Source organism: Ostrea edulis, chromosome 9 (assembly GCF_947568905.1).
Source record: "Ostrea edulis chromosome 9, xbOstEdul1.1, whole genome shotgun sequence".
Taxonomy (NCBI): domain Eukaryota; kingdom Metazoa; phylum Mollusca; class Bivalvia; order Ostreida; family Ostreidae; genus Ostrea; species Ostrea edulis.
Window position 1 is genome coordinate 7,868,618 of NC_079172.1, and position 144,179 is coordinate 8,012,796.

At 35.1% G+C, this 144,179-nt stretch overlaps 5 protein-coding genes and 4 long non-coding RNA genes across 13 annotated transcripts; 4 read left to right on the top strand and 5 right to left on the bottom strand.

Annotated features, from left to right (window-relative positions):
- The first annotated feature begins 40,377 nt into the window (after positions 1–40,377).
- Positions 40,378–41,351, top strand: LOC125658364 (uncharacterized). Its single transcript, XR_008798401.1, has 3 exons — positions 40,378–40,477; positions 40,727–41,030; positions 41,262–41,351. It is a non-coding gene; the product is annotated as an uncharacterized LOC125658364 (long non-coding RNA).
- Positions 41,352–45,807: 4,456 nt separating this feature from the next.
- On the bottom strand, positions 45,808–46,855 carry LOC130050020 (uncharacterized). Its single transcript, XR_008798402.1, has 2 exons — positions 46,706–46,855; positions 45,808–46,252 (listed from the first exon to the last, which is right to left on the bottom strand). It is a non-coding gene; the product is annotated as an uncharacterized LOC130050020 (long non-coding RNA).
- A 4,049-nt stretch (positions 46,856–50,904) lies between these two features.
- Positions 50,905–54,764, top strand: LOC125658365 (uncharacterized). 2 transcript variants are annotated; one of them, XR_007363704.2, is made up of 3 exons: positions 50,905–52,581; positions 53,770–53,956; positions 54,640–54,764. It is a non-coding gene; the product is annotated as an uncharacterized LOC125658365 (long non-coding RNA). The 2 variants fall into 2 exon arrangements; XR_007363703.2 differs by having other exon boundaries at positions 50,905–51,704.
- Positions 54,765–64,409: 9,645 nt separating this feature from the next.
- Positions 64,410–73,080, top strand: LOC125658359 (uncharacterized). Of its 3 annotated transcripts, none has more exons than XM_048889601.2 (3): positions 64,410–64,976; positions 70,524–70,632; positions 71,206–73,080. In XM_048889601.2, the coding sequence occupies exon 3, from the start codon at positions 71,321–71,323 to the stop codon at positions 72,197–72,199; it is 879 nt and encodes a 292-aa protein (XP_048745558.1). In that variant the 5' UTR covers positions 64,410–64,976; positions 70,524–70,632; positions 71,206–71,320; the 3' UTR covers positions 72,200–73,080. The 3 variants fall into 3 exon arrangements, with proteins under 3 accessions (XP_048745558.1, XP_056004411.1, XP_056004412.1); XM_056148436.1 differs by having other exon boundaries at positions 64,456–64,987; XM_056148437.1 differs by lacking the exon at positions 64,410–64,976 and adding an exon at positions 67,970–69,684.
- A 2,932-nt stretch (positions 73,081–76,012) lies between these two features.
- On the bottom strand, positions 76,013–82,916 carry LOC125658361 (cysteine and tyrosine-rich protein 1-like). Its single transcript, XM_048889605.2, has 4 exons — positions 82,421–82,916; positions 81,720–81,846; positions 78,590–78,738; positions 76,013–78,434 (listed from the first exon to the last, which is right to left on the bottom strand). Exons 1-4 carry the CDS (start codon positions 82,461–82,463, stop codon positions 78,226–78,228), a joined length of 528 nt encoding a protein of 175 aa, XP_048745562.2. The 5' UTR covers positions 82,464–82,916; the 3' UTR covers positions 76,013–78,225.
- A 4,411-nt stretch (positions 82,917–87,327) lies between these two features.
- LOC125658349 (uncharacterized) lies at positions 87,328–89,809 on the bottom strand. Its single transcript, XM_048889586.2, has 5 exons — positions 89,491–89,809; positions 89,153–89,347; positions 88,936–89,006; positions 88,616–88,752; positions 87,328–88,296 (listed from the first exon to the last, which is right to left on the bottom strand). The coding sequence occupies exons 1-5, from the start codon at positions 89,745–89,747 to the stop codon at positions 87,388–87,390; spliced, it is 1,569 nt and encodes a 522-aa protein (XP_048745543.1). The 5' UTR covers positions 89,748–89,809; the 3' UTR covers positions 87,328–87,387.
- A 299-nt stretch (positions 89,810–90,108) lies between these two features.
- Positions 90,109–93,516, top strand: LOC125658956 (uncharacterized). The gene is made up of 5 exons (XM_056148438.1): positions 90,109–90,396; positions 91,735–91,929; positions 92,015–92,088; positions 92,246–92,388; positions 92,582–93,516. The coding sequence occupies exons 1-5, from the start codon at positions 90,146–90,148 to the stop codon at positions 93,470–93,472; spliced, it is 1,554 nt and encodes a 517-aa protein (XP_056004413.1). The 5' UTR covers positions 90,109–90,145; the 3' UTR covers positions 93,473–93,516.
- A 4,012-nt stretch (positions 93,517–97,528) lies between these two features.
- LOC125659188 (integrin beta-6-like) lies at positions 97,529–114,126 on the bottom strand. Of its 2 annotated transcripts, none has more exons than XM_048890777.2 (18): positions 113,903–114,126; positions 113,344–113,415; positions 113,181–113,260; positions 110,342–110,443; positions 106,734–106,788; positions 106,217–106,275; positions 104,827–104,906; positions 104,673–104,733; positions 104,501–104,550; positions 104,233–104,329; positions 103,871–104,125; positions 103,611–103,755; positions 99,774–99,869; positions 99,629–99,681; positions 98,664–98,750; positions 98,316–98,454; positions 97,873–97,992; positions 97,529–97,760 (listed from the first exon to the last, which is right to left on the bottom strand). In XM_048890777.2, the coding sequence occupies exons 2-18, from the start codon at positions 113,396–113,398 to the stop codon at positions 97,732–97,734; spliced, it is 1,563 nt and encodes a 520-aa protein (XP_048746734.2). In that variant the 5' UTR covers positions 113,399–113,415; positions 113,903–114,126; the 3' UTR covers positions 97,529–97,731. The 2 variants fall into 2 exon arrangements, with proteins under 2 accessions (XP_048746734.2, XP_048746735.2); XM_048890778.2 differs by having other exon boundaries at positions 113,899–114,033.
- A 16,935-nt stretch (positions 114,127–131,061) lies between these two features.
- On the bottom strand, positions 131,062–141,050 carry LOC130050022 (uncharacterized). Its single transcript, XR_008798403.1, has 2 exons — positions 134,301–141,050; positions 131,062–133,445 (listed from the first exon to the last, which is right to left on the bottom strand). It is a non-coding gene; the product is annotated as an uncharacterized LOC130050022 (long non-coding RNA).
- Between the last annotated feature and the right edge of the window lie 3,129 nt (positions 141,051–144,179).

Here is a 144,179-nt window from a genome sequence, read left to right on the forward strand (position 1 = left end):
TATGGAAATCCCGCACATTACAACAGGATGAACTTCGATTTCAGCTAGCACTGATCAGTTAATCCTGACAGCATACTTTAGCTAGGGTTATTTCTGTACATGATAAAGATTGAACATCTCTGCGATGAAATTGATGTACGGTACTCAAACGCCTAAACTTCCTGGAAAGAACAGAACAGTTGCGTGCTGTTTTGCAAAAGGAGTTAAACAATATTCCAAGAAAGTAATTCAAACATATATTACCTTTATTAGGTGCAGATTAAGATGTGTCATAAATTTGCATTCCCGCTTACAGAAGATATCAAAGATACATTTAAACTCGATTATTCTTAAGGAATTCTTCATTATCTGTAGTTTTTCGAATTTTGCGTTTTGACAACAGTCTGAATTCATAAGGATATATTTCTATCAAAATTGTTGACATATATAAGAGGTTAGAGAAGTTATGGATATATATTTAATACTTGATAACTCAATGATGATCGAATAACACCGTATGAAACTGCAAATTTGTTGTACTCAGAGAAATGTGAAGGTCTGTCATAGAACTGTAGTGATCTATGTTTGGCTGATGCATTATCAATGGGATGTGATGCTTCTTAGTTCGTTTTATCAAAATACAGAATCACTGCAATGCGTAATCAGTTTGAATGCGCTAAAGCACAATTCATACTGCGTCCAAAAACAAGCTGAAAGTTGAACTCCAAGGTCGGAGGCTCGCATTATTTATCTCCCAAATTATCATTACACGTTGTTAGAACGACCCTGTTACGATTACAATTTGTATATGTTAACATTTTGGTAGGGTTTGAATACGTCAGTAGTCATGGAATTGACTGTATATAAGGAGACCCGTTACCTACAACACATATGTCCATTCTTTGATCAAAAGCTCAGGTAGGTACGATAAATTGACAGGCTTATGCAACATAGTATTGCAATGCATAGGTAAATGTGTGGTTTTAGTTTATTTGTAAACATCGGTTTTTTAGATGTTGAGGAAAATGCAAAACGTTTAGACATGTCTACTACAAAATGGTAAAAAAAAAAAAATTACTATTGAACTTTATTCATTTTCCCTCATTATACGAAAATCACTATGTATTGCTTTTTGGGGATATGTATGGCAAGGATTTTACAGTTAGGACAAATATCTTGTTATATCTAGTCCAATTCAAATACATCTGACAAAATAAACATGTTAAAATTTTTAGTAAAATCCTGGAAAGGGTTTGTACATTTTGCCATCCATGCCTTTCTAAAAAAAAAAACAACAACAAAAAACAACAACACTGTATTCCTGTATTTCGTAACTAACAAGGTAAAGAAGACGTGTTAAGTAATTTTCAAGAGTCAACGTTTTGGAAATATGATTATTTTTCAAGATATTAATCACGTCTGATGGAATAAAACTCCGCACGCTACTTTTCCTCTCCCTTTTAGATTTTAGAGACAATCATAGTCATGCGGTATAATTCCAGAGTTTCAATACAAACGGAAGGAACTCTTCTGGTTTTTGTTAGTTATATATATATATATATATATATATATATATATATATTGATTTTTGGATCAGTTCTTTGGAGGAATAGGGCATCTCCTAACTCGCCCCGCTTTTAACATTGATTGGAAAGCCTAAAAACCAATAAGAAAACATGTACTCTGTGTTGTAAATACGTTTGTAGATTAGTGTAGTTTTAGTGCTAGATGTATTTATATGTAGTTTTGTTATTATTCTCTGTTACTATTGGCCATATTATGTAATTATTTTCATTTGTCCTGAAGAAGGTCAGGTCGTCCCGAAAACTTGACAATCGGGTGTGAAAGTTCAATTATAATACTTCAGGATAAATGCCCTTAAAATTTCTTCTATTTCAATATCCAGCTCTCTTAAGACTTGCCTTGGTAGACTACCACATACTACAATGAACTACCTTCAGTTGTTGTTACTTCTTGTTCTGGTGGTACTGACCATTTATGTGTCGGGTTCGTTCGCTTCCCCAAGTAGATGGTACAGACGATGGTCGTCCGAATCTGACTCCGGATCCTGGAGCTGGGGCCGTTAAAAGGGTAAGAATTTTCCAAATATTCAGAAAATTAAAACAAATCCCAAATACGCCGAAATATATAAAATAGCATCTCAATATATACCAGATAGGTAGTGTTCAGTCTATTATAATGTGTACTTTTCTATCAACAATTTAAAAATAAGAGTCCAAGAAAGCAATTCATATGATCAAATTGTGAAGTATCGTTTGCTTAATGTCAGAATTGGGTCTTGAAAACCTTATGATTAGGATAATCTCTGCCTATATATGAAATAAGTATTTATCAACTTCTTTCTGGGTTTTTTTTTCAGATTGAATTGAGGGGGAAAATGATGACATACTTCGTTATTGTTGGTTCCTTGATGCATCATAGCATATGTACATATCTGAATGTTATAGTTGTAGAACGTGATGTAGGATGAAATCTGCATCACCGTTCTGTGTGTATATGTGTGATTTTTTCTAAAAGCTTGTATATTTGGCTTACAATGTTCTGAATTTTATAAACGGTTTGAAATAAAAAGTAAACGTAACTCAAGTGTTTATTTTTCATCATCAATATTTAGTGGAACATGTATGTGCTTCTATAGTCTGTTGTTGGAATGGTGAGAGCAAATTCTCTAACGCAATGCATTTGATAAGACAGTATCCTACACTTTGAATAAATGAACATATCTTGCTATAATGAATGTGAAAGTAAAGTTAATACCAAGGAGTTAGGCGCCTTTATTATAAATCTGAATAATCTTATATGGCCTTTGCAATGAAATCGTATTTAATTGTGTTTAAAAAGAACTTTCTTTGCCGAGTTGAGCGTAAAATAACGCATCAAATCGGTGCAAAAATAATAGAGTTATCGATCGTATAATGTCGCTATTTTTACCTGTTTTCAAAATGCAATCAAACAAAACTATAAATGACCGAAAACGAGGTTATTCAGCTGTGGCGACACATGATGGCTATCATGGGAGATATAGAGACCAATAGTGGTTTATGCAGTGATTTAAGCGTTATTTCATCGGATTCAGAAATAATTGAATATCCTGATGTCAAATTAGAGACACATCCATACCTTTTTAAAGACAAAGGATGACCTAGACCAAAATCGTTCACCTCAAAACAGTCCTACAACCAACGAAGAACAAGTTGGAAACAATAGGGTATTGAATAACTGGTTTGTTCATTATAATTTACCAATGAGGTTTTGCTATCAAATAAAGAAGTAAATATGTTCATTAGTTTGTTTGCATATCAATCAAATAAAAAAGAGATGGCAAATAAGAATATTTCTAAAAATAAAACACTATAATGTCTTCGAAGTTTGTACTCCTGATGGTGCGCCTCTGAAGCAGTGAAGATCGAGCTCCTAACATGTTACGCACTGATGTTTATGAAATGATGGACTTAGTTTGTCAGTAAATGGAAATCCAAATATTATATATGTTGCATGTTTTAATTAAACCACCTGCACTTTCGGCCATTACTGATGACAGATATATCTGTTAGAAATTCAAGAAGTCATGACAGTCATAGAAAAACCAGGGAAAGTCTGTATAACGCAACACAATAGATTTCACCCAGTGTGCCCTCATTCATCTGTGTTATGTTTATAGAAAGGTGAAGACAAGAAGTGATCAATCTCACAATTCCCACAAGCAATACAAAATAGATAGCCGGGCAAACACGAACCCCTTAGACACACCATATTTTTTATTTCAACTTCAGAGTACCTGTGCGTAGAATCAGAGTGGTGTTTAACAAAGTAAGTTTTTTGGATGACTGGTCACTAGATATGAATATTTCCTTTTTCCATTTTTATTGAAGGGGCAACTGTATATGATGTTAAAAAGTCTAGTCTTTGATTTATCGTATACATAGCCTGAAAAAACAAAAAGCATTGTGTTTATATGTAAATTTCACGTATTTTCATTATGCACTTGCTATAAACCATATCATAGTATCCTAATATCCTATTGGAAACATACTGTGCGACTACATATGCCAGAAGTGGTGTTAATCAAATGTGGATTCTGAAAAATTCTAAAGAACTTTTAGTAAACTTGAAATCGCAGAATTTTTCCCAAATCAATAACACTAAAACCTATGACTTTTCAACACTATACACGACCATTCCTCACGATAAATTAAAGACTAGACTTTTTGACATCATAGACAGTTGCTTCTTCAACAAAAATGGAAAACGGAAATATTCATATCTGGTGATCAGTCATTCAAAAACTTACTTTGTTAAACACCACTCTGATTTCACGCAAAAGTACTCTGAAGTTGAAATAAAAAATATGCTAGAGTTCCTCATTGACAATATTTTCGTGGTCTTTGGTGACCAGGTCTTCCAACAGTCTGTTGGAATTCCCATGGACACGAATTGTGCTCCTTTGTTAGCTGACCTGTTTTTATATTCATATGAAGCAGAATTTATTCAAAAACTTCTACGTGAGCAGAAAAAATCTCTCGTTGTGGCCTTAAATTCGACTTTTAAATATATCGATGACGTTTTGTCTATTAACAATGATAGCTTTCATTCATATGTCGATTTGATATATCCCTGTGAGCTCGAAATAAAGGACACCACAGAGTCGTCGACTTTTGCTTCATACTTAGATATTTTATTGAAAGTAGACATTAACAGCAAACTAACAACTCAACTGTATGACAAACGGGATGATTTCAGCTTCTCCATCGTCAACTTCCCATATTTATGTAGCAATATTCCATTATCACCTGCATATGATGTTTATATATCTCAATTCATTCGATATGCAAGAGCTTGTTCTGCGTATAGTCAGTTTTTAAATCGAGGTAAGCTACTGACAAACAAGTTGATGGTACAGGGAGTTTAACAGTCTCGATTGAAGTCAGCATTTCGCAAATTCTATGGTCGTTATAACGATCTACTTCGTCAGTACAACCTCGCATTGGGTCAAATGCTGTCTGACGTGTTTCATACCGATTGTTAAGCCGTTCTTGGCACACTGATTTCGACTGCGGATAACTCCGTTTTCCTGATCAGGATATAGGGCTCACGGGGGGTGTGACCGGTCAACAGGTAATGCCTACTCCTCCTAGGCACCTGATCCCACCTCTGGTGTGTCCAGGGGTCCGTGTTTGCCCAACTATCTATTTTGTATTGCTTATAGGAGTGATGAGATTGATCACTGTTCGTTATCTTCACCTTGCATAGTTCATGAATTTTGTTCTTGTCTTTTGAAACTTCAAATGATATACATAAGGATTGTACTGTGTTTTACTGTATACAATCGCCTACAAATGAAAACAAAAACAGACGAAAGCAAAACAAAAATGTAATGGGTTTTGTAAAGGTCTGGAAATGAAGTCCAGCGAACACTAAACTGAAAATAAGTGACATAATTTCTAACGGCTTACAGATTTACAAAATTTTATCATGAGAAATTGCTACTTGGGATAATTTATTCTGCGTACATCTTTTTACTAAAAATGAAAGAAATCTATGCAATTTTGTAATGATGAGGCGAGTGGCCAGTATAATAGACATAGTACCCGCCAATGCCGCCTGTATCTTGCGAGTATTTTCCGAACAGCTTCACCCTTCTGTGGCCGAATAGGAGCATCATTTATAGCATCATAATGAGACGTGTGGAACATTCTACACGAGTGATGGAGCTGCTTATGTCAGACTGTCTACATAACCTGAAAAATCAACAAGATAAAATTTTGTATAGGTGTGAATTTCATATATTTTTTAGAATGCATTTTGTGAAAATATATGATTTTGTTATTGCCATTTGATTCGTATGGCACTGTAATGCATCTTTACTGTGCAACACCACCCACCCCAATGAAAAGAAGCCACATACTTTGTTTTCTTAATAAATATACAGTTTACTTGCATATAATTTACTTACCAAAAGTACTTGATGCCTTCACTTTTTTATGGTATCATATCCCCTCTTTTGCTTTCAGAATACTATATTGTATTGGAAAATCCATCTATTTTGTATCTGTTCTCATTGAAATTAAGTCCAGCCATTACCAAACTGAAAATAAGTTACCATTCTAATAGCTAATAGATTTACAAAATCTTAACATACAGTAAGAACAGTGCTACTTGAATTTATACCAAGTAAATGAAATCATCTGAAAAAATAAATATGTAATATCGTAATGAAAAGCGAACTTATCGCTTTTGCATTCGACTCCTCGACCATGTTCAATAGAATTATCAGTATCACGGTATTTACAATGCTGATCACGAACATTGCAACTTAAGACTGTTCACGGTGGCTAAATCTTAATAACTATAACATATAAATACACTAGAACTACAAGTAAACAATATAAATAAGGCGAAACTGATCTACACTTATTTGTTTCTTTCTTCCACAATTCAGTACCCGCTGTGACGTCACAGTGATTTGGCGCTTGAACCCGACCATTTCAAAAATACGTCCAGGTGTGATTTGGAGATTTCCGCTAATATCTCCCTCATTTCAATTCATATTTTTGTCAAATTTTCAATTAAGTTTTGATTTAAATAGATTTTTATTCTACCAAAAATTTGGATTGCATTGCATACATAATGTAGACCCTTTTTAAAACAACAACTCATTTATTGTTATACATAACCTTCTTTCATAACCATATTCTTGTGAAAATACCTATATATTTGTATCAAACATTTTTTACATTTAAGTTCACCTGGCACTCATTATGTTATGCACTAGGGCAACATCTTGCCGGTTTACAATTTAAATTCATTAACATTTACATGTAAAACTTATACGATACCAATTTTGATGCACCAGATGCGCATTTCGACAAATAATGTCTCTTCAGTGATGCTCAACCGAAATATTTGAAATCCGAAATAACTATGAAGTTTTAGATCTAAATACAGCCAAAAACAGCGTGCCAAACAAGTGGAGCTAAATTCGTCCAAGGATAAGAGCTATGCATGAGGGAGATAATCACATGTGAAAAATACCTCTGCTTATCAATAATACAAATGAATAACAAACTGTCGCTTCTCAACCGTCAGTTTCCATATTTTTGTTGCAATTGTCTATCCTAACCTACATATTGTATTTATGTTTATATCAATTGATTCAATACGCAATGGCTTCTTCTGTATATGCTCTGTATTTAAATGGAGATAGGCTACTGACAATTTGATCTTACAGTGGTTTCAACAGTTTCTCGTTTAACGTCTGCATTTTGAAAATTCTATACCCATTACAACGATCTAGTTTGCAAATACAATCTGTAATTGGGTCAAAATCTATCTGATATATCTCATAAAAATTTAGGACCGTGCGTCACACACTGATTTTGACTTTTTATATACCTTATAGGAGTTATGAAATTGGTCACTGTCCGTTATCTCCATTCCATTTCTCCTGCATTCGTAGGAAAGAACATTAGAATGTAAAACGTATACGGTACCAATTTTGATGCACCAGATGCACATTTCGACAAATAATGTATACGAGATCGTCAGTTATATATATATATATATATATATATATATATATATATATATTCAATAAATTATTTTTTCTTGGTATCGGGGTAGAATAAAGTAAAAAAAATAAAATCCAATGCTCAAACTTTTATCTATAGCGCTTTCGCCCTGCGGGCTCGTCAGTAGATTTTTAAACAATGTAAACAAGTTCCATTATGACGTCATCCTCGTGACGTTATGTGGGCAACGTTAAACATAATGCAGTCATGATTGTGACGTCAGAACATTATACAATGTTAATGTTAGGCACTTTTAAAAAATACAGACATATTTTAAACAGTTCCGTCTATAAGTTTTAAGCGCCTCTAAATTCCTGTACATTAAAGGAGACATTCTATGTAAAATATACATGTTAAATAACATGAAGTAAAAATATTAACAGTTTAGTTTCGGCTTAAACAGTTTTATGAAATAGTTTTCCTTGGCTTTGCGTAATTGTTCATTTTCCTCTTTTACTTTGTAAAATGGGAAAATATAAAAACTGCCTTCCCCGCACGAATCAAAGTGGCCGCTACACGGTGTGTTTCTTATTGTAGGATCTCTGATCTGTTGTTTATGTACACGAACACGGTCAGCCAATTTGGTTCCTGTTTGTCCTATATAGTTTTCTCCACATGTTTATGAAATGGAAATACGCTGCAGTTGCCTCTAGCACAGGTGTCAAAGTGTTCGGTGCATGGGGTATTTCTTGTACTGGGATCGTTAATTTGTTGGCGATGGACACACATCCTCGCTGTTAGTTGTGTTCCGGTTTGTCCAATATATTCCTCGCCACACCCGTTGCAAATAATGCAGTATAGTAAGTTTTTCGACTTGCATGACATGTTATCATTTACAGTAAAATATTTTCCGCATTTAAAAGTAATAAAAGTAATTCGATTTGATGCACCAATTACAAATTTCGGATTTCGGTTCGGTTCGGTTTAGATTCTACATACACCAATAACAAATATGGTTTCCGAATGATGTGCAGAACATGTGGATTTTGATGCAACAGAGATTTAAATTACTACTGTGCTGAGATTTAACATTTTCACCACTCAGACACCAACAGAATATTATCCGTAAGATCACTGCAGTTTATCTTTACATGACATATAGCATTTCTGTCATCGCTGGAGTGAAATCAACATCGTAGATAATGACACAGATTAAATGTTTTGACAGTTGGTATGAAAGAGAAGTAAATCAATCAAGGAGAGATTTTCAAAGACTCTCAATTGATAGAATTATTAAAATTATATATATATATATATATATATATATATATATATATATATATATATATATATCAATGAAAACAATAAGATATACATTTTAAATTGACTATATATACATTCGTTTAATAATCCAAAAATTATACAGCACATTTCAAAATAAAACAAATGTCAATAGACTGTCAATGATTTCTTTTTTCTATTAATGTTATAAAATGCAGCTATAAATAGGTATGATGTTTACAATTGACGACATTGAGTTATACAAAACTTGAATAAAATTAAATCAAGCATGCTACGGATTAAAATTGTTAATTTTTATTAGATAAATTGGACCTAACAAGAACCGAATAGAAGAAAAAAAACGAATCGTGCTATTATGAATCGAAACTGAACCGATTCGAGCTAACCCTGAATCCTTCCAGCCATACCAGACAGCAAAACATAGCATCATCATTACTATGACTGTGTAGATGATAAATAATTCCATTCACTTTTATTATATTATCAATTTCAAATATGTTCAAACATGAAAACAAAATTTTGCATGATTGTTTGCAAAAATGCATGTCAATGAATCAACGTATTGCAACGCGGATTTCGTATACCATTTTTTGTGTAATGCTATTTGCACTAGATAGTTTTAGAAAGTTATGTTTACTTTTCAATGACACCTTCGACCGATATTGTTCTAGATTCCGTGTTATTTTAGTAGAAAGATTATGTAATGGTTGCATCATTGTCTTTCAAGATTGTACCAGAAAATTCATTCCTAATACATGTATATATACACTAGAATTCTTATGATAAAAGAAGTTCTGATTAGACACTTAGATGCTTTCGGATCTTATTATACTGGGAACTAGGTGTTTAGACTTACTATTCTTTTGTGTGTATATTCTGTTTTCATTTATTATTCAACTACCGTAAGTTAATATTTTGCTATTGTTACAATTGTCTATCAATTGTTAATTGTAAATAAATCTTATTAATTGTTTTATTGCTTTTTCTTAGTAAATTCTGCTGCGCTATATTAAGGGTTTGATCAGACCCATACCATCATTAACTATTATTTATACGTATTCCTTTTTTATCATGTCAATATCTCTGAAAATCCCGTAAGAAACATGAATGATTTCTGTGAGAGAGAAAAAAACTTGAGTTGAATTTTGATTGGGTTTCTTTCCCGAACACTATATACAAATTCCAGTCTAATCAATAATTTGGTAATTAGACTTCCATGCAGAAAAGATAGCCACCCTTGGATGATAATTTCCGAATGTCATAGAGCCGAGATGATATATATATATATACTCGAAACAAACATCAATAAAAATGTAAGGATTCGCTGAATCACACTAAGAACATACAAAATTCAGCATATACTGCACTTTACATGCACTACAACAAAATTCATCCTGTGTCATAATGCAATTCAAAAGGTTAATTTCAAGGTCTGGAATATTTATTTCTCAACACAACATCATTAAACATCATCCGAATGATGATATGTGGCCTCAGTTTTGCATGTGTTAACATTTTGGAAAATTCCTCGTATTTCAAAAGTCATGCAACAGAAGGTATATAAGAAGACACGCCGACTGCAACAAACATATACATTCTTTCCTCAAACAATCAGGTATGTACATTATTTTAAAGCCATGTTCTACACTGTATTTCAATGTATGCATGAATATGTATGCATACCTCTTGCTTTATTTTTTTCTTCGAATGCAATGGTTGAACGTGAACATCTGAAACTAATATTTTATGATAAAAATTTTCAATAATTTTTGTCTTTTTCTTTAAATATCCAGTTGTCTTCAGACTTGGTAGACTACCACATACTACAATGAACTACCTTCAGTTGTTGTTACTTCTTGTTCTGGTGGTACTTGCCATTTATGTACCGGATTCCGAAGCCTCCCCACGTAGATGGTACAGACGGTGGTCTTCAGAATCCGATTCCGGATCCTGGAGCTGGGGTCGTTAAAGCGGTAAGATTTTTTACGTTCATAAAATCATAAGGAATTTGCAATTAATGCGACTGAAGGAATATATGTTCCTTTTCTGAAATATGTTAATTGTTTGTCAACATGTCTGTTATTCCTTAGGTTTAACTTTTGACATCGAATTATATTTCCCAAATCTTTGATTTAAAGATAGAGAACATCTAAATCCTGTGTTTGTTTTTCATTTTGCCAGACTGAACAAGTACTTTTTTCATTAACTGACTATTTACCATTTTTTAATTTCTTTTTTTTTCAGATTAAACTAAGTGAAAACTTGACATCATACCTTGTTATTGTTACCTCCTTGATATATACCTGATGCATGTAAATTAACGTAATATTCATAGAACAAAATGTCGGATAAAATGTACATTTATGTTCTATATGAATGATGCTTTGAAATGGAATATATAATATGTATAGATGGATTACGCTGTTCTCACTGTTTTACAAGATTTGAGAATAAATAGAAATATTAGCTCGGTGTTTTAGTTCATCTTATAAGTTTATGAACCTGCTTTATATGCATAGTAAATCAATCCTGCACTCAAGTTTTATGTTTTATGAATGCTGCCTAATTACAATGAAATAATGATAATAAAATTTATATCGCTCCTGATATAAAACAATTTTTTAACGTGCATTGCAGGGGTAACAAGAGGAATGCAACAATAAAACGTAATTAGATGAAAGTAGATGACATTATGGCATCAGATCTTTATCTGTAAACTTTTCAAAATAAACCAACGGATTAAGATCGAAAACTAAAACTTCTTTTTTAGTTAGAGCACTATGCAAAATATTAGAAATCATCGAAATAAAGATTAAGAACATTTCGAAAGTTGCAGAAAACAGTTTTTAAGAAAAACTTGTACTGTGTAAGTAGCTAAAGCCAGGAAATCAGATTTTAAAAAGTTGGGTTTTAACAATTCTATTTACAAACGTTAATGTTTTTGGCAGTTTTATGATGTTTCGAAAGGCCATTCCATAAACTGGCCGCAGTCCAACTAAATGTGAATTCTCCAAACGACTATGTACGAATTTTTGGCACAGTGAGTCTCACGCAGTGATATTTCGAATCTTAATGTTTGGGATGGGAAATACAAATCAATTAGTTCTTGTAGATATTCGAGAACACATTCCGCCAGCGTGCAGACGGTAAACAGGAATATTTTGTATTTAATATGGACCATACTACACTGGAAGCCAATGCAGCTTCGCTAAAACTGGGGAATTATGATCCCGTGTAGTTGTCCTCGACACAAACTTGATGCTGCGTTCTGTACCTTCTGTAAGCGGTCCAGGGTGGCATTGTTCATTCCAAACAGGAGTGAGTTTGCATAATTAAGTTTCGATATAACAAGTGCATTAACAAGAGTCTTACACGTTTCTGTAGTTACGAAATGGCGAATTCCACCAATATTACTATTATGTAAAATACCTGACTTACCAATAGATCACACATGGTTCTAAAAAGATAGAAATTGAAGTGTACACCGAGACTTTTGACAGACGATGCAGCAGATGTTATTTTCTCTAACTTTAAAGTGGTGTAATGAAATTGATGCTGCATTATGTTTTGAAGAGAAAATGATCAGCTCCGTTTAGTCCAGGTTAAGTCTTCAATTACTGTGTAGCCATCCCTGAACTGATATCTGCTATACAAGCTTCTAATCGTGAAGAGTATTCACTTCATCCTTCCATTGGTAGTATTACAAGGTAAATAAATTCTGCATAACAGTGGTACTTCCTTCCGTTCTGTCGATAGATTGTTCTGATTGGGTTGGAGAACAGGCAGTACAATGAGTACAGTTTAGGCCCAAGGACACACCAAGGGGACGCTAAATAGAAAGAACTCGCTCAGTGGATTTAACAGAGTTAATAAATACAGATCGACGTCGCTATTGTAAGTAAGAATGGGTCCATTGTAAGGCATGAAGTGTTATTCCATAAGCTGCATCGAGTCTATCAAGTAAGATGCGATGGTCAATGACAATATACAGCAAATAGATGTACAAGGACAACATATGATCCATCATCTAATGCCAGTGTAATGTCATGGTGGACTCTAAGCAAGGTACTTTTTGCATAATGTTGTTGTGTTGTTGTTTTTTGTATGCCGACCGAATAGTATCACTGATGCAATTCGAATCAAGATTATTGTTAAACTCTTAGCCACCACGCTTTCAAGTATTTTAGACATGAATTGTAGATTGTTGACGGTCTGTGATTTGCAAGGATATCCTTATCTAGTCCTGTTTTCTATAGCAATGGTGTTATGAATGTTTCCTTGAAGCTGTAAGAAACTTAATTTCCGATATGACTGCGTTAATTACAAATGTTATTGAAAGAAGAAAAGAGTCTAATATCCGTTTTATCTTATAGGCGAGGAGCGGATCCAGCCCACGACTTTTCGATGATTAACTCAACATTGTTAACAGTTGTAAACTCGAAGGAAGTTGAATGTTCCCCAATGAATTTCCCATTCATTCTAAGAGGGTCTCACTGATTAGTTGTCCTTTCAATGAACAATACGGTGTATAGTAAACGAACAGTGATCAATGTCATGACTCCTATAGATAATGCAAAATTAGGAGTTGGGTAAACACTGGCCCCTGGACCTACAAAAGGTGGGATCGGGCGCATAGGAGGGGTAAAAATACCCTGCTGACCGCTCAAACCAATCATACGCCCTCTATCTTGATTCGGTGAGCCAAACAATCCGAAATGAAAATCATTGAGTAAACGGTATAAAACATGCAAGATGGCATTTGACCCAATGATAGTTTGTATTGGTCAACTAGATCGTGATAACGACCATAAGATTTCCTTAATCCTGACTTTAAGCGAGTATGTTGAAGCTCCCTTAACATCAAATTAATTTAAGCAGGCTGCCTACATTTAAAAACTGATCATACCTAAAATGAGCTTTTGTGTATCGAAAAAAAAATGAAGTTGAGAGAAATCAATTCCATATACAGGTGAGAATGAAATATTGCTACGTTAATATGGGAAGATGACGATGAAGAAGTCACCCCGTTTGCCATATAGTTGAGCTGTTAGTTTGCCGTTACCATCTGTGTGCAATAAAATGTCTAAGTACGAAGCAGATGTCGGAGACTCTTTGATCATTGATTGATTAATTGCGTAACGTCTAGAATTTTGCACTCATATTGCGACATCACCAGCTGTAGATGAAATATAATAAATGTAGACCTATGCTTAGCGCTAAGAACCGTAGCAGTTAGGGTTCTTGATTATAACAATGCCTTTATTGATACGCGACCTCTGTGTTAAGTTCATATCCGAAACACCCGTGATTATCAATCCTAAACACCGAGCGTTTGGTGACAGAAAAATCACCTCGTATATTAACGTCTTCGGTTTAAAGTGGTCATGCTACAAGCAGGACTTGAACTCACGACCTCCCGTCTACGCAGCAAACGCTTTACCACTGAGCTACTGTGAACGGTCACCCTTTGATGTATTCTATTTCGGGTTCAATTGTATACAATATTTACTCTTTCAAGCTAAAATCTTCTAAATGTATTGTAACATGAGCATAGAAATAGACATACAGTGCAAGTTTGTACAAAAATATAGCACCAAGAATAGGCCTATCACATTTTTAATAAATAACCCACAATTTGTGCAAACGGTGATGGTATAATTTTGATATCTGAAACTAAAGATACATATGTTTTGTCACATACAAAATCAATTGCGAATAAAACATTAGGAGTAAAGCTAACACGGAACCTTGGACACATCCTAAAATGGATTCGGTGTCCTTGAAAGGTAAGCGTCCGCTGTTGAAGAATCACACCCACCGTGAGCTCTTTATCTTAATGAGATAAATGAAGTATTCCGTAGTCAAATCATTATGTAAAGAATGGCCTAACAATTGGTATGAAACACATCAGACAGCATAAAATAGCATCATCATTAGTATAATTGTGCAGATGATATAGAATTCCATTAACTTTTGTATTATCGACTTCAAATATATTCAACAATAAAAATAAAATGTTGCATGGTTGTTTGCAACAATGCGTGTGAATGAATCAACGTGTTGTATACTACAAACTAACATCAATTCATGTCAATATCTCTGACAATATGATCTGAGAAATAATTTCAATTTGAATGTTAAGTATGTTCCTTCCTCTGAACTAAATATAAAAATTCCTGTATAAACAATATTTCGATGTAATAAGAGTATAGTGCAGCCAAATTCAAGATGACAATCAGGGAGTGTCATAGAACCGAGGTGATATAAATCTACTCCAATTAGACATCAATGAAAATATAAGGTTTTATTTAATTACACTAAGTCATAATAGTAATTCAATTCATACTGCACTTAACATGTACTACAACAAAATTTATAGTATCATAATGCAATTCAAAAGGTTAATTTCAAGGTCCGAAATCATTATTTCTCGAATTAAAATAATTAGACATCATCCGAAAGATCATATGTGGTGTCCGTTTTGCATTTCTTAACATTTAGAAAATTTCTAGAATTTCAAAAGGCATGCAGTTAAAGGTATATAAAAAGACAAGTTGACTATAATAAACATATATATCCTTTGCTCAAACACTCAGGTATTTGCATTACTGAAAGACACGTGTTACACAGTATTTCAACGTGAGCATGAATATGTATGCATACTTCTTGCTTTATTTTGTAAGACTTTGAATTCAATGGTTGAACGTTAATATTTAGGACAAATATTTTGCGATACTATATATCAATTTTTGTTTTGTCTTTTTTTAAATATCCAGTTGTCTTCAGACTTGGTAGACTAACACAGACTACAATGAACTACCTTCAGTTGTTGTTATTTCTTGTTCTGGTGGTACTGACCATTTATGTGTCAGGTTCGTTCGCCTCCCCCAGCAGATGGTACAGACGATGGTCGTCCGAATCTGACTCCGGAGACTGGAGCTGAGGCCGTTAAAGAAGTAAAAAAAATTATGTTTACAAAATCTTTAATTTAAAGATATATAGAGAACATCTAATTCTTAAGTAGTTTTCATCTTTCCGGGCTGATTGAGTAATTTTTTCATTAACTGACTACTTACCCGTTCTTTTTAGTTTCAGATTAAACTAAGTGGAAATTTTACGTCATACCTTGTTATTGTTACCTCCTTGATATACACCTGATGCATGTTAATTACATTTATATTTATAGAACAAAATGTCGGCTGAAATGTACATTTATGTCCTATATATGTTTTGAAATGAAAAAATATATGTACATTGTATAAATGGATTACACTGTACTCACTGATTGAGAATAAATAGAAGTATTGGCTTGGTGTTTTACTTCATCTTATATGTTGATGAATCTGATTTAAATGCATAATTAAATGTTCGATTGTATGTTTTATAAAGACAACCTAATTATAATGAAATATTGATATCGCTCTTTTGTAAAACAAATTACTCTGAGGTGCATTACAATGGTAAGAAGAGGGATGCAAGAATAAAATAAAATTATATAAAAGTAAATGATATGGCAACAGATGTTATATCTATAAAATTTTCAAAATACACTGTATACCATTCGAATCAAGATCGAAAGCAAAGTTTTTCTTTCTTTAGAGCACTATGCAAAGTATTTGAAATCAACGAAATAATCATTAGGAAGATTTCGAAAGTTGCAGTAATTTTTACTGCATTGAGAAAAATTCTACTGTAAAAGACAAAGATAACGAACAGTGATCAATCTCATAACTCCTATAAGCAATACAAAATAGAGTGTTGGGCAAGCACCGACCCCTTGATATACCAGAGGTGGGATCATCTGCCAAGGAGAAGTGAGCATCCCCTGTGGACCAGTCAGATCCGCCGTGAGCCTTATATCTTATTCAGGTAAACAGAGTTATCCGTAGTCAAAATCAGTGTGCCAAGAAGGGCTTAATTATAGGCATGAAACACGTCAGACAGCATTTGACCATATTTTGGGTTGTATTGGCAAATTAGATCGTTCTAACGACCATAGAATTTGCGAAATGCTGATTTTAAACGACATTGTTCGAACCCCTGCACCATCAACTTGTTTGTTAGTAGCCCGCTTCGATTTAAAAGCTGACCATACGCAGAACAAGCTTTGGCGTATCTAATCAGTTGAGAAATGTAAACACCATATGCAGGTGATAATGGAATAGTGCTACATAAATATGGGAAGTTGGGGATGGAGAAGCTAAACTCATCCCGTTTGTCATAAAGTTGAGTTGTTAGTTTTCCGTTGTTATCTCCTTTTGATAAAATATCTAAGTATGAAGCAGACGTGGACGACTCTGTGGTGTCTTTTATTTCGACTTCTCTGGGATATATTGAATCAACATATGAATAAAAATTATTATTGTTAATAGACAATACATCGTCGATATATTTAAATTAAGAGTCACAGCATGAGATTTTTTCTTCTCACGTTGAAGTTTTTTAGGTTAATTCTGCTTCATAGGAATATAAAAACAGGTCAGCTTACAAAGGAGCACAATTCGTGCCCATGGGGATTCCAACAAACTGTTGGAAGATCTTATCACCAAACACCACAAAGATATTGTCAATGAGGAACTCCAGTATATTTTGTATTTCAACTTCAGAGTACTTGTGCGTGGAATCAAAGAAGTGTTTAACAAAGTCATTCTTTGGATGACTGATCACAACAGAGGAATGTCTGCGTTTTCCATTTTTCTTGAAGAAGCAACTGTCTATGATTTTAAAAAGTCTAATCTTTAATTTATCGTGAGGAATGGTCGTGTAAAGAGTTGAAAAGTCATACGTTTTAATGTTCTTGATTTGAGAAAAGCTTTTTTTGATTTCAAGTTAATAAAAGTTATTTAGAATTTTTTAGAATCCACATTTGATTTATACCCTTGTGTACGAAGCCAAAAACAGGAACGGTGAAGATAACGAAAAGTGATTAATCTCATAGATCCTATAAGCAATACAAAATAGAGAGTTGGGCAAACACGGACACCTTGATATACCAGAGGTTGAATCAGGTGCCTAGGAGGAGTAAGAATCTCATGTCGACCGGTCTCACTCGCTGTGAGCCCGATATCGCGATCAGGTAAAAGCAGATTTCCGTTGTTAAAATCAGTGTGCCAAGAACGAATTTTTTAACCATATTATGTAAACAGTTAACGTTTTTGGCAGCTTTAAAATGTTTCGTAAGGTCATTCTACAAACTAGCTGCAGCCGAGCAAAACGTGCGTTCTCCAAAAGACTTTGTACGAATTTTGGCACAACGAGTTTCAGTGATATTTTGGATCTTAGTGGTTGGGATGGGGAATACAAATCAATGAGTTCTTGTAGAGATTTAGGAACACATCCCGCCAACGCACAGAAGGTAAACACCAAGAGTTTGTATTGTTGACGATACTGTACTTGAAGCAAATACAGCTTCTCTAAGACTGGGGAAATATGATCCCAGGTCGTTGTCCTCGACACAAGCTTGGCTGAGGTGTTCTGTACTTTCTGTAAGCGGTCCAAGGTAGAATTGATGACCCCAACAAGGAGAGAGTTTGCATGATTAAGTTTTGTTATATAAAGAGCATTGACAAGAGTTTTACATGTTTATGTAGTTATAAAATGGCGAATTCCACCAATATTGCTATTATGAAAGGGGCATCACTTACCAATAGATCACACATGGTTCTAAAACGTGAGATAGATATCAAAGTGTACACCGATACTTTTGACAGAAGATGCAGCAGAAGTTGTTTTCTTCAACTTTATGGTGGTGTAATAAAATTGTTGCTTCATTGTGTTTTAAATAGAAAATGATCAGCTTCTCTGTGTCCAAGTTAAGCCTTTAATTAGTTTGTAACTATCCATGAACTAATATACAAGCTTCTAATTTTGAAAATTATTCATTCCATCATTTCATTGGTCGTAATACAAGGTAAATTCCGCATAGCAGTGGCAGTTCCTTCCGTTTTGTTGATAGATGGTTCTGATTGGCTTGGAAAACAGGCAGCACAATAAGTACAGTATAGGTCCATGGAGAGACCCTTTAGGGACGTCAAAAGAAAGAACTTGCTCATTGGATCTGACAGAGTAAATAAATACAGATTGACGTCGCTCTTAAGTAAGAATGGATCCATTTTACGGTAGCATGTGTTATTCCATCAGCTCTCTCAAGCCTATCAAGTAAGACGGGATGGTCAATGACATAAAATGCAGCAGACAAATCCAGAAGCACAAGGACAACATATGACCTAATATCTAATGACTGTGCAAGGTCATGATGGACGCAAAGCAAGACGCTTTCTGTATAATGTTGCTTTTTGTATGCTGAACACATTGTATCATAGACACAATTCAAATTAGGATGATCGTCTAATCTCCTAGCCACCACCTTTTCAAAAGTGAATAGTAGATAGCTGACGGTCTGTAATTTCCAAGGATATCTTTATTCAATCATGTTTTCTAAAGCAACGGGGTTATGACTACCTTCTTAAAGCTGGGAGAGACTTAATTTTCAGAGAGGGTTGGGTTGATTATGAATATTATTGAAGTAAGAAGCGAGTTGAAACATCGTTTTATCATATAGGTGGGGCGCAGATAAAGTTCACGACTTTTTGATCGTTGTCACAATTGCGTTTACAGTTGTAAACTCGAAGGAAGTTGAATGTTTCCTAGTGAATTTGCCATCCATTCTAAGAGGGTCTGATTGATTAGATGGCCTTTCAATGAAGAATACGGTGTATAGTAAACCAACATTGATCAATATAACGACTCCTATAAATGATACAAAATTATGAGTGTGGCAAACAAGGGCCCCTGACTATACCAAAGGTGGGATCGGGGTTTATGAGGAGTAATAATCCCCTGCTGACCGCTCAAACCAACCATAAGCCCTCTATCTCGATTCGGTAAACCAAACTATTCGAAATAAAAATCATTGCATAAACAGTATAAAACATGTAAGATAGCATTTAACCCAATGATAGGTTGTATTGGTCAACTACGTCGTGATAACGACGAAAAGATGTGATAAATCCTGCCTTTAAACGAGAATGTTGCAGCATATACTAGCTTCATCATTAGTATCCTTGTGCAGATGATATAGAATTCAAATAGATTTTATAACATCAACTTAAAACATATTCAACCATGAAAACAAAACGTTGCATGGTTTTTCACAATAATACATGTGAATGAATCAATGTGTTGTAACGGAAATTTCGTATACCATAAACTTTCATTAATTTGTATTTCTTCCTTATCATGTCAATAAGTTTCTAAGATACATTTATGATTTGGGAAATAAATAGAAGCTGAATTTCAATTAATTTCCTTCCCATGAACAATATATATAAATTCCTGTCTAATCAATATTTTGGTACATGCAATTAGACTTCCACAACCACCCTCGTATGACAATTGACGAGTGTCATATATATTTACTCCAAACAAACATTAAGTGTTGAATTGAATTACACTAACATATACTAGAAAATTCAACACATATTGCACTTTACATGCACTACAAAAAATTCATAATGCAATTCAAAAGGTTAATTTCAAGGTCCGAAATCATTCTTTTTGAAGTCAACGTCATTAGACATCATTTGCTCTCAGTTTTGCATGAGTTAACATTTTGAAAAGTTCTCGTTTTTCAAAAGTCATGCAACTGAAGGTATATAAGAAGACAAGCTGAATGCAAAAGAAAAATCCAAATATATCCTTTCCTCAAACACCCAGGTATGTACATTACTTTAAGGATACGTGCTACACCGTATTTCAACACATAAATAAACGTACATGTATAGTTCTTGCTTTATTTTGTAAAACCTTAAATGCAATGGTTGAACGTAAATATCTAGAACTAATACTTTGCGATGTTATATTTCAATATTTCTTTTGTCTTTTTCAAACTATCCAGTTGTTTTCAGACTTGGTAGACTACCACAGACTACAATGAACTACCTGCAGTTGTTGTTACTTCTTGTTCTGGTGGTACTGACCATTTATGTGTCGGGTTCGTTCGCCTCCCCCAGCAGATGGTACAGACGGTGGTCTTCCGAATCAGATTCTGGGGATTGGAGCTGGGGTCGTTAAAGGGGTAAGAATTTTATACGTTCAAAAAATCTTTGATTTCAAGATATATAGAGAACATATAATTCCTATGTATTTTTCATTTGCAAGACTGAATGAGAAATTTTTCATTAACTGACTATTTACTCGGTGTTTTTTCTTTCTTCTTTTTTCAGATTAAACTAAGTGGAAACTTGACGTCATACCATGTTATTGTTACCTTCTTGATATACACATTATGCATGTTAATTAAAGTTATATTTATAGAACAAAATGCCTGATGAAATGTACATTTATGTTCTATATATGTGATGTTTTGAAATGAAAAATATATGTATAGATGGATTATACTGTACTCGCTGTTTTACAAGATTGAGAATAAATAGAAATATTAGCTCGGTGTTTTAGTTCATCTTATAAGTTTATGAACCTGCTTTAAATGCATAGTAAAACAATCCTGCACTCGAGTTGTATGTTTTATGAATACTGCCGAATTACAATGAAATAATAATATCGCTCTTCCATAAAACAAATTATTTTGAGGTCCATTACAAGGGTAAGCAGAGGAATGCGAGAATAAAGCATAACTGATTGAAAGTGAATGACAGAATGACATCAGATCTTATATTTGTAAAATCATCAAAATAAATAATTCCAATTAAGATGGAAAGCTAAAATTCCTTTTCATGTAGAGAACTATGCAAAGAATTATAGATCCATGAAATAAACATTAAGAAAATTTCAAAAGTTGCATTAAAAACGGTCATTGAGAAAAACTTGTACTGTGTTTTAACACTTTTATTTAAAACGTTAATGCTTTTGGTACATTTAACATGTTCCGAAAGGTCATTCCAAAAACTGGCTGCAGCGCAACTAAACTGGCATTGTCCAAAAGACTTTCTACGAATTTTTGACACGATGAATCTCAGTGATATTTCGGATCTTAGTGGATGGGATGGGTAATACAAATCATTTAGTTTTTTAGATGTTCAGAAACACGCCCACCAGCGCGCAGAAGATAAACCCCAACATTTTCCATTATGTACGATACTGTACAGGAAGCCAATGCAACTGCGCTAAGAATGGGGAAATATAATATCGTGTAGTTGTCCTCAACACAAGCTTGATGCTGTGTTCTGTACCTTCTGTAAGAGGTCCAGGGTGGCATTGTTCATTCCAAACAGAAGAGAGTTTGCATGACTAAATTTTGATATAACAAATGCATTGACAAAAGTCTAACACGTTTCTGTAGTTATGAAATGGCGAATTCTACCAATATTGCTATTATGAAAGGGACATCACTTACCAATAAATGCACATGGTTCTAAGAATTGAGATAGGGATTGAAATGTACACCAAGACTTTTGACAGACGATGCAGCAGATGTTTCCTCCAACTTTAAGGTGGTGTAATGAAATAGTTGCTGCATTATGTTTTGAATAGAAAATGATCACCTCCGTTTTCTCCAGGTTCAGCTTCAGCCTTCAACTAGTTTGTAGCTATCCATGAACTAATAATCTGCTATACAAGCCACTAATCTTAAAAAGTATTCATTCCGTCCTTCATTGGTTGCATTACAAGGTAAATGAAAAGCTAATATAACGAACAGTGATCAATCTCATAACTCCTATAAGCAATACAAATCAGAGAGTTGGGCAAACACGGATCCCTGGATATATCAGAGGTAGGATCAGGTACCTTGGAGGAGTAAGCACCCCTGTCTACCGGGCACACCCGCTGTGAGCCTTATATCTTGATCAGGTAATCTGAGTTTATGTAGTCAAAATCAGTATGCAAAGAACGGCCTAACAATCGGCATGAAACACGTCAGACAGCATTTGACCGAATGATAGGTTGTATTGGCAAACTAGATCGTTATAACGACAATAACATTTGCGAAATGCTGATTTTTAAACGAGGCTGTGCGAACCCCTGCAATATCAACTTGTTTGTTAGTAGCATGTTTCGACTTAAAATGCTACATAAATATGGGAAGTTCAAATCATCCTGTTTGTCATAAAGTTGAGTTGTTAGTTTGCCTTTAATAAAAGTGGACGACTCTGTGGTGTCTTTCATTTCAAGTTCACTGGGATATATTGAATCGACATATCAATGAAAATTATTATTATTAATAGATAATAAATCGTCGATATATCTAAATGTCGAAATGAAGGCCTCAGCAATAGATTTATTTTCTTCTCGGGTAGGAGTTTTTGAGTAAATTCTGCTCCAGAAGAATATAAAAACAGGTCAGCCAACAAAGGAGCACAATTCGTGCCCAAGGGGATTCCAACAGACTGTTGGAAGACCTGACCACCAAAGATCACAAATATTGTCAATGAGGAACTCCAGCATACCTTTATCTCAAGTTCAGAGTACTTGTGTGTGGAATCAGAGTCGCGTTTAACAAAGTAATTGTTTGGATGAGTGATCATTAGATAGGAATATTTGGGTTTTCCAGTTTTGTTGAAGAAGCAACTATCTATGATGTCAAAAAGTCTAGTTTTTAATTTATTGTGAGAAATGGTCGTGTAAAGAGTTGATTTGAGAAAAGTTTTGTGGTTTTAAGTTTACTAAAAGTTCTTTAGAATTTTTTAGAATCCACATTTGATTTACACCACTTCTGGCATATGTAGTCCCACAGTACGTTTGAAGTTTCTCCACAGCTGTTAATGTCTTCGTGAGGAGCAAAGATAGGGGCTTGGTAGAACATTTACTGGATCCAGCAATGTATCTTTCTTTGAAAGGGTTTTTATGAAGTTAAGGAATCCAGTATAGGTATGGTAACTCATATTCATCCGACCCATTGACTGGGATACTAAATATATCTAAAACTGAAGCATGGTTTTGAAGAATTTTGTCTTTTGAAAGGGCAGTTGGGGTATAGGTACGATTACCTGAAGTGGAAGTAATGTCAAGTTCGTTTAAAATACAGTTGTAATAATGAGCCTTACAAATAAAGACAATGTTGTTACAAGCTTTGTCAGCTGCAACCAAAACATATTCCTCATATAACCTAATTCTTTTATCACTTCTGGTAAATGTGACAGACGTCCGCATGACAGTGGTAGTTCCTCCTGGTCTGTCGACAGATTGTTCCAATTGGCTCGAAATACAGACAGTACAATGAGTACAGTTTAGGCCCAAGGACAGATCCTTAGGGGACGCGAAAAGAAAGAACTCGACCAGTGGATTTGACAAATTCAATGAATACAAATTGAAGTCGCTCTTCTAAGTATGAACGAATCTATTTCAAGGCACCGCCTGTTATTCCACAAGAGCAACACCAACGTGGCATAATACGCCCGTAGATTTTGCTCAAGGAAAACATATTTTAGTGGGATTCATATTTTAGTGAAGTTAGCATTGTCCTTTGTGACCTAATTCTTTATTATGCTTGTAGAAATGGATATCAAGATATAAAGAGGGATAGCCTTAGAATGCGCTACTTCATAAATATGATAATATACCACACACCTTTGCTTGAAACAGTTAGTGATAAAGTATAAGTACAGGTACAGTATACTGAAATGCAATATTTAAAACACTGGTATTAGTGATGTGATTACATATATAAAAGTGTATGTTACAAAGCAACATCTATTAAACTGATGAAGGAAAGGAAAAGCTATTTTCAGACAGTTCACTACAGCTACAATAGCAATGGCTGTTTCTAGTGCCACCACGAAGAGGATCCTCATTACACACTTGTAGCCATAAAATGTATAATGAAGACAGATGATGCAGAATGATACTCCATACAATTTGATTTCATGTGTTTATTTCAGTAATTAGTTTCAGTTTGAAATGGTCAAAAATATTGAACATAACTATTTTTGTAGAGGCAGATCACCATTGTTTTTGCAGGAGAATCACAAATTATATAGAAATATCTCTTCAATAAAGTATAACTTGGAAGTTCACAAGCTATACTTGGCACCAAATTATCAAGTGAAGCATGTCATCTAACAGTCTTGACCTTTTAAACTTGAAAAAGAAAAGTATTGCCATTCCTAGCCACAACAGTTTTGTTTGTATCCTGCTACAACCACCTTGACCTTTGACCTTGAGAAACAATAGGCTTCCTCCACCTGGAATAAGGTATATGCTTATTAAAGACACTCCTAGCCCCAACAGTTTGGTCTGTATACCTACAAGGTTTCCCTACTAAGTAAACCTATTACCTTGTCCTTTGACCTTGAAAAAATAGGCATCTTTTTCTCATCATGGTGATCAAATATACAAAGTCATGATATCCAGGAGCTTACGGTTCGGTTTGTATCCTGTCCACAAGGTTTTTGTAATAAGTGATACTACGACGTTGACCTTTGACCTCTGACCTTGAAAATCAATAGGCACCTTCCTCTCATCATGATGATCAAATATACCAAGTTATAATATCCTGGAGCTTACGGTTTGGTTTGTATCCTGCCCATAAGGTTTTCCTAAAAAGTGATACTACGACCTTGACCTTTGACCTTGAAAAACAATAGGCATCTTCCTCACACCATGGTGATCAAATATATCAATATCCTGGAGCTTACGGTTCGGTTTGTATCCTGCCCACAAGGTTTTCCTAATAAGTGATACTACGACCTTGACCTTTGACCTCTGACCTTGCAAAACTATAGGCATCTTTCTCTCATCATGGTGATCAAATGTACCAAGTTGTAAAGTCCTAGGGCTTATGGTTCAGTATGTATCCTGCCCACAAGGTCCGGACAGACAGACGGACAGCCAGACAGACAGACGGACGACGCCATACCATTATACGTCCCGTCTTCGACGGGCGTATAATAAGCTGGATCGAGTCTATAAAGGAAAATGCGATGGCAATGACATAAAACAGCGGATAGAACAAGAAGCACGAGGATAACATATGATCCGTTATGTAATGCCTGTGTAATGTCATGATGGACTTTAAGCAGGGCGCTTTCTGTATAATGTTGTTTTTTGTCTGCTGAACGCTTTGTATCACAGATACAATTCAGATCAAGATGATCATTTAATCTCTAGGCACCACCTTTTCAAGTAGTCTAGAGATTAATAGTAGATTGCTGACAGGTATAATTTTAAATAATATCCTTATTTGCTATTTAGTTGTGTTTTATAAAGCAGCGGGGTATGACTTCCTGCTTGAAGCTGGAAGAAACTTACTTTTCAGAGAGGGTTGTGTTAATTATAAATGCCATTGCAGGATTCGATAGGTGGGGTGCAGATTCAGCTCACGACTTTTGGATGATTGACTTAATTTCGTCTACAGTTGTAAAATCAAAGGAAGCAAAATGTCCCTCAGTGAATTTCCCATCCATTCTAAGAGGTTATCAACATTGATCAATATCACGACTCCTATACATGTAAATGATACAAAATCATGAGTTGGGCAGAAACTGGCCCCTGGCTATACCAAAGGTGGGATCGGGAACCTAAGAGGAGTAAGACTCCCTTGTTGACCACTCAAACCAATCATAGGCCCTTTACCACGATCTGGTAAAACAAATAACCCAAAATCAAAATTATTGTGTAAACAGTATAAAACATGCAAGATAGCATTTGACTTGATGATGGGTTGTATTGGTCAACTAGATCGTTATAACAACCTAAAAATTTGCTAAATTCTGACTTTAAACGAGACTGTTGAAGCACCTGTCGCATCAATTGAATCTAAGCAGGCTGTCTACATTTAAAAACCGATCATACCTAAAACGAGCTTTTGCGTATCGAATAATAATAGTTGAAAGACATAAACTACATATGTAGCTGAGAGTGAAATATTACTACGGTAATATGGGAAGTTGACGATTGAGAAACTGAAGTCAAAGTGGTTTGTAATATGGTTGAGTTGTTTGTTTGACGTTAATATATATGCTCAATAAAATATCTAAGTACGAAACAGATATAGGAGACTCTACGATGTATTCTGTTTGGAGTTCCATGATACAATGTTTGCTTTTTAAAATTAAAATGTTCCAAATGCATTTTAGAAATGATCATAGAAACAGATATACAGTATAGGTATGAACACAAATATAGTACCTTGAAGAGGCTTATTACATTTTAAATAAACATCATGCAATTTGAGCAAACTATGATAGTATAGCTTTAATATCTCGAACTAAAGATACATATATCTCTTTAGATACAAAAGAAATTAATTATAACGTTATATTGAAGCTCTAAATGTAAAGGTGGATATAGTGAACCGTGATGAATTTCATAACACCTACATGTATAAAGAATACAAAATTAAGAGTTCCGTAAACATCTACTCCTGGAAATATCAGAAGTGAAGTCGTGTCCCTAGGATGAGTAAGCATTCCCTGGCGTCCTATCACATATGCCGTGAGCCCTATATCTTTATCGTGAAAACGGAAAAATCCGTAGTGAAAATCAGCATGTAAAGAACGGTCAAACAATTGATATGAAACAAGTCAGACTTTCAGATTTCGTTTATTTTCAGAATTTATCGTTATAGCAATTTTGAGAGTTATTTAACCGCTGCAAGGATAGCAACTATTAAATACTTCTGAACAACGTAAATTGAATAAAATTATGTATGTTCTTATTTACAACATTGGGTGAAAAGTGACGATAACGAAGAGTTATGAATCTCATAAATCCCATCAAAAATTAAACAAAATTAAGGGTAAAGCAAACACGGACCCCTGGAGACACCAGAAGAGGGAGTTGGTGCCCTTGTAGGGTACGTACCCATTGTAGACTGATTATACTCGTCGTGACCTCTCTATATGAATCAGGTAAATGGATAATTCCGTAGCCAAATCAATATGTAAACAATTGGTATAGTATATACCTGCGAAATCGAAGTAAAAGATACAACCTAGTCGTCCTCTTCTGATTCATACTTAGATACCTTATTGAAAATAGATATTGACGGCAAACTAACAACTCAACTTTATGATAAACGGGATGATTTTAGCTTCTCCGTCGTCAACTTCCCATATTCATATAGCAATATTCCATTATCACCTGCATGTGGTGTTTATATCTTTCAACTGATTCGATACACACGAGCTTGTTCTGCGTATGATCAGTTTTTAAATCGAGGCAGGCTATTGAAAAACAAGGTGTTGCTACAGGGGTTTCAATAGTTTCGTTTAAAGTCAACAAGCGCTTGCTCTGCGTATGGTCAGTTTTTAAATCAAGGCAAGTTACTGACGAACAAGCTGATGGTACATGGGTTTCAATAGTCTCGATTGAAGTCATCATTTCGCAAATTCTACGGTCGTTATAACAGTCTAGTTTGCCAAATCAACCTATCATTGGTTCACATGCTCTCTGATGTATATTATACCGATTGTTAAGCCGTTCTTGGCACACTGATTTTGACTGCGGATAACTAAGTTTACCTGATCAGGATATAGGGCTCACGGCGGGTGTGACCGGTCAACAGGGGATGCTTAATCCTCCTAGGCACCTGATCCCACCTCTGGTGTGTCCAGGGTTCCGTGTTTGCCCAACTATCTATTTTGTATTGCTTATAGGAGTTATGAGATTGATCACTGTTCGCTATCTTCACCTTGCATCAAGATAAGGGACTCAGGGCGGGTGTGATAGTTCAAGGGGGATATGTACTCCTCCTAGGCACCTGATCCCACCTCTGGTATATCCTGGGGACCGTGTTTCCCAATTTTCAACTTTGTATTGCTTATAGGAGTTTTGAGATTGATCACTGTTCGTTATCTTCACCTTTATAGGAGTTTTGAGATTGATCACTATTCGTTATCTTCACCTTTATAGGAGTTTTGAGATTGATCACTGTTCGTTATCTTCACCTTTATAGGAGTTTTGAGATTGAGCACTGTTCGTTATCTTCACCTTTCATTAAACACGTCGGAGATGATCATTAGTATGTTTCTGCAGATGATATAGCATTCCATTAACTTTTATATCATCAGCTCCAAATATAATCAATATTAAATACATGTGAATGAATAAACTTGTTCTAACTCGCTGTAACGCAAATTGCGTATACCATGAACTATCATAAATTCGTATACACATTATATTTTTCTTATAATGTCAATATCTCTGAAAATCCTGCAAGATACATTTATGATTTGAGAAAAAAATGAAATTGGATTCAAGTAATTTCCTTCCTCTGAAAACTATATATAAAATCCTCTCTAATCAATATTTTGGCAATTAGATTTACATACAGAAAAGGACAGCCACCCTCGGATGACAATTTGCGAGAGTCATATATATTTACTCCAAACAAACATCAATGAAAAATGTAAGATTTCACAGAATCGCACTAAGAACATACAAAATTCAGCATATACTGCACTGTACTACAACAAAATTCATACTGTGTCAAAATACAATTCCAAAGGTTAATTTCAAGGTTCTAAGTCATTATTTCTCAAGACAACATCATTAAACACCATCAGAAAGATGATATGTGGTCTCAGATTTGCATGTGTTAACATTTTGGAAAAGTTCTTGTATTTCAAAAGTCATGCAACTGAAGGTATATAAGAAGACAAGCTGAATGCAAGAAACATACATTCTTTGCTCAAACACTCAGGTATGTACATTACTTTAAGGATTCGTGCTACTTCGTAATTCAAAGCATGCATCAATATATATGCATATTCCTTGCTTTAGTCCAAAAGACTTCAAAAGCATGTGAATATCTAAGAATGATACTTTATAATGAAAATTTCAATATCTTTGTCTGTTTTTAAATATCCAGTTGTTTTCAGAGTTGGTAGACTACCACATACTACAATGAACTACCTTCAGTTGTTGTTACTTCTTGTTCTGGTGGTACTGGCCATTTATGTACCGGAGTCCGTAGCTTCCCCACGTAGATGGTACAGACGATGGTCTTCAGAATCCGATTCCGGAGACTGGAGCTGGGGTCGTTAAAGGGGTAAGATTTTTTACGTTCATAAAATCACAATAAATTTGCAACTTCTGCATCCGAAGAAATGTATCTTTTCTGAAATATGTTAATTGTTTTTTCAACATGTCTGTTATAATTATTGTTTAACTTTTGACAATAAATGTATAAATCCTAAATCTTTGATTTGAAGATATATGGAGAACATCTAATTCCTAAGTATTTTTTTTTTCATTTTGCCAGACTGAATGAGTAATTTTTTCATTACATGAATATTTACCCGTTCTTTTTTTTTCAGATTAAACTAAGTGGAAACGTGACGTCATACCTTGTTATTGTTACTTCATTGATATATACCTTATTCATGTAAATCAATGTGATATTTATAGAACAAAATGTCTGATAAGATGTACATTTATGTTCTATATCTGTGATGTTTTTAAATGAAATATATATGTATAGATGGATTATACTGTTCTCAATTGTTTACATGATTTGAGAATAAATAGAAATATTAGCTCGGTGTTTTAGTTCATGTTACATGTATAAGTTGATGGACCTTTAAGTGCAATAAAACATACCTGCATTCACACTGTGTGTTCATGGAATAGATAAAAATCAAAAGGTTTTACACAGTGCTTAAGTCTTTTCGAAGAACAATACAGTGTAAATGAAAAGTCTCGACTGTCATGAAGTTCAGTTCTTAGTTTGTCATTAACATCTATGTTATCCATGGTGTCTTATTTCGAATTCATTGGGATATATCGAATCGACATATGAATGAAAATCATTCTGTTAATAGGTAAAATGCCGTCGATATATCTCAATTTCACAGCACGATGTTTATCCTACGCATGTTGATGCTTTTGAATGAATTCTGCCTCGTAAGAACATAAAAACATGTCACTTTATGAAGGAGCACAATTCGTGCCCATGGAAATTCTAAAAGACTGTTGGAAGACCTTATTACCAAAGACTACGAAGATATTGTCCATAGGGAAATCAAGCATATTTTTTTTATTTCAGTCCCAGTAGGAAACATCGAGTGTTCAAGTTACTACCGTTTTGTAAAAGTTTTATAATTTTACCATCGGTGTAATTATCATATCTACATGTATGTCGTGCCAAGTAAGAGGATACCACAGACTTTGCTGCATTTTGAAATGTATTTTATTGCTTTATATAGCCTGATATTACTGCACGGAAATTGGATGTATAATGCTTCGAAAACATGTGCCTACATGTATGTAGAAATTACGCAAGCTTTAACTGACGTGCTACAGATTGTAACTTACGCATGGTGTCCATTGTAAGGAATATGTATCATGTCAGGACTAATAACTCGTGACAGTCGCTTGTTATGCCGAGTTCTTGGTGAAAGAACAGCCACTACTATAATATGTACTTTATTGTCTTACTTCAGATGCAACGCCGGAATCCAGAATCAAACACGAGATTGCAAACTCTCTGGAGGACGTTAGCATATGGTTTTTCTTTAAATTGATCGTCAAACTCAAAATTATTGTTTTCAATGCATCAGGATAAGGGATGGCATTGTCTGTTTTGGGTGGGGGTTTTTTTTTGGGGGGGGGGTGTTTGTTTTGTTTTTTGGGGGGAGTTTCATTTTCTCCTACAGTTGTTAATGAAATACGTCTGTGTTCCGAATTACTAAATGCATAACTTCTGATTTTTAGAGGAATAAATCATGGGGATTTTTCTTTTGTCAAATGTATAATATCTGGCAGAAATCCACTCTATTTTAAATTTTTCTAAAAAAAATTGTCTGACGCTTGAAAATTGATTCTTTATATTATGATCGTGTCTTTGAATGAATTCAACAAATAAAGAACACATCATTATGAGTATTTCAAAATTAAGCTAATCTTATGTTTCGATGTGAAAATGCTTACCAGATTTGCAAGCTTATTTTACAAATAGCAGTAAGTCGTTTTTCACAGATTTATATGTCCACAACTTTTACGAACAAGTAACGATAACAAAAATTGATCATGAAAAGGTGAGGATAACCAGTAGTGATCCATCTCATGACGCCTATAAGATGGGTAAAACACGGACCCCTGGATATACCAGATAAAAATAGTTAATAATCAGGGCCGTAAATTAACCTTCAATTTGGAGGAGGCAGGAAATTAGGCGGGGGTCTGGGGGCCGACCAGGCCCCCAGGCGCTGAGCACATTTTGTGCACACTGAACACGTTTCGTGCAAAATCCTTGATTCTAGGGCCTTCTAAGATGTTACTTGACTAACTCATTCTAAAAGAAAGATTTGGAATGCTTTTTAAGGGAGGTATCATGTTCTTAGTTATTGGAAACAACATAAATTCTAATGAACTTTAAATTTTAATTTTTTTTGGCTCAAAAGTTGGAGGAGGCAGCTGCCTCCTCCGCCTCCATGTAATTTACGGCCCTGATAATAATAATTGGTTTTTTATATAGCGTCTTTTCCAGCGTATGCTGCTCAAAGCGCTTTACAATAATCAATGTACATTATTACCCCGGCAGACTTTATATCAATCTAGAACTTTCTCAGCCTCCTAGGAAGCATACAGTGCAAGCTGCCATTACAAGTGCTAGAGCACTAACATTCTAACAATATCTTTCACTGTATATAGCCAGGTACCCCTTTTACACTTGGGTGGAGTGAGGAAATTCATGTAAAGTGCCTTTCCCAAGAACACAACATCAGCCCTGCCGTGGCCAGGACTCGAACCCACGACCTTTCGGTGGAGAATCTGACGGCCTAACCACTCGGCCACCGACGCCGATGTGTGATCATCTAACAAAAATACTGTAAAGGGTTAAAAGGGAAAAAATATTATATATGGAGAAAGGCAAATACAGGCCCCTAGACATACCAAACGTGATGGTCAGAAGGAGCCAGCATCATCTGTTGACCGGTCACACTCGCCGCGAGCCCTATATCTTGATCAGGTAAACGGAGCGATCCATAGTCCAAACCATTTTATAAAGAACACGACAGACAGCATTCGACCCAGCAATACCCTGTGTTTGCAAATAAGATTGTTATACTGATCATAGAATTTGCAAATTGTTGACTTTAAACGAGACTCCTGAAATCCAGTGCGACTATATATAACTAGTGATAGTTTTACATAGAGCTTAACTAGATATATTGATAACTTCAAGGTGGGTGTGATCAGTCAACAGGGTATGCTTACTCCTCTTAGGCACATGATCCCATCTCGGATATATGTATGTCCAAGGGCCCATGTGTGTCGTACTTCAAGTTTTGTATTCTTTATAGGAATCATAATATCAATTCGTGTTCGTTATCGTTAACTTTTTCATATGAATATCTATCTATATATTTATTCACGTAAATATGTATTTTCTATGCATTTATTTACTTACACGAGATTGATCATTGTTCGTTATCTTCACCTTCTCATGTATCTAATCTTTATACATATCCAACTTCTCTGTTTCTTTAGTCTTCGCGCCTTTGATGATTTTGTGGAATTGTGCTTTGCTACGTACATATGTACCAATTCATGCATGAAAGGTGAAGATCAATCTTATAACTCCTATAAGCAATACAAATAGAAAGTTGGGCAAACACGGACCCCCGGACACACCAGAGTGGGATCAGGTGCCTAGGAGGAGTAAGCATCCCCTGTCGACTGTTCACACCCGCCGTGAGCCATATCTCCTGATAATTTGTTTCTTTGTGATAGATTGATTTTATATTGTTTAACTTGTCTCTCTGGAGAATGTTTCACTCATATTGCCGGTGAAGGGCTGCACAATTTAGGCCTGTGCTCGGCGCTTATGACCTTTGAGCAGGGAGGAGTCTTTATCGTGCCACACCTGCTGTGACACGAGACCTCGGTTTTTGCAGTTTCATCCGAAGGACCGCCCCATTTAGTCGCCACTTACGACAAGCAAGGGATATTGAGGACCTTTTCTAACCCGGATCCCCAAGGGATTTATTTCTTGTATATCGATCTTAGATGTGCCTACATGTATTTATTTATCTGTATATTTACGACCCTGTGCTTGTGCAAAATTGTGCTTTGGTATATATACATGCACCAATATATCTTTGGTTTGAAAAGTAAATTGAATGTGAACTTCCAAACAACTACGTCTGCAAAATGATTATTCTAACCCCCTGATAAGGATGGTCAAATTCTGACCTAATTAGTACATGCACATCGGTCATTTAACAAGAGATTTCTTTGATAGTTACGCCGAGTTGTTTAATGTTTTAAGTACATCTTATCATAATCCGCATCCATTACAATGAGTAATCGTTTTAAATGTACTAGAACACAAGATACTACGTCATAATTCAATCTAAAAGTTTAATTTTAAGGTCCTAAACATAAGTTATTCCAGATTCAACATCATTAACTTCCATCGTTGTCACCTGCTGAAACTTTAATAAGAACAATAATTATGTGGTCATAGTTTTGCATTTGTTAACATTTCGTATATTTCAAAAGACGTATGATTGATAGTATATAAGCAGACATATTCCTTGAAACAGACATGCATATCTTTTTGTGAACACCTCAGGTATGTATACTTATGTTGCGGAGAGAATGGTTGTATGTGTGCATGTCCTGCTTTAAGATCAATGTTATTCAACTATCTGTGAAAAATGCAGAAATTTTAATTGCTTTGAAAATTATACGTTAAAAGTCTAAATTTACGATCTCATTTTCATTAATGTGGATATATGTTTGTGGTAATAATTGTTTATTTGATCTAACTTTGTCATTAGGTTTAGTTCCAATAAAATATATCATGTATCTATAACAATATCCTGGACAAAATTTTACCCATACCTCTATGGGTAACATTTTCCTCCATGGATTTCTTAATCATTGAAATGAATAAAACGTGTTTACTGAAGTTTAAAATGGTTACTTAACAAGCAAGGATTTCAGTACTGTCTTTATAGTTTTCGGTTTAGAGCTGACTGTTATGGAGCGCCAAATTAACATAAACTCAAATAATTGAAGATATCTTCAATTATTTGAAGATATCATCAATTCATTTGATGCGCGCAACAATTGAATTAAAGATATCTTCAAATAATTAATGATATCTTCAATTCTGAATTATTGCGCGCATTAATTGAATTGATGAGAACATTAATTCTTCAGCTGATTTGATGCGCGCTTTAATTGAATTAATGATCTCTTCAAATGAATTAATGATATCAACAATTGAATTGATGCGCGCTACAATTCAATTGAAGAGAGCAATAATTGATATAATGCGCGCATTAAATCAATTGATGAGAGCAATAATTGAATTGATGCGCGCATTAATTCATTTGAAGAGAGCAATAATTGATTTAATGCGCGCATTAATTCAATTATTGCTCTCTTCAATTGAATTAATGATATCTTTAATTCATTTGAAGAGAGCAATAATTCTTTTAGAGAGAGCAACTATATAATTAAAGATATCTTCAATTCAACATATCCACAATTGAATTAATGATATCTTTAATTGAATTGTTGCTCTCTTTAAAAGAATTGATGAGCGCATTAATTCCTTATACAAAAGCACTGTAAATGATTTAAAGATATCTTCAATTGAATTAAAGAGATCATCAAATTGTTTAAACCGAGCTCTAAATCAATTATTGCGAGCAATATTTCTACTAAATTAATGCTCTCATCAAATGAATTGAAGAGAGCAATAATTGAATTAATGCGCGCATCAAATCTATTATTGCTCTCATTAATTGAATTAATGCGCGCATCAATTGAATTGAAGAGAGCAATAATTGAATTAATGCGCGCATTAAACCAATTATTGCTCTCATTAATTCAATTGATGCGCGCATTAACTCAATTGATGAGAGCAATAATTGAATTGAAGCGCGCATTAATTCATTTGATGAGAGCAATAAATTATTTAATGCGCGCATTAATTCAATTAAAGAGAGCAATAATTGAATTGATGATATCTTCAAATAATTGAAAATATCTTCAATTATTTGAGTTTATGTTAATTTGGCGTTCCATAGACTGTTGCTATTAAATAGCATGTGTTGATGAGGAAGATGAAACGTAAAATATTCGTTCAATGAAAAGTGAAAATAACGAACTATGATTAATTTCATAACTCCTATAAGCTATACAAAATTGAGTTTCGCAAACACGGGCCCCTGCATATACCAGGTGTGATCAGGTGCCTTGAAGGAGTAACCATCCCCTGTCAACCGGTCACACCCGCCATGCACCCTGGCCTATATCTTGATCAGGCATACGGAGTTATCCGTAGTCAAAATCAGTGTATATCTTACAATATTTCTTAGGCTCCTTGTAAAGTATTTCAATATTAGATAGATGATTATGCCTTCTCGGTGTATGACCCCACTTCCGGTATGTCTGGTGTTTGTCCTTCTCTCTAATTTTGTATGAGATTTATTAATGTTCATATTTTCATTTGTTTATAATTCAAAACACTGAATACAATGAATGAAGATTTAACAGTAATACTTTGTGATAAATTTTCTAAATATTTCTTCTTTTTGAATATCCAGTTGTCTTCAGACTTGGTAGACTACCACAGACTACAATGAACTACCTTCAGTTGTTGTTACTTCTTGTTCTGGTGGTACTGACCATTTATGTGTCGGGTTCGTTCGCCTCCCCTCGCAGATGGTACAGACGGTGGTCGTCCGAATCCGACTCCGGAGACTGGAGTTGGGGCCCCTAGAAAGGCAAGAATTTTAAAATCAAATTTAAAAGGAATCATTACATGTTTAGTAAATTTGAAATCGCGAAACTTCTCAAATCAACAACCTCAAAACGTATGACTTTTGAACATGTTACACGACCATTTCTTACGATAAATTAAAACTCGAATTTTTAGCATTATAGACAATTGTTTGTCCAACAAAAACGGAAAAAATAGATATTTGCATCTAGTGATCAATCGCCCAAAATTACTTTGATAAACACCACTCTGATTCCACACGCAAGTACTCTGAAGTTGAAATTTAGAATAGGTTCTCAGTACCTCTTGCTTGTCGTAAAAGGCGACTAAATGGGGAGGTCCTTCGGATGAGACCGCAAAAACTGAGATCCCGTGTCACAGCAGATGTGGCACGATAAAGATTCCTCCCAGCTCAAAGGCAATAAGCGCCGAGCATAGGCCTTACTCTTTGTTTTGTATTCCTTGTGGGAGTTAAGAGATTGATCACTGTTCCTTATATTTGCCTCTCATGCAAACCTACTTTGTATATGCACTAGTGTACTCGGCTCAATAGGCTCTAATCCTACATCCTAGGAAGGAGAAATCCACATTCCTTTTTCAGAAATATATCATTGTTATATCAACGTGTACGTGAAAAGCAATGTTTAATGCCATCAACAAATTTACTAAAAAATATTCACCAAATCCATTCCAGCATGCACAAAATTACTAGTAGTTTGATTTAGAAACTCATTGATACGCATTATCTAATAATGTCAATGTTGACAGTTTTCAAAATGGTTCCTTAAACATTTAATATTGGAGAGCCTGGGTGAGAATAACAAATGAAGTGCAGTAACAACGCCCTCTTTTGATCTTTATGCGAAAACAGTTGTAACAATTATGCAATGACGATGGAACTGAAATAATTTCTTTTGAACGTTGTGATTCAAGCTAAATTTGAGCTTACAATTAATTCCCCAGGCACATCCTATTAATAATGCTAATTTCGATTCATCCATTTTAAAATACAATAATTATGCCTTACCAAAATGAATAAGCAAAGATATTCACCAGTGCTTTCTATTTTTCAGATGAATCGAGAAGAAAAGTGAAGTTATACCTTGTTATAGTTAGGTTTTGTTACATAATAACACGTATGCATGCATGTCTCTTAAAGGTATCATTATAGAACACAATGTCCGATAAATTGTACATTTGTGTTCTAAATGTCTGATATTTCAATATAAAGGAAATATATATTTGCTTTGGGCAGTTATTATTGTCTCACACGGTTAAAATAAAAGAAATTGATTTCTACACTTAATGGATTATACACCCCTTGATTAATGTGGTTATGAACAAGTGAATAAAACGAACATTTGAGCAATCTCATAAACTCTGTAAACATGGACCCTGGACATATACCAGAAGTGGGATTGAATACCTAGGGAGTTTAAGAAGAGAGAGAGAGAGATTGTATTTTGTTTAACGGATGTCATAGCAGGAGAATTTTTCACTCGAATGAAGACGTCACCAATACCGGTGAAGGGCTTCAAATTTAGGTCTATGCTCGGCTCTTTAGGCCATTGTGCAGTGGGGGTATTTTAGCGTGCCACACCTGCTATGACACGGGACATCCGTTTCTAAGGTCAGTTCCGAGGATAGATAGATAGTGATATTGATTGCGTAGTCATGGAAGGATATTTGAAAATCATATTCTCGGGGAAAGTGTTAGTGAAAACGAGAAGACAACGGATATTCATCAATATAAAAAAAAACCCATAAAGAATATAAAATCAAGAGTCGGACAAACACGGACCCCTGGGTATATCAAAAGTAGTATTAATTACGTAAGAATACTGACCCACCTTCAGCCATATATCTTGATCAAGTAAACTGAATAAACGATAGTTAGGATTAATCGGTAAAGAACAGACTAACAATTGGTATGAAACACATCAGACAGCACTCGACAGGTTGTGTTTGAAAAACTTTATAAAAAAATTATTAGGATGCCCAAATGATTTACGAAATATTGACATTAAACTAGACTGTTGAAACCCTTGATAATAGAATATTGGTACATAAATTTGGGAAATTGATGAAGTCAACATTTTTGTCATAAAGTTCAGTTACTTTGCCGTTAACATATATACTCAATAAAATATCTAAGCTCGAAGGAAATGTGGGAGATTCTGTGGCGTCTTTCATTTCCTGTACACTGGGATATATCGAATAGATATAGTAATGAATTGATCATTGTTGATAGAATGAACGTCGTCGGTATATCTACATGTAAATGCCAAAAACCACAGCAACAGATATTTTCTTCTATTGTAGAAGCTGTTGAATAAATTCTAATTCATATGAGGTCAGCTAATAGAGGAACCCAGGAGAATTCCAAAAGTCTCTTGGTAGCCCTGGTCACGAAAAGACCACGTACTGGGTAGATATTATGGGTACGCTATCATATTTTTATATCAACGTCCAATCACTTGTGCGTAGAATGATGTTCAACAAAGAAATTTTGATTTCTTAACAAGATATGAACATTTCCCGATGTGTATTTTTTAAAAGTTTTTATTTTTATTGAAGAAAAAGATGTCCATGCTATTAAAAAATTAAAATGAAAAGAACATAACGAACTGTAATCAATCTCATAACTCCTATAAGGAAAACAAAATTACGAGTTGGGCAAAAACGGACCCATGTACATGTATATACCAGAGATGGGATCAGGTGCGTAGGGGGAGTAAGCAATATACCATGAGGAATGGTGGTGAAAAGTTTTGAAAACAATACGTTTTGATGCTGTTTTATTAAAAGTTCTTTGGAATTGTTTAGAATCCACATTCAATTTAGAACACCTCTCGCATATTTTGTGGCATAATACGTCTGAAGGCTCTCCTTCACGGGATTTATATTTTCGTGAGTTTCAAATTTAAAAAAGTTTGTTGGAACATTTACTGGATCCTCAACAGGAGTTTCTAAATAGATAAATGTAGTTCTTTTTATCCCTTATAATTAAACAAATTATAATCAATTTCCTATATCAATAAACCTTGATGCATAATTCAAGCTTTGCAACTGCAAAAGGTCCCTATCAACTAATCAGAGTAGTATTAGTGCAGGGGTGTAGTTATTACTACATGAATAAAACTTATGGTGGCACATTACATCAAAATTGTATTTTATGGCACGTCAGAGCAACTACACAAGATTTATATCAATTTAAGTGAATATATGTGTGCTTTTCTGGAATTATGAATAAAGTGTTAAATGTTTTCCTTTTTGCTCTTACAAGTTTATCGTTATTTCGAATGTCCAAAATTTCAGCTTGAACATCACTGAAGAGACATTATTTGTCGAAATGCGCATCTGGTGCATCAAAATTGGTACCGTATAAGTTTTGCATATTTCAGAGTTCAAATTTTGCTGTGATTGTGTGCACGACATAAAAGTCCAGTACAATCTGCCAAGAAAACTCATGTAGACGTTCGGTTCATATTGATAAAAACAAAATATTGGTATTATTAAATTAAATATTATTATATTTAGATTATAAGGCTACAATTATAGTGCACCACAATGTGAAGATTCTTAATTTTTTTTATGTAAAAAGAGTATAAATCATCAAAATACTACCGTTCAATCAAAGTTTCTTGTTAATTTATATCGTATCGAATGATAAAAGTGTTTAAAAATGAAGTAGAGCAAAACGTGTATGAACCGGGCGAATCATTTATCTGGTATCAACGTGACACCGTGGCGTGTCATTGACTCCTGGGACTTCTGTAACATTTGCGCACGTTTGAATTAATTATCATCTTATTATTTTAAATTGATAGTTTTATATAGCCTAGCTTATTTGTCGTAAATCAAACAGGAATTAATCACGTACATTAATATGCATGTTGTGGTATATTCCGTGTATCTTTTCATCCCACAACATCTTAATTGACAATGCCTCATAGTTCTGTATACCTATATATAAGGGCGATCTTGTCAATTCCTAGTATACAGTCAGGAATTATCCAACAATCAGGTAATCTAGAAATTTTTTTTTGTAAAATACCTAAGATATATCGAATCCAATATTATCCTAATGTAATGTTTAAACTGTTTTCCTGGTTTACTGGGGGTTAAATGGTTAAACGACATTGAATTTTTTTCCAGTGTTGCATAAATCTCAAAAGAGTTAACATTAAATCAATAATGAGATATTCTGTTAAAATGTTTGGTTTGAATAAAAATGTTCACATGATTATTTATTAAAAAAAATATTTATTTTCAGGATTCAGACACCATGAAATCGTTACAAGTTTTGGTTTGTCTGGTCGTGGTATTCCTCTTTGTCTCAACGATACAATCATTTGTCCTCCCACACTACGCCAGAAACGACCCTTACCTTAAGCGACTCCTAACTCCTAAAAAGGGGTCAAAAAGTCCCAACCAGTTTCAGCTGTACATGGCAAGAGAGTACCTAGACGAACTGGAGCCTTACGACAACGACCCTCATGACATGATAGAAAGTCGACTGGAACCAGACTTTTTCTAAAACTACACCATGTAAGAACGCCTTAATTACTTGATTAATGGTATGCATATTGTAAAAACAAAAATTATAGTCTAGTCTGCTGCCTCTCGATTATATCATTTTACCCTTTTTGAAACAAGTCTATATATGTTAATAGTTGTTCACATTTAGAGGATATTTTCACTGCTGACAGATATCGTTAATTATCAAATTGTTGTATTTTGGACTATTGGCGGTAATTACGGAATATTTTGAAATCATGTTTCTAATGACTGTCTTTTTTAACTTTCAGATCAAACGAAAGAATCCAACACACATCATTACGTCACTATTGTGTCCTACATGTTTGTTAAAATGTTAAAATAAAATGTATGAAAAGTCAGGTCTTGTTTATGTATTGGGGTGCTCACATAAAGCTTATCCTCTTTAGAGAAGTGGACAGGACAGGCAACACCCACTTCTCTTCGCAAACCTCCATGTTTTGATTTTGAAAAATGTGCAAATGCCGGAATCGATGATTTAATACACTTTGATTGGTATTTCAACTCAAATATGCCTGGATTTACTAAACAAACAAGTTATTTCCACAACTTTAACATCAATACATGTATCTGTCACGAGGAATTCAACACTTATTCGCTGTTAATCCATTTTCATATGTTCCCAGTTCCGGGTTTGAATTATGTGTTTATTTCTGTTATTGGTAGAAAAAAATTCGAATATCCGAAATCGGGAAATTTGGAAAAATTTGTAAACACGCATTTTGCTTCTAGGGAAGCTTTTTGACATTTCATTTTTATTCAGACATGTTTTCCTACTGATATCAACAAATATATATAGTCATTTTAATTAAAACAAACTTTTCGAGAACCAAACGGGTGTTTATTGATATTTCCAATTATCCGACTTCGAATGTTCGAGTTTTTTCTACCGCCAATAGAGAAAAACACATTATTCAAACCAGGGAGAGTATACACGTGAAAATGAATTAACAGCGAGTACGTGTTAATTTACATTTTTATATAATAATTACATTAAAAAATCCAGCCATATTTTTTTTGGTAACGTCGGTCAAAGCGTGAACCGTCATCGATTACGTAGGCTATGCCCAGTGGCGGATTTTTAAGGGGGCACAATTTTCAAATGTTTGATTTCTCCATCAGAAAATGACAAAATTGATAGAGAAATCCCAACCCACTACACAAAGCTTATTTTAGGGGTAGTACGCAATACTTACAACTTCAGCAGTTATAGTAGTTATTTGACCTTTTCTCCATTATTCACAGGCCATTTACACACCATCACCCTGTACTTGTTTTGATGTCAACTGCAGATTTTTAATCAAGAGGTCCATGGGCCTTACAACGCTCACATGAACCACTTTGGGCTTCTTCTTCTTCAGAAGAATTTTTTTTAAAAAAACACTTTAAGTTCTTTAATCGCATGAAAAATTTTGATTCTATATTAAAACCCAACTTAGCCCCATGGAGTATTATAATTCAACCATACTTGCTGTTCTGGACAAGATTTTTAAAGGTCTTACCATATATGCATGTATTATGTAGAATTTTCTCCCGATTTAATTATCACATTAACACTAGGGTCCATGAAAAACTTTAATTCACCCAACTTGGGAACGTTTATATTTTGACATGATTTATTGTAACCCTGTTTCCCTTGAATATACATATATATCCTCTATTCAAGCCCTACTCTAGTCAAACATGAATCTGCACTACATTAGAAAGAATGCGTACCATTATAACTCTCCATGTTCAGTGCTTTTGGTAAAAAAAAAAGATCAAACATTCTATACAAAAACATTTCCTATTGTAGCCCACTCAATCCTCTAGGGTCGTGATTTGAATAAACTGGCATCCGCAGTACAAAATGATGTTCCCATATTGGTGTGACTAACCATAGCCTTCCTGGTCGTGAGAAAAGTATTAAAGATTTTTCCATATATTACCATGTAAAACTTGGATCTTCCATTGATGCCCGTCCTACCTCTGAGGCTATGATTTGAACAAACTTGAATCTGACTACTCGTAGATTTTTACATATTGATATGACTAATCTCTGGAGAAAGAAATATCCAAACTTGTTTATATATTGCTAAACTTTGTTCACCTATTGTAGCCCCAAACGCGTGGTGGCCCGGGTCAGAATAGGTTCTCAATACCCCTTGGATATCTACCTCGAGGTCAAAGTTCCCTTCCTATTGTCATTAGTGAATATTTAATTTATCAATTTACACACTTAATTATAATTTATGAACGATCGAAAGAAACAATGAGGTCAGCCAATAAATTGACATTGATTTACGAGTTTATTCATCCCGATCATGATAATCAGCTGACAATGTGTCATTGTAAACATAGTATCATAATGTACTACCTTCGTAGAACAAAATCATTAAAAATAAGCAATTGTTAGCGATAACCTTCACATTCTATTTTTGTATTGAAATTAGATCTTATATGTATTTGTAAGGGTTTTGTGTAGTTTTGGAATCCAACTCCTTTGACTGGGATATGAAAAGTGAAGATAACATATATATCAATCTCATAAAGCCTATGAAATTAATAATAGGCCACACACGGACCTCTGGACACACCGCAGGTGGAATCAGGTACCTAGGAGAAGAGAGCATCCCCTGTTCATTGGTTACATCCGCTGCGAGCCCATCATCTTGATCGGGTAAAAGGAGTAATCCGTAGTCAAAATCAGTGTGTAAAGAATGACCGATACATTATGTATCAATCGGTATAAAACACATCAGACTGCATTCGACGTAATGACAGGACACATTTGCAAATACATTACAAGAAAACAACTTGAAGCAAATGTTAAACATATCCGATCGCAGAGGATGAAAGCTTGCTTTTGTTTTTTAGTTGGGACCACACTGATGATATTCATTTGGTATATCCCTTCAGGACAAAGATTTTAATTGTGAAGTCATACTTTAATTTAAAAAATCTTAATTCACTGTCATAATCGTGTGCAGGATTGGACAAAACAAGATGGCAGACGGCATTTCCAAACAAAGGTAGGCTCTTAAAACTCTTCATTTTACCGACTTATTAGACGACGAATTTATGAATTTAAAACACTGCCTGGCCAGGGAGGCATCATTAAGTTGATTGGTTAATGGAATTCTTACTCATGTACACGTACAACTCTAAATTCATTGATCGAAGTTGACGATGTTGCCTCGATAGAATTCGAAGCGGGCGAAGATGTTTCTAATCATGTTTTCATGCATTTTAAGAAAGATACTTTCGGTAAAATAGACTCTGCACATATCTTTTGATGAAAACTTGAACCAGTGTATGCGATTTGTCCCTTAAATTGCCTTGGTTAGATAGATATCTTGACTTGAACATTTGCTAATGTGCAGGATTGGACTGTGGTCTTTTCCACGATAAACGTGCCGGATTGGACCTCGATTTTGGTTCAGGATTGGACCCTCTTTTTATCTTTATTTTCAAAATCCTTTATATTTTCGAATCTCGACTTCGCTTTATCATATTTTAGTTTGATTAATGTAGTTATTAGATTCTCAGACATTTCCAACATGACCATGGTGTATTTTGATTTTTTTTTTTACTGTTATAAAATTACATTGTCCTTTAAGTTCCCAACGACGACAATTGCTACTGTAAAAATATTCATTCGCTATCTCCTTCAAATTGAACCAATATAACAGATCTATACATGAATCACCAATCTTTGCTTACGACAGATGTAACGTTGACTGTTCGTATCCAGGATATATAAGGCCATTTTGACCTATAAAACACGTGAGAAATTATCATCATTTTATAATCCTCTGTAACAATATAAATTTGACGTTTCCTGAATTCAATTAACCCGCTTACATATTCCCTAATTCCAAACTCTGTTATATAGATTTTCTCCTTTGTTTCAGGTATCAAGCCCTAGAACTTCATTCCATGAGATGGGTACACTTCGAATGTGCGTAATTGGTGGTGAGGAATTCAAGACCAATTCTGAATTTCGTAGGCATGTAAAAAGGAAACGTCAATCAGAGAAATTGTCTTCGTTTGTGACCAGTGCAACACACGCTTTTGCACATTATAAAAGAAACATGAAGTAAAAAAATTACATTGTTTTCTGAATACACGAAGTGCATACATATACCATGGCAGCCGTTTTATATATCCGTTTATGTACATTATGAAACGATTATTTTTACGGTATTATGCTTTGTTTTACAGAGATACTACTAATCTTTTGCATTGCATTTTACACATGTTGATTTGTTATTTCATTGAACCAGAAGTGTTCTTAATTTTTACTTGTTATTAAATATATTTCAATGTTATTGCGTTTGTATTGAACTGATAACAACTAGTGAAAAATCTGTATTTAAGAGTAAACTCTCATCTGAGCAGCAAATATTGAAGAAGAAAAAACTGCTTTTCATTTAGGTTCATATTTCAGCTACAGGAGTGATATTGCGAATTTCTGAGAAAATATCCTTTTTATTTTCTTTCATCAGTATATGCACTCTAAGGTTGAATTCAATGTAATTACAAGAAACGAAAGGTTTTTGAATACAAAAATACTGATATTTACTGCATTCCAACAAACACTTTTATCGTAAGTAATTATCCTTGTAAGTGAGTTGGCCTCGATATCTTGCACGACATATGCACTCAAGATTATTAGAATTAAAATGATAGGTAAATTTGTCAAAAGACAATAAATCCCGCTTTAACAATCAAAACTGGTTCCAGCAGAAGCATACATATGAAATGAACAAGTGCATGTGGACAGATGATTAAATATTGAAAACATGAACATCTCAACATCTTATAGTCTTTATTGTTATTGAACAGCTTTGTGAAATGTAAACCATCATGCCTGAAGAGATTATTATACGTCAAACCATGCTCAGTTTTAATAATTCCATGCAGATTTCACAAATGTTAAGTGGTTGGGAATCGAACATGGTCTACATGTGTATATACAATATAAATGTATTTGCTTCTGCAAAATGAAAACTTTTCAACATGTTGATCTTCGAGAACAAGGCTCCTTCTAACGTGTGGCAGAACTTTAGATTCATGTGCGCGGTGAAATTCTCAAACACTTAAAGATTTTCGAGCTGGCTCTTCCGGCTTACTGATAGTTCCTTGCTCCACGTGCTCTTTTAGGTTTGTCAAAACCATGGTTTTAGTAGGAGACATAAAATAGAACACACTTCATTCATTTGCAACTTTTAAGCTTCAGGAAGTCCGCTCCTGACTGGATCTGTAAGAAATAAAATGCATGTATTTAAGAAAGGGTCCAATCCTGAACCAAAATCGAGGTCCAATCCGGCACGTTTATCGTGGAAACGACCACAGTCCAATCCTGCACATTAGCAAATGTTCAAGTCAAGATATTTATCTAACCAAGGCAATTTAAGGGACAAATCGCATACACTGGTTCAAGTTTTCATCAAAAGATATGTGCAGAGTCTATTTTACCGAAAGTATCTTTCTTAAAATGCATGAAAACATGATTAGAAACATCTTCGCCCGCTTCGAATTCTATCGAGGCAACATCGTCAACTTCGATCAATGAATTTAGAGTTGTACGTGTACATGAGTAAGAATTCCAACAACCAATCAACTTAATGATGCCTCCCTGGCCAGGCAGTGTTTTAAATTCATAAATTCGTCGTCTAATAAGTCGGTAAAATGAAGAGTTTTAAGAGCCTACCTTTGTTTGGAAATGCCGTCTGCCATCTTGTTTTGTCCAATCCTGCACACGATCATGACAGTGTAATTGCTATACTAAAAAAATTAGTTAGTAGAAACAATTTTACGCGGAAGGATAACGATTTTAGAAGTCATACATGTTTATATGTTTGTAGTTTTCCATTGTCTGGACTCGACTCTTCTTATCACCTCAAGACCACTTTAATATATCACTAATCTCGGCTGAGATTCGGCTAGGCTGAATATTTGTACTGACGCCTTCACCGAAGCGAACAGCAGTGTCACCTAAATGCAAATTAATTGCTAGAACCGGCTGAAGCTGAAAGTAAATTTCCAGACATGAATTATGAAGGACTGCTCCGAGATTCGGTGAAGGCATCAGTCCAAATATTCAGCCGAGCTGAATCTCAACCGAGATTAATATACCACTAGTTGTGTGAAACCGCAAAATAGTCTTGGATCCACAAAGCACTTCACTTTTGCAATGCACACACACACACACACATGTAAAGGATAAATTGAACCCGAAAGAAACGCAGTACAACTTGACACATATTCCATGGATTTTAGGTAGCAGGGGACAGTTTCTTTGGTTTTGAAACATGTGGATAGGGGGTATACACCAAAGTCAGATTATGACAGACTAATGAAAAATCATATTTCCCTTTTATGTCAATACTTGTATTTCATATTAGTGTAGTTAATAAATTATGACCCTAAATTACATGTAATCTATAAATACTGGTGCTGGTGCACAAAACATGCTCTGAGCAGGTTCCCTCTTTTTGCTTTGATTTTCCCTCATTTTGGGCTAATCTGCACCACCCCCACACCGTCACAGTACCAAACATGGGGATTTAGACACTGTGCACAATCAAGAACCCTATTTGCCCTTCTCAAAAATCTACCTCTCATATGGGGCCATCCACCTTCCCTCACAGCTACAGACCTTTTGCTAGACCCTGCATGTTTTCACCGGAATTTCTTCAGCAACTGACCACGTGTCTTAGTTTCGTATTTGCACCCATCTATATGCTAGGAATCATGGTGACACCTACATGTTGTATATCAACATTTTTACTAAGCACTCAGCTACATTTGACATGCATCCTAAAATTATTGTAATCACTTCAAATACGGGGTATTTCCATTTTTTGAAAAAGTTGACCGGGCCTATAGTGCGAAACTGTCCCCTGCTACCTTAGGAATAGTTCTACAAATGCTTTCAGATAAATCCCACAGAAACGAAAACATTGATTCCACAGAATCGCCTGTACAGTTAGAAAACCTGTATCAGAACGAACAACGACCATAGAATTCACTGTGTTTAAAACTGAAACATGAATTTGAAGAATTTCATCATTGAACAGGGAACTTGGAGTAGGCCTATAAGCTAAGTTTGTTTAAAATGCAGTTGCAATAATGAACCTTAGAAACAAAGACAATGTTGTTATAAGTATATAAACTTTTCTTTAAAACAATCTTAGCATAAAACGAATAGGCTTAACTAAGAGAACAAAGCTTTATTATTCATTTTAATGATTATTATAAAAGTCCCTAAATGATAATATCCTTCACTGTATATCAATTAAATCGTCTTTCATCTGTAAATATCTAATTATAGTATATATTGATTTCGATATACACAATATGCATATCGGAAAATTAATGGGAAATCTCAGTTTTAAACCATTGAATAAAATCCGCAATGAAACATTGAATCAAACAGCATGATTTCATTTTTGTCTGTCGATGAAGACGAGTTATCCTTCCTTTCTCGGAATAGAAGTTAAATCTCATGCATATCATATATCACTGAAGAGACATTATTTGTCGAAATGCGCATCTGGTGCATCAAAATTGGTACTGTATAAGTTTTACAGTATGATATAATGTATGTATGTGGTTTTCGGTATGAAATGTTTCCTGGTCGTCAGCAAGGTCACACCAATACACATGGAAATCTTTCAGAAGTTTTATAAATCCTCTTCTCTGAAAGTCAAACGAATGAGTCATAGATCTATCGCATTCTTTGGTATATATATATGACTATTTCTATTGGAAGTTTACTTTTGCTGCATCCTGGCATAAAAACGTTCCGTGTTTTTAATATTCATGCAAAAATCATATATTTTGATTTTTCATCTTGTATTCTATGCGCTAATATTACGAATTGTGGAATATTAAAGTTTCATCAAATAAACTTCATAATGTTTATCCGAGATTTTGCAACATATTTTCTAAGGTCGGGTGATTTCTATACAAAATATATACTTATCTCATACCCAATATCGATTATTGTTTATGAATGTAAGAAGCACATTGATGAATAAACTAGCTATTGGTTTACTTCCTGATGTACATGTATATTTCAAACTTGTATCAATACAGTGGAAAGTCTTGCGATATACATAGTTGTATATTTAATCAGGGACTCCCATAAACCATGCCAATACAGATATACATAGTTGTATATTTAATCAGGGACTCCCATAAACCATGCCAATACAAATATTTGTGTAATGTTATAAGACCTTGCAATGTTGGAAACAGAAATGATTGCATATATAATAAAATATATAAGCATCCCCTGTCGACCGGTCACGCGTTACGAACGGCCTAACAACAGGTACATGTAGGAAATGCGTCAGACAGCATTTGACCTACTCACAGGCTGCATTGGTAAATAAAATCGCTATAACGACCATGGAGTCTGCGAAACACTGAGGTACTCTACTACATCGTCATAATGGCTGACTTCCTTTTAAACCATGTATGAAAATATAAATATCAGCAATGTGTGCCTATTCATTTAAAAAACCATCGCCTATGGCTGAGTAACTCGATCAGTAGGTTAACACACCGACTGCTGAACTGTAGATGGCAAATTCGAGTCCAACAGGAGTGTTTAATTTACTTTTTTTTTTTTTTATGGTATTAACTAAAACAGCATTTTTTTACTAAATAAAGTAAATTTGAAAGTTTTCAATTTCAAAATATTGTTGAGCATATCCTCCACTTTTCATCCATATCAAAATATGTAGCATACCTCCTTAAACGAGACTATTGAAACCCTTGTATAAAATCAACGTATTTGTCAGTGCCTCGTTGTAAATACTGAGTATAAAAACACGTATATAGTGCATTATACAAATATGAAATTCTGAGCAAAACTATACTCATGAAATTATTTAACATTCACATATGATTAAAACAATAAGTAAACGATGGAGCATATTGTGTTCTAAGTGCAATAAAAAACTTCAGAACTATTATGAAGTGACCAATTGCAAGTGGTTTGATATCATTTTCTAAAAATAAGAAAAATCATCAGTGAGAATTCTCCTAGTCATCACATCATTGTAAACAAAGCCGATGACTAGACAACTGACATGCAGACAGAATAGTCTGCCGTTATACAGTTTTGTATGAATCTGTGGAAAACGCCGAGAGACACAATATGAATTTCTAATCAGTCAGAAATTTTGCAAAATATTTCAAGTTTTCTGATTAATGTGGAAAAGATTAAAGTTTTATTTTTTATCAACCGTTCTGTGCGAGTTCTCCACATTAATTGTTTCTTTTGTCAGTACCCCTTGCTTGTCCTAAGAGGCGACTAAATGGGGTGGCCATTCGGATGAGACCAAAAAATGGTTACCTTTCAAAACATGGGTTCGAGACGGAGGATGACGTAATACGCAACATTTAAATCAGCCAATGATATTGCTTGTTTCAGATACATATAAAATTGCGTCTATTGACGAAAAGATAAGTGAAAATGATCTAAAAGTTTGTCTAATTGTTTCTTCAAAGACAATGAAATTCCGAGAATCAATCGACGATATCAGTCTACTGGTAAATGGTCACAAATTCTACACCTTGTTGCCATCGGTATGTGTGTTTAATTTCGTTTTTGGTCGATTATAAAAACTGTTTTCTGATTGACTCCACGCAACAGGCTGCAACACCAATCACATGCTTCGTCTCGAACCCATGTTTTGAATGAGATTAAAAAAAATTAAAACACTCATATTAATTGTAATTGTTTATTGGTAGGATTAATTCATTTATCATGTAAAAAAAAAATTGGGTTGCCTTACCCTTTAAGTATAGCATCATGACATCGATTTAGTATTACAGATCCAGCAGAAATAACGTTATCTTAAAACTCTACAACGTCTAGAAGTTTGTCCTGGGCGTTTTAAAACGTTCCGTCATGATAGCTTCGATATGTTGTAGTACAGGCATTCTTACCATCTTGTACCAATTTTCTTTTGTGTCATCATTATTTTCATTTTGAAATGGAGATGAAGGGGGGAAAATGTATTCCATAATATAAATAATCATCCTATCCAAAATCTCATTTCCTTACAATTCCGATAGTTATCTAACTTTTTAATTTATAGTAAGTTAACTGAACGGTAACCCTGAATACATCTCTGTTATTTTATTTGCATGTGGAGTTTTCCACTTTAATAAACGTACGTGTATGCAAAAATATAATTTACAAAATAAAAAATATTAAAAACCATTTGTAATGATAAGATTAAACGTATCTCGTTCATTACATGGTACTCCATACACATTACATATGTATAGCTCAAATATACAATAATGTATAACAGATCCTCACAGCAAAGAAATGCGTCTTAAGGTAACAAATGCAAATATGATGAAAATATAAATCATATACGATTGTCTTATTCGCATTTTATGACTGCTATACACTGTCTGCAGATAGGTATTTATGCATGTGAAACACTATGGTTATAATCTATGAATATCAGGAGGGGCGGTTTCCTACCAGAAAAAAAGCCATACTTCTATAAAAATCCTGCTTCCTGTGACAGCTGCCGAAATAGCCCAAACTTCACGTACAAAACGTAATTGTCTTACGCGAATAATGGCCAGTGTGACAATTCGTCATCCAATGGCATATTTAAGACCAATCAATGCAATAGATTGATAGATTCGATTCAATCCGCACGATAGGAAACCAGGTAAGATAAAAATGTACAAAGTATTTTATTTCCGAGAAAGCTGCAACACTATTCTATTTTTTCTTTATTTCATTCTCCCTCTCTCGCTCTTTTTTTTTTTTTTTTTTTTTTTTTAAAGTTTTATGCTATGGTTTTAGCATGAACACTTACTTAGTATAGATTGACATTTAAGGACCTGTCGTTTTGGGCTGCTAAAGCATGCACTTATTTAAAATCAATCTAGACAAACATATATGTTTTCTCATTTTTTGACATTCATTGACCTGTTAACCATTAAAGACGACAGCAAATATTTGAAGTAAATTTGTGCGTGCCTGAAGTTACGTTTTCTTTTTTTCTTTTCAATCATCTACACTCGTACAATCTTCTAAATGCCTTGTTTGACATATTGTCTGGGGTTCCTTTATATATTTTGAATGGCCGTGGATTGACTATTTGCTTTAGTGTTGCAAGACAACACGAAAAGATCGAAACATAATAATGGTCAGGAAATAAATATTTATCTTTCACTAGTGTTCAGTCAGAAATGTTAAACAATAAAACATGCATACATGTACATCAAAAATTGTATTCACTCTTACCATATCTAATGATACAACAGGGGTGCGGATTTTGACATCTCTAAAAATAGCAACTATAGAAATTATTTTTGCCATCACTTTTGCATAAAAAGGATCTTAATTCCTCTGTAAAAAGTCAGTCTGACGTGTTGAAATTAAATGTACAATGTGCACAGTGTATTCATGTTGAAATATATTTGTGTATACCATATCCCTTGTTCAAAACAAAAGTGGTTGAATTTGCGTCGAAAGCAAAACTGTTTCACATATTTCCATGAATTAGGCGAGTCGCACACAAAATCGTTTTATTGTTGAAGGTAATTAATAATATAAATAACATTTAATGAACATTTTGGGATGGTTGACAAGTTTGTAAATGGCTGAAAGTATTTAATCTTAAAGAAAGAAATGCGGTGTTTGTGCTGAGATCTCCAGTAATTTTGAATATACGACACGTGTATTTTTTCGCTATTACATATATTTATTCTCTTGGTTTTCAGAAACACATTTAGGACATGTTTCGTCTCTAATCCGTGCGGTGACTCGTCCTATTAACCGCCGATTAATTATTGATTCACATTTTTATCACCTCCTACGTACAGCTTTGTGCCACACGTGGTTCCCCTGGTATTTTTACGCGATGTAGGTGTCGGAATACTCGTCTATTTCTGACGAATAATACCAAATTAATTGTCTTTTCGATGATTGGGGATAAACTATGTGCTATTTTATTATAGTAAATACACACAAAATAATGATCAACAACAATGATTTACTTTAGTTTGTGAGTTATTTGCATACAAATTAATTAAGTTTAGGGTTGTTTAATTAAAAGCCCACAATGTCCTGGACAGGAGAAGCCTGGTGGGGGCCCCGGAGGCGAAACTTCCGTTAGAGGGGGAGTTTTCAGTATAACTTTAAGATTCCAGAATAGGAGACTAGAAAACTGTCAGGCGTCATTGAAGACAGATGTATTAAATTTAACATCGTCTTTAGTTTTTTTTTCTATGGTTGGTTACGTATACGTAGAGCTCTATTCCCCTGACTTTGATACATTGCATAGTTCTTGTAATTCTCTGTAAAAACGAGTCATGATTATACGATGATTATAGTAACGAGTCATGATTATACGATGAATATAGATGATTATAGTAACGAGTCATGATTATACGATGAATATAGATGATTATAGTAATGATTCATGATTATACGATGAATATAGATGATAATAGTAACGAGTCATGATTATACGATGAATATAGATGATTACAGTATGCAATTGGAGTTGATAACAGAAATTCATTAAAATTATATCTCAAAAATGGCTTGTTACGTTTTATCCGTAATTCTAATATTGAATCAAACTCAGAAATCCTATACAATTTGCTTTTGAAACCATACCTACTCACCTCACATGATAACAACACACCTGTATATGCAGCTGATTTTTGGCGGTTTTGTAAATTGTGTTGATGATACAAATCTGACTTTCTTCTGTCTTACAGAGCTGTTGAGGATGCCTAACCTAGAGAGCCTCGTGTTCACCCTCTTGCTAGTGGTTGTCCTAGCTACGTCAGCGGAAGCCTTCGGACTCTTTAATTACGACTTCCCCAGATTCAACCCTTCCCCATTCTTCTATCCTGTCTTTGGGGGATTCGGAGGGGACGACTTCTTCGATGATGATTAATTCAGGTACAATTCTAACACGTATGATTTATGACCATTCCTTGAGATATAAAACTTTTTTAAATATATCTGATAGTTATTCCGGAGATCGCTGAAAGTTTCAAAAGTTTAACATGCATATATTTTTTATAATTCCTTAATAACAGTCATTCTTGTATTCATTCATATCCATGCTTGTATCAGCCAAGGCATGGCCTCTGAAATATCTACCTGTGATTTAAAAATTAACTAAGTATTTCGTTACATGTTTATATTCTTTAGGTCCCGTGTTCTGGATTTATTTCGATCCCAGTTTTGTTGGTGACAATAAATCCTGGGAATGAAAGTTCACTTCACGTCAATTTTGTAACCTTTTATTGTTATATAATCACATTAACAATGTTTTCCCCTCTGATATCTTTGTTAATTATATAGCGATATCCATTTTCCCCTGAATGCGCTGCAGTTATGATCACTGCGCGTATGAATCTTGAGTAGATATTGTACGTCTATCTTTAGGCTGGGACTTTTGACGGAAATGAAAGTAAAATGTAAAGATATTAAGAAATCATTTTTACAAAATATGTGAGGGTATAAAATGCGACGTTTCACGCCCACGGCATACTTTATCGACGTGAAGCGTCATGTGTTTTCAAAAAATGAAATATATCAGTGAGAACTCAAGCATATAATTCTTTATTTTGTTACAGATGATGAGATTCCAAATTGGTAGAAAGATCCGTGCATAAGAAGTCCCATGTTGTGTAAAGCTGCAAAACACAGCTTCCAGAAACTTTAAATTCTTCGATATCAAATAAAGTTTTTACAAACTTGCGTTTACGATGTTGAACATTCATTTCTACACATAGAATAATGCTAACATGATGCTCTAACAACAGAACAAAGGTTTATATAATTAATCAAAAGTTTGCAAGCATTGCAGTTTGTGACACGAATTGCACTCCGCACGTACTATCGTTCTATTACCGGCGCGTCACTTCGCTTGATCGAACAAGCAAATTTCACTTGCTGATTGGCTGTATGGTTTCGGAAGACCACCCTATACCATTCTGGTCAAAGAGAACAAAAGTAAAATCTGTTTCATTGCAATCTATGAGAATTTGCACGCTCGATCAAGCGATTGGAACGATAGTACATGACCACGGTATTTCAACATTGATGTTCTTCATGAACATCAAGAGAATTAACCACCCCCCCCCCCCCCCCCCCCCATGTTATGTGCAGTATTCGTTCAGCTGGTTCAAGCCGTGATAATCTGGGTGAGAATGGGGCCAAAAGTTTCACGCGAAGATTAAAATGTATTGAAAGAACATTTGAAAACAATGAGAAAGCTACAGTTTGTGCAAATAAAATAAAATATTGTGCATTTGTTTAGTTTAAACAATGTTTTATTCAATATTAATAAACATTTTGCAATTATACATTTGAAATTAATAGAGATTGGGGAACACGTGAGTATATTGTTCCCGCTCTGAATTACTGACTTACTTTTATACATATAATTCAGATACATGTGTCCAAATCATATTCCCAAGACTCGTGCAGGGATCACAATTGGTGCACGCGGAAATGCTCTTCAATACGGGACTTTCGAGATACGGATCCACTCTGACTTTTATCGCGCGTTGAACGTAATTTGTAGGGCACGTCACTTCCGGATTACAATATAAACTAAGTAAACAAGCATGAAATACGTCATTGCTATCAAATGCCTATATCAAAATGCTATTTTTCAAAGAAAGGGATCACTACAACTATTTATAGGAAAATGTATTTGATTAAATTATGTGAGTTGGCGAGGAAAATTAATCTAGATCTAGGGAAAACATTACGCCTTCCATCCAAGGATACGCGTCTAAATGCGTCTTTTTCCTTCCATCTAATTTACACCCAGATACTAAGAACCACTAGTGACTTATCGTGGTACTGCGCATAACTCTTTACGGACCGTCTGCTAGCAAAACACCAGTTGTATCGATGTCAACTTTGCCCTACAATTGCTTACTATCACGTGACCGCAGTGTAAAAACGTCAAGTCTAATCGGTCGTTCCGGCACATCTCGAAAGTTCCGTATTGAACGAAATGAGTTTCTAGATATGATAAAAACAACGTACTTCTAGAAACTGAGATGATAGTCCCAGGTCAAGAGGAACGAGGATCCGATGATAGTCCTAGGACAAAAGGAACGAGGATCCGATGATAGTCCTAGGACAAGAGGAACGAGGATCCGATGATAGTCCCAACGCGAGGAGAACGAGGATGGGCACTATGGGAGTTTTCAGTCTTACATACTAGTAGTCTACATTGATTGACATGACTTACATAACTAAACAATTCCTCATTGCTTAAGTGCAAGAATCTGTTAAACTTCAGGCATCTACTTATGCTATATTTTTAAAATTGTGTATACTCTTACTTAAAGAGACACTACAGTCATTTTCCACAATTGAATGAAGTGTATTTTAAAACACCTATTGATAAAATGATAAAAATCATATCGATAATGACAATTTTGAACAATTTAGATGCATCGATTTACTACGTTACTGTCGCCAGAGCAGGTATCTTTTATTTCAGTATCAGTGATACAAAATTAAATTTACGCATAACAGCCTTACGTTTGCTTTCTAAAGTTAGATAGCATGAATGAGACAAGAAATAAGTTTTATCGTAAAATTTTCAATTTTCGTAAATGAATGATCTTCTAAAGCCATGTCGCCTATCCATAAGTTTCAACATTCAAGATAATATAGCCTTTAATTTTCCGCCTACATATTAGTTATCTTCGCTAATAATGGAAGCTTTACAACTTTAAAAATGTAACAAAGATAGTTTCTTAGTATATACAATAAAAGTATGTATATGTGATACTTTTTATTGACATTATACAAATTTTAATATCGTGTTCTCGGAGTGTAAAGAATGAAACGAACGTTACCTCGTGTTTTCAAAAAACGAGTTTTTCAATGCAATATATGTATGGTGAAAATTGTATAATACATCTTGCGTATTTGTAATCAAATCAAAAAAAATATTGACATGCGTTGAATTTTGAAGCAACAATGCATTGGTCGAAACGTACGTTACTGAAATGTACGTTACCAAATCATACGAAATTGTGTTTAAAAATGTGTCTAACTTTGCATACAATATATGACCGCGCGGTTTTGAAGGTTTGAATCTATAATACGCAGAATCGAGAAAGGGGGGGGGGGCTGCACCTTTTTTTTTTTACCCTTATTTATTTTTTGATGCACATAAAATATATATCTAACTGTAATAGCGAATGGGAAGAATGTAAGGTTGGGAGTTATGAATAAAGACGATAGAGCTTTAATAGAAAAAGACTCAACCCACCCCGATTTAAGAATATGAAGTTTTGGGAGTTTTGTTTTTGAGGTTACCATAGTAAAAACTCCATCCTCCCCCTATTTAGAATTTTATTGAGACAGTCATTGTAGAAGACCCCCGCCCTAACGAGTTAGGATTTTGAAAATCGGTCTTAACAGCTTTTTTATTTTATCTTTATTCATTTGTGTGTGTGTTTCTTTATTTTGTTTTTTATTTACTTTTTTCTGTCTGTCAAAATGTTTTGAGAAGCCAAAACTTTCCAATTTGTAATTCCGACCACCACCACCCCCTTCCCCCTTTCCTTTGAAAAACGATTATACTGCCAAGTCAGTTACTATCTATTGTTAGGCAATTTAATGATTATTATCTCCGAATGTAAACAATTTCATTTATATTCATATTTGCAGAAAATGCCGCTCAGCAGAGCGGAAATAATGACGAAACTCGACACATATATCAACATTAAGTATGGAGAATGATTTTTACAAACCTGGAATGTACGCCTCGTGTGTCTGATCTATTTAGAACAGCATGGCAGGGTTTGACACTAAGGCACGTCCGACCGACCGAGTCTACTAAATGATGGGTCCGGTCGGGTAAAATGTTGATTTACTAGTCCGACTGGTCGTGTTGAAAAAATAAACAAGAAACGTTAAAACAATAAGATTGTAAAGAGTTTGTGAGCAATTTTGAACTGCGTGATGACATAATCTTTATTTCTATTTCTAATACATAAGTCGCGATCGGAAGTGATGTTTTACGACATCTGCTCGATGGGTGTAAAGTTATGTTTCGGATAAATAGATATAAATTGAATTCATTTTTTAAAAACACGTTTATTTGAATTAAATATAAGAAAGTGTTTATCAAATTAATAAATAACGTCGTAAAGAGCCATTTTTCGGTGTTGACATATGTGCGGGAATGTCTCTATATTCAAATACGACGTCTCGTCCTCAAGGAAAGATGTCCCAAGAGAGAAAAGGAAAAGGTTGGGAAGAAACAAAGCAGGGCTTATGAAATAGAAATTTAAAAAAAACCGGTTGAGATCATTTTATTCTAAATGGACTAAAGAATTCCCGTGCCGAGTAGAATTTAACGAAACAGAAAATGTGTTTGAAAATTAAAGCATATCAAATTGATTGACGAGACTGATGTTTTTGAGACAATCAAATAAGGATTAGTTCAAACTTAACGTTTGTCATTAGAAGTAAGTAATTAAATATGGAGAAACTATCACTTTTTTCTGTACAGTTGGTCAGGGCTAGTGGATGTAAGGTCAGGTCTAGTAAAATTCATTTGAAGTAGCCCGACTGGTCTAGTGCTAAAAAAAGTAAATGTCAAACCCTGCATGGGTGCAGACACTTAGGGTTTCTACAAAATGTATTTCTTTATATTTGAGTTTTTAACGTTTGACAAAAATGTTTATATATATATATATATATATATATATATATATATATATATATATATATATATGGGAATAAGCCGATCGTAAGAAATAATCGCAATTGGATTTTTTTCTATCTTTATCCTATGGTTCAATGTACAAAGACAACCCAGATTACATTGAGAATATGTTGATAAGTAACCCCACTTCAAATCCACTCCTTAATGCACCTTTACTAACGCAATAATTTGGAACTTTTCGAATTTTTGCCGATATTGCTCAGTGTGTCATAGAAATCACGGCAACCATACATTGTCTGAAAACGTTTTGGATGTTTTCTGCGTTTTATCTCTGTTACCTAATACCACAGCGGTCTTATTTTGTATTTTAACATGGTAGAAGGGGGTATAATTTAATCCATAGATGAATCGCGCCCATTTCCATGTGTCATGTATCTCTTTACGGGCGATAATAAATGTTGCTTTTGGATATTTTATCGTTAAAATGGAGTTAAAGTGGTTTTGATTTATTACAACCATTTACAAATTTATGATTTTGGTTCATAAGATTTTAACGAAAGCCACACAGGGTGTTATATATACACATGTATATATATATATAGAGAGAGAGAGAGAGAGAGAGAGAGAGAGAGAGAGAGAGAGAGAGAGAGATTTAAAATAGCATGCTGCTAATAAATATGGTTCCGCAGGTCGTGAGTTCAACCCCGGAAGTGGTTGATGATATGAACAGCAATCTTAATGGAAGCTTTGTATTTTCTGGCCCAATGGTTCTTGAGAAATAGATGATTTTTAAACGATGCCACTATAATTCCACTATTTCTTGATTATCTCCCCCATGTAATTCCACTATTTCTTAATCATTTCCCAATTTAAAGGAGTTTGATCCTTTATTTGAAAAATTTGTCAATTCCATATTCCCATCGATGCGTTTAGGCGTATTAAACATATAGCGGACATGGTGAACATACTTTATGTAGTATTGTTTCGTTTTCGCAAGAAGTCAGTTACATTTGTCTGTGATATTGAGCGGATTTTCCATCAATTCAAGGTTAATGTTGAACTTCGAAATTACCTTCGATTTTTTTGGTGGGATGATGGTAATTTCAGAGATCCTAGTACATATGTACCACTTACCGAATGAGTTTACATCTCTTTGGGGCATTATCCTCACCAGGCTGTTCCAACCTTGATCTGAGACAAGCTGCTATTGATGGCGAGTTCGCTCCAGTTTGGGCCATAAGTAGCAATTTTTATTAGACGAGACTTCCACAGTTATGATGGTCTAAAGTCAGTGCCTACAACAGAAGAAGCTATCGGCATCATAGAGAAAAGCAAGGAGCTGTATATATACAAGAAAATGTGTTCAAATCATATCATGAGATGTCTCAGCTGATGAGTTAAAGAACAAGGAAATGTGGCTCAGAGGACAAGACTTTATGTGGGAGTTTAGTTCATCCTTTACATTGATCATGCTTCTAGCGTACCAGGTTTATCAGATGACAACCCAGAGGTCAAGAGTTGCCAGGTGCATAAGACAAAGGCGGAACCTACAGAATATGAATTGTTGGATCACTTAAACCAGTTTTTTTTAAAGATTAAACCCAAGACAAAAGAGTTATTGGTAGAATATCCCTACCAGAAGACGGCAGACGACAAACTCTACAAGGAACATAGTTTGTCAGTTAAAATATTAGAAAAAGCAGAATGATATATCGTAAGATTAGTTCAGAGGGATGTTTTCAGATTCTCAACACCGTCAAGAGATACGTTGTAGAGAACAAGAAGTTCAAGGCTGTTTCAAATACACCCCCTCTATACCGATTGGACCCATCTGGTGATGACTGTGGTGTTTTGTATATAGGCGATCATGTACAGAATGGAGTATTCGCCTTTTATATAAAGCATCTCATTATTCTACCAAGGAAATGTCATTTCACACAGTTCATCATCCGATATTTACACGAGTGCACCAGGTACCAAGGACGTAGTATTACAAATAATGCGATTAGATCCAATAGATACTGGACTATTGGTTGTGGTTCTGCTGTGTATAGCTTCATTTGTAGATGTGTTAAATGTCGTAAATATCGCAGCCAAACTCAGAATCAGAAAATGAGTGATCTACCTGCTGAGAGACTTTTAACAAGCGCACCGTCCCCATACAATGGTGTAACTTTCTTTTGACCCTATTGTATCAAGCAGGGGAGAAGAGAGTTGAAAAGATTCGGAGTCTTCTTCACTTGCATGTCTACGCAGATTTCTATCCATACGTGGGTCAATGAGAGAGTTGAGATCAGATAGGGGTGCCGATTCTATTGATGCTGTAAGGGAACTCAGAGAGGCAATGGAAGAATTGGACAATAGTCATTTTAAGCAATTTCTCTCAGAAGAAGGATGCGGTTTTATTGTTTTCAAAATGAATGTACCTTCGACAAGTCATATGGGCGGAATTTAGGAAAGACAGATACGAACAGTCAGTAACGTGATTCCTTCCCCTTTGCAGGACTTCGTCAGTCAATTGGATAAAGAGGCTCTAAGAACCCTTTTCTGCGAAGCTATAGCTATTGTGAACAGTAGACCACTTACTGTTACGACTTTGCACGACCCATTTTGCCCATGTACCAGTTACGTCAAACCATCCTCTGACTATGAAGTCAAAGGTCGTTTTGTCACTACCAGGGGATTTTCAGAAGCCTGATTTGTATTGCCGCAAGAGATGGCGCCGTATACAATATTTCACCAACGAAATCTGGACATGTTGAAGAAAGGAATTTCTTTAGATCCTTCAGACATGGCTGAAGTGGACTTCACCTCGAAGGAATCTTCAGACAGGGGATGCCGTGCTAATGAAAGGTTATACCTGCCCCAAAATCATTGGTATCTTGACCGCATACTTGAAACAACGATAGGCGATGACCGGTTGGTTCGCAGTGTTGAGTTGGCAGTAGGGGATCGCATTTTGGATGCGAATGGCAAAAGGACCTCTCAGCAATCAATGGTAGACACCAGTCAGTCTTGTTGATGGAGAACGAGAACGGGGAATACTCCACTGATGAGAACGAGACCGGGGAAGACTCCACTGAGGAGCCCGCTGATGAGAAAGAGACCGGGAAATACTCCACTGAGGAGCCCGCTGATGAGAAAGAGACCGGGGAAGACTCCACTGAGGAGCCCGCTGATGAGAACGAGACCGGGGAAGACTCCACTGAGGAGCCCGCTGATGAGAACGAGACCGGGGAAGACTCCACTGAGAAACCCGCTGATGAGAACGAGACCTGGGAAGACTTCACCGAGGAGTCCGCTGATGAGAACGAGACCGGGAAAGACTTCAATGAGGAACCCGCTGATGAGAACGAGACCGGGGAAGACTCCACCGAGGAGCCCGCTGATACGTATGCTGGTGAACTCTTGTAACCCCTGTCAAATCAGTTTCTCAAGTCATCTAATTTATGGTAAAACCAGATCTCCTGATTTTGAGGAAGTCATATGATTGTGGTACAAGTTGTATCGGAACTCTTCTGTTGTATAAGGTAATATTGCACATTATTCTTTATGTTTACGTTTTGAGTTTTGAGTCACGAGGCGCCACTATTAGATCTGACTATTACGAACCCTTTATAGAAAGAGAAATGGGGTGTAAATGAGGTAAACAATTTGTTTGTAATTAACAGTTCTGATATTTCCTTGCCCGTTTATATTGAGGTACGTTCTTATATTGATACCGTGATTTGTTGTTGTTTACTGTTTCAAGCTGAAGTTGAGTGAATGCGATACATGCGTTGTATGACCTGCGAATGTACCTTTTGACATGACATTAACTTCATCAGTGCAACATAAAGCCTTGTTTTTAAAGGGTACTCCGTTCCATGGTTCATACTACCGTAACACTTAGATAAGAAAAGTTAACACGAACTTTGCCATGTATTGTTAAAGTAGTCCATAAAGTGTTTGCTTCATCAGCGGGAGGTCCTTTTTACAAAAACTTCCGAGAGACACACGGCTTTCAAATTCGTCAATGACGAGTCATTTCCCTAATACTTGGCACAATATGTGACTATAACTCAAGGGTGATAACTCCCGTATCCCGGTAAATGTTGACAGGATAAAATACAGACCCGAGCTTATTTTTCAAAAAATGAATTTTACTTTCGAAAATACATGAGGGTGCAATCTGTGACTCTTTAAAAAAAAAAAGCGTCGTTCACATACCGTCATGTATTTTCAAAAAAAGATCATTCTATATTTAGATTATACTTCATTTCTATCGGAACTCTCGGTCGTTAAAATAGAGGAACCACATGTACATTTTTCAAGATTCATCCATGCATTGTTCATAACATATTGAATATTTCATACTGCAGTTTGTAAAGATATCAGACAAAAATATTGGAAATGTAAATATATATATACATGTAGTTACATTAAATTTGTATTTGTGATTTTGTACAATGTTTGATATGATGCACTTGTCACTGTTTTAAATGACATAAGCTGCCATTGTCTTCTCAAAAGCAGCAGTCCTGTATTTCTCACTGGAAGTAAAAATTTCACACAATCAACGAGAGATGAAAAGTAATTAATATGTTTAATAAATTGTACTAAAACACGGTTGTAAAGAAATCTCCAAAGTTTAAACTGACGTACATTTTGTGTATGATCTCACAGACATATGAGTAATCTGAAGGCGCGGATCGTTAATCCACAGAGACGAATGAGTAATCTGATGGCGCGGATCGTTAATCCACAGAGACTAATGAGTAATCTGAAGGCGCGGATCGTCAATCCACAGAGACAAATGAGTAATCTGAAGGCGCGGATCGTCTATCCACAGAGACAAATGAGTAATCTGAAGGCGCGGATCGTTAATCCACAGAGACGAATGAGTAATCTGATGGCGCGGATCGTTAATCCACAGAGACAAATGAGTAATCTGAAGGCGCGGATCGTCAATCCACAGAGACAAATGAGTAATCTGAAGGCGCGGATCGTCTATCCACAGAGACAAATGAGTAATCTGAAGGCGCGGATCGTTAATCCACAGAGACGAATGAGTAATCTGAAGGCGCGGATCGTTAATCCACAGAGACGAATGAGTAATCTTAAAGCTTGGATTGACAATCTGAGAGATGTCTAATTCCAGGAAAAATATTACCTTAATTTATAGGATACATACCGACATGGTTTTTAATAGACTGTTACGTGTACCCCTTTAAGACGTTTGACACTAGCAAAGAAATGGTTGCATCAACTGATATATAAAATTTGGCTTAATTTGGTTGTAGTAAGTAAAAAAATAAACTTGTATTTTAAAAAAGAAGTGATTTGTACATTTTCTATGATATCAAAAGTTGAAATATTTTACCCCTCCTTATCTACAATGTAACTAGAAAATGTCCCCAGTGTTTTGAACTTCACTGAGAAATCACAGGAATTAATCACATTCCATAAATTGAGATAACATTACTTATATAAGCATATTAAATTCATTTTTTATTTTCATCAGTTTTAAAAAAAAAAAAAAATGTTTGTAGCAAGTGTTAACAACACTATCATCATATTTCTACATTCAGGAAATTTAAAAGAAACTAGCTAAATGTTATGCAATAAAATCAATGTTAAATGTACTCAACTTTTCCAAAAGTATATGTTGTTTTTAAGCATCACATCTAATCAAAATGAAAGTAAATAAAATATGTATGGATAAACTGCACATCAATGTCGTTCGCCCCTCTTAGTGACATTCATCATGAGAACCACTGTCTATATGAGGACCTTCATAGTGTTATCGGGGATTGTCACCGGATACCTAAGGAACCTGGAGTAGATAGTCCACCACATGCTATCATTTAAAGTTCAGAAATGGGTCAGATATCTCTCTACAAGGATCAATACACGAAGAGAGAAGACGAGATTTTACGCCGTAGAACACTTTAAAGATCGTCGATTGACTCCGTTATGCAAGATCGGACGCTTTCACTTAACTTTTAAAGTTTGTCTCAAACAGAGGTGTGTATATTTATAAATCGACTGAAAAAATTGATAAATGTGTTTAACTTAGCGAGAAGAAACCACGGTTTATAAGAGCAGTACTATATCCGACGCGTGAGTTTGGACACGTGCAAGTTGTCTTCCTGAAAGAGGTACACGAAGGACTACGATTGTGGAAAAAACCAACAAACTTTAAAATACAAACAGATGTGAAAACAAAGTACTGGGTTTACGGAATCATGGGGAAATCTACACGGAAAGATTTACCTTCGCCAGGTGAGTTTTCGGTGGGCCTTATCTTCTAAACGTTTTCCAATTACACGTAAATATCGGTTTACAAATCACATGGGATCTGACAAGTGCTATAGAACATTCTGAAAAGTTGAACTGATATTGTAAATAGATCAAGCAAATATTTTGTGTTTTGTACTTTCCTAATTGGTGCTATGTTCCCTGTGTCACCTGTATATTTTAGACAGCGATACCCTCAATCAAATCGTAATTCTAGAAGGAAATTTGAATTTCTGCACTCTGTAAAGAGACTATATTCCTTTATCTAATTAAACATTTTACAAATTGATTAAATGAAGTAAAATGGATTCATTTTTTTTTAATGATAATTAGACCCCCTTCCCCAAGAAGATTGCATGAAACGAGCGAATAGAGCGATAATTATTACTTATATTTAATTCATGGTGGACATCAATGAATGCCATGTCCAAGCAATAACTCCTATCTAGATTTAAAAGGGAATGGGAATTTAGTATAAAAAATTTACATGGTTTATTGAAACATATCTGTGTACATGAATGCCTATTGCCCAATCAGCTACTCATTTTAACATAGCTAAAAATGAGTTTGTAAACGATACGGAATTGGTATTTAATGGAAATGAAATAAAACCAGACGAAATAGAAACAGTTTTTTTTTTTGCATTGTATTGAAATTCTCATCGATAATATGAATCTATTTAAGGTATTGAATTTCAATAATCTCGTCGATTTCAATAGTGTTAAATAAATATTGCCTCTTGTCACAACACCGTCCCAAGTACATTTAAATAACAATCTAAGTTATAGAATAGACAAACCGCGCGGTCTTGAGACACGTGCATACACGGACACCGGTATATATAATTATGAATTTCGGCTTTATAATGATTCTGATTAAGACCGTAGAGAGATATCAAGCCAATAAAAATAGAAAATAGCACAATGCATTCTACGATGAAATAATGCATAGCATTATCAAATTCAAGCCAGCGTTTAGAAAAAAAAATTATTTTTTTTTTTGTAAAGATGTGTATCTATACTGTATATGAACATTTAGCCTCCGCGACGTGTGGTGGAAGATTTAAACATGGCAACAGCGCCGGATAATTGAATTTTTAAAACCAAATAAAAGGAAGTAATATAAATATTTGAAAGGATTAATTTTCATAATGCACTCCTTTATATTTAAAAAAAAAACAAACTTGAACGAGTTTAAAGGTTTTTTTTTTTTAACAGATCTATTTGAAAAGATAGAAATAGCATAAAAATCCGAACAGTTGAACTCCATCCATTCCTTCTGATCTTACATGGTATATTTTCGTATACGGCTTTTTACTATGTTACAAGATAGCTGCATGGGTCTGTTCATGTCATCAGCTGTTACCGTGTACTTTAGTGAATAATACAGGTGTATGTTTACTCTTATTCCAAATTGCTTAAGCTTGATTGTTGAATGCCTGTATCATATGTTCACCCATGCTCAAGACCACGTATTGATTTGTTCGATTCCTGTGAACTTTTCCTGTGTGTTAGATAGTTTTGACAGCTATCATTTCAAACTCGTCCAAAGAATAAACATCTCTGTATTTCACTTAATTCAACGGTGCTTTAAAACTGATTAAAAATCGATTTAGTGATGAACTGTTGGGCGCTTATTGGTGTCGGTCTATTCCCAAATCACTCTCCATTATGATGTTTTAATTGATTGCGAAGAGTTAAAGTAAAATTCACTCACCCACCCCCGCTGTTTTAGAGGGAACTTTTATGACAGCTCATTCATTTTTGATATAATTCGTATTCTATTTATAGTATACCGTTTCCCTCACTCGGTGTAAATAGATCCAGTTTTCTCTGTTAAAGACTTTCATCCTTTGATTTTCTTAATTTGGGGGTACAATGTATCACTTATAAGACAGAACCCCTCATTGATCGGTGACATACCACGAGTGTGACCGGTCAACAGGAGGTGTTTACTACTCTTAGACACCTGATCTCACTCCTCCAGGGGTCCGTCTTTACCCCTCTCTTAAATTTGTATTCTTTGTGGGATTTATGAGATTGATTACATTTCGTTATCCTCACTTGTTCATAACTACAACCATTATATTGATGGACCAGTAACTCCTTTTTGACAAACACATGCGACTTATAATCTGGTTTGCACATTTTATGAGCGACTTCTTTCCTATTTTTACTGCAAGGTCCTTTATAAACTCTAATCAAGATATTACATTTGAGTTATGCTTAAGACACGATGTAGATACGATATCGACAAGCCAAACATGATATCGTACCGATATCAATAAGCACCACTCTAATAATCACATACCTTTACTGACGATATCGTGTCGATATCGAATCATGATCGGTTTGGTAATGGTTGTATGAGGATTAATACAGGATTGAATTTTCTTCCTGTCGATATCGAAATACGATCGATTTTCTTAATGTAGTGTTAGAACTGAAATAGAAAAAAAAATTCTCTTGCCGTCGATATCGAATCATGATCGATTTTGTAATGGTTGTATGAGGACTGAAATAGGTTTGATTTCTCTTCCTGTCGATATTGATGATATCGTGTCGATGTCGAGTCACGATCGTTTTAAACACAGTGTTAAAACTGAAATAAAAATGATTTCTCTTTCTATCGATATCAAATCATGATCGTTTTTGTAATGGTTGTATGAGGAGAAAAATAGATATGTCCAAGATCTAAGCAAGTTCTTTTCATGGTGAATTGTACTGTTTTAACATGGCATCTATAGAGACAGAAGATGAATTGTGCTGTTTTAACATGACATGTATACAGACAGAAGAAGAAATGACTCAGGGTTGGTTGATTGTACTGTTTTAACATGACATCTATAGAGACAGAAGATGAATTGTACTGTTTTAACATGACATCTATACAGACAGAAGATGAAATGACTCAGGGCTGGTTGATTGTACTGTTTTAACATGACATCTATAGAGACAGAAGATGAATTGTACTGTTTTAACATGACATCTATACAGACAGAAGATGAAATGACTCAGGGCTGGTTGATTGTACTGTTTTAACATGACATCTATAGAGACAGAAGATGAAATGACCCAGGGCTGGTTGATTGGACTTTGTAAATCCATTTAAGATCTTTGAAATATATTGAGACTCGTGATACCGTAATACCTTGGCATGTGATTCGTCAACTTGCATTTTACTGTTTAAAGCTGACATGAATTCGTGAATATACTAGAATTCTCTATCTCTGCTTAACCGACATCTTAGCTGAGTATGCTATTATATATCGGGTTTACATGGCATACATGCACCGGTATAAGGGGGTGAGCTTTACTATGCTTCACTTCAATGTTTACGATTTACTTGTACGGATAGCCCCGACAGGTACGCGTGCATGTATTGTAGAAGGAAATAAAACCACGTTTTAAAATTTCATGTAGTGCTCAAATTACGATACAAGTTTCGTAAATTAGTAAAACATTCTATAATTTTCTTTATATACATATACGTGGACGCATGCATATGCACTAAACATGTCAAAATTATGAAATAAAGGCGGAAAAATCAAATACCAATTAATCATTTCTAGAGTGGAATAAGCACAGTATATATTTTTCATATTCATATTCACATTCAGATATGCATAGATAGAAATGATATACATGGTATGCTTGGATCGAAAATGCATCGAATTCGGACAATTGTTTTTGCTATCTAGTAGTTCTGTAACAAACCAGAGGTTTCAGTACTTTTTAATGTATCGAAAAAAAAAAATTCCCTTTCTTATAAATCCATGTACAAAATGATAAACTCAGTGCATCTGCATCCCTACAGTAAACACTTGGTCACTCCGTTATACAGACTGTGGCATACTTTGCCCGGGACCCGCGGGTGTGTTAAAACAAGGGAAGGAGGTCTCTGAACATGGATGTTGTATTGTATAAGTAAAGTATAGGAGTAAAGTAGAGCTGTGTGTGTGTGTGTGGAATTTAGAGCAATGAGTAATCCAGCATCATTAAAATGAACCTTTTGTATCTAAGATTATAATTCAAAACATCCCATCCAAAAAAAAGATCATACCATTCGCGCCAAGTGCATGAATGTACCTATATACAATAAGTTGGTATTGAGATTACAAAAATATAATCCACGAAATTTCCATGGTTGATACACATTCTTACACATCATTATACAACCTCATATAAAATATTCATTGATGGAATATCTATAGAATTGTGCGGCGTTTGTATAGTATATTTCATCATTTATCTAATTATGTTTTACGATGTGACCGTTGAGACGAGTGAAGACCCATGACATTATGCAACACGAGTTCATACATTTACAAAAACAAAAAAAAAACAAAAAAAATCCGCCCTATTTTCATTTATCGCGGCAAACATCACACAGTCGAATGTAAACAGAGCATTATGACGTCATATCAGCTACGATGTTGTTTTTCTTCCTTCCAAACCAATCAATAACAAAATGTACGAAGGTAGGAGAAATATTGTCTGGAATTTAGAAACGTTTGTGGTACTTTCTAAACAATTTATTTGTTTTATTTACGGAGTTGTCGATGAAGTATACTGCAGTGACGGCGATATTTTTCCAGGAACATTGTGGGTGGTCCCCATCATTTTTAGCAGATGAAGAGCAAATCACGTGACTCACATGTGTAATCATTGGAGCGAGCTCATCGCTTCTATTAGTAATGTACATTTTCTGTTAATAATATACTGTAATTGTCTATTTGTATTTTATATTCCGTTACTCATATTGTAATGTATTATAACATATCAGGATATAGGACCCACGGCGGATGTGACCGTTCGACAGGGGATGCTTACTCCTCCTAGGCACCTGATCCCACCTCTGGTGTGTCCGGGGGTCCGTGTTTACCCATCTATCTATTTTGTATTGCTTTTAGGAGTTAATAATTATCCGCATTAGAGCAACCCCAGATATCCAGATAATCACTCAGATGACGTAACAATCACATTTGGGGTATATATTGATAGAGTAAAACAGGCCACGCGAAAGAAATGTGACTGATAAACTGAGAAATGTGAACACCTTTAAAATTTCATGTCAGCTTTAACTAATCTATGCTTTATAATTTTATTGTTTATGTATCGTACTTCGGATTGGTCATGGAATGAAATGACTTTTTATACATATACACTATACATGTATCAACGTAGGGGTACAGAAAACTGTATTGAGGGGCTGGGTAATTAAAAAATCCTCCGTAATTTGTAACATTCGGAGAGACCCATATTGAACTATTCTTATATCACCAACCTCTATAAGATATATTTAGCCGTTCTGTAGATAATGGCTGAATTCTTGCAATTGATACCAAAGAATGCGGGGCTAAGTATTGTTTAGTTTATCAGTTGTTGAACAGAAAGGGTCTAAGTGAGAAAGTTCTCAGGTGTAACAAAGTAGTACCTTGATCAGGTCAATGACTATAAAGAACAATGTGTGGATCGTCTCCAGGTTTTTTTTCTACCCCGACATTTGATACTAGATTTGTTTTGTTTTTAGGACTGTAACACTGTTAATCGCTTTTGAAACTGGCGCTAACAGCAACCTACTTGACTATGACGAAAACAAGGTGCCAATTAGTTTTATGATTAACAGATATGTAATTAAGGTAAGTTTTCTCAATTTGGTATGTGAAGAGAGTTTTTTTTTTTATTTCTAAAGCATTCTCCATATTTTTTTTAACTTTACACTTTTAACAGGAAATTTATCTTCCATGTTCAAGGTTAAAGTATGCCGAATGTCTGTATGCTTTAAATAGTGTTCATTTTTACGATTGAGGAAAAATAAAGATTCATTAATGTCAAAGTTCATACATGTATAGCTACACATGTATTATATCGCTTAAATTAATTACGAAAACGCAAAACATTTTAATCAAAAATATATCTTCATATACACATTATATTTAGCTCTAAAACTTCATAGTTATTTCGGATTTCAAACATTTCGGTTGAGCATGACTGAAGAGACATTATTTGTCGAAATGCGCATCTGGTACATCAAAATTGGTACCGTATAAGTTTTACATATGGTGATAAAATCAGAAATCACACACGAGACGCGTTCACAAAGAAAAATACAGATGTTATATATATATATATATATATATATATATATATATATATATATATATATATATATATATATATTGATTACTAACAGTGTTTGTTTTATATATCAGGTCTTCATAAACTTTGGAAACTTTTGAAGAACTTTACACAAGGTGTGGGAAATAACGCTCTAGAACACACCAGACACCTCCTTCGGAGCGATGTCCATCGTTTTATCCCGAGTATATGACCATTTACCACGACTCCATGTTTCACGGAGAACCAAAGCGGGAGAACACAGCGCCTGGAACAAGAATCGTTCACCAGCCCGTTCTTGATGGTCGAATGCGAAATCGTCACTCCAGTAATCTCGAACACAGGCAACGTCTGCATTCTGATAATGAAGTCTCCCAGCTTGAAACGTCTCATAACTTTCTACTGCCGCTCAGTAAACGAGATTTCTACACGAGAAAGGACACGGCTCGTAAGAATCTATTAGGGTATCTTTACACACGTCAACCTGTACTTCATAGAAGTTACTCCTTCATAGCTGGCGAGAAACCCATTAACGAACCAGGTCTTCCTAAAATCGCGTCTTTTTCTCGCGAAAAGACAAATTTGGATGTGAGTAAATCCAAAACTCGAAGCAATGAAATGACTCAGCATGAAATGAACGTTCGTCAAGCGAAAGCTGGGAAAGTTCGTGAATTTTTAAAATCAGGAAGTACGAGATCAGTCACTAGTGTAAGGAAGGATGACGCGAGTCCCCAAAGATCACGGACTAACAGCAACAAGATGACTTTACCGGATATCAATGAGGATTTGAACAACAATGAAAAATATGTGGATGACGCGTACTCAGATAATGAATCGTGGGACAAACCCCGAGGAGGGGACAAACTGCTTTCTTTTGTGCCATCTAGGTTCGTTGGTCACGAATTCAAAGTATTCTCCTCAAAGCATAGACCCATAACGCCAAACTTATTGAAAAAGTTAGATAAATTAAAGCTTCCTAATCGAACACGAACGCAGGAATGGGTCAAAATGCTACCTTCAGATACTAGAGCCCACATAGGGGAATCCCGTATTAATGCGCAGTATGTCCCAGAAGATCTAAATGAATAATGTACGTGTATCCAGTCATTGCTCGAACTCGTTTATTTGTTATGATTTTGAAATGTCATGAGAAATGAGAACTAGAAATATATTTAATGCGTTAACGGCTGTTCTTCTAAACGAAAGAGCGTGTTACAGCAACATCATTTTGCAGTGTTGAATGATTTTTTTTTTATTTCTTTGAAAAACCATCGATTTCTATGTTCAAATATTGTTAAGAAATTGAAAGCTTAGTTTCTCCACAGCCTATTCCTATTTTCGAATATGGTGACATAATACATTAGATTCTTTAGGAACAGGATTTTAAAAAAAAATGAATACACAAATAAACAGAATAACAAAATAGAATTTATGAAATGTCAACTTTCAATTTTTTTTTTTAGATAAAAAAAATAAAAATAATAGGCCGCAAATGACCTTAGTTATAAATCACGTAATTTATATGTAAAGTTTTGATATGATAATCAGTATAAATCAAGATTTTATTGCAGTCAACACAAGCGCGACTTTTTTTCTGAGCCCAGTCGGTTTTAAAGAATATAGAGTTCTGGTCATGTTAAAAACAATGGCGGAAAACGCACGTGTTATTTGACGTTCTAAATTGTAACTTCACGATTCCTGATATCATAATGTTTATCCTACCTCTTCAGTTGCACATCTATATACACTTTTGTGATTTATGTTGTTAGAATTGCAACCAGAACTGGAGTCATAATAGACACCGTTAATAGACTTGTTTTCTGTGTAATTCATTCGACGCAGAAAATAAACCGTGTAAATGATGACCCATCAACCCCCACAAGTGTGTTTTGTAAAATGTAAATGGATGGTAATAATCTAATAATATGACATGTATTTGAATGGAAAGAATATAAAAACATGTTTTATCAGCAGACTTCACTATTATGTTTCTGGACAAATGAGAGAGAAATATATATAATCTTCTCTTCTGAATGTGAGAGAAATATATATAATCTTCTGTTCTAAATGGACATAAGCTAATTGTTCATGTACATATCATAAGTTTTCACATGTAAATCTAATGCGGATGTTGAAATGCCATCAGTGTACTTGTATTCTTTCTACCAGCAAGTCAAACCAACTCGAATACTTTAAAGGATGCAGACTGTTGCCTTTAACCCTAAATATTCAACTCCGAAATAAAAGTTTCCAATTGTTTAGTGGCTAACGATTCAGTGACAACAATAAGTGGAACTAGTGTGTTGTATCCGGGTCATTAGACGTGCCGGAAGTTGATTGTGCAACTGTCGTCAGATTCTTCTGCTAATAACATATTACCTCTGACTCATTATGAAATTCTGCTGTATTCCACTACAAAAGGTATGGCCTAATTACCAACGATACCGACCTGGCTAATTTATTTTGATCTGGGTCATGACACATATCCTTACGATAAAGTAAAGACTAGACATTTTGACATCATAGACAATTGCTTCTTCAACAAAAATGGAAAAAGGAAATATTCATATCTAATGATCAGTCATCCAAAAAACTATTTTCTTAAACACCACTCTGATTCCACGCACAAGTACATGTACTCTGAAGTTGAAATTCAAAATATGCTGAAGTTCCTCAATAACAATATCTTCGTAGTCTTTGGTGATCAGGTCTTCCAACATTTTGTTGGAATTCCTATGGGTACAAATTATGCTCCTTTGTGGGCTGACCTGTTTTTCATATTCTTATTCAAAAACCTCTACGTGAGAAGAAAAAAAATCTCTTGCTGTGGCCTTCAACTTGACATTCAGATGTATCGACGACGTTTATCTATCATAATAATTTTCATTCATACGTCGATTCGATATATCCCTGTGAACTTGAATTAACGGACACTACAGAGTATTCCGCGTCTGCTTCCTACTAAGATATTTTAATGAAAATGGATATTAACGATAAGCAACAACTCAACTTTATGAAAAGGGGATGAGTCCAGCTTGTCCAACGTCAACTTCCCATACCTATATAACAATATTCCATTATCACCTGCATACGGCGTTAAAATACCTGAACTGATTTAATACACAAGAATCTGTTCTGTGTATGATCATTTTTTTTTAAATTGAGGCAGGCTACTTAAAAGGCAGTTGAAGTTACAGAGATTTCAATTGTCTCGTTTTAAGGCAGCATTTCGCAACTCTATGGTAGTTATAACGATCTAATTTGCCAATACAACCTGTCGTTGAGTGAAATGCTGCCTGACGTGTTTCATACCGGTTGTTAAGCCGTTCATGGCACACTGATTCTGACTACGGGTTACTCCGTTTACCTGATCAAGATATAGTGCTCAGTTCGGATGTGAACGGTCGACTGGAGATGCTTATTCCTCTTAGGCACCCGATCGCACCTCTGGTATATCCAGGGGTCCGTGTTTGCTCAACTCTCTATTTTGTATTTATTATAGGAGTTATGAGATTGATCACTCTTCGTTGTCTTCGCCGTTTCAGTTGAGAATGCGACACATGTGGTTTCGGTGACAACTAGAAATTAGCCCATTTTGGAGGCTTTGAACGGTTATAAAAAGGCACCAAGTGGCATCTGTGGGATGATTGATATTCCCTTTTTGCAGATTTAAAAAAAAAGCTTTTCTCTCCGTCGAATATTATTTTTATTTTTGCAATATTAAACTCAGAAATATTCAGTTGTGGAAAATGTACAGGAGTTTACTCTAAATAATACATTGATGTAATATAATTTTACTGAGAATTTTTACAGCATCCACAGCTTATCTTATTTTTCTTGTCATTTTGAGACACCCCCTGGGTTCGAGTCGTGGTCCGTTGAAGACCCTATCAGCCTAAAAAAAATCATGGCTTATCCAATTACCTGGTGACGTTTTCGTTCAGCAATCGCTCGACTTTCGAAGTGAAAGTCGTGGATCTTTAGGATCCCGCGTTACAGTCAGCAGAGTCTAATATGATGAAGAACAAGTGGATATTATTTGAGAGTGTGACACTTCCTTTTCAGGTCACATGACACCGACGATTTTGAAAGCATCAAATGAAGTAGGATTTTGTTGTGCTCATGTGGAACAACAATGCAAATTGGTCATTATTACATGATTTAAACCAATAAAAAACAAATTTTAAAGGATTTCAATTTGGGGGTATTTTTTCATTGAATTTTCAAGTAAAGATTTGTGAAAGGATGAACAAACAAAAAAGTCTCATAGCTATGGGAACATTCTGTGGTAAATATGTTTTTAGCAATATTAAAACACATACAAATAGTTTTACAAAATTCTAAAGCAAAAGGGTTAAGTTAACGAACAATGATCATTCTTATAACTCCTATAAGGAATACAAATAGAGTTATCAAACACGGATCCCTGGACACACCAGAGGTGGAATCAGGCGCCTAGGAGGAGTAAGCATTCCCTGTCGACTGACCACACCCGCCAGGAACCCTAAATCTTGATTAAATGTTTTGGTGTATCCAATGTCCTCAAGTTGATGATGACTCGCTATGAGTTAAACGCTCAAGTACTATTTAAATTCAATTAATGACCTTTTAAATTAAAAAAAAAAAAGAATGTCGGACAGACATAATAAAAAAAACTTTTTTATCACAGATTTTTTTTCTTTTCCCCCACATATATCAGTCTTTAATTCCAAAATACATTACTATTTCGGGGTAAAGTCTCCGCAGAGACCCCCTTATAATCTTTACCCAGGGTGCTAGGGGCCCCTTGGATTAGATGTATATAGGCATACATATACATATATATAAATTTATACATATAAATTTATACATATAGTAAACATAAACATATATGCATACATACAAACACACACACATATAATATACTGTTATATAACAAAATTTATTAACATGTTATGGCAAAAAAGGTTCTTATTTTTACGGAAAAACCAACAACACAACAATATAATTATGTACATAAAGAACCTGAAACTGCCATATGCGGGGTTAACAATTCAAAAGTTCATATCACAACCCCCATGGCAGCACTATAGGAGGACAGGACCCCTCCTCATAGTGGGAACTTTTTGCAAAATACCAGTATATAAAAGGTTTATTACAAAATTTTATTTGATATAGAAATATAGTTGTTTGTAATCAATTCAAATTGTTCAAAATAAACTCACATTGAAGCATAGTTAAAAATGTGCATAGACAGATATTTGTCAGAGGTTTCATATTATAAAAAGTCAAAGGTGTATAAATTACAATTGCTTTCATAACTTTAGCATATTTTTTATCCTGAATTTTTGTGTACACTTCTGTATAAAAATTCAATTTACTTTTTATGTGATTACATATTTCTTGAGGTTTTTCGTCTTTGTTATCTAATCTACAATACATTTTATACTTGTATATTTTACAGGCAATAAGAGATATTATGCTATTCAAAAAGAGTGTCTTTTCATTGTTTTCATAGTAAAATCCTATCACAATTGTTTTCCACGATATATCAAATTTTAAAATTTGTTTAACAATGTCCCATATATGAGAAACATTTTTACATTTTAAGATAAGATGTTCATTGTTTTCTTTAGCATCTCTGCAAAAGACACAAAAATTATTTTCTACTATCTTCCATTTCTTCAGCAATTCTCTGTTACACAATAGATTATTTAACAATTTATAATTAAATTCTGATATACTTCTGTCTCTTATGGATAAGATTTTTTGTTTATAAATAGATTTCCAAGCCGTTTTTGTTATTTCAAAAACCTTTCCGTAATATGCTTGGTGTAATGGAGGTATAAATTTTTCATGGCAAAGAATTTCGTAAATCAACTTTGAATTGATATCACACACTTAACATGTCCTTTACATAATAAATCGTATGATGTATTCCCATGAAAAATGTTTTCGTATCGTATATTTGAAAATTCATAACTTTTGAAGGTTTTTGTTATAACTGTTTTTATAATCATATATTCACACATCCAGTTTTTTTTACATATAAGTTTGTCATCAAACCATTCCAAAGGTTTTATGCCATTTTCATTTACAATATCATTCAAATATTTAAAACCGCTCCTCAGCCAATTATGAAAAAATATTGGCTTGTTTTTGTTTTTGTACATAAAATTTTTATTACACCACAACGGTTCTTTCAATAATGCATTCAGATAAAATTGTTTTTTATTTTATTTTTTACATTCGTTGAAAAATACAAGCATTTCCTTGTAGAATAGAGGAAAATGTTCCATTATTTGATAATCATTTGATTTCGTAATATTTGTTTTACATAGATATTCAAAATCAAAGTCTCTTTCTTTGCACAAACTATCTACAAAAAAGAATAGAGAGTTTCTCTCGCTTGAAATCCTGTTTATCCAAGATACTTTTATGGATTTTAATTTCAAAGATACATCGACAATTCCAATGCCTCCCTTTAGGACATTTCCAGTCTGTGTATTTCTTTTAATTCTATCTCTTTTGTTCCATATATAGTTATATAACAGACTTTGAAATTTCTTAATTACTTCTTCATTTGGAAAGCTCAGAACTGATCCAACATATATAATCTTTGATATTGCTAGGCTATTGATGACACAAACTTTACCAAAAATGGTTAGTTTTCTTTTTTTCCATGATTCAAACAGTTTTTCTAAGTCATCTACAATTTTTGTCCAATTGTTTTTATAACATATTTCTTTGTTGTGTCCTATATAAATTCCAAGAGTTTTTATGCTATCATTGTTTACGTTAACATTTCTAATTTGTTTATAATGATATTTGTGAGGACCCGTTAATATACATTCTGTTTTTGACATATTTAAATACATACCGAAACATTGCTGAATTTTGCTATGACTTTTAAAGAATGTTCTAGAGAGGTTTCATCTTTAAGAGGAAGAGTACAATCATCTGCATGTTGTATCACAGATATATATGACGACTACAAGAGGGTTTCAAAACTTTTCAAATAAAAATATATACTTTTCATCCTTCACAAAATATCAGAACTGGATACCAAAAACATTTCAATAGGAAAATTAAGAAAATACATAGTTATGCCGTTTGCTGTTGTGGAATGTTCGTCTTCACATCGGGTTCCTGGTACTTGGTGGGTAAGCAGGATTAATACCGCCGCCAATTGTCATCGGATATTGAGGGGGTGGGTATTGTGGGTGTCCGTAGTGTTGTTGGTACATAGGAGGGGGTGGAGGTTGGTTGTAGCCTTGGATGGGAGGAGGGTATGCTTGAATCGGTGGGACATTGCTACTGCACTGGTTCTGCGTGTTGGAATGTACTGTAGAAGAAGACAAATGTGGTAAAATTCTACATTTCTTTTTCTCAGAGGAAATCAGAAATGTATTTCAAATTGTTAATAATCTAAATTCCGTCTTATTTGAGAGTCTTTTTCATATCTAGATTCAATTACACTGTAAGTGTCAGACTATTTACCTATGGTGACACCAGTGGTGTTGTTTTGGAATGGCGTAATAATGGCGCCTGCCGATCTCTTCTTCTTCATGACGATACAAATCACCACTCCAGCTATGACGGCCAAACAAACCAGGGCTCCTACCACGGCACCCGCAATAGTACCGCCACTGCAAGACAAAAAATACAAACAACTACAAATTTCTGTCTACCACGGCACCCGCAATAGTGCCGCCACTGCAAGACAAAAAATACAAACAACTACAAATTTCTGTCTACCACGGCACCCGCTATAGTACCGCCACTGCAAGACAAAAGATACGGACAACCATTAATTCGTATCCAGAAAGGACAGGAACTATTGCAATAGATAAATGCTCAGATCAAATTACGAATCGTATTCAGACATGTAAAAATGATCAGCGATACGTCATATGCACAAAAAGTGATGCCATATCGCTGTGACGTTCTCTGTTTATTCATTGGGTTATTGTACCATGTACATTGAAACATTCCTTCGTTGATATATGTTATAAGTCGATTTACACATGCATGCGCTCTGGCAAGACAGAACGGAGTTCCCAGGGACTCAAACCTAAACAAACGTCATACAAACTTTGTCATCACGTTTAAAAATCAGAACAGGGTCATGGTGATTCAGGTGAGCGATTGGCCCATAGGTCTCTTTTTTTATTTGTATCAAATATCCTTAAGATATCAAACGATATATCTATTCAACCCTTTCTTGTCGATGCAAGATGGAAACTATATGGAAGCAGAGAGAATTATTTTCTAAAAGGATATAATGTAACACCATTTGGTTACTTCTTTGTTCTTTAACAACATTTGCTCCTGGATAGTACAATACACTGTTTTATTATCGAGTAATTCAATATACATGTATATGTAACATTAATACCTACTGTTTTATCGTACCTGCTTTTACCAGCCCACACTTTTCTTACTTAGAATACTTTGTATTTAGGAATGTCTTACAGGAAGAAGACGGTCCCGATGTCAGATGAAAATATCATAAGTGGCTACCGTTTACATAAACACAAAGGGATGTGTTGTTTTGGTTGTCCAAACTTTTTATTTTATTTTCCGATTAATGTATAAAATGTCAATAAGTTGTTTTTTTTATAAAACCCTATGCCCAGTAATTTTATTAACCTCCATAATTTCCTTATCGATCCGTATATCACTTGACGATTCATTTTTTGTACATTTTTATCTAAAACTTATATATTTCTCTTCTTTAAATGATATACGAGTACAATTACATATGGCATACAGGTAACAGTCTCTTTATACATAAATACAAAGGGCACAGCATTTTAGTTGTCCAAAGTTTTGTTTTGCATATAATTACTGTATACAGGGAAATTCTTCTGAGTTTCAAAAAATCGATGTCAAAAATATTGATATTCCAAAATTTTTGTAATTTGACTTTTTATATTCTATTATATTATATTCTATATTCATATTCTATTAGCATATCAAAATAATAATTTTTGACCTTTTAATTAAGATATAAACCATAATTAATATCAAAATTTTAAATCTTCGAATTAATTTCTGCTGCCCTTTAATCATAGTTTTTCCATGCATAGCAGAGGCCAAAATCATGCTACATTCATGAATATGAATATTTGGTTACAACGTATGAGCCAGCCTCGTTATGATGTAGAGATTTCCCATACATTCACACTTGTTATTGATTAAACGATTCGGTTTAATCCATTGTTTCTTTGTTTTAGAGTTACCTTCCTTGACAAACACTCGCTTCATAAATCGTTGTTCTGCCCTACCAGTATTTGTTTTCATGACAAATCTCGTATGATTGAGTTCCGCATTGTTTGATAAGATGGGAGCGCCTACTATACTTTTATTTTTTTGTGAATCGTGGTTTAATGAAAATTTTGACATTATTGAAGGTATCCACTTACAATATTTGAAACCTGATTTGTAAGAAAAGTGGTAACCCAAATTATATGGTATATGGAGAAACTTATCTTTTTATATGTCACAGTGTTTTCAAAACTGATACTAAGTATCCCATTATGGTAAACTAATTGTAGGTACTGAAAGTAAGACTATTTGCCTCTTATATGAATATTTTACGAACTTTTATATATATCCTTGGGTGTCATGCATCAATAATATTCGCGATCAGTGTCACCGTATACAACGTCACACTCGAGGGGTCGTCACTGTGGATCATGAGATCTACAAAGTTGAAATTGATGATTTAAACCCATCTTTCGCGGTCATTTCATCTCCTTGCCTACTTGATTTATTTGATAGAGAGTATGTATATCCCGATACCATGATTGTGGATGAATATATCGCTCTTTTACTTACATATGTACATTTCACATGCAATTTGCATAAACTCGTAACAATTTGTACATGTAATGTGTCGCATGGGGACTAAAATCTGGCATCCCGCGAGGACTGTGCTCCATGCTTTTTGCTGTATCATGAGGCTTTAATGTTTGACCTTTGGACTGATAAACATGAATTTTGTCAAGATTCATTTTATATATCACATATTTGTCAGTTTGATTTTCATTTCTCCACTTCGGAGCCGAGCCCCCATGATCCACAGTGACGACTCCTCGAATGTGACGTTGTATACGGTGAGTGTGAGTATTCATACAATATGGAATATACTTCTCTAGACACTAAATTATTACATTGTACTGTTGAACAATGTCTAAAAGATCAATACGTTCACAAATGGAAAATTAATACTGCGTAAAAGTAATTCGTTTAGGGTCAGATAAAGGCGACATGCTAAACCAATTTTTGACTTGAAAAATAGTGAACTATGCTGACTAAAATTTCAAAAAGAAAAACTGTAATAGGGACCGACTAGCCAACGAATATCACTATCTTCTATCTAGAGTGTTTTGCAAAATGTAGGGAAAATATATGTATGTACATAAAAAGTTCTGTGCAAAGCCTCTAATTTACAATTTCTCCGCCTTATCATGTCTGTCCTCCATAGATCTCTCTGTCTTTCTCGGATTTTCACGTGTACTATGTACATTTATATTGATTATTTATATTATAGTATGTATCTCGTGTACCACTGTGTGGTTTGAGTGAAATAAATTGGATTGGAGTTCCGCGTGGGGACACTGACCTGGTTTTGTAACAACAGTAGCGGTTGTAATATGAACCACAGCAGGAGGAGTAGCAGTACTTTATTCCCTTCGAATAGGATAGATAGTATGTCTTCCTAAAGTAGCAGGTCTCTCCAGCCAGAATGTCTGATAAAGAGAAACGTTTTCTTCTTCAGTACTTCTAAATCTTATACACATTCTTGAATTTAATATTTAAAAAAAACAAAACAAAACAAACAAAAAAAACAAAAAAAACAACAACAAAAACCCCACAAAAATAAAAAAAAAATAAAAAAAAAAAAACCTGCAACCTGTACATGTAACGACTACTTCAAAATCAATGTCATTTTGTATTAAAGAAAAGATGTTTATTTTGAAATCGATAGGTTTCCGATATAATTGGAAAAAAAAGAGAGAAATCTTAGGCATAAGTACACTATCCCTGATGATACTTTTATAATTATCATGATACATTATTGTGATACACTTATCATGATACATTATTGTGATACAAATGTACACGTATGATCCACTTATTGTGTGTAGAAAGGTGTTGCTATGGACGCCATAATACATATAACTTTGAAATGGGAACGTTAGTAAAACAAAAATAAATCAATACAAACAGAACACGGTGATACAGAAAAACGTTCTATCTTATGAAAGATTCGATGATATTTTGAATAAAAATATTCTTATAGGACCAAGAGCTTCTACTTACAGTTGATTAGAACCGAAAAGACTAATGCTAAGATATTTTCCATTTTCAGTTCTAAATTCAGCAGTGTTACAGATACATCAATAATTTATTGACCATTCCGTGTTTGTATCCTGTCTCCGTGACGTTTGAAGGTATCGTTTATAATTATTGATTACCTGCCGGGGCGGACCTGAATAAAACGTGGAGTGGGAAGGCATCCATTATTTTCATAAATCGTTAATATTATCATAATGAGACGTATTCTACAAATTCTTAAAGAATGAAATGATCAAATCATTTTCTTCATTTTTCAATTTTTTGTTTAATTTTAAACAGCCATGATAAACATAAAACTATTCAACGTAGTTCCACAGTCAGTTATATACCCAATACAGATATCGTTCTTTTATTTCCACACATACCTAGATACCTACTCTCTTGGTAACCTTTAGGACGCATCGTCATTCATTTTATCTAGTATGTAGACATTGACGTAAACGCAATGAATATGCAGGAAAGGTTCAGTGAAAATGATCATCTCCCTATAATATAATGCATTGTGATGGAGGTTAAGGTAACGAACATACCAAAGTTATATACAATAAGGTGACAATGCGGGTATATCTTTATACGTGAAAAAAGTTAAAATTATAAGTCTAGAATGATAAACATAAAATGACAAACATGAAAATAGAGTGTCTATATAGAGTTCCGGATCATGTTTCGTGGGTTGAATTACAATGTCTTATATTCAGTTTCAGAAAGAGCGCTTTCTGAACGTTGCGTATCGTGGCCTAAGAGGATAGGAACCTCCTCAAGTATCGTTTTTGAAGGATGTTAAACTAACCTGCAGAGTTCAGCGGGTATATTGGGTCGGCGCTATAAGAGCGAGAAAGGGGAGAGTGATCTGCCCTTGGCGGATGGTTTTACACGAGATCGAGCAGTGATAACATTTTCTACGGTGATTTTAAGGAGACAAAATGATACTGAAAGATATAGGACGTTTGATTCTCCAGTAGAGGTACAGTGTATCTAAAATGCTTTGTGAACTTACATAAAAAGATTTTAAATTGACATTTTGGATTGCGGTCAACAGCTTACTTCACTACGTCACACTCGCCATCCACTTAACTTTGTATACATATGTTATACTTAATTATATATTGTACATGGTATATTGATTTTTACACTGTCAAGTCAACTACTGTATCTACTAACATCATGGGTTACAATGGCAATAACAAAAGAAACTTGAGCGATTTACCATGATCATTCTCAGATGTTGTACAAGGACCCCCTAAAACACAGAGACGGCGCAAGCCCAAATCATCCTAAACCGGAAACAATTCCTGATGATGTTGACACGCAGCTCCCTATAATTCCTGCGGGTGAATCTACCCCCATTTCTCAAATCTCATATGGAAACCCAATGTTTGACCACCATGCGACACAGCATGTGGAATATACCTTTCACCAGGTAGTTACATCCTCAGAATAGCGAAAGCTGTAAAGCAATCGCTGCAAGATGACTTATCAAAATATAGATGTACAGGCATGTATATTCTAAGACTGGATTTCTTTCATGCAAAGTGAATATAAATGGTACTCTATAGAAGACATGTGGAATGATTTGTTCGTGATACCAAAATCAAATTACATTATCACCTGCATATGGTGTTTGTGTCTCTCAACTGATTCGATACGCAAGAGCATGTTCTGCGTATGATCAGTTTTTAAATCGAGACAGACTACTGGCAAACAAGTTGATGGTGCAGTGGTTTCAACAGTCTCGTTTAGTGTCAGCATTTCGCAAAATTATATGGTTGTTATAACGATCTAGTTTGCCAATACAACCTATCATTGGGTCAAATGCTGCCTGACGTGTTTCTTACCGATTATTAGACCGTTCTTGGCACACTAATTTTGACTACGGATAACTCCGTTTACCTGATCAAGATATAGGGCTCACGGCGTGTGTGAACGGTCTACATGGTATACTTACTCCTCCTAGGCACCTGATTCCCACCTCTGGTATATCCTGGGGTCCGTGTTTGCCAAATCTCTATTTTGTTTTGCTTATAGGAGTTATGAGATTGATCACTGTTCGTTATCCTCACCTTTCATTGTATCAACCAAGCCCACCGCCTTGGGTCCTTACCAGCGTACCATACTTACTTTTGTGGATACATCAATATCTACTGCTAAAGACCGGTCGTGGTAAGTCAATGGAACCGGAGGTCGGGAGTTCGAGTCCCGCTCGGGGGCCGCGTGAAACTCATGCTTAGCGCTCTGGGTCGGAGCTGTGAGGGTTCTATAACTGCGAGACGGGACCTCTAGTATTATGGTCACATTCGTTAGATTCGTGTTTCTCGCTTCTTAATGCCGAGCGTTTGGAGAAGATTTTTGGTTTGGTTTGGTTTTATTCTGCTTAGTGCCTTTCCAGAATGTTTCACTTGTATGGAGACGTCACCGTTTCCGGTGAAGGGTTGTAAAATTGAGGGTGTTGCTAAAATATTGTGAACAACATTGCAAAAAGATAAAATATTTTTTTCAATAATTTCCCTCAAACATAGCCTTCTTAAATCGAACTTGCATTTATTCGTAAATTTAGTTCTACACCTGGTATAATCCATGTATGTATTTATGAATCGCATCAAATTTTAAAGCGAACGAGAGTCCGTTGTGTAAAAGGTTTGCCTCATTTGGGATGCATTTATGTGGAAATTCGTACATTTACCGATATCCTGCGTACTAATGTTGAATCCGAAGAGATACAGCGGAAAAGAAAGATTGAAACAGAAATGATGAAAACTAGGATGAAGTTTACGATCCATACTATGGGAAATTAACAGATATGAAATAGCCAAAAGACTAACAGAAAATTTATGCTTGAATGGAATTAAGACGTCATCTCATCATTAATCTAAATTTTGAGATACAAGTATTTAGTTTTTAAATAAACTGCTAGAAGTCCTCCATAATTACAGGTAGGATTGGAGTGTTGCAGTCACTAAGCCTCTGTAACTTACATGTACAATATAATATATGAAACACAAGATGTTTAACTTGCTGATTTACATGTAACAAGATCGTGATATGTCGTTGTTATATACAAACCACACTCCCTGTTGTAAGTATACACATGCATGGCATTATGTATGAATTTACATGTAAATGTACTTTAATGACGTTTTGTCTCGGGGGGGGGGGGGGGATATAAAGTACGTATGTTCTTTCCATTCTCTACCCATATGTGTCGCTGCTTGCTAACACATCTGGCAATACTGATATTTCAAAATTCTTGTAAAACGCTTTGTAAATTATGATACAAACGTTTAACTTCGCTTAATCAATTCATGATGCAGAATCTTAAGATAGGATTGCGTTACAGCTTGTAAATAAATTCCACAAATTTAGATTTTAATTATAACAAGATATTTTTGATAAGTTTGTCGTTATCTTAGCTACATTAATCATTCTTCTTTTCGTTTCCGTTTTCCGTTCCGCGTTTTAGCAACACCCTAAAATTTAGGCCTGTACTTTTGAGTACGAAGAGATCTTTGTCATGCCACACCTGCTGTGACACGGGGCCTCGGTTTTTGCGGTCTCATCCGAAGGGCCGTCCCATTTAGTCGCATCTTACGACAGGCAAGGGGTACTGAGGACCTATTCTAACCTGGATCCTCACGGAACTGTTTGGCAAAGGAGGTTTGAGGTGACAATGACACGAGCGGGGTTCGAACTGACTGACGTCTCTACCCCTGAGCTACCGCGAGGTTATTTTGTTGCCAAATTTATATTTTTGGATGAAAATATAAAAAGTAAACATAATAATCTAGACCCGATTGTGTCCCCTGTTTTTATGTTTAAGCTACAATTATTTCATATTCATCAGTACAACTTATTTTTAAAAATCCGGTTTAATTCAACCTAGCACATTGCGTTTTTGTTAGAAACGCATAACTATGGTCCTTGTATTGCAGCCTATTTTTTAAGGACAGCAACTTGTATAGAAATATAGCCAATTTGGACCTGAAGAATGTTTAAAAATAATTGGAGTATTATTACTTTCATACGTTAACAGATTTGTAATACCTTTTCACCTCTTTATCGTGCAATGTATATTTTGTTACATAGCTTCAGCTGCGGACCATTGTCCTGTAGAGAAAAACAGTTAGTTGAATGATAGCATTTGGTACTGCTCTTTTACACATCCAATCACAGGGGCTAAGCCCGTTTTGGGCCCGAACCCTGTGATACCATAAATATAGAAAGGGGTCTAACTCTGACACAGATAAAAAAAAACTAACCACTCGCTTCAAATGTATTTATTAAAATGGCAGATCTTGTCAACAGTTGATGCTGCTGAGGAAAAATAAGTCGTGTAACGTCTACACGAAGAACATTATTAAAATATGAGGAAGTAAGTAGCGTATAATTGATGTGAAATTTTAATTGGCAGGTCCGAAATATTCCATACTAGTCTGAATTTCGCTGCTGTCATAGGCGAGAAACGACTCCGTGACCTGGACCGGTAAATGTCCTAGTAAAAATAAACAAGTGAAATCGAGAGAACGATGACGTATATCTTTGTTATTTTAAGAACCAGTGACTTGAAATTTGGCATGCAAGTAGTTAAAACATTAATCTATGCAAGGAAAACGACAAACTACGCAAAGCTTACCTAGTTTAAGATTTTTTTAGGCATTTGAAGCGAGTGGTTAGTTTTTTATCTGTGTCAGAGTTAGACCCCTTTCTATATTTATGGTATCACAGGGTTCGGGCCCAAAACGGGCTTAGCCCCTGTGCATCCAATTGTTTAAATTGTTGTGTTATGCTAATCCTGCGATATTAAGTAAGCTCTCCAGCCTTATAACACGGAGAAGTCATAACTTTCGACAAAAAATATTTGGAATAATATACTAGTGTATTTTGTGCTGAATCTCGTTTTATTGGATTGAAACACCTACATTTTCTTCCTGATTTCTTTAATGGACACCAAAAATAATAGAGGTTTCATTGTTACCAGCAAAAACGACGTACAAATCTTGTGGCGCATTGATGGAATCATCATGAGTTTTAATGCCGGCTATTTGTCCTTTTCCTGGAAGGTCTTTGACAGTTGGAACTATCCAACTTAACGTCTCGCCTTTCATCTGAATAACGTAGTTTTTGTTGTTTGACTTGCTCATTCCTAAAGACCTCAATAGAGAAGTAAATGCAGACGATGGTCCGTTCACAAGCGTCACAGTAAAAACTAGATGGTCTACATCACTATCATCGTTTCTAGTGACCATTAAATCAGACGTAATCATCGCTTTAGATTTTAAAATCTGAGACACGTTCAAACTTTTTATGATGTTTCCTGAAAGTGGTGAAATTTTAAGTATGACTTCTTTATTATTAAGAACTCCCCAAACCGATGAGGCATTTATTTCTTTCATGCTTCGTTTGGTCGTGTCCCATATTGGACCAAAATTTGTCCACTTGCCATCTCGTTTCCTTTCTTCGGAATGCTGACCGTTGCTTCCTATTTCATAAGTTGCAATCGATGTCAATGCATAATCTTTCTTGAAAAGAATTTCCGGTTTAGAAGAAGTCTGATTATCCTTAATAGCCCAGAATTTATTTCCGCTGCCTGCATTAGAACCTGGTGCTGGAAGACTAACATAAACAGTGTCCGTGTCAGAAGTCACCATGACACGAGGCGGAACGCTTGTTACGTCATTCAATTCATCCCTGTCGTCCTGATCAAAGAAATTCACGTTGCCATGATTTTGCGTTTGCCGTGGTATTTCGAATTCGAAATTGATAACCCATGCTATATGCAGTCTATCCACCATTCGTGGGATAACATCAATTGCATATAAACGTTGCATCCCTAGATTTCCAGGTTTCTGGAAATAATATAAAAAAAGAGAAAACGGTATCAAAAGCACCAACACCCTAGCAATCGTCGGGAAAACATGCGATCGTCTGCTTTATATATTTATGAAGGTGCAAGGTAAAGGATTTATTTCTAAATTTTAACAAGTGTATTTCTGCAGATACCAGCTAACGATATGACTCCAGGTGATGTCATGATTCATGGACTGACCAGGGCCAATATCCCTGTAGTTTGCTTTGCAAAATTGGGAGGAGAGAAAGAAGGGATTTCAAGGCATTCCAAAGTTATGATTATTAAAATTCTTTCAAAGATTTGAAAATATGTGGTACCTTGCTGCCTTCTGGAATGAATTGTGTCAAGATATAAGCGCGACGACCAGATATCACGGGTGTGGCTATAGGATGGAATGTTCCATTGACCTGCTGAACTTCTCCCGGAAGAGGTATTTGAGCATGCGGACTTCCATCTACAAATATTTGAAGAAAAAAATTAATGAATTGTATTAAATTGGGTAAAATTCTATTGTTCATTTTGTTTAAAGTTCACCCTTTCCATATAAAAAAAACCCTTCAACACAACTCATATATCAGTGTACATTTGTTTTTAGTAAATTCGAAAACACGTTATACACGACTGGTTTTGTACAAACCTGGATAATAACTGATGACGTAACCGTTCATGGAGAGAAACATAAAGATATTGTCTTCTGTCATCATTAGACTGGAAAGAAACAACCAAGTATTCTGAATTAAATGGTACACATGAAACGAGTTTAAGACAATCTTCTCTTTTGTTTGACAATACAACCTTTGATATAACTTTCTGGATGAAAAATCTAAATGATTAGTTCATAAATCTGTAATAACCTGAATATAGGAAACACCCAATCCATCATTCTTATGACCGGCTTCAACGAACCATCATCCATATACAGTACCAGACTATGGCCATCGGACCCGATGACGTCACCATAAATATCCATCACTGGAAGTACGGGGAATCTCAGAATGCCATCTCTCCACATAAGCTTGCCACTCGTGACGTCAAAGCTTATGTACCCTCTGCAACAAAACGGTATTGTGATTTATACCAGTTCATTAGGTAAAGATGCAAAGAGAAACATTTAACAAAACAGCATACACTGTAGATGTTGTCGCTTCTTAATCTGTTGGGAAACACTAAAAATATGAGAGGAAGAACTTACACTTCCCTTGGTCCATTTGACTGACAAATAATGTTGTTAGCGTTTCCGACACAGCCGAGAGCATTTGGTACTGGACCAATAAAAATCTGCGATGTCCAGGCGATAGATGCATTGGTGGGCGGTTTCACACTGAAAGAAAATGTTCCGGATGGACGGCAACCGTACGACGGACAACTGGTCACAGTTCCCTGAGATGATACAGGAGCGTGGATTAAAGCACCCAAAATCAGGAGGCGTGTTATCAATTCAGTAGCCATTACGAGTGATGTCTACACCTGTGCATTATGTTACAATGTGTTATATATGTCGTGTACATATAAATCCGAGCTACTAAAAGATATTGTTATCAACAATTAAAGGCCGGGGGACGACCTGTATGCAACTGATACGTGGTGAACGTTGACTTCTATTCTTGATACGTAATAAATTTTTTTAAAGAGACGAATTCACAATGCAATACCATTTATCAATACTGGACATTTAAGATACAGTTAAGGCCATCTTCTTAATTACTGCAAAGATAATGCAACAATTTAATCTCCTATATACTTCCCCAAATAAAGTTAAAGAGGGAGGATACCGATATCTTTGCGTCCTTGTGATAACCCCTTCGCTGTCGTGACCCCGGCCATACATTGATTAAGTATCATCTGAGATGATGATGGCCGCCTTATTTTCAACGTTTGTGTTTCTTTCGTTGATTTATAACATATATCCTCTTCTGGTTGAAAGTTGTCCGATGTACGGCTGTCGTCCGTCCGGGACTTTTTCTTACAATCTTGATGTGAAGTCCAAGGTATCGCTAGCCTGGCCTAAGACCTTCATACAAGGACAATACACCAATTCACTCGGATGTACAGCTAATGATGTCAGCATTGTGTGTCAAGCCAATGGTCTACGAGAAGAGTAAGATGTGTTTTCTTCTAGTTTTCTTGTTGTTTTATTACACTCCATTGCAACGTATTTATAGTGCTTTTGATATATACGATGGTTGTCCAACGTTTTCGTCATTTTGGGACGCCCAAATTTGATAAAATAATGTGTATTTATTTAATGAAAATACCCAGTGGAGATCCGGGTTATAATAAGTCCTCAATACTGCTTGCTTGCTTGTCGTAGAAGGAAATTAAATTGGGCGATCCTTCTGATGAGACCGCATAAACCGAGGTCTTAAGACACCTCCGTGTTCAAAGACTGTAAGCGCCGAGCATAGGCCTAAATTTTGCAGCCCTTCACCGGCAATGGTGACGTCTCCATATGAGTTTAAAATTTGCAAGCGGGACATTACACAATACACAATCAATCGATCTTTAATGTATATATAAATGTGGATAAATGTATGAAGTTTCATAGAATAGGTTGATTTTATCACGAAAGAGTAGCAAAGCACAGAGTTAACTGATGTTATTTGAAGCCAAGGTGTCGAGATATAGATATATTTAGTATATGAAATAGAATATGTTTGAAATTATATTATCTACATACTTTTTATCGGTTTGTTGATGAATGTTAGATATTTGATGTATTTTACATTGTTTCACATTTACAGGGGTTACGTGACATTGATCAGTTTGTTGATGAATGTTAGATATTTGATGTATTTTACATTGTTTCACATTTACAGGGGTTACGTGACATTGATCAGTTTGTTGATGAATGTTAGATATTTGATGTATTTTACATTGTTTCACATTTACAGGGGTTACGTGACATTGATCAGTTTGTTGATGAATGTTAGATATTTGATGTATTTTACATTGTTTCACATTTACAGGGGTTACGTGACATTGATCAGTTTGTTGATGAATGTTAGATATTTGATGTATTTTACATTGTTTCACATTTACAGGGGTTACGTGACATTGTTTCACATTTACAGGGGTTACGTGACATTGTTTCACATTTACAGGGGTTACGTGACATTGTTTCACATTTACAGGGGTTACGTGACATTGTTTCACATTTACAGGGGTTACGTGACATTGTTTCACATTTACAGGGGTTACGTGACATTGTTTCACATTTACAGGGGTTACGTGACATTGTTTCACATTTACAGGGGTTACGTGACATTGTTTCACATTTACAGGGGTTACGTGACATACTTTTTATCGGTGTGTTGATGAATGTTAGATATTTGACGTATTTTACATTGTTTCACATTTACAGGAGTTACGTGACATTGATCAGTTTGTTGATGAATGTTAGATATTTGATGTATTTTACATTGTTTCACATTTACAGGGGTTACGTGACATTGATTCCAGAAAATGGCACTGTGGCCTGGTATGGAGACATACTACGGAAACCAACGCTGCCAATCATGAGTATATACGGTGACGTCATCGGAACTGATGGACACAATCTTGTGATGTACGACGCAGATGGAAAATTGCAACCAGTAATCAATCTTGGTGACAATTTATTTCCAACGTACAGGTAACTAATATTAACACGGCGTTATCGGTATTTCAACTGGACATTGATCAATATAGATTTCAGTCATTCCTCTATCTAATTATAGTTTGACTCTGTCGGAGGACAACGGTATCATAGCCATTGTTTCACGACAGGGATTGCTAATCACCAAAGAGTCAAGTAAGTCACGTGATACAAATGATACAATTTTATGACGAAACGCACAAATTATCTTCTCCATTTCCCGCTTTACTTTTAATGGAACGTAAATTTTGAAAGTATCGATCGAGATTTTTAAAGAAAGCATGATATCATCATAGCAATATTGTGGCTACAGATGGCATACCTCATGCCTCAATGGAGTTTCGCGCAGAGGAACAGAGAGCGAATGGGACGTTCATACCCGTGGCGCCACCTGTTGTATCGGGACATCGGATCTACATCCTAACAGAGTTCCGAGCTGATTTCAATACCTATCGGGTATACTTAACATACAAATACATGTATACGTTGTTCTTGATTTGAAATAAGTACTAGTCGATTTGTATTTAGAATGATATTTTCCTTTTTAAGGTTTTTTGCTCCAACACAATAAGTAAATAACATTTTCGTCTTTACCTTAAGAAATATTGAAAATCATTTGATTTGTTTTGGGGCTTTTTTTCTTCTTCAGCCAAATGACCTTGGAATGCAACGCCTATTTGCAATTGACATGAAGAATGTAATGATGGGTCGATTAGAGACAGCTTGGGTTTATAATTTTGAAAGGCTGGAGAGCAAAATTCCCGTTGTCCGTGAAGATCAACGAAGTCAACAACCATTAGATGAGAATCAGAAAGAGACTGGATTTGGTGTGGCACCACAAATCTTGATAAACACAGACACAAATATGATCTACGTAAATCTACCTCCGCCAGAGGGTGCTACAAACGCGCCACATCTCCTTTGGGGATTTAAGGACTTGGCAAATGGGACAGATCCCGATGTTATTTTTAAAATCCCACAACCTCTGTCAAAGTTTGCTATATTCGAATCCAATAACGAACCGCTTGATGATAAAAGAAGAAACAGAAGTTGGAAAACATTGGATACTCCCTCCAGACAAAGTATAAGCACTGAAAAGGCATCACTCTGGGGCGTATCAATAAACAGGAAGGCAATTTTGAAGTTAAACCCGGATGATGGAACTGTAACAGAGCAAATAATCCTTGATTCGGTGCTAAACATGACGTCATCAGTGATCACTTCTAAGTTAATGGTTGCAAGAAAGCTTGACAGTACACAAGATATTCTCATATTTGGTGTACAAGTTTCGCCAACTAAAAACGGAAAAATAGTATTCCAAGATTTAAAAAGCAATAAGTCTGCTCGATCCTCTCCAAAGAACTACATTGTGTGTTTAACAGGAAACACCGTAAACTGGGTCTACGAGACGCCAAATAATAGAGAGGTGAAGGGGCAAATAGCGGGAATACGTGAAACATCCAATGGCGGGTCCGACATGTTGGTTGTATTTACGAGTGATTCAAACGAGTCAGAAATTTTTGCACTGAAGTTTGAATAACCCTATCTGTTTGTTTCTATTAATATAAACAAACTAAAACTGGTGTATCTGTTGTAATATTTATTGCACCATCTAAACAAACAACCACGGTGTAGTTCCACCACACTAAACAAACAACCACGTTGTAGTTCCACCACACTAAACAAACAACCACGGTGTAGTTCCACCACACTAAACAAACAACCACGGTGTAGTTCCACCACACTAAACAAACAACCACGTTGTAGTTCCACCACACTAAACAAACAACCACGGTGTAGTTCCACCACACTAAACAAACAACCACGGTGTAGTTCCACCACACTAAACAAACAACCACGTTGTAGTTCCACTACACTAAACAAACAACCACGGTGTAGTTCCACCACACTAAACAAACAACCACGGTGTAGTTCCACCACACTAAACAAACAACCACGGTGTAGTTCCACCACACTGAGAATCATTTTGTGTTTCTAGTAAGGAATGTTGAATCATGCTGTCATTGTTAGAATCAAAGTACTGAATGTACAGGCAGTCGGAATCCATGCTGATAAAATGTTAATGATATTACACGGCCACTTATCAAAACGTAGGCTTACTTTCGTAACATGAAACTTGTGAACACTGAAAACTGAAGGTCTGCCCTGTTTTACAAAAGAACTTACGACTAAGACTAATAATGTTACACGGTTTTAGAAACTCGCCCACTTGAAAAATTCTGTGAGATTATACTTATACATGTATAGAATTATATAACTAAATTTTTCACATCAAAATCACAATCTAAGCAACGTAAAGAATAAAGTAAAGAGCAAAAGAAGACTTTTGTAAAACATGACCCTGGAATCCACAAAGATCGCAATCATATAATTATAAGATCAATGTTCTATAAGCTTTTCTCAAATATTTACCATTCCCCACTTCTCCTGACTTGGCTTTTCAAACTCTAACTCCGAGATTACAATTTGCTCTTTTAAGATGTATGCTGTATTTATCTATATTTCAACTTCCCATATTTATGTAGCAATATTCCATTATCACCTGCATATGGTGTTTATATATCTCAACTGATTCGATATGCAAGAGCTTGTTCTGCGTATAGTCAGTTTTTAAATCGAGGTAAGCTACTGACAAACAAGTTGATGGTACAGGGATTTCAACAGTCTCGATTGAGTCAGCATTTCGCAAATTCTATGGCCGTTATAACGATCTACTTGGTCAGTACAACCTCGCATTGGGTCAAATGCTGTCTGACGTGTTTCATACCGATTGTTAAGCCGTTCTTGGCACACTGATTTTGACTGCGGATAACTCCGTTTACCTGATCAGGATATAAGACTCACGGCGGGTGTGACCGGTCAACAGGGGATGCTTACTCCTCCTAGGCACCTGATCCCACCTTTGGTGTGTCCAGGGGTCCGTGTTTGCCCAACTATATATTTTGTATTGCTTATAGGAGTTATGAGATTGATCACTGTTCGTTATCTTCACCTTGCATGATTCTCAAAACCTTCCGCGTACAGAAATAGCTGTTGACGTTTTGTGTACATATAAATACCAGGTCTAGATTATTCATTTACTTAGTGTATTTGAGAAAAGCTTATAGAACATTGATTATATATGATTGCGATCTTTGTGAATTCCAAACATTGACATTTGGATAGGTATTGCAATGTCGAACGAACTATTTTATGAAGCTCAGGGAGGAAAAGAACTAGGACAGTTGTGATAAGGACAGGCATCGCGCAAAGCTGTCAAACTAAGAGAAAAAAGGCCCTTTCGTAAATGTGAAAGAGAAGATCTTTTCTAGCCTTTGTAAATTGTAAAACATTTCTGAACGTATTATTCAAAATATGAGATACATGATTATACACAGAAAATTGCTTGTTTGATATTATAATACAAATATCCTGATAATGAAAAGCGTATGCTCACTTTGGTGATTAGTCACATCCCATTCAGATTGATACACGCAGTCGGCGATCCCGAATGGCGATAGTCGGACACATAGGTTTGCTTTGAATACCGACGTAAAATGACAGTCCATGACGCTAGAATATGTACCTTTTCTAAGAAATATAAACAGCTGGTCACCAAGAGCAGGTCTTCTTGCAACTTGTCTTCCACCAATAAAAGAGAGGTAGCGATGTACATGCATAATTTAGTTTAAATTTTCAAACTTGTCCACGTGTATGTCGTTATTGTCTTGTTAAAGAAATACCAGAATATTTGATAACAACTGTAAGTACCTAATTCCTGTTTCAGTGGCATTCGCTCTAAAATTCTCACAGTGGTGACATATTAAAACAATATATGCCGTAATGTTGGGATATTATCGTACGAGCAAAAAACTAGTGTTTTCTATCAAACTATACTAGCTGTACACTTTATCAAATTACGCGATTAAAACTCAATCGGATTAAAATATTTCCTATCTAATTATGTATTCTCCGAGTCGGTTAGTGAACGCCCCATTTCGAAATATTTTATGACGTTTTACGGGGAATTTAGAATGTCAACAATTACATCACTAGCGTACATCCACCATAAACGTCATTCCTTCATAAATATGCTTTAGAAAAGCATCATTTTCTCCTTATATTGAGTAACCAGTACTCGTTTAACAACTGTATATAATTTGTCAAAATTGTCAAATCATTTTTTCCCATAGTTTATCATACTGACAAAATTTTGGTTTGGTGTTTAACATTGAACAAAATACCATTTAATACAGTACATATATATACCTTTAATAGACAAGTCGGGGGATATCTCAATCAGGGTCTCATTACTATTTCAAGGTGTCATTTGATACTACAATCGGGGTATTTGACATATTCATAAGTTGTATGACTTGTTATTTTTCCACCAGATCAAAGGTATTCAAATGCAACTGCAAATGCAACAGTTTATAATGTTACCAACTATTCTTGGAAATATTTGCAGTTAAAAGAAAATAATGGAAATATATATTGTTTATAAATTAATTATATTGAAGTAACACCCTAAAATATGTTTGTTGATGATGTATGGGAATTTTGCGCATGCGCACCATTTCGATGCAATTTATCTTGTCAAAAGAAAATATTGCATTCCAAGTCAAACATTAAGGCAAGGAGGAGAAAACGCGATCGTTCAAGCTTTTTTTTTTTTTTACAGATTCCGTCAGGAAATGCTTTACATTCATGGGGGGGGGGGGGGGGAAGGGGGGGGGGGGGGTATGAGCAGTTAGCGCTTCATGAAAAGTATATTGATGAGAAGTGTTACAATTCTAACTCTCGTGTATTTTTTTTTTTAAATTGAAATGAATTTTTATATCTATATTTTACTTTCATTTTTCTCGGAACTCCCAATCGTTAAAATCGTTTACCAAAATCCATGTGCATTGTTTGCATTCCAGAGGGAATGGCCACCATTACAGCTGGGAAAGAGATTGAAGGCAAAATCATAGAAAATGTATGCATCACCAAATAAACCGTTTTCCACAAGTTTGTGCAGTCTCGAGCACTTACCCTAATCGTAGACGTGTGAAGTAACCATGTTTATCACTTGAATAAGCATTACAAATGGCGTGTTTGAAAACACCGATTCAAAACTAAATATTTACTTTTCCGATGCTTTGCCTATGCCATCTTTGAAGGTTGTGTTAATTGTCGTTTCCTCATACACGCACTGTAGTTGTAAATAATGCGTGAATGAATCGTGATGAATATTGTATTCTATTTTGATCACACCTGGGAGTTCCAACAGAAATGACAGTATAATGTAAATATGCATGGTTATCGGGAAGCAATTCAATTCAAAATGTTGTGTATAATTTTTTTGCAAGCACATGCATGATGGGGCAGCTATAAAACTGTTTCTAGTACACACTCAAAGAGTAATAAGAATGTCCTGCAAATCCCCATTCAATTTTCCAATAGAGGGTGCTTACATGTAACCATATACCATGCGGAAACCCTCGGCTAACAAAGATGGAAGATACATGTGCATCAGTCTTCTTCTCTCTACCAGTCATTATGTTGAGACGTTCCAATTTATTCAGAGTAGATGTTGACACACGAAAAATAAAGGTAACTATTGAATATTTTATTAATCATTAGATACAGAATTGTTACATTTGAAATAAGTAGTCGATATCAATTTTGGTAAACACTGGTAGACATGCTTCATACAATCAAAATAAGTCATGAAAATACACATTCATGAGATCGCCATCATGTAATGTTATTCCATCGAAAACTACATTGGCAATCTTAAGTCCATCACAATATCTGTTACTTTTTCCCGAAATCATCAGGGCAAACTGTGAATAAATATAAACAACGAAGTGTATGAATTTTTTTTAGAATAATTATTTCAGAAAAGATAAATCGGAAAGATGGAAGGGTGGAGGGAGCAGAAATGCGTTAATGTACCTTGCTGTGGAAGAACCTGCACTTCCGTAACTCCATTGTCCAATTCAGTGTAAGCATAGGTAGAGAAGCAGTTGTTTTTGTTGTATACCTGACACATTCTGGAGTTGGCAGATTGCGGAGCTGTGATGTCAAGAAAGAAAATGAATTAATTCAAAGAAGAAAACATGTGATTTCAACATGAACGAAAAGTGAGTAAATTAATTATGGAGTGCGAGTAATTCCAAAAATATGCAGAGTTCTGTATACTTACACCTAATCTCTCTCTCTCTCTCTCTCTCTCTCTCTCTCTCTCTCATATGAGCATCTTAATAGAGTCAACATAACATACGCAATATTTTCATATCGTTATACCAATCGATATCGAAATATTATGGTATATTTTTTTGGATCTGAAAGGTCTTATACTCTGGCATTTCATATGTCAAACTATATCGTTAACTCACGAACGAAAGGGCCAAAGGGCCGGATATTAAATTTAGCACAATTTTTTCCACATTCTTCCTCGTCTTTGAAGGCACTGAAGTCGCTGAAGGAAGTGCATGCTACACAGTCTCTCAACTCGTTACATCTTCCACCGCAATTCTAAAATTGATAAACTCTTTATTTTACTGAGATAAATAAACTAATGTTAAAGATGATTACCAGTAATGCAATGGTTAGTAGTGTAACTTTGTCTTACATTACTTGATTAAACAAACCTTAGTTCATTTTTTCTTCATAATATATCCATAATTTTCATAATTACAAGCATATTAAATGACAGTTTTGTCTTTGATATAGGCCAGCACAACCTGACATCGCTCGCATGAATCCCCGCTGTACATAGGCTTGCATTCACAACGTCCGCATTTGCACACTCCATTGTTGCTGCAGACATTCTGTCAAATATAAACACGTTCCATATTCAAATATTTGACTTCATGAAATCATGTATAGATCTGCAGTGTGATTGTAGTTTTAAAAAGGTCATTCAAACCATGTACATATATAGAAATGCAGTAAGGGGGGGGGGGGGATACATAACCTTTTGTTGATTTGTCAAATTTCAAACATATTGTGAAAATCAAAATTCTGATCTTTCCCCTTAAAATATTTTGCACATATAAAGACCATGAATTTCTTTCTCATAGAAAAGGAAATATAACATGGCAGAATTTTTCAACACATGAAAAACTCATTTCTGCTCTAATTGAGCCATTTTTCAAAATTCATACTATAAATGTAGAATCATAAAGACACAAACTTTAGCACATTGCCGCAGGGTTTTTTTTATCTTAAAGATTCAGCGTGTATATTATAAAAAAGAGAGTGTATATTATAAAGACGCAGAATATACAGAACAAGATGTGTTTGTGAAACACAAATGCCCCCGAAAATGGCCAATTCCAAAGACGGTCAAGGTCACAAGGACAAATATCTTGGTACCAGTAGAAAGATCTTGTCACAAGAAATGTTCATGTGCAATATGAAAGCTCTATACCTAATATTACCATTTAGAAGTTATGACCAATGCCAATTATTTTAAAAAGTAGGTTAAATGCCAAGGTCAAAAAGTTTAGTACCTATGGAAATGTATTTTCACAAGGAATATTCATGTGAGATATCAAAGCTCTAGCACTTACTGTTCAAAAGTTATTAGCAAGGTTAAAGTTTCAGACAGAATGACAAAGGGACAAAAACAACCCCCCCCCCCCACCCCCGATCTTCGGTCTCGGAGGGGGGTGGGCATAAATATAGCATGTTTGCTGTAACTTACCCCGTCTGAGTCCGCTGGACAAGTTGTGTTTTGACACCTCTCTATTGGACAATCTACAAAAGTACAAATAGGAAACCAGTAAATGAAAATTAGGAGCAGTAGCTGTTACATTATTCACAGCTTGTATATTTCAAATAATACTAGCCTTTTCTCATGGACACTTCAAATGATCTCTCGTGCATGATCTGGAACTTCATGATACAATTGCTCTCGTCAGTATATGTACATTTGTTAACATCATCTGCAAAAAAAGAAAATATCTTCCATCATTATCATTGAAAGAAACCAACTACACTGTATTATTTCCTATCATAACTAATAATTTGATTTTATGGATATTACCGGCAAAACCTCGAACTCTTCTAAATGCAGGAACATTCAATGCTTCACTTACCGGTAAAACCTTACAGCCATCTAAAGATTGGTTCTTTCAATGTCTTGCTTACCGGTAAAACCTTGCAGTCATCAGAAGGTTGGAGCATTTAATGCCTTGCTTACCGGTAAAACCTTGCAGTCATCAGAAGGTTGGAGCATTTAATGCCTTGCTTACCGGTAAAACCTCGCAGTTGTCTGAAGGTTGGAGCATTTAATGTCTTACTTACCGGTAAAACCTTGCAGTCATCAGAAGGTTGGAGCATTAAATGTCTTCCTTACCGGTAAAACCTTGCAGTCATCAGAAAGTTGGAGCATTTAATGCCTTGTTTACCGGTAAAACCTCGCAGTTGTCTGAAGGTTGGAGCATTTAATGCCTTGCTTACCGGTAAAACCTCGCAGTTGTCTGAAGGTTGGAGCATTTAATGCCTTGCTTACCGGTAAAACCTTGCAGTTGTCTGAAGGTTGGAGCATTGAATGTCTTACTTACCGGTACAACTTTGCAGTCATCAGAAGGTTGGAGCATTTAATGTCTTACTTACCGGTAAAACCTTGCAGTCATCAGAAGGTTGGAGCATTTAATGTCTTACTTACCAGTAAAACCTTGCAGTCATCAGAAGGTTGGAGCATTTAGTGCCTTGATTACCGGTAAAACCTCGCAGTTGTCTGAAGGTTGGAGCATTTAATGCCTTGCTTACCGGTAAAACCTCGCAGTTATCAGAAGGTTGGAGCATTTAATGCCCTGCTTACCGGTAAAACCTCGCAGTTGTCTGAAGTTTGGATCATTTAATGCCTTGCTTACCGGTAAAACCTCGCAATCATCAGAAGGTTGGAGCATTTAATGCCTTGCTTACCGGTAAAACCCCGCAGTTGTCTGAAGTTTGGATCATTTAATGCCTTGCTTACCGGTAAAACCTTGCAGTCATCAGAAGGTTGGAGCATATAATGCCTTGCTTACCGGTAAAACCTCGCAGTTGTTTGAAGGTTGGAGCATTTAATGCCTTGCTTACCAGTAAAACCTCGCAGTCATCAGAAGGTTGGAGCATTTAATGCCTTGCTTAACGGTAAAACCTTGCAGTCATCAGAAGGTTGGAGCATTTAATGCCTTGCTTACCGGTAAAACTTCGCAGTTGTCTGAAGGTTGGAGCATTTAATGCCTTGCTTACCGGTAAAACCTTGCAGTCATCAAAAGGTTGGAGCATTTAAAACCTTGCTTACCGGTAAAACCTCGCAGTTGTCTGAAGGTTGGAGCATTTAATGCCTTGCTTACCGGTAAAGCCTCGCAGTCATCAGAAGGTTGGAGCATTTAATGCCTTGCTTACCGGTAAAACCTTGCAGTCATCAGAAAGTTGGAGCATTGAATGCCTTGCTTACCGGTAAAACCTCGCAGTCATCAGAAGGTTGGAGCATTTAATGCCTTACTTACCGGTAAAACCTTGCAGTCATCAGAAAGTTGGAGCATTGAATGCCTTGCTTACCGGTAAAACCTCGCAGTCATCAGAAGGTTGGAGCATTTAATGCCTTGCTTACCGGTAAAACCTTGCAGTCATCAGAAGGTTGAAGCAGATAATGCCTTGCTTACCGGTAAAACCTTGCAGTCATTAGAAGGTTGGAGCATATAATGCCTTGCTTACTGGTAAAACTTCGCAGTTGTTTGAAGGTTGGAGCATTTAATGCCTTGCTTACCAGTAAAACCTCGCAGTCATCAGAAGGTTGGAGCATTTAATGCCTTGCTTACCGGTAAAACCTTGCAGTCATCAGAAGGTTGGAGCATTTAATGCCTTGCTTACCGGTAAAACCTTGCAGTCATCAGAAGGTTGGAGCATTTAATGCCTTGCTTACCGGTAAAACCTCGCAGTTGTCTGATGGTTGGAGCATTTGATGTCTTACTTACCGGTAAAACCTTGCAGTCATCAGAAAGTTGGAGCATTGAATGCCTTGCTTACCGGTAAAACCTCGCAGTTGTCTGAAGGTTGGAGCATTTAATGCCTTGCTTACCGGTAAAGCCTCGCAGTGATCAGAAGGTTGGATCATTTAATGCCTTGCTTACCGGTAAAACCTTGCAGTCATCAGAAGGTTGGAGCATTTAATGCCTTGCTTACCGGTAAAACCTCGCAGTTGTCTGAAGGTTGGAGCATTTAATGTCTTACTTACCGGTAAAACCTTGCAGTCATCAGAAAGTTGGAGCATTGAATGCCTTGCTTACCGGTAAAACCTCGCAGTCATCAGAAGGTTGGAGCATTTAATGCCTTGCTTACCGGTAAAACCTTGCAGTCATCAGAAGGTTGAAGCAGATAATGCCTTGCTTACCGGTAAAACCTTGCAGTCATTAGAAGGTTGGAGCATATAATGCCTTGCTTACTGGTAAAACTTCGCAGTTGTTTGAAGGTTGGAGCATTTAATGCCTTGCTTACCAGTAAAACCTCGCAGTCATCAGAAGGTTGGAGCATTTAATGCCTTGCTTACCGGTAAAACCTTGCAGTCATCAGAAGGTTGGAGCATTTAATGCCTTGCTTACCGGTAAAACCTTGCAGTCATCAGAAGGTTGGAGCATTTAATGCCTTGCTTACCGGTAAAACCTCGCAGTTGTCTGATGGTTGGAGCATTTGATGTCTTACTTACCGGTAAAACCTTGCAGTCATCAGAAAGTTGGAGCATTGAATGCCTTGCTTACCGGTAAAACCTCGCAGTTGTCTGAAGGTTGGAGCATTTAATGCCTTGCTTACCGGTAAAACCTCGCAGTCATCAGAAGGTTGGAGCATTTAATGCCTTGCTTACCGGTAAAACCTCGCAGTTGTCTGATGGTTTGAGCATTTAATGCCTTGCTTACCGGTAAAACCTTGCAGTCATCAGAAGGTTGGAGCATTTAATGCCTTGCTTAACGGTAAAACCTTGCAGTCATCAGAAGGTTGGAGCAGATAATGCCTTGCTTACCGGTAAAACCTTGCAGTCATCAGAAGGTTGGAGCATTTAATGCCTTGCTTACCCGTAAAACCTTGCAGTCATCAAAAGGTTGGAGCATTTAAAACCTTGCTTACCGGTAAAACTTCGCAGTTGTCTGATGGTTTGAGCATTTAATGCCTTGCTTACCGGTAAAACCTTGCAGTCATCAGAAGGTTGGAGCATTTAATGCCTTGCTTACCGGTAAAACCTTGCAGTCATCAGAAGGTTGGAGCATTTAATGCCTTGCTTACCGGTAAAACCTCGCAGTCATCAGAAGGTTGGAATATTTAATACCTTGCTTACCGGTAAAACCTTGCAGTCATCAGAAGGTTTGAGCATTTAATGCCTTGCTTACCGGTAAAACCTCGCAGTTGTCTGAAGGTTGGAGCATTTAATGTCTTACTTACCGGTAAAACCTTGCAGTCATCAGAAAGTTGGAGCATTTAATGCCTTGCTTACCGGTAAAACCTCGCAGTTGTCTGAAGGTTGGAGCATTTAATGCCTTGCTTACCGGTAAAACCTTGCAGTCATCAGAAGGTTGGAGCATTTAATGCCTTGCTTACCGGTAAAACCTTGCAGTCATCAGAAGATTGGAACATTTAATGCCTTGCTTACCGGTAAAACCTCGCAGTTGTCTGAAGGTTGGAACGTTCAATGATTTACTTACCAGGAAATCCTCGTACTCTTCTGAAGGTTGGAGCAAACCGTCTTCCTCCACAATATCGACGGCACCTAGCATTTGGCATTGGTGATCCAGAAAAGACAAAGCAATCCACACATTTACCGTAATCAGAACATCGGTTTTTACATTCCTGTGTAAAGCAAAGACTCGAAATTAGATGATGTGTTTTTAAATCGAAGAGAGAGAGAGAGAGAGAGAGAGAGAGAGAGAGAGAGAGAGAGAGAGAGAGAGAGAGTATGTGTTACTTCGCATTCAATATCAGATGCAGAAGATCCCATCGGAAGTTGATTCAGTGATTCTTCCGGTATAGTGAATCGTCCTCCACCCATCCCACCGCCTACTGCTCCACTGGGAATTCCACCCCCCATTGGTCTTCCAACTGGTTCCTCTACAGTGGGAACTGTGACTGTTGGCTGGACATCTGACTCCGTACACACACACTTGTTGTTGCCTTCATTGCCTTTGCTATTTTTCCATCTGCAGGTGGTAGCCCTCGTTTTCTGTGAAGTTTACAGTGGACATAATGATATATTAATCTTCATTTCTACTTTATTGAAAACATTCAACAAAGACCATTAGTTGCACGTTCAATGGCTATTAAACATACCTTTGTGCTGCACTGACAAGGTTCAATTCCCGAGGTGAAGATTTTAAGGACGTGTCTTTGTTTGCCCATCTTTAATTTAAGCTTATACTTCCTTTTGCTGTAATGCAAGTACAAGTGACGTCATCAAACTAAGAATTACAAGAATTACATTCTAGACCAGTCAATATATGACGTCAATTCACAACATCGTAAATAAGCTGTCGAAGAAATTCCATCAATTTCAATTACATGTTGAGACAAGTTTTAAACAGATCTACAAAGGACTTACTCTCTCGGTGACATGTCCTTCAAATATTTCAACTTTATATTGATGTAAAACTGAAAAATGAAGTACATATATATGTATGTACATATCATTGAGTGTGAGTTTTAAGGCAAGTGCATAGTGTTGCTATTATAATCCTAATTATACATACATGTATAATCAGACTCATCCCTACCTTACTGTCTCGTGTTAATCTTTTGCACTTCACTTTGTATGGGTTTTTCTTGGAGACAACTCTAAAAGTGAATTTATTTCAGTATAACTTATAAATACAAGGTAAACTTGTGTGTATGGAATACGTCTTATAACAAATTTCACGTTCCGTTTACCTGTTCCTGCACGTTATGTCAAAAGAAAACTCAACGGGGGCATCTTTTCCAGGTCTTGGAAGAATGAAAACGACTGTGACCTGTATATAGTAAAGGCAATGACGAAACTCCATGTGATAAGTCAACGCCGATAGTCACTATCTCTACTTCTACATGTAAAACTGCAGGTTAATTATTGCTATCTCTAAACTACAGGTTAATCATTGCTACCTTTAAAACTGCCGGTTAATTATTGCTACATGGAAAACTGCTGGTTAATTATTTCTACATGTAAAATTGCAGGTCAACTATTGCTATATGTAAAACTGCAGGTTAATTATTTCTATATGTAATTTTCGCTAAATATAAAACTGCAGGTTAACTATTGCTTCATGAGAAACCACATGTTAACTATTTCTACATGAAAAACCACAGGTTAACTATCGCTACAAGGAAAACCACAGGTTAACTATCGCTACATGGAAAACCACATCTTAACTATTGTGTAAATTGAGAAAGCTGCCTTGAGCGCAACAGATTCATTAATATATGTGTTCTTCACAAGGCTTTTAAAAGCCACTTGCTACAAATTGTTCTACCTCCTTGAATTTTTACAGATTAAGTTTAAGCGATCACAGAGTGTGTTTTTACATGAGAAAGCGCTGAAAACAAACACCCAGTAAACAAAATTTTAAAAAATACTTTAATGAAAAAAAAATGATCAACTTGACTTAATTCAGTTTGTGATGTTATTTTTACATGTTTACATATATATTCACATTTTTTAAGGGGTCATCCATAATTGTCAACCATTTTCCAAAGTGTGCAAAAAGCACACTTTTTGAGACCCCCCCCCCCCCCTCAAAAAGTGTACATCAACCATTTTCAAATTCCCAACAAGAAGATCGACAATCAAGTTTATGAGCAATTTAGTTCAAACAATGAGTTCTTTAATATTGGTACCCCTATTTCTTGTTATTTATGAATGATATAATGTTTTATAAATGTGCAAATTTTTTGTACATAATAGATTTTTGTTTTTATAAAAAAAAATAAAGATGTCTCTGTCTTATCTTGTCGTCTTTTTTATGGGCATTACACTTTTGTAACATGACCAATACTTTTATGTTTTTATAGCCAATAGGTCTATATACGATAAAACAAAACCGAACTCCGCGGATACGAAATAAATCCGGAAGAGAAAAAAAGAACGTACGGTAAAATTGTCGATTTTTTACCCCCCTCCCCCCCGAAGGTGCTTCTTGCACACTTTGGAAAATGGTTGACAATTATCGATTACCCCTAAGCACATAAATATTTGAAGTTTCATTTCTTTGTAGCATGTGTCTTAAGTAGTTGATGCACACGATTACAAGCCTATCATGTGTAATACTTATCAGATACAGTGTACCTTCTTCCGAGGGAGTGCATTGGGCACATTTATGACAACCATGTGATCAGCTATGCCACCTGTATAATACAGAATAAAGTAGGTATCGCTTACTGACAAAAGTAACTTTTTGTAACACCTGTATAACAGAGATAGAATGCAAGTGAATTATCCGTGAAATATCACGAGTCAATATATATATTATTGTGAAACATCGCGTATGTCCTTAAGTATATGCACCAAAAATATATGTTGACCGATTGTTAAATATTGTACCGTCCCTACAACGTAGTGACGTAATCTATAGACTGATTTCTAGTATGATGTCTTACTTTTGAAATATGATGGTTTTATTCATTTGTGTACTGTTTTATTTATCTAATTATTGCATAGTTATACAACAATTTGAATATGCGATGAAGCACGCACATCTTGCATTTGTCAATGACTCGATATTATGATTTGGTATGAGGACTTTGAGGGAAATAAAATTTCACACTATGAATACACTCAGAGTGACTGTCATTTGTGCCCTTACCTTTCCGTCCAACGAATTTGATGATGTCGTTTCCTATGAAGGCGAATTGTCTGCTCTGTAATGATGAATTTAAGCCACATTTGATGAAATTGGAATGGAAGTGTAAAACACAGTTACTCCGTGCTTGGCCACAATCAACCAGTAGCAAATTTGACCATGTACTTGATGGCTATCTCAATACCTTGGGCAGTCATATGCATACAAGTATGAAGTCTATGTATGTTCTTCAAGAGTAATGACCAAAGTTGAAGTTGCAGACAAAAAGAGAAAAATTCCAGACTGATCACAAATTTCCCCTCCCACGAATCTCTTACCTCGGGGAGGGGGGGGGGGGTAAATATATGTCTCTGTGAGATACAATATCCCGATTGTGGCCCCGTTCCAATTTGTGAAATTCAACATTGGCCATGATAGATAATTTAACATCAACTTTCAACTAGTTCTAATTGTAACGGGGACCGTTACATATGTCCCCCAAACCTCCCCCAATTAAAAAGGTATGTCCTTGTGAATCTATAGCAAAAAATCATTTTATTTTAGCCTTTAATTACATGTAGTACGTTCAATATGGTCATTTCAGTACCAAGAAATGAAAAAAAGCGTTGCACGTGCATACACGCGCACGCGTGTATGATTCCGCATTTTTGTTGATGTCGTTCAACAGGCATTTGTATCATATACCCACAGTATGAATTTCATAACGTTTCCACCAAATATAAGGAAGTTATAGCGATTTTAAAATCGTCCAATCAGAATTCAGCACACGTGCATGTACGTGCTGAGCAGTAATTCTAACCACAGCAATTTGTAAGGAGTACCAAGACACATCTGAACCCCTAATATCAATCGAATTTGATGAAAAACAAAAACGTTATCGTCCTTTAAAAATTGAACATTTGAAAAACAATTCACGCGCATGCGCGTGTATGTTGGCATTTTTCGTTATACCAATATATAGATACACATATTTTCTACGTATGCTGTGAATATCTTCTTATTCGCTTCATAAATAAGATAGTTACACACGTTTTACTATTATCCAATCAAAATGAAGCGCACGTGCATGCGCGTGCAAATTGGTAATTTTGACCATGCAAATAAGTTAAGGATCTCAATATCTACCTATGATATGAATATCAAGCAATTTCAATGAAGAACAAAAAAGTTAGACTGATTCCAAAGTTAGTGTACAAATTTTTAATGCAACTATTATTCTTTTATATCTGCAAATGATATACTATCATCCTATTTAGGTTTCACGTCGATCCCTTTAATATTCTGATTTTCCATTTTTTGTACCAAAATTGCAGTGCACGTGCGCGCGCGTGCATGCTCGTGCAGACAAAATGACTATCATTATGCACATCTACAAACGCTATACTATCATCCTGGAAAGTTTCATATCGATCCCTTTTGTAGTTTCTGAGAACACTACCGAACAAAAAAGTACCGGAGAAAAAGAATAATAACTAGAAACTTGTTGCCATGGCAACAAGAAGGTCTTCCGCTCTTTCCGTGTCCAGTAGATAACCTTAAATTCTTCATTTGTTATAAAGTGGGGAAAAAATATTCGAGTAATCTGGGGATTGAACCCGGGTCGCCCGCATGAAAATCTACTACGCTAACCATTAGGCTAGTGTGGACCATCGCTTCAAAATGAAAATTACGAATATCTAGAGTTTGGTTTGATCAATTTAAAAACAAATATCATATTCAGCATTCTATAAAGAGTCTCTATTTATCTTACCTTTATCAAAGAAAAACATTAAAAAACAAAAAAGTTGAAAAAATTCATTTTTTAAATTCGCTTCCGGTAGCGACCGGAAGTGATGACGACGTACGAAATAGTGATTCTGCAAATCTATAAGTCATGTTTTATCATCTCTAATAAGTCCCCAGTTCATATCTTTAGCCCTTCCTGTAGATCACTCGCGGACAAAGTTCCATTTGAAAATAAGGAAATTGTCCATAACCGAAATGGAATTTTCCCAATTTTTTTTTTTTTTTTGTGATAAACAAAGTTCATAATATAATGCATTTTTCCTGAAAGTTTCACTGAAAACCACTGTATAGTTTTCGAGAAAACTCCTGCACAAAATTTGGTCAAAAAATAATTATAATAATAATAACTAGAAACTTGTTGCCATGGCAACAAGAAGGTCTTCCGTTCTTTCCGTGTCCAGTAGATAACATTAAATTCTTCATTTGTTATACGTTTTACTGTAGTGCCAAATTTATAAACTAATGCAGTGCAAATAGAAATTTCTTCTTCATTGGATAACCACTGATTGTACTCAATGGGTATCTTTTATCTGTTCTGTCACTGCAACAATAATTATATCCTTGCACTTCGTATGCTATTTCTTTCCCAAATCCAATGACTGTTTTATTCAGTTCTTAGGTTTTAATTCTTTGTGCATTTACCTTTTTCATTCTTAAAATACTCATATTTCATTTTTAGCAAAATAGGTATGAAGATGAATCTCTAATGTTTTCATAGTGAATCGATATATCGTCCCGAATTACTTTAAGGTAGTACTCTACATCGTCATAATGGCTGACTTCCTGTAAAAACTTGGATGAAAAAATCGATATCAGAAATATTTGACTTTTCCTTTTCAATTTCAATACTTAGCCGAGTAGCTCAGTAGGTTTGAATACCGTCTGCTGAACTGTAGGTCGCAGGTTCGAGTCCAGCAGGGGTTTTAATTTTTTTCCAGATTACTTTCTACTAAAATTGTATTTTTTGACAAAATAAAGTAAATTTGAAAATTTTCAACTTCAAAATATTGTTGTACATATCCTCCACTTTTCATCCACATCAAATTTCTCTGTTGTAGCATACCTCCTTAAATGCAAGAAAACTAATAGTTAGTAGTATTTAGCAGATTAGATGCGAACGTGAGCCCAATTATTTTGGGAACCTACATGATAATTCTAATTACATAAGAACTTTATTATGTCTCCGACACTTTGTGTTCGGAGACATAATAATAAGAAACGGAGCAAAAACAATATGTCTCCGACACTTTGTGTTCGGAGACATAATAATAAACAGTAAAATCACTAGAAGAAACAGAGAATCACTATAAGGTCTTCTTTGAAGAACGGAAGACCTTAATAATAAGAAACAGTAGAATCACTATAAGGTCTTCCGTGAAGAATGGAATACCTTAATAATAGAAGGGTCTTCTGCTGAAGACGGAAGACCCTAATAATAATAGAGGAAAAGAAACATAAGAATCACTATAAGATCTTCCGTTGAGACGGAAGACCTTAAAAAGTGAAAAAGAAACAATAGAATAATAGAAGGTTCTTCCGCTGAAGACGGAAGACCCTAATAAAAAGAAAAGTGAAAAATCAACGATAGAATAATAGAAGGTTCTTCCGCTGAAGACGGAAGACCCTAATAATAAGAAACAGAGTAAAAACAATATGTTCCCAAACTTTGTTTGGGGAACATAATAAGATTGGGTGGGATGGTTGTATCATTCGAATGCAAAAGTGCGTGCGGAGGTCATATATCATTACTAGTTGTTTCCCAATTTGTAATCACCATGATGGTAGTGAAACCAATTTTACATAAAATTTAGCAAATATCTACTTACTTTGACGTAGGTGAGCTTTGTGGGCCAGTGAACGAAACCTCCGCGACATTCACTTCGCAAGTTGAAATTCGTGTTGCTAAAACAGCGAGAAGCAGTATAGTTCTGAAAATAAAACAAAAATCGTTTCCTTGACATTTTCAGATTTTTATTTTTGTGTACATTCTGGCTTTGTTTTTTGTTTTTTGTTTTTTTTTTTTTTTTTTTTGTTTTTTTAAATATTCTCAGTCGTAATGTTTGCTATCGGTCCATATTTGCATTTCCAGCATGCATTTGAATACAAATTGGAACAATTTCTTCCATGTTAGTATGCTAAGTTTCCCCTCTTGAATCATGCCCATTTGTTCATTTGTTCTCAGTTCTCAGTGTTCTCAATAGGCCTGTCAAATCTTCCCTATCCCAGTGTTTCTGTACTTTCTGTTTTGTGGTTTTATATCATAAACTCACAAGTATCCTTAACACAAAAATTTATAGGTCTACCACAAAACTACTTGACTTCTTGCCTTGTATATATTTCAGCTGCTTCACAAAATTATAATTTCAGCATGTTTCCGGGACGACGATCAATTAGTTATGCGGTCTGAATATTTCGCAACAATATGGTCACGGGGACATGATTTTTACAATGGATAACGAGACAATTTAATCATTTTTTTTTTTCATTAATAGTGTTGGAGATCACAACATCATCAATGTCTATTAAATATGTTTTTTAAATGACAAGACATTAAAATGAAAAAAAACACCTATCCATACCTAAACTTACCGCTCCATCAGTTTGACATTATCAGAGACGATCGAAAAAGCATAACGGTCGCAAATATCTCGGAAACAAAGTCGAATTTTTAAGAAATATTCCGATAAAATTGAACTCCCACCTTCAGTACATCGAATTCCCCTGTTTGTATATACTTAGCCAGTCATTTTAAACCTCATGTTTTAGTGGTGTCACCCTACAATTACATGTACAAACAGCAAAGTGAGACTATTCTTAATCGCATCAAACCCGAGACGTGAAAAAAAAAACTCGATAGCGACTGCCATTTAGATACTTAGATACAAAACATCGGCGTTTTGAAGTGAGAGCCGCGGATCTCTCGAATGAGACCTTAAAAACGAGGTATCGTGTCAAGACACCCAGCCGCTGTAACGATAAAGAACCATCACTGCTACGGCCCTGAACGCCCTGTATAGATTTAACTATGTGCTGCTCCACCTACCGCTGGCGATGTCGCGATATAGGGAAAACATTCTTGAAGGAAAGTAAAACACTCAGCTTTAATTGAATACGACATTTACGTTGTCATATAAAGTAGCCATTATTACGTCTCTTCGTGTCACAACTCTATAGAATTTGATTTTAAGTTTTCTTTTATACAAGTGATTAACATGAAACGAAAGAGATAATTTCCCAAAACGTTGAATAAGTTCATGAGTGTTTTAAAATAACTTTATATTTTAAAGAAGCTTATTATGTAAAAATATTCAAAACTCTTATATCAAATTAAGCTATTGAATTTTAAACAAATTGAATATTACATATTAAATGGGAGTTTGATCAGTGGTTGACGATAATGCTACCTTTCATGTAATACAAACGTAATGAGGAAACATGCTAAAAGACCCTTGGTATTCAATTATTGCGGCGGTTATGTAAGAAATATTTAAAACTGAATCGTATGGAGAGAAAGTTGTGGTTTAATGTTTTCCTATTATTCATCCCGAAGAATCAACTGAAATTGATTCACGATACCCCGTATGTATTGGTTACGCAATCTACTCATTTCTATTCGTTAGTGTACCTTAATCTGATGACCAAGCTACGTTCGATTAATGAACATACAGGTTGAAATTTGTTTAAAGAATGAAATTATATACTGCGATTGATATGCGGAAAAGTTTAAACACATCTAAAACACGATCGAGATGTACGTACCATGTCTTCGATTTGAACATACTGCAGTGTATTGATTAAAAGATGTTTCATTGACTTGAACCTATTTTAATGAATTTGAAACGGAGAGCTGGGATTGGGCACGGTTCTATAATTTATGATACCCTCTCCTTTTGTTAAGGATGTTTAACACTTTTTAGGGAGATCCTCTACATCGTCATAATGGCTGACTTCCTTTTAAAACATAGATGAAAATATAAATATCAGCAATATTTGTTTATTCATTTCAAATATTGCCTAGCTGAGTAGCTCAGTAGGTTAGCACGTCGATTGCTGAACTGTATATCGCGGGTTGGAGTCCAGTAGAGGTTTTAATATTTTTTCAGATTGATTTCTAAGAAAACTCCATTTTTGATTTTAAAAAAGTAAATCTGAAAGTTTTCAATTTCAAAATATTATTGCATATATCCCCCACTTTTCATCCATATAAAATTTCTCTGGTGTAGCATTCCTCCTTAAAAGAAATGTAGTCGATGAAAACTGGTAATCATGTGATATGACATTTTAGAATTGCAGGCTTTATGTTGGTCTTGTTTAGATTTACAGTTTTATTTAAAAAATCACAAGGGAAAATTAAAGTAAGCACGGTATTCGAATAAACTTATCAGTTTATCAGCTAAGTAACGAAATAACATAATTGTGTGACTAATTCTATTGATATGTCTTTGAGGTTGGAGAGGAAGTCAGCCATTAATATGTAGAAGTGATCTTCCTCCTTAAGTTGTCAACCACCCTAAAGGGGGCACCTACTGAAGAGCTATCAATGATGGGGAAGTCAAAATCTTGATTTAATCCCTTAACATAAGCCAAATACATAGTAGCATAATACTTAATTTGGAATTTAATGAAAAACTTGAGAAATACGGAAATATACATAACAAAACTTACCGCAACGCCACACCAAACACAGCCTCCATACTCGCTATTTTTCATGCATTCTTCACAGGTGTTCCCAAAACATCTTTCCTCTTTTGAAAAAAAGTATCACAACGTTAAATCGAAGCAGGTCTTATCGGATAAATATCACATTTTATTGTGCGGTATTACTTACCGGAAACCACGATGTTGAATACCAAGCTCAGCGAAAGAAAGCAAAGAATTCTCATCTTCTAAGTAGAGGTAGCTGTTCAATTAAAAGTTATGATGTAAAATGAAGAATTGATCGAAATAGTAATGTTCCTTCTCGTGGAGTTTACAGTGCTTTAGAAATGCATGTATATATATATATATTACATGTATATACCCTAATGAGAATGTTGACAACGTCATAAATTGTTCTCGCTATACAAAGATAATTTCACCCCCCAAAAATGAATTCTATAAAAAGGAATTATTACGTAATTCATTGAGATAATTAATTCAAATTGTGGATTATACACTGTCGAACAATTGTCTACATTGTCCTACTTGTATGTACCGAAATTGCAATGATCCATACAAACTCGGTATACACGATTTAGTTCTACCGGAGTCAGTACTGGTACTATAGGTATTGTCAGAATTGCATAACTCGAGTTCTAATCTAATTCCATTTGGACAATTAACAGACTTGTTGAAATGGTTAATTTAAAACTAAATGTCTACACTTGTATCTAAAAGTACATACTTACATATCAGTTGGCAGCCAAGTCAGCTCTGAAAAATATCCTAGCCGTAATTGAAGCCACTCGGGGCACGTGGGTAGCTATTAAGTTAATCAGGAAATGGCCATCAGAATTTGTTTGGTAACCTGCTTTACAAGCTGCTCTGGGTCAGAGGTCTATTAATATCATACAAAAACATGTTTACGGGTTAGAACCGGCAAACAAACACTGACCGCGCGCCAAACTCACATACTGCACGAGAACTTGTGATTTGTGTCTTCACGTTTCATTCATATCTGTTTGTTGAAACAATAGCGATAACGAGAAGCAATTCAAGATAGAAATATTGATATGCTAGTTACTGAATGATAATTATAAAGAAATGTAGACACACAACTGCAATGATTGGCAAAGGTTCATTGTATAAATTAAATTTGACAGAAATTTAAAAATGATGTTTGGTAGGCTGTGCTTTACATTTCTATCCTTTTCTAAGCAGCCGTCAGAATCAACTGAAGATCAACAAAATCCCCTAGATGTGTTTCCCAATAACTGTACTCAACGGAAACCAAGTAAATGCAACAAAAATAAAGGCTATCATTTTATCCAAGGATCATCACTTATCCTGGGGTTGTTCTGACCCCCTGTGCATGTAGAACAGTTCATAGAACAAAACAAACATTTATCAGAGCAAGATCTCACAGCTTAGTATGGTCAGAATTATAAGGAAAATTACGTATGATAGTTTATCAACGGATAGTCATTTCATTTGTTTGATAAAGCGTTATCCTAGTTTTATCGATTACAGGCATGTGAAAGTGTTGACATTAAATCTTTCTTTTTGACTTAAAACGAGTGCTCCAAAATGTATGACAAACTATGAGGAAATGGACTTTTTTTTCTAGAAATGCTTTTTTCTGATGGCCATTCAAACATCCTTGAATTAAATACATTTACATGTATATTACAAGTTATCAACCCTTGCAGATTATCATATCTTTACAAACTAAACATTTTTACAGCATACTTGTACAATGGCTGAAATCACAAGCAGGGGAGATAAATACGTGTAAGGGTGAAAAATCCTCCATTAAAATGTAGTAGTTTTTTAAATGAAATATTACCTACTATAAGTACCTATCAAAAGACGTAAGAAAGTGCTTATTAGGATTACAAATCACCTTTACGATGAAGTCGAAACCCCTAAAAATATTTGATTTGAACAGTATTCTATTCATGTATACATAGAATATATATATATATATATATATATATATATATATATATATATATATATATATATATATAATATATATATATATATATATATATAATATATATATATATATATATATATATATATATAGGATTAGGCAGCAGGCGCAATGAATATGAAAGCGGTGCGTGCGTGCTTGTGCGTGCGTGCGTGCGTGTGTGTGTGTGCGTACGTGTGTGCGTGTGTGTGTGCGCGCGCGCATACATCATAGCCTAATATTATATAATTTGATGTACCACTCGTCCTCCTTCGTTTCGGCCTTGGGTATTACCTTTGGGTTACTGACTTCTTGAGTATCGACCGTACATTTCTAAATGTGCCATTATCGCGTTACTTTGTCCTCTAAAACAGCAATCAAGTACAACTTGTCTAACTTCGTGATGACCTTGAGTTTTTAAATCATATCAATATTGTATCGCATACTACCCATAGTCCTCTGCGTCTCCGCACACAGATTTGGTTTGTGTGCAAACTGTGACGTGTAACCGAGTGGATTTACCAAAATTATTCAAATACAATAAATAATAATATACTAAAGTAAAACTATTTTCCACAATTTAAACTGAGCTAACTGCTCAAAAAATGATTTGTTCTGATTCGTGGGATAAGCTCAGATCACTTCTGAGAACCGTTAAAGAGACAAAAATAATAAAACAATCAATTACAACTTTGAGACGAAGCAATGATTCTTAGCTAATATAAAAACTCTAAATGGGATGGGAAAACTTGTTGATTCAGATGCTGGCTCACTTAACTAAGTATGTATCTTTTATAATAAAGATTGTCCTTATTATTAGGGAGATAGGGAAGGAAAAGCTTGTTCAGCCACGTCTAATCCCTGTCTTACCTAAGGTGTTTTCAGCTTGTCTTCTACCAACAAAGTGAGGAGCTGCAGTGACTGCGCTCTTTATATACTACCTAGACTGATTTTGATGGGCTGATAACCTTTCTTGATTTTCAATGCATAAAAGAGTTCTAACATATTAATCTGAATTTTCTCTGATCATCACACAAACGACCTCTAGTGGAAGTTTGTATTGCATCGTTCCAGATTCTTTCACGTAATTCATTCAAATCTAATTTATTTAGTGATAAATATAATATCTTATCGGACTCACGGCGGATGTGACCAATCAACGGGATGCTTACTCCTCCTGGGCACCTGGTTCCACCTCTGGTGCATCCAGGAATCCGTGCTAGCCCAGTCCTTTATTTGTAATTTTATCAATTAGTGGGGCTTTTTCGTTTGACCCGAGGAAGTGACGTGTAGAAATTACTTGCGCCACGCAAGCATACCGGCGAGTGTCTGGCGCATATTCATGTACTTTATTTATCAAATTTAAAAATGTAAGGTGGAGTTTGCGACGAATTTTGATAACAGAATACATGTGTAGGCTACATATGGAGGCCTAAAGTTTACTTCTCCACACAAGATTGACTTTGAAGTCGATCCGAGAAAAAGTACCATAATGTTTGAATCTGACATCACACAAAATACGTCATGTACAAAAAAATGTACCATATCAAGTTACATTATACAATTATAAACTAATTTTTAGTGTGCGCAGCCAATCAAATTGCGTGTTACAAGTAAAATTAAATTATAATCGTATATATGCTGCAAATTACATGTTTTTGGCTTACACATACCAAGGGAATTCTGTTTATTTCATTATGCAGAAGATACAAATGTGTTTCTATATGTAGATGGATAGGAGAAAAGTATTCAGTCAGCATTAGATCTCCTGTTCCATTTTTCAAAGTATTCAGGGCTAAATTTAAACTTTAGTAAAACTAAACCTGTCTGGATTGGATCAAAATCTTGAATTTAACATCTGATATCCTTAGCTCTAACTACGGAATATGGACAAAAGACAACTGCACAGTATTGGGAGTAAAATTTAACTCAAGTCTTTCAAACATCACGGAAATGAACTTTGACCATAAATTATCCTTAATCATGTAAAGAATTAATAAACTCTTGATTTTGTATGCTTCATGGGCTTTATGAGATTGGTCACTGTTCGTTACTTCACGTTCCATGTATAACACTTTAGAACATCTTATAGTTTACTATCAGAATCTCAAGCGATGGTGTTTCAAAACTAGAATAGTTGGGAAAATGCATGATCATCAATGTGGATATGTAGATTTTATGTGTCATCGGTTTTCCCAAATCTGCAAGTGGAATGTCATTATTTATACATACTTAGTGTTGATGTTATTCATATATAGGCTGCTGTTTTTGATCCTTTTTCATTGCACATTATCACGTCAAACGAAAGTATACGACTCCAAACTACTTTGATTTCATTGTTGCATATTATTGAATACTGTGTTTATAGGGGTTACAGCAGTCTCGTTTAAAGTAAGCATTTCACAAATTCAATGATCGCTATAACGATCTGATATACAGACATAACCTGTCGTTCGGTCGAATGCTGTCTGACGCGATTCATACCAATTGTTAAGGCGTTCTTTACATACTAATTTTGACCACAGATTACTCCGTTTACCTGATCAAGATGTAGGGCTCACGGTGGTTGTCACCTGTTAACAGGGGATGCTCACTCCTGGATACCTGATACCGCTTCTGGAGTGCCCAGGGATCCGTATTTGTCCTAATATTGAATTTGTATTTTTTGGGAATTATTAGATTGATCGCTGTTATCTATCTTTGCTTTTCATTTGGCTTAAGATATCTTGATTGAAGTGTTTTTTAAAGAAGAGGGTTTTTTTTCTTCTGAATTGTGAAATGACTTCATTTAAATTTGAATCAATTGTACAATTGCGTAAAGCGCCTACATGTAGCAATAAAGGGAAATGTATCATATATAACTTTTTTATTTTTTTTTTCAATTTGATAATCTTTTATTATCACACAACAACAACAATATGAAAGAACATACATGTACGTACAATAATAGCAAATTGATTGTTCTGACATATCATTTGATATATATATTCATAAGAAAATTCGAACTGTCATGCATATTATAGATTATCAGTCTTCAAAGAAAAAGTTATATATTGATGGACAAAACACATACAGGTATACCGAATGGAATATAGATATATACATATATTTCTGAATACTGCCATTAATTGGTAACGCATCACATAGAATACAGTCCATTCACAACCCCCATGGCAGTACTATAGGAGGACAGGTCTCCTCCTTGTAGTTAAAAGAAAAACATTTATAAGCATATTGACAATCATAAAACAGTTTCACATTTAATCTAATTTCTTATAAATTTCAAAGTAACATAAAAGATTGCTTTTACGTACATTTTAATCTCCATATCTGTTTCTGGTCTCTGTTCAAATCTTAATTTCATTTTTATTTTGTATATGAGGAAGGCAATATTAGATAACAAAAGATTAAGAAGCTGTGTGTTTCGGTTTTCGACGGAAAAAACCCAATAACAATATGTTTCCACTGAATATTTAAATGGCATATATTTCGCGCGACTTCCCATATTTGTTTAACATTTTTACAATCATATATTAAGTGTTTTATATCTTCCGTCATTTTACAGTGATTGCAAAAATTTGACACGTTTTTATTCCAGATGCTCACAGATTTATTATTGTTCAATAAATTATGTAGAAGTTTGAAATTGAATTCAGCTAGTCGTTTGTCTTTGCATTTTATTATTTTTGATGTATATATTGATTTTCTGTATTCTTTGAAGTCATTAAAAAGTTTTGTCAAAGTTTTCTCAAAATAGGGTTTAATGATTTTTTTTTAGAAATGAAAATTTTATATAACATTTTACAACTAAGTTGATCTAAAGATACTTTTTCATTGTTGCTTAATAAGAATTTGTCATTATTCGTTATATTGATAAACTTGTTTTTATTTGTGTCTATCTTCTCTTCTACTTGTTTTAATGTTCGTTTAAGTAGATTATACTCACAAATCCAGTTAGATTTGTTTTGTATTACATCAGAGAAATATTCTATTTCATGAAAATTTCCCTCTTCGTCAAATAGATCGTTTACGTACAGAATCCCACCTTTTGCCCAATGAGTGTAAAATAAAGAATGTTTTTTTATTTTGAAATTTTCATTTAGCCAGATAGGTTGTGATGGAGCCTTGTCTGTTGTTTTCTTTAAGTTCGCATTCATTAAACGCACACTAAACTTCACAGTAAAATGTTGGTATTTTTTAAACGTATTTTTAAGATCACATATATTTGTATTGCTAGTTTTCAAGAGATAGGTTAAGTCTATTGATTTTTTACTTATACATGATTCGAAAAAGGATTTTATTGTACAATTATTTTTGGATAAGCGCTTTATTCACATAGCTTTTAACGATTTGAATTTACTTTCCACATCGACAATCCCTACTCCACCATCAACAATATTCCCAATTACTGTATTTCTTTTAATTCTATCGCGTTCCCCCCATAGAAAATTAAAAATTAATTTTTGAATATTCTTCAAAGTTTCTTCAGATAGGTAATTTAGAATCGTGGCACTATAATATAATTCAGTAAGTGCTAATGTATTTATAATAGTACATTTTCCAAAGAGAGTAAGTTTTCTGTTTTTCCACATGTTAATTTTTTTTCCCCAATTTCTTAACCTTATCATTCCAGTTTTTCTCATAGCATTTTTCAATATCATGACCTATGTATATTCCAAGAAATCGGACTGGGTCATTTGTAATTTTGACATCGCATATAGTTTCATATCTATTTTTGAGGGGTCCAAGTAAAATCCCTTCTGTTTTCTTCATGTTTAATTGCATTTCTGAAGCCCGACTGATCTATCGCATTTTTCATAGAATTTATATCTAATAATGGCAGTGACGCATCATCTGCATGTTGTAGAAGTTTTATTTCGGTGCCCATATTGTCGCTTTTGAAATCTTATATATTTTCAGCGGATTTAATTTTAATGACATTATTTCTACAACAAAAAGAAAAATTATTGCTGAAACTGGACATCCTTGTCTGATTCCCTGTTTCATTAAGCATGTTTTAGAGATCCATCCATTATTTTTTATTCGAAAAATTGGATTTTCATATAGAATTTTTATCCATTTCAAAAACTGAGGACCAAAATTAAATTTCTCTAAAGTCTTGAATAAAAAATTCCAATCTATAGAGTCAAAAGCTTTTTGAAAGTCTAAAAATAAAAGAATACCTTCTTCATTATTAGATTCACAATATTCAAATTTATTATATAGTTAATAAATAGTCTAATATAAAATCTGCGTAAAATCTAGAGAATGTTAGCGTTCAATATCCTGAGAATTTATTGAACGCTAACTTTGCATTGCGTAAATTGTATGCGCCCGAAACATTCCGAGTATGAGCGTTCAATATTGACGTTACCGTAACGACGTAAACAAGCCAAAATGGCAGACGGCGGTCCTCCGAATCTGACAGAACCGGTATTTGATATTTACTTAAGCAAAATGTTTTACTGTACATAAATTATGATGTCCCCATTTACAAAATCAGTTTGCTTCATCCATTAATGACGGGTTAAATATTGAACAGTTAAGAAATGCATGCTGTTATTGCACACTGCCAATATTGATGAATCCTCGTCTATTTTGGAGTAGTTTGAGTGAAAAGGGATATAATTTAACAACTAAATACTTTAGCTATATAATAAAAGGGTTATTGAACTTATATAGGTGAATATTGGCACTCGTTGGCTGTCAAAATGCACTCGCAAGCTCGTGCATTTTCACAGCCAACTCGTGCCAATATTCACCAATATAAGTTCAATAATCCTATAATATCTAACAGAAGCCGTGCATTTGTGCCAATTAATCTACCTTTGATGTATGCCGTTTGATCTTTACTTGTGAGTTTATCAATGATTCGTTGCAACCTTTTTGCGAAGATAAAGGCGAGTATCTTATAAACGCAATTAGTCCAGCTAATAGGTCTAGAATTACGTAAGTCAGTTTTTTCGCCTTTTTTGTGGATCAATGATATTATTGATAATCTCTGTGTAAAAGTCATTTCGTTGTTTTCAAAAGCGAATTGTAGTAATAATCTTTTATTTCATTCCAAAATATTTTGTAGAATTCAACAGGTAAACCACCTGATCTAGGAGACTTGTTATCTTTCATTTCTTTAATAGCTTGTTCACATTCAGTAAGCGTTGGGAATGCATCGCAGAGTTGTCTTTCTTGACTTAATAGCTCTATGCATTTCACATCGTTTAAGTACGCATCGATAAGATTTTCATTATCATTATTATTACTTGCATATAGCGCTTCGTCGAATTCACACAATTTATTCATTATGTCACCAGTTTTATTAACTGTTTCATCATTTACTGTTTTTATTTCGTGCATTTCATTTTCACGTATCAATTCTTTAAGTTGTGTTACATAATTAGCATCAGTTAATAAGGATGTATTTAATTTCCAATACCCTTTACCTCTTTTTTCTCCTAAAAGTATAAAATCAAATCTTATCGCATTTCAATTTATCCATTTCAAAGATCAAAACATTTCTATTTAACAAAATTCAAAACATTTCTATCAATAAAGTGTTCAGTAGGAGAGTTATTTACCACCGGCCGCAGAGCTCTGCTCCTTAGCCGCCTGCAGCATCACACCGATATCCTTTTGACGCGCGGTGGATGAGGGCGCTGGTGTTATAGAGCCAGACTTCCCCCATAGTGAGACTTCCCCCCGGAAGTCTGGCTCTAGAGTAAGCCTTCCCCCAGGGGGGAGGCTCACTCTAGAGCTAGACTCCCCCCCCCCCCCCCCCCCCCCCCCCCCCCCCCAGTGCCAGACTTCCCCCCGCGGAAGTCTGGCTCTAGAGTGAGCCTTCCCCCCGTCGAAGTCTGGTTTTAGAGTGAGCCTTCCTCCCCGGTAGTCTCACTCTAGAGTGAGCCTCTCCCAGCAGACGTGCCTTACCTTACCCCCAGGGGGAAGACTCACTCTAGAGCCATAACACCCTCTTGAAGTCTCGCTCTAGAGGGATACCCCCGCTTTCATCCCCTTCTATGCAAACTATGAAATAATTTTAGTTTATCGGGCAGGGAATTACTTACCTACCTACCTCTCTACCTACCTACCTATACCTTTCTACCTACCTACCTAACTACCTACTTTTAAAAAAATGTTTTATTTTTGTATTTTCAACACAATTATACATACAAACATTCAAACTGTAATCTACACTCGCTCATTCACACTTGCAATTACTCTGTGTACCTTCTGTATCAACAATAACAGTGAATTATATATATGATATATATATATATATATATATATATATATATATATATATATATATATATATATATATATATATATTAAAAGAAATAGAATAAACAGTACACAAAGTTAAAAATTTAACGCAAGCGCTTTCATTTTATAATCCTCAGGCGTTACATTTTAAAATAGTTTTGAAATGGTTTGACGTCATAAAGGCGTCCTAACATTTCACGTACATAACGACGTCATAAACGAATGAAGGGAAAAGGATTTTACGTTAAGCATATTATGACGTCATAGATAATAACAGTAAACATATTTTACAGTAAGCTATTGAGAGCCGGTTTTAAAGTCTTAATAAAGTGTCTTTCTTTTTCTCGTCGGGAAATAGTATTTTCTGTATACAGTTTATAAAACGGAAAAACACTGAATTGTCCGTGGCCACACACATCTATATGTTCACTAACTCTAATTTTTCTGTATTCGGGTGCTGAAATGTGTTGTTTATGAACTCGTATACGAGTTCGCAGAGTAGTTCCAGTTTCACCGATATAATGTTTTCCACAGCCAGCACATGTTATAACATAAATTAAATTTTTGGTGGAGCACGTCATATCTGAATTAACCGTAAATTCCTTGTTGTTAAATTCGAACGAATTTCCTTCCCTTAAGTATGGGCACGTTCCGCATCGCCGATCGTCACATTTGGTAACGGTGAAAATTTTTTTGTTGGACTTCTCCTGAAAATTAGATTTACATAACAGTCTCCTAAGATTTTTCGGTTGTCTCTTGCTGTTGATAAAAGTATATTTCTTCATAATTTTCCCCATTTTTTCATCTGTTTTTAGTAGGTCGTTGAGTTGCCGAACGATAGGTGTAACATTAGAGTTCCTTGGGTTGTATGTTGTAACAAACGGTAAAATGTGTGAATTTGTTGTGGGATTGATTTTGGATTTATTGATAAGATTTTCTCTATTGAGTTCTCTGGCTTTCTTGATTCCGTCGTTTATAAGTTTGATTGGATAATTCTGTTTTTGTAAATAACTATTTAATTCCCCTAAACGTTGTTCTCTGGTAGGTTCTTCGCTAACGATGGTACATATTCTTCTGGCGAGGTTGTAAGGTATGGCACGTTTTGTGTGTCTTGGATGCGAGGACGAAAAGTGTAAATACTGGTGAGTGTGTATAAACTGTGTGATATACCTCTGTGAGTTGTATAAACTGTGTGATATACCTCTGTGAGTTGTATAAACTGTGTGATATACCTCTGTGAGTTGTATAAACTGTGTGATATACCTCTGTGAGTTGTATAAACTGTGTGATATACCTCTGTGAGTTGTATAAACTGTGTGATATACCTCTGTGAGTTGTATAAACTGTGTGATATACCTCTGTGAGTTGTATAAACTGTGAGATATACCTCTGTGAGTTGTATAAACTGTGAGATATACGCCTGAGGATTATAAAATGAAAGCGCTTGCGTTAAATTTTTAACTTTGTGTACTGTTTATTCTATTTCTTTTAATATTTTATACCGGACACTGTGATTTTTTTTAAAAACACAATTTGGATATATATATATATATATATATATAAAGCACAAACAAACAATTATAACACCCAACCTTACGTTTACCACTAGGATCTAAACGATACATGTGAAAATCAATTAATTAATATATAAAGCACTAAATAATCACAACTAGGTAATGAAAATTTTCGCCCCCGCCCGGGGTCGAACCAGCGACGTACGGCACCCACCGCCTAGCAAGATTGTCAAACCAGTGCGTAAGTCCACTCGGCCACAACGACTTCCCAGATTGTCAAACCAGTGCGTAAGTCCACTCGGCCACAACGACTTCCCATGGGATGGGAAGTCGTTGTGGCCGAGTGGTGCGTAAGTCCACTCGGCCACAACGACTTCCCATCCCATGGGAAGTCGTTGTGGCCGAGTGGACTTACGCACTGGTTTGACAATCTTGCTAGGCGGTGGGTGCCGTACGTCGCTGGTTCGACCCCGGGCTGGGGCGAAAATTTTCAGTACCTAGTTGTGATTATTTAGTCTTTATAAATATATATATATATATATATATATATATATATACATCAGGGCCGTAAATTAACCTTCAATTTGGAGGAGGCAGGAAATTAGGCGGGGGTCTGGGGGCCGCCCAGGCCTCTAGACGCTGAGCACATTTTGTGCACACTGAACACGTTTCGTGCAAAATCCTTGATTCTAGGGCCTTCTAAGATGTTACTTGACTAACTCATTCTAAAAGAAAGATTTGGAATGCTTTTTAAGGGAGGTATCATGTTCTTAGTTATAGGAAACAACATAAATTCTAATGAACTTTAAATTTTAATTTTTTTTTGGCTCAAAAGTTGGAGGAGGCAGCTGCCTCCTCCGCCTCCATGTAATTTACGGCCCTGTACATACACACACATAAATATATATACACACATACACATACATATATACACATACACATTCAAAGATAAATGTAATTATTTTATTTTTCATATAAATGTATTATGATTTTCAACAAACTACTTGTCCATTATATTATCATACAATGCCCATTTACCAAGTATTTTGGATTTGCTATGAAATACATTTTGACAATATTTTTTCTAAATTTCTATAGTATTTAAACAAATTAATTACATCTGACAATTTGGGTTTTGAGCCCTGTGATCTGGAGTAATAAATATGCTTTTTTGCTAACAAAAGAAGAAAATTTTCCAAACAACTTCCATCAATATTGCCTAGTAACACACTTTTTGTGATTTTATAATCTTTTACAAATGCATTATACCATTTCACAAAATCTCTCCAGAAGGCAGATACATACACCCAGTCATAAAAATATGAGTGACTGTTTCTCTTTCACTTTTGCAAAATGAACACAAGTCATTATCTACAAGTTTAAGTTGGCGAAGGAAAGAGTTTGTAGCTATATAACACATAAGAATACGGTATTGAAAATAAATTAATTTTGTTTCTTTTGTGCATAATGATGCATTCATGTAATGAAATTCCCAACATTTTTCTGAAATAGTTTCACTGAGATAAACTTCCCACTTCTCTCTTTTGAGTTGTGGGACTATGAACTCCTTTTCCTTCGAAACTTGATATAAAAATGTAACATAAGAACTACAGTTCATTTTCTGTACAATATACTGATTTGGACTCAACAATTCATGATGTACTTTGCATTGTTTTTAAAATCATTTTCTTTTAATTTCAATCCCAAGGTGTGTAATAACTTGCATTCCCAAAGAAGAAAAAGATAGACGCTATATAAAAAAAATTGGCGACCAATATCATTATTAAATGTTGATTACAAAATTGGTTTTAGTGCCATAGCAAATCATTTAAAGAAAGTACTAAAAAGTATCATAAGTGACTCTCAGAAGGGTTTTATATAGGGAAAACACTCGTTTTTTGTATGATTTGATTGACTATCCAAACAAGGAAAATCAGCCAGGATTGTTATTATTATTAGATTTTGAAAAAGCGTTTGATTCATTGGAATGGGATTTTATTGTAAAGGCACTCAGGTCCTTCAATTTTGGGGAATCTATTGTAAAATGGTTTCTTACTCTATACACCTCTAGTACCAGTTGTATAATTAACAATGGAAATAAATTCTTCAGTCTTGAACGAGGCTGTAGACAAGGAGATCCATTGGCACCATATATCTTTATTATTACAGTAGAATTGTTGGCAAAAGCACTTAAAGAAAAGAAAATAGGGAAATAGCAATTTTAAGCTCCTCGGAATAGTATTTACAAAAAATCTGGAAGACATTACTTTATGTAATTATCAATCTAAAATCAATGTCATTAAAAATTGCTAAGTTTGTGGACTAAACGGGATTTAACTCCAATAGGTAAAATCACAATTATCAAAACTTTAGCACTCCCAAAGCTCATATACTTATTTTCAGCATTGCCTGGAAGAGTTGAATAAAATATTTTTTTTTATATTTATTTTGGGATTCAAGGTAGAAAAGTTGAAAAGAAATACAATTGTGGGTAATTATGATGAAGGAGGACTAAATATGGTACATTTGGCATCTTTTATATCTTATATTAAGCTGAAATGGGTCAAAAGTACCTTGCTGAAAATGAGGGTATATGGCAACATGTAGTGTAAAACTTATACGGTACCAATTTTGATGCACCAGATGCGCATTTCGACAAATAGTGTCTCTTCAGTGATGCTCAACCGAAATGTATAGTCGCATAGTATTTTAAATCTTAGAAATGTGGATTTCATTTTTCACCTATCCAAAGAAACACTTAATGAATTTGTAAATCATATTGACAATGTGTTTTCGAAAGATGTGTTCAAAGCTCTATCAAGAGTTAAAGAAAGCTCTCTTTCTATTACAGATTATTTGAATTTAGATATAAGAAACTTTGTTGATGCTATTATTGTCTTATTTCAAAAGTACCCTACCTACCGACCAACTTACTTACCTCTCTACCTGAAATTGTACAAGATTAAAAACATAACCGATATTTGTACGCAGATGAGAAGAAACATAAATTCGAAATTTCCTCATTTCATTTTTCAAACTTCTAAAACTATCCAAGGCATAGGTATTGCGTGGGTCAAAGTTCAAGGTATATGGGTCAAACAAAATGGTTTATCAATTCCAATGTGTTTTATTCACCGTTTTCTTCTCTTGAGTTTGATGAACGACTTAAGCAAAACCATTTAATGCCCTGCTGAAAAAGGTCTTGGTATCTAAACAATCTCTATAAAGTGATAGTAGTTTACCAGGAATAAATGGAGGGGGAAGTCCTGCTATGGGGGGAAGTCTGACTCTACAACTAGTGATAGAGTAGGTCTTCCCACGGGGAAGTCTGGCTCTAGAGCGAGACTTCCCCGGGGATTCTCCTGCTCTAGAGTGAGCCTTCTCCCAAGGGGAAGGCTCACTCTAGAGCCAGGCTTCCGGGGGAAGGCTCACTCTAGAGCCAGGCTTCCGGGGGGAAGTCTCATTATGGGGGAAGGCTCACTCTACAACACCGGCGTTGATCCAGAACGTTGTTTGTTTTTCGGCTTGTTGTTTTTCTTTAGGTCAACAGTAACACGACCTAAGATTTGACCCAATACGTTCTTGCCAGGCCACGCATTGGATTTTGTGTGCATTGTTTGCGTAAGGTTGAGGCCAGCGCCCCAAAAATCATCATAAGTGACTTCCACAAAAGTAGCAGAGTTTTTAGCTGATGTAAGTGTATGCCGGAATTCTTCGACTTGTTCAGCCCTGCATCTAATTATGTCCTCCATAGTTTTCTTTTTTGAGGATACCCAAGTGACAGAGGGAACAATATGGTTACCAACGCTGATGTTGCTGCTCTTATTTTTTCCGCGGCCAGCAAGTCTCCCGATTGAAGGGCTTTAGAGCATTGAAATGCATGCTCCGCAGATTGGAACTGTTCTCCAAAAGCTGTTAAAGAACAGGGAAAGAAGTTGGATAGGATATTGTTTTCGCCTTGGAACATTATGATGGAGGAAGGATGTTGTTTGTGATATTTTGGGCAAGCCTCATCCCCTGGCTTGCGTCCAGATCGAAGACAGACCTTACACTTAGGCCCCTCTTTGCACTCATGCGTGTAATGTTGGTTACTCCAGCAAATTCGACATTTCTTTGTTGAGAAGTTTTGGGTTGTCCGTAATGATATATGGTACACAGGCGACCCAAGCAATAGCTTGTGCGAGGAAGGAATGTATTTTCATGTAGCGGATCTATGTACATGTATACTATTCTGTTTCCATTGAGGACTGACGTCATCTCACGTGTGTGAGGGTTTCGGATCTTCTCAAATTCAACTTTACTCTTGGGATTGACACCTAGTTTTCTCAGCATGTTTTCTATTTCACTGCTACCCACTGAGGGAGGCACGCCAGACACAGTTATTTTTAAAAGCTCGTTTGCTCTTCTAAGTGGTCTAAGTAAAAATGGGTTTCTTTCATGCACACTAAAGTTTTGATCGTGTAGTTCGATTCCATGTATAACAAGTTGTTGCCTGCTGTAATCATCAGCTAGGTAGATCTGCCATAAACTTCGGTCTAGCTGAACACAGAGAATTTTGTCGCCGACAACTGCTGAAATTGCCTCCATCATCTCATACTCAAGAGATTCTCGTGTTCGATTTTAATTGGACAGGGCCGTAAATTACATGGAGGCGGAGGAGGCAGCTGCCTCCTCCAACTTTTGAGCCAAAAAAAAATTAAAATTTAAAGTTCATTAGAATTTATGTTGTTTCCAATAACTAAGAACATGATACCTCCCTTAAAAAGCATTCCAAATCTTTCTTTTAGAATGAGTTAGTCAAGTAACATCTTAGAAGGCCCTAGAATCAAGGATTTTGCACGAAACGTGTTCAGTGTGCACAAAATGTGCTCAGCGTCTGGGGGCCTGGGCGGCCCCCCAGACCCCCGCCTAATTTCCTGCCTCCTCCAAATTGAAGGTTAATTTACGGCCCTGTTGGATGTCTTTGTTATTAACAAAAACAGGGTTTGAAACATTAATATGAATCAGTTCTCTCAAATACACTGGTAAACACAGCACAAGTGAGCACGGTGAACTATTAGTGAACACGTACTCACCAATAGTAAAAAGTTAAATCTCCAAAATCCAAAGTATGAATAACGCAAAAACAAACATATATACACAGAATTGGGCACAATAATACAAATTGCACCTATATACACCTTTTGGTGATAGTCAGGCCTCTTAATAGGCCAAAAACTGTCAAAAAGACGGAGCTCAGTCAAAACACGACCATTCACTAGTTCAGTCACGTGACCGTCTCATCATGTATAAATTAATCTGAATTTTGTATTCTTTATGGGAGCTGACCCTTAATGTTTATTATCTTCAGTTTCTAAACTAGTAGCAAATGATTGATTGATTTATTGATTGATGTTTTCCGCCACACTCAACAATTTTTCAGCTATCTGGTGGCGACCAGTTTTTATTGGTGGAAGAGAGAACCCAAATACAATGTACCTGAGAAGAGACCACCGACCTTCCGAAAGTAAACTGGGAAACTTAAATTCTCACTTATCGGCGCGAGCGGGATTCGTACCCGCGCCGACAGAAGTGAGAGGCCCTGTGATTTTGAGCGCGATGCTCTAACCACTCGGCCACGGATAAATAGAAGATATCTATAATGCGTTATTTGATATTTGGTTTTTCCAACGAGTTGATATGGTGCATTTATTTGCCAGGCTTGCCGAACGACTGAATACACCATATCAACGACTTGGATAAACCAAAATACGCAATTATAGATGTTCTATTTATCTCATACGTCTTCTTCTCACTTAATTTCGAGATGATCCCCAGTATGGGAGAAACAGCTGATTGAATTTGTTTTGAATCCGTGTCTCAGGCTTCGTACTTATTAATCTTCTTTACGCGGGAAAAAAACTGCGTTTATAATCGATTCATGTACATATTACAAAGGGCAATTTTATAAAAGAAGCCACAGATGGAAAATCAATGAAAAATGTAGAAGGGATTATAGTGTATAATTGATAATGGTTTTGCCATTCCAACAGAATAAAAACTATTGACCGAGTATTTAATTTTTGACGTAGGCCTGACCTTCTGATAAAAGTTTGATGTCGCCATCTTTTTGAAATAAACACGTGTAACAACAATCAATGAAAATAATATTTTAATGCAGCGTTGTTAGAATGTTCAACAGTTTACAATGAAAAGTAGAAGTGTTTGTTTATTTGGATTTGAGAGCGAGAGAAAATCCTGAGCCTGAGGCACTTCAGTACGTCTGTTGAGATATATTACTTTCAATATGCCCCCCCCCCCCCCAAAAAAAAGAGACTGTGATTGTGAATGCTTGGTACCGCAACATGTCGAGGTACTTTCGATTAGGCCTGTCCAGTAGGCGGTTGATTCCTTGTTGATGATAATAGTGTATACATCTCTTTGTTTTCTTATCGTAATTTATGAGTAGGCCTTGTTTAAAGTAGGCTAGATATTGATCGATTTGACATTTCTATGGTCGATGACTTGCTTTATATGTCAGTGGGGGCAATATCATTTTAATTTTGCTATAAAAGAAATTCTAAATAAATACAAATTATACGCTTTATTTCATGCGTCAATATGCATAAACACAGAAATTATGTCATCCAAGCGGGGACAGTGTCAAAAGTAGTTCGGACCGGAAGTGCTTTCCCTTACCAAAATATAAGCCCTCTGGCACACAGTTGCTGCAAATTTGCAGCGCATTTGCGGCAAGTTTGCCGCAACTAGTTGCGGCACATTTGCCGCAAGTATACTTTTCGTATGCAAATTTTTCCTCTGGCACACAGTTTGTGGCACAGTTGCGGCACACACTTGCTGCACACTTCTTGCACAGTGTGCGGCATATTTGCCGCAAGTATACTTTTCGTATGCAAATTTTCCTCTGGCACACAGTTTGCAGCAAACTTGCGGCACACACTTGCTGCACACTTCTGGCACAGTGTGCGGCATATTTGCCGCAAGTATACTTTTCGTATGCAAATTTTCCTCTGGCACACAGTTTGCAGCAAACTTGCGGCACACTCTTGCTGCAGACTTCTGGCACACAGTTTGCGGCAAATTTGCGGCACACTTCTGGCACTGTCTGCTCGAAATTAAGGGATGCTATATAAACTGTCATTACAAAACAAAAACACAATAACAATTCAATTAATATAATTTCAAGAACAATGACATATCAAGTAATTAACATATTCAAAAATACTAAATTTTGAAAAATTTTTATTCAAAAACAGAAATGACCAGGTTCTTGTAAAATATGTTATCTATCATAGGAACAACAGTAGAAACATATACTGGGAAAATGACAAATTAAAGGTAGAATTTTTCAACAACAAAAAAGAGAGAGAGAGAGAAAAAAAAGAGAAGCATTTTTAAAATGTTACATGAATATCTTCAATGTGTTTAAAACATCTATAATGTACAGGGTCTGGAAAATGTTAAGTAAAAGCTGAGTTGGTTACATAAAGTACCATGCTTAAAAAATGACTAAGTTCAACTTCACCATGCACATGTAAATTTTTCAAAGAATGCCTGATCACTTCCGAAAAGACACATGCACATTTACAATGCTTCCATAACAGCTGTTCAAGGTCTGAAGGATGTCAAATAAATGCTGTAAAAAGGAGTTGATTACAAAAAATAGGTACCATCTATTCAAGAAATGCTTAAAAAAAATGACAAAGTTCAACTAAATGTAATTTTTTTGAAAAAAGTCTGATCACTTTCAAAAAAGACACATGCACATCTTCAATGTGTTCATAACTACTGTACAAAGTTTGAGGAATATCAATTTAGATGTGCATGAGTTGATCACACAAAATAGGTACCATCAATTCAAGAAATGCATAAAAATGACCAAGTTCAACTACACATAATTTTTTTTTTTTAAAAAGTCTAATCATTTTCAAAAAGATGCATGCACATCTTCAATGTGTTCATAACAACTGTACAAAGTTTAAGGAATGCCAAGTTAGAGGTGCATGAAGATTTGATTACACAAAATAGTTACTATCTATTCAAGAAATGCTTAAAAATGACTAAGTTCAACTACATATACATTTTTTTTTAAATGTCTGATCACTTTCAAAAACACATATGCACATTTTCAATGTGTTCAAAACAAATGTACACAGTTTGAGGAATGTCAAGTTAGAGGTATACGAGGAGTTGATTACACAAAATAGGTACTGTCGATTAAAGAAATGCTTAAAAATGACGAAGTTCAACTACATGTAAATTTTTCAAAAAATGTCTGATCACTTTCAAAAAGGCACATGCACATCTTCAATGTATCCCTAACAACTGTACAAAGTTTAAGGAACATCAAGTGAGAGGTGTGAAAGGAGTTGATTACACAAAGTAGGTACTATTACAGGGACGCTACTGTCGCTTGCCCACCACTGAGTCATTCACCATTTTATAAACTGTTTGCACATTATGCAACCCAACCAAAAATATAAAATATAATTATAACAAGATGTGAGAGAAAACTTAAAGAAACTGCAACAACTTCTAATCTACAAATATTGCATTGTGCAATGTTAAAAAGTTCTCGGTGAAGTCCCACCCTGGCCATGAGAGTACATTTTATTTGGAAACTGCTGCATAAAGAATTTCTTTCAAGATCCAAGAGAAAAATATCAACCCACAGTGGCACTTTTCTGACATAAGGTCAGGTTGTGATTTAAATAGATTTGTGAATTTTGGCCGTTTTAGATCAATCATGTCAAATGAAAGCTTTTAGAAAATAAAATCCTTCTTAAACTAGCAAGTGCTATATAAATGATGCTATAAATGCTAGAATTGTGTATACAATTAAGACAAAGGAGTTGACATGATCTTCTGTACATGTAATTAGAAGGAGGTCTATCATTTGCATAACATGACTGTGCATCAATAACAACAGGTTTCGGCAACATTTGCAGACAAGAATGAAATATATTCAAAATTCACACATGTAAACTATGCACTTTTCCTCAGAAAAATCTGGAGACAATCTACATTAATTTTAAAATCAATACTGTGAAGGACTTTATATTCTGATAAATTAATAGACTTGTGGGCACTTAATTATTAGGGAGAACACTAAACATTTACACAAGTTTCTCCATCATAGATGAACGGGAGAATAATAGGACTATCTCCATGCTGTCTGCACCTTAGAATCAAAAGCATGATTGAATTCTGGACCTTCTTCTAATCTTCCACTTGTTCAGTACTTGGTCATCACAATCACATATTGTCCGCAACAGCTCTACTGTCCCATCCATTTGTTGTGATAAACTGTAAATAGTTTTTCGGTTAAGACAGAGTGCCTTTACTCACAAATACATATAGCAGTCTCATCAGATTCACTTGGCAAGTGTGTATAAATTGAAATGTCATTCTTTTTTTCATTAGTGATTTATACACATTAATCCAGGCCTGCATGTTGGAACTCTAAGATATGGCAAGTTGAAGACAGCCTTATCAACACACCATCACAACTTCTGAATCTGCATGACTATCATGAAATATATTCTGAAAAAGATATAAAATTTTAAATAATTACGAGATACCATTGGCCCTCCTATTTATAAGTTTGCAAGGCATCTAACATAGAAGGAATCATTCTGGGGTGTGTACATGTAATTACTGTCACCCGACACCTGGGGCCACCGATTTTCAAAGCCGAGCAATAATCAATGTTGCGTTACAGCCCATTGGGCTAATAAATGCAATATCTGATGTACAACTGTTAATATCATGCTGACCCAACTTTACGTACAAATTAACTTTATTGCCAAGACAAGACCTTCAATCCATTTTAATAACGTATTAAATGCATTGATGTAGTGACAAAATTGAGATTCCGGAGGTCACATCCCTGATCATAATGCAGTTTAATTTTTCTAACTGGACATCTGGGTTCAAATCATAAGCATTTGAATAAAAAAATAATAATCAACCATTCATTAAAAAACACCATTTACTTAAACTAATTAAGTTTTGCAAATATCACCCGAGTAGAAAGTAAACAAAAAATAGCATAAGTATTACGGAAATAGGCCTAATTATTTGTTTGTTTTCCGGCCTTCCCCCCTCTCTCCATTTTTTTTAAAGTGCCTATATGGTCCTGTCTAAATGTATAAGAAAAAAATCCGCGAGGGCTACGATAATGCAACTAGAAGGAGTCTAATCTCATACAAAGGAAATTTAAAAAAAAAAATAATTCCACATAATTTCAAAGAATTGAATGAAGCATGTAAATTTATGAACGTAAACACCGACTTGCAAGATTTGACGCAACAACATACAATATGAGCGATGGTCAGTTTCGTTTTGAACAATATATTAGAGAGTTTATAACTATAAGATACACAGTAATTCACTTACTCAATGACTGGAAGATTCTCCTCAGAATATCTGCATCAACTGATTCAACTCCTGTTCTCGATTCATGTTCAAAATGTTGTTTACAGGTGTAGCGGTGATCGCGGTCGCTGGTGCTCAGGGTCGCTCTAAATATAGCGGTAGCCCTGTTGTTCGACGCTCGCATAATTCGACCCATAGGTAATTGTAAACATTTTATATGGTTGTAATCAGCAATTAGTGTGAAGTTTGGTGATGAAAAAAAAACCAAAAGACAATAAAACAATTGGTATTATTGAATTATTTTGTTTTAAAAACCAGAAAATGCTTTGGTTTTTTAATTCTACATCTGAAATTGTGATCGGCATATGAACTTCATTTATGCACATATTTTAATAAGAAGACGTGCATTTTAACTAATATATTAAATTATATAACTAGTGCAGCTCCTTTAGCAAAAAAAATCAACAGAAACTTACTAATAATTATTCATTTTACATGCAAGAATCATCGAGATCGGCATCCCACCAATGTCGTCCTGTACTCGAGCGTCGAGTCTCGACTGATTTGTATCATTATGATTATGATAACACCTTGAAAGTAAGATAGTGGTTTAAAAAGAAAAAGTAAATAATATTGTTTTTATTGTCTATGATTTAATTACTAGTATGAATAAATGCGAATCATGATCACACTGTACCAGTTTAATTCAAAACAAAGTTGTGACTCGAATTTCCTCTATTGTGTTTTTTAATATCGAAAAGCCATCAGCTATGTCAATGAAATATTTTTATGTAGGTGCTGAAATGCTTAGGTATTTAGTTTTAATTTTTTGCGCAATTACTTATGAATTATGAATTTAAAGCAGATTTTCGACATAGTTTGTGGTCAGAATAATCCAAGCCCCATGACTAATTTTCATTTGTAATTAAATGAGCACAAAGCACAACTAGCCAATCCAATAAACTTATCATGGTTATGTAACACTAACCTGACTAAGAAGATAGGTGCCTGTTTTTGACCGACTCAGGTTTACATTTCTAGGTAAACATCATATCTATAGATATATCTAGTGTTTTTCAATGATGACATCAGACATTCAGTATTTGAAAAGTGGATAATTTATGTTGAATTAATGTTAAGAATGGAGATGTGGAGTTCATATCCCATTAAAATAATTTACTTCACGTAGTTCAAAACACGTGAAATTAGTTTAAATTCATTTCTTTGAAAACATGCCAGAAGAAAATTTATACTAATGCAATAATCAATTATCTTTGGAATGAACAATATGAATTATTTACCCTGTGAAAAACGAATAGAGAACATCCTATATATTGGACATTCTCGAGCATACAGTAAAAATGTGCATAATCATTTGCATGAAATTTCTATATGGTAGAGCCTTGATATTTAGGGGTCAAAGGGCAAGTATTATGACATCATTTACTGATCCTTTTAATTCTTTCTGCATTAAATTTGTCAATTCTCCAAAACATCCCAATTTCCCTCATTGTGATACATTTTAATCTGTGATCCATTGCAATCAGTCTGTTGATTTTTTTGTTGGATTTGAATTGTACATTTTTTTCGAAGTAATCTGTAGAGTAGCATAATTTCATGTGAATTTGCAATTTTTGAGCTACGTCTGTTCTTTAATAACATCAGGTTGCACTCAAATACAGTGGCAAATCTATACTTTACTGTGGGGTTTGGGGGGAGGTTAACCCATTTAAAAAGAATGATTTAAAATGGTGCATTTTAATGCATTTCTTCCCTTCATTTGTAGTCACCACATCTTTTATATGTTTGGGTGTGGTAAAACAGAAAAGAAATATGCTGGTGTGACGTGTTGTCAGTATATTTTTCTGAATTAAAGTAACAGAAAAGCAGTTTTCGAAATTCGTTTAAAACTTAGTACAGACTGGGTTTATGCCAAAACTAGATGACATAGACCTCATCGAATTGACATAGATCGCAACATTGAAAAAAATAACACAAATTTAAAACATTTTTATTGACTTTTAAAGTACTTATAAAGCATATTTTCTTTCCATTTCCAAAAAAGTGTTCTCTTTTCCTCATAACGTTTATCAGACGTTGACTTGTGGGATAACTCAATTGCTTTAAACTAAGAAAATTAACATACACGTTTTGTTATATCCCAATTACAATTGTTATAGACCAGTGCCATTTGACATAGACTCGGTCTATGGTTAATTTCAAACACCAAGAAACATCCTAAAGGTCAGTTATAAAACAGCATCACGCATATTTGTAATATATCAACAAGTAATTTTGAAACAGTGCACTTTCTAATGTTGACTGTCTGGTATCACCCTCATCTTACTGGAGTTTGATAGGTTATATATCAAAATAGCAAAACCGGCTGAAACCTCAAGTGAACTTTTATGATCAACTGTTGTCTGTTGTCTGTCTAAACTTTTTACATTTTCTCCAGAACCACTAAGCCAATTTCAACCAAACTTGGCCCAAAGCATCCTTGGGTAAAGGGCTTTCAAGTTTGTTCAAATGAAGGGCCATGAGCCTTTCAAAGGGGGAGATAATCATAAAAATGCAAAAATAGGGTGGGTTTCATTTAAAAATCTTCGAGAACCACTGGGCCAAAAAAGCTAAAATTTACATTGAAGCTTCCTGGCATATTGCAGACTCAAATTTGTTCAAATCATGGCCCCCGGGTGTTGAATGGGACCACAGTAGGGGGTCAAAGTTTTACATACAAATATATAGAATAAATCTTTAAGAATCTTCTTCTCAAGAACCACTGAGCTAGAAAAGCAGAGATTTACATGAAAGCTTCCTGACATAGTTGCAGATTCAAGTTTGCTCAAATCATGGCCCCCGGGTGTTGAATGGGACACAATAGGGGATCAAAGTTTTACATACAAATACATAGGAAGAAACTGTAAAAATCTTTTTCTCAAGAACAGCAAAGTCATGATTATTCATAGTTATATGTAAGCATCTTCAAGTAGTGAAGCAGTTTGCTCAAATCTTAACCCTCCAGGGGTAAGTGAGGAACACAATTGGCAATGGGCACCGACGCTCATAATTAATTCAAAATAATTATTTTCCCCATTTTTTCTCTCCCGAATTCTGAAACTACACTTAAATTAGCTATTTCAAATCAAACCGCCACCCATTTGCACCTTGTGCAACTTTTACAGACTATACCCTAGTCAGTTCTGACAAAATATGAAACGGTCATTCTGAAGAGCGACCCCAGACACCGACGCTCATAATTAATTCAAAATAATTATTTTCCCCATTTTGTCTCTCCTGAATTCTGAAACTACACTTAAATTAGCTATTTCAAATCAAACCGCCACCCATTTGCACCTTGTGCAACTTTTACAGACCATACCCTAGTCAGTTCTGACAAAATATGAAACGGTCATTCTGAAGAGCGACCCCAGACACCGACGCTCATAATTAATTCAAAATAATTATTTTCCCCATTTTTTCTCTCCCGAATCCTGAAACTACACTTAAATTAGCTATTTCAAATCAAACCGCCACCCATTTGCACCTTGTGCAACTTTTACAGACCATACCCTAGTCAGTTCTGACAAAATATGAAACGGTCATTCTGAAGAGCGACCCCAGACACCGACGCTCATAATTAATTCAAAATAATTATTTTCCCCATTTTTTCTCTCCTAAATCTGTCCCACGAGAACAGTTCCAACTCCGCTGTCTTCTAGGACCTGCACCAGTTGTAGGACGTTTTCAGTCACCTTCTTAGGTTGTCCGTCAACGCTAATGTCGTTTCCACCGAGATGAATGAAAATTCGATCAGGGGAATACTGAAGCAGGTTTTGCAGGCAGGTTTGATTTGGCTCCTTTGCTGTCATGCCACCAACTCCAAAATATTTTATTCTCGGGTCTGCTTCGGTAGATCTTCCGAGACGCGAGACAAAAGACGATCCAAAGACAGCAGCTTTCATGATGATATTAAACAACTGGACGTCGATACCATGGCTTTTGTACATACTCGTGAAGCCAGTCCTGTCATATTGGCTGACTGCAAAGAATGAGATTCACTCAAAGTACTGCTCATTTTTACGTAGTTCCTTGTCATGAATTTGATATAAGAAAATTGTAATTTTATGATATATAAAAAATGATTCAAATAAATGTTCCTAATTAGAACCAGGATCATGAAAATATTTCAACTTTTAAAGTCATAATTAATATATACATTGTGCTGAAATTATGTACCTTTCAAACCATTTACAGCTTTACAAATTACAAAAAGACACGGCCAATATGACCATGGGCAAAAAGTTACAATAAGAAATTTTATGAAAGTAGGACAAAATGTCACAGGACAAAAAGTCACAATTTTATAAGAAAATAAGACCAAGTCACAATTAGAATTTTATGATAGTAGAACAAAATGTCATAGGACAAAAAGTCACAGTTTATAAGAAAATAAAAAACTATTGATTTTTTATATATATTTGAAAACATATCTGTTCTTTTTGTAAAGTTTAAGAAAATATATATGCAAATTTTATATTTTCTATGAGATTTTGATAATAATTATAAAATTGTTATTCCTTTTATCATATTTATTGTAAAATATCATTTTGATTTTTAAAAAGAGATTTCTTATTTCGATGAAATAAGCTTGATGATCATTTGGTTTAGTATACTACATATTACATGTAATGATTGTCAAAACAAAATCTGATGACAGAATTATGGTTGGCTTCCTTTTACTCCAGATCATTGTCAAAACAAGAAGTAAGTGAACTATCATATAATAATTGATATATAAACAAGTTAATAATTTTTCCTTTCTTATTATCTGATAATGAACATTTAATAATGAACTGAAGGTGCTAAATGTGGCAAAACAAACATCAATAATGATGACATGTATTCCCTTGTACCTCCTATCCACTGTAAGAAATGTCTGGTGTCTGAACAACAGCTTTAGTGAGCATTTGGGTACCACCTGTTATTATTATCTTAAAAGTATATATGGGGTCTCATTTGCTAAGTCATTTTTGTGACTTTTCTACATATTTTGTGACTTTCTGTCCAGTGACGTTTATCCTGTGACTTTTTGTCCGTATACCAAACATGAATCCTATTTTGACTAATTTCGTGAAACTGAAACGTGTCCTTTGTAAGCAATTATAGTTGGGGCATAAGTGAACAGATATACGTTGACCTTGACAATAAATATATAGATATTAGGTAAATAAAGACGAAAAAAGCCGCCAGACGTTAGTTTTGTTGTCTTATGGTTTTTATTGGGAATAAGAAGGATGGCACGATCCCTCATGCCTGCTGGTTCCTATACACGATCCTGCTATATGTACATGTATATAGAGTCTAGTTGGTTAAATTTTAACACAAAAAGAATTATCTCGTAATAGGAAAGTCTTCCACTTTTGTACAAAAACACCCAAAGTAAACCTCCAAGTTGTATACAGTAGATGTGTGGTTGTTCGCATATCGGAGATAATTTGAATTCAGATAATCAGAAAATATATTTGAAATAAAAGAGGGTGAGAGAAGAAACATACTATGCAAAATAGATAAATAAATAATAAAACAATGTTGAATATGTGCCTACGTATTGTTCGTAAATTGGGCGAGTGGTATTTGTACTTATGATTACGAAGATTGGTCACGGTAGAATAACCTGGTGTTATTTTATTTACAGGTAATTGTTTACACCTGCACGTTAATCCAAGTTTAAGGCGTCTAGCTGTGCCTTGTTCACACCTGTTGTCATGTGATTAAAATATAAAAGATGACTTAGGAATTGTTATGGAGATAACACTATTGTAAATATGCTTTGAATAAACAGCCATTGTTTTCAAGTTGTTTATTCGTTATTAGATATCTTAGACATAATTCAGAAATCTTATGCATTAAAATATCAATTTTGGAGTTGGATAATACAAGTTAATTTGTATCTTTCAAGTTATGATGTGCATACGAAACAGAAAACTGAGAAGGGGGTTTATTATTACTATGGATTTAAAACCAGTAGGGCACCGCTTCGAGTTAAATACCACGCATGCGCAGAAGCCGGTGATCCGAGTCGTTCTTTTCCCTATATATTCTATTAAGAGCGACCCTGAGCACCAGCGACCGCCACCACGGTTACACCGGTATAACATTATGGCGCCTGTCAATATCAACTTTCGCGCTCAGCATATATTGTGTGAATCCCACACCCGACGCATTGAACCCGATCTCTATTTACGATGCATAGAGCCGTAAAGCCCCATGAAGACCTACTTTGGTATACAGCTTAGATTATTCTAACTTAGTATGAATTAGCATTCCACAAACCAGAATAACGTACCTGGATAAAATCCTGATATGTAAATTATACATATAAAGGTGGATTTTTACCACTCTCATTTGATTAATTTCAACTCACAAACCCAGTATCTGAACTGTAATCAACAGATATACATGTAAATAAAGAAAAGAAATCTCTCTCTCTCTCTCTCTCTCTCTCTCTCTCTCCATTTATTTAGATATTAAAAAAAATTTCTTCACATTTTTTTCTAATTAACTATTACCCTTTGAACATCTACAATTCACATGATGCTATATCAAAGGAAAACCATTGTAAAGTACTATGCAACCCTGTCAATGTAGTTCATGCTAGAAGGTTTTTTGAATTTTTTACATGAATGTTTTGAATTCCGCACCAAAAGTAGAGTGCTATAACTACATTTAATTTTTACATGAATGTTTTGAATTGCGCTCCAAAAGTAGAGTGCTATAACTACATTTAATTTATGTAATATGCAATACTAAATTGTATACATAGTCTAATATCACAGGTACATATCAAATATATACTTGTATTTACATATATGTAAATGAACTGTTAGTAATTAGTTTATTGTCATTATATATCTCATATTGTGTAACATGATTGTATGCCAACATGCTTAGTTAATCAATAAATAATTGAAATGATTAGATTAAAATTCAGATACCTGTGCACTTACTTTAAAGGGGCATTAGCTGTGAAAGTGATGGCAACTATTTTTTTCTCAAAATCTCTCGATGATATTGAAATACATATTGATGACTAATAAGAACATTTATTTTTTATTATGTACAAAAACAAGAAAATTAATCGTAATAAAACTATGTTAGATAACCGCTTTTAATGTAAAGAAATATATATACGGAAGAAGTATTCACTGCACCCCAATTAAATCATTTCTCAAATATAAACAAAAACAACAAATACATTTTGCTGACAGCATGCAAAGGTAACTAGAGAAGAATTATACTGTCTCGCAAGACAATAATATTCGATCACCAAAATCACATTCTTTTTCAAGATGTTAAAAGGTGTTTGAAATAATTAAATACAAGTGTAATTATTACTTTAATATATAATATCTATTATAGGGCAACTTTCATTGAATTCAATATTTGGTGACAAAATGACCGCTAATTCCCATTAAGACAAGAATAAAGATCGATGGAAGGGGGTGCGAGAAATGTTGCATATGTTCTATTATAGAAAATGTTGTGATGGATATATATTGATATGGCTCTTTTATTCTAAATATTCAAGAAAAAGTCGTGAACTTTGGTACCCTTACTGTATCAGTTCTAAAATTTTAAGAAAAAAGTTGTGAACTTCTGGCACACGATTCTGAAAACCAAAGAAAAAGTTGTGGTGCACTTCTGGCACACAGTTTTGATTCTGAATACCAAAGAAAAAGTTGTGGTGCACTTCTGGCACACTGTTTCATTTAGGAAAAGTTGTGGTGCACTTCTGGCACACTGTGCCACTAGTGGCACACTGTGTACTACTAGTGGCACACTGTATGCCGCTAGCGGCATTAGCTGCACACTTCTGGCAAACAGCTCTGGCACACTGATTTGTTTGCCGCAAACTTGCGGCAAATTTGCAGCAAACTTTACATTTTGGTAAGGGTTATCAAACGGGCGTGTGATAAAGCTAGGCTTTATCTCACTTGCAATGTATGAGATAAAATACATTATCAGTGTATAGATTCATTTCAAAATTAAGGATTATCTCCTTCATGCATAGCTCTATCTTTGGACGAATTTGGCTCCAGTTTTTGGCACTCTAGTTTTCCTTTTAGCTCCTACAAGTTTATTTTTATTTCCAATTTTCAAAATTTCGGCTTGAGCATCACTGAAGAGACATTATTTATCGAAATGCGCATCTGGTGCATCAAAATTGGTACCGTATAACTTTTACATTACGACCCCTTGGTCGAGGCCTCTGCTGGTGGACTGTTAGTCCCCGAGGGTCTTTACAGCCCAGTTTCATTACTAGCTTGAACATACGGATGTATATTTAATTGCTGGGATAAAATTTAGAAATTTATTTCAAAATTAAGGATTATCTCCCTCATGCATAGCTCTATCCTTGAACGAATTTGGCTCCAGGTTTTGGCACTCTATTTCTTTGTTTTTTGTTTGTTTGTTTTTTTTGTTTTTAGCTCTGACAAGTTAATTGTTATTTCGAATTTCCAAAATTTCGGCTAGAGCATCATTGAACAGACATTATTTGTCGAAATGCGCATCTGGTGCATCAAAATTGGTATCGTATAACTTTTACATTCACCCAAATTTCGTTTTTATATTTAAAAAAATCATTATATCTTTAAAGGTCATATGATTTTCAGCGTTATTAACTTCCCTCTCTAAAGAGCTTTTCAATTACATGGAATGCAACATGTGTCTGTTGATATACTAAAACTATAATAAAAGTTAATGGGGTCTACGTAAAGGATGTAACAGTTGTATAAGCCGAAAACTTGTCCATCCCGTGAGAGAAAGAACTGATCGAGGCCCGTAGGACACAGAATGGACAGTTTGAGCCTTATGTCCTGCTTAAAACGTTACATCTTTTGTTCTAAGAATGGACAGTCTCAGGTAAACCCATTGGCAATGATATTCATGAATAAAGCTCTTTCTAAATACTAAATAGCCTGAAAATATAACCAGTAGAAATCTGTTTCTTTTGTTCACTAATTGAACAGTGTCAGGTAAGTTTTAAGGGTATCTTGTACTGCAGGTGTTTTATATTCACTCACTCTGGTACTGAGCCATGTCAACATGTCTTCCTCTGATGGGGAGAACATTTTCATTGCACAAACAAAATTTTAAGAATGTCAATGAAATTAAAATACTATGAATACTGTAACGTGTAGCGGTCACCCAACCAAGAGCTGATCACGCTCGCCGTTGCTTAACTTGCGTGACCAAGACAAAGAGACTCTACCACATCACTAGAAAAACTAGCTCACTGGCGAGGCAGTATAAGTGCCATCTTATACTGTCCGCTACACTTCCCCCTGCTTAGCGCGAGTTCTCTCTGAATGTTTGGCACTTCTTCACTAACGGCATCCGCCGTTACCGACGACAACCACCCGTTTATAAATGAAAAAAAAATGATTGAATCAGGGGCACTTAATTCGTATATGCCAAAGGGAAGTAATTGGGGAGCAATGAAAGACAAGCCTTCGATATCAGCATCTCATGTGAACATGTGTATCTATGGAATGTCACAGCTGTCTTAAGACTACAAAATACGCATCATATTGCCATAACATACAATATTAAGTCTATTCTCTATATCGTTAAGTCTATTCTTTATATCAGCAATGAAGAATTAAGCTATAATATGATGTCATAACAATGTATTATAGTGATGCCCCGTTATAAAGCCAACATTTGTACCTCGGCAATTTTGGCATTAAAACGGGGATGGCATTATATTGGGGGAGAGGGTGTGTGTACAACTGTCATAAGAAATCAAACAAATTTAAAAGGTATGACATCATATTATTGCTTTTTCACTGCATATCATATCAAGTGGACTTAATGATATAAAAGATAGACTTA

What these genes read in the sequence shown, in the direction of transcription:
- LOC125659188 (XM_048890777.2), bottom strand. Translation starts at nt 113,398, where the DNA reads ATGAGAATTCTTTGCTTTCTTTCGCTGAGCTTGGTATTCAACATCGTG. An exon ending in GTGTTTGGTGTGGCGTTGCG is followed by an intron (nt 110,444 to 113,180) that starts GTAAGTTTTGTT and finishes TTTTATTTTCAG; the next exon opens with AACTATACTGCTTCTCGCTG. An exon ending in GCCCTTTGGCCCTTTCGTTC is followed by an intron (nt 97,993 to 98,315) that starts GTGAGTTAACGA and finishes TTGACATCACAG; the next exon opens with CTCCGCAATCTGCCAACTCC.
- LOC125658359 (XM_048889601.2), top strand. Translation starts at nt 71,321, where the DNA reads ATGACCATTTACCACGACTCCATGTTTCACGGAGAACCAAAGCGGGAG.
- LOC125658361 (XM_048889605.2), bottom strand. Translation starts at nt 82,463, where the DNA reads ATGGAAAATATCTTAGCATTAGTCTTTTCGGTTCTAATCAACT. An exon ending in CTTTTCGGTTCTAATCAACT is followed by an intron (nt 81,847 to 82,420) that starts GTAAGTAGAAGC and finishes TCTCTTTATCAG; the next exon opens with ACATTCTGGCTGGAGAGACC. An exon ending in CACCACTGGTGTCACCATAG is followed by an intron (nt 78,435 to 78,589) that starts GTAAATAGTCTG and finishes CTTCTTCTACAG; the next exon opens with TACATTCCAACACGCAGAAC.
- LOC125658349 (XM_048889586.2), bottom strand. Translation starts at nt 89,747, where the DNA reads ATGGCTACTGAATTGATAACACGCCTCCTGATTTTGGGTGCTTTAATC. An exon ending in TCAAATGGACCAAGGGAAGT is followed by an intron (nt 89,348 to 89,490) that starts GTAAGTTCTTCC and finishes GTTTTGTTGCAG; the next exon opens with AGGGTACATAAGCTTTGACG. An exon ending in TCATTCCAGAAGGCAGCAAG is followed by an intron (nt 88,297 to 88,615) that starts GTACCACATATT and finishes TATTATTTCCAG; the next exon opens with AAACCTGGAAATCTAGGGAT.
- LOC125658956 (XM_056148438.1), top strand. Translation starts at nt 90,146, where the DNA reads ATGATGATGGCCGCCTTATTTTCAACGTTTGTGTTTCTTTCGTTGATT. An exon ending in GCTAATCACCAAAGAGTCAA is followed by an intron (nt 92,089 to 92,245) that starts GTAAGTCACGTG and finishes TTGTGGCTACAG; the next exon opens with ATGGCATACCTCATGCCTCA. An exon ending in CTGATTTCAATACCTATCGG is followed by an intron (nt 92,389 to 92,581) that starts GTATACTTAACA and finishes TTTCTTCTTCAG; the next exon opens with CCAAATGACCTTGGAATGCA.